Source organism: Dipodomys spectabilis, unplaced genomic scaffold (genome assembly GCF_019054845.1).
Source record: "Dipodomys spectabilis isolate Male_0828 unplaced genomic scaffold, ASM1905484v1 ptg000145l, whole genome shotgun sequence".
Taxonomy (NCBI): Eukaryota; Metazoa; Chordata; class Mammalia; order Rodentia; family Heteromyidae; genus Dipodomys; species Dipodomys spectabilis.
In genome coordinates this window covers 19,241,269-19,385,447 of record NW_024870822.1, presented here as the reverse complement: position 1 = coordinate 19,385,447, position 144,179 = coordinate 19,241,269, and the positions used below count along the sequence as shown (strand labels likewise).

Here is a 144,179-nt window from a genome sequence, read left to right as displayed (position 1 = left end):
ACTTAGATTCCTTGTCACAAATAAAATATCTAGGTCTTCTTTTAAAATAAAAGACCCTCCATCTCTCATTTCCATAATGACTAGACATTTCCACCAATAATGTTTATGAGTTCCTGCCTGCCTCCACCCTATCATGTGCTATTATGTTTTCTTGGCATTAATCATTCTGATTGGAGTGAGATAGATTCTTAAGGTAGTTTTGATTTCCATTTCCTCTTTTCTAACATGGGGAGGGGGGACGCTAAGGGACTTTGGAGAATGAAGTAGCATTGGTTACAGGATGTAACCGATGGAACAGATAGGAATAATAAGAGTCCAGGCTTAGAATAAAAACCATACATTTGAATGAAGCAAGGGAGATCAGTATACAGAAGGCAGTCCATAGTGACTTCAGATCTGACTCTGGCAACAAGGGCTGATCCAAAAAAGTATAGGGCCTGCAGATAAGTGATCAGGATGGGTACTTGGGTATCATCAAGGTATCAAGAGCCTGTCAAGGGAAGAATTTTCATACCTGGGAAGTGAAACAACTCTGGAACTGCTTATAAATTTGAATAAAACAGGTCATTTAGTGCCATGACCTTGGTCTTGTTTATCCAAACAAAGACCTGAGTCATCTTTTCTTTCTCTTTATCTCACCATCCCTCTCCATCCATGTACAACAACCACTTGGCCATCTGTTTAACTTCAGATTTGTCTCTATAATTTCTCCCATTTCCTGTCTTCACTGCTACCATCCTGGTCCTGTCTGTTATACCTGTCTGTTATACCTGGACCTCTATGTGGAATATCTGAACTAGCTACTCTGTCTCTATTTCTGCCCTCTGACTTCCATTAACTGCATGATGCCCTGAGTTAATCCTTTAGCAATGAGAATGAAATCTGGTCTTCCCTCAACCTAAAACTTTTCAACAGCTTATGATTGCACTTAGAATAAAAATAGCAACCCCTTTACTCTTGTTCATGAAACTCCCCAATAGATTTTCAGGTCACAGTGTCTTCCCTAGAGAGATTTTTCCCTAACCTGGAGAGAATACTCATCTGTCATTTTTCTGTGAATATCACTTGCTTGAGTATGTCCATATATTCACACATACATACATATGTACATACATACATACATTCATATTCAACATGGGAAGTGATACTGGTATCTAGGAAGAAGTCAGTACATGTTAATGTTATTATGTTGTCTCTTTCCTTAAGACCTCTTTTCTTCTTTTGCCCTCAAATCCTACCTTTCTCCTTGAAGCTAGGGAGCATGGGAGATAGAGCAAGCACTGGACTCGGGATACTAAGGTGATTTCTAGAATCAGGCCGTTGGCAGGTCCCTTCCAGGACACTAGAAGCTACTTTAAGGCCCTGGGAAGGTTCACAGTCTCCCCCTTGCTTAAGCACCAAGGCAGTGTCAGAAATAGTATGGCCCTGCTGTCTTTGCTAAGATGCTCCTGCTCTTTTAGGAAAGGTGTTGTCCTTGGCTTTGAAGAAGACTCTGTTTTAGCTCAGGATACATGCCCACCTCCCTTATAATAAATCAAAACTTGTTAAGGTCAGGAAGGAAAGGTCATGATGGTATAGGGCCCACACAGGCTGTGTGTTGAGTCATACTCCTTCCTGTCTACCTCCATGCTCCTGAAGAATCCCACAGACCAAGCAGCAGCCATGCACTTCATTTAAATATAACTTACTTGAGTTTCAAACTTCACAGTTCTGAGGTGAGATCTGAGAATTTGCCTGTTCCCATAGGGTACTAGGTATTGCAGGAGCTGCTCCAAGACCACCCTGAAAACACTGCCCTGGAGCATTACGCATTTGCACAGTGAGCCCTCCTTTGGCGTCCTGTCTGGGAAGGGCATGATGAAGGGAAAAAGAGAAAGACCGAAAATCTTGGATTCTTATTTTCACTCACATGCACTGTGATTGCAATTCTCAAGATTTTGGTTGCATGGGAAAATAATCTTGTTACTTCAAGACTGGGAATTCATTGTCAGCATACTAGGGAATCTCTCAGAATTGAAGAAAGAAGTGAATAGCGGGGTGCCCGTGGCTCAAGCTTGTAATTCCAGATACTCAGGAGACTGAGATCCGAGGATCACATTTCAAAGCCAACCTGGGCAGGAAAGTCTGAGAGACTGCAATTAATCACAGAAAAAAACTGGTAGTGGTGCTGTGGCTCAAGTGGTAGAGTGCTAGCCTAGAGCAAATGAGCTCAGGGACAAGGCCCAGAGCCAGTGTTCAAGCCTCAGGACCAGCAAAAAAAAAAAAAAAAGAAAGATGAGAATAGTTTGGGGAAGGCAGGGCAGGTTCTCTGTCTTAAGTATATCAGTCAGATGACTTATATTCTAAAGACTGATGAGAGATCATTGTCCACAAGATTGTTCCCCACTAGCCAGCTCTAGTGTGATGGAGTGGATACAGGAAAGCCATGTAAGCAGACATGGATGTACCCACTCCCCTATAGCCTTGAATTGAGCATCCTTGATTGCTTAAAGGCCTACTGCAGTGACCTTAACCAATTCTTCCTCTTGCTAAGCCTTCGTTGCCTTATCAGAAGAGCTTGAGTTAAAACTTCACGACTAGATCATCCTCTCTTAAGGTAGGCCTCAGAATTGTTTGGGATGTTTGGCAATGGAGAACCATGGGTCCTATGCTGTGCTAGTAAATGGTTAGAGGCTTTCCAAAACAGAAAAGAACAGAATGAAACAAACCCGCTGATCCATAGTGTTTGTACAGTTTTTGTGATGTAAATAAATACTTTCACCCAAGTTGTTGGCCAAGTTCAGGCCAACGATGAGAAGCTATTGAACTTGGCCTTGGAAAAAGAGGTATACACGGAATCCAGTATACCACCCACATGCCGATTCTGAGGCTCCAAGGGGGTCCTTCGAACTCTGCATTTCCCCTTGGGTGATTCTAGTCAATACTAGCATTTCAGAATGTCAGTGCCCAGAGATCTCATAGGGATTTGCATTTATCTATTTTAATTTTATTATAGGTTCTCACACAGGATCTGGGAATTACAGAAAATTTCTGCAACTACAGAGCAAGGCTAAAGAGATGCAGGGATCATGGCCCAAGTGAGTCAATGATGTATCTGTACCAGCATGTGACTAGATTCACTTTCTTCTGTCCTTACCAGGGCCCTGTCCTTTCATAACTGCTAGACGCAGGGCAGCATCTCAGTGCACTCATCTCAGGGATACAGGGTAGGTGAGGACATAAGGTTGCAGCTCGGGGGACCTGGGATCCTTGCCCATTTTACATCTCTCTGGGTGGGGCTGGCATTATGGCTTCTGTTATCATGACCTTCTGATCTGTTATCTCCACCCTTGGAACTGAGCCTGTCCAGTCTCCAGCTATTATGTGCATGTTTCTTATCATGTTTACTTTCTCTATGCAGGTGGGGGGCAAAGAGAAAGATGCTACTCCTTCCTTGAGGTATGCTGAGACAGAAGTTACTACAGAGCTTACAGGAGACCCACTAGCACACAGCAGGGGCCAGTGGGTGGGAAGTACAGAGCTAAGAAGATGGCTGGGCAAAGGAAATAACAGACTGCCAACATGACTGGACACAGCAGGGGCCAGTGGGTGGGAAGTACAGAGCTAAGAAGATGGCTGGGCAAAGGAAATAACAGACTGCCAACATGACTGGACTTTCTTTGGGGAACTTTTAGGAGAAACCATTTCTATGTGAAAGTTAGTTTGGAAATTTTGTTTCAAACTGGATTGACTCTTGACTTTTTCTTAGTCTAGAAGGTCGTGAATCTCAAGTATGATCTCCAGACCAATAGTATCATGTGGAAACTTCTTAGAAATGTAATTTCTCAGGCTGAGCAGTCTGTCTCCTACTTCGAGCCATTGTTGGAACCATCACGATTCTAAGTTCAACTGTGTGTATGGGAGGGGAGAAGGTGGGTTAAGCACTCTTCCCTCAAAAACTTCTTTTCCATCTTGTTGCCTTCTTGGCTGCCATGCTGACCTGTCCTTGGGCTTTCCAGTGCAGCATTCTTTTGGAAGGTGAATGCTGCTTGGAGATGCTTAGCATAGTGTAGACATTTTAAGCAAGGCCTAAGTTTCTAAACTGCTAAGCTCTTCTGATCTTGCCTTATGTGTGTCTCTTCTCTCAAATACCTACGTATTTGCATATTTTTATTTACTTATTTATTGTAATGTCAGGGTTTGAATTCAGGACTTTATACGCTCTAGGTCAATATACTACCCAGGTATCTAAGCCCTTTTCACTCTTCTGATTTACTTTTTAGATAAGATCCCATTTTTTCCCTAGGGATTGCCTTGGATTGTAATACTCCTACCTATACCTCTTGAAAATTTGGGTTTATAGACATGGCCTGCCACATCGTGGCTTATTCTCTGAGATAGACTTTTGCTAACTTCTATGCTCAGCCTAGCCTCCAGCTGAGCTCCTCCCATCGTTGCCCCTTTATTACTGGCATGTTCAGTCATGCCTTGTTTCTCTCAACATTTCAAGGTCAGCTTATACTATGGCCCATATTACAGCCAGGGCCCTGCTCCTCATATTCTACCAATGTCCTACCATCTGTCTGGTGTTATTCTTCCCAGTGCTGGTCCTTTTGTGGCATTCCTTGTCCCATGGTTTCTGTCTAATCTCACCTGGGCCCAGAGGTCAGGACCTAAGCTATGGAGGTCAGGATCTCCCTTTGGCTAGTTCTTGGGGGGTGGTCTCTCAGAGTCTCTGAAGTGTACTCTATGTATTCTATACCCTATGTATGGTTTGTAAGTCATTGAGAAAGAGGTGGCTGAGTCTTTTTCTCAGGGAAAGCTGAATATGGTTGGGCAGGTAGAGGGGAGCAGCTCACAGATGGGCGCTGCAAGATCTAGAGTTGCTGTGACTGACACTGGAACCATGAGACAGCCCCTAGGAAATGGAGAAGCTGGATTTGAGCTGAAGCAGGGGAGAGGAGAAGGAACTGATTCTAGCTTTGGCTCAATGGGCTATAAACCAGCAGGCTTCCCTCTATTAGACCTGAACTTGTCCTTGCTGAAGTGACATGAAGTTGGTGGATCAGAGATAAGCCTGAACTGCATTGAATTTGGGGCTCATACTTACTGGGTAAGAATGGCTATTTGGGAAGATAGGTCATGAACTGAGTCTGGAGACTGCTACAGATCTGGGCCATTTCCACACTCTTACGTTAGGTAGCTATTCACAGTTGCAACAGAGTGGGCACATGTGTCTCCTCACCTGTGTGTTTCCTTGTGCATCCATGAAGGGTCCCAGGCAAATCTGGGTAGTCTCCCTTCATCTCATAAGCTGTGTGGCTACGTAGATGACCAAGAGCACATAGTAACAAGTTACAATGGTGGCAAAACGAAACAATGCTCACTCCTATAGCCCATGAATGAGGATATTAATACCACATTTCATGGGAGTTAGTAAAGCTCCTCTCACCTCACTTTTCTCCTGTGCAAAAAGAATCCAGAAGCCACTGGCCCCCAAAGTGCTCAATACCATATGACTAGAATGCTGATTATCTTTCATTTTCTGGGTAAAAATCTGTGGTGTGTGTGTGTGTGTGTGTGTGTGTGTGTGTGTGTGTGAGATTATATGATCAGGCAGGCATCTTCTCTCTGGGTGGAGTTTGCTGTTGGCTCATGCCTGGACTTCCTGAGCCAGCTAGAGCCTGCTCTGGGGATGGAATTTCCATTAAGAATTAAGCAAGACAGCACCGAGGAAGCCAGGCAGGCCGAGAGGAGGGGGTCCAGGTGATGATGCTTCATCTCTGAGCAACTTGGGCTGCCTCAGTCCCGAACTGTATTGAAAGCCTCTGCCAGCTTTCCCTTGAATCACAGGCTTTCCCAAGGCCATGGCCCAAAAGGGAGAGAGGTGTTGCTCACAACAGCCTCTGTAAGGAGAGCTGGAGTTGTTCTAGGCAAGACAGGAGCCATGAGGCGGCCCCCAGAAGAGGCTGCCAGGGAGGGTCCATGCGGCTGGGGCCTATGGCGGGTCCAGGAGTCCCGGAGGCTATGCTGTACTGTAGGTATCTATAGGGGTGTGTGTGTGTGTGTGTGTGTGTGTGTGTACGTGTGTATGTGTTGGGTTATTGGGTGTGTAGGTCTGGGAAGGTGTGTGGGCATGTGTTTATTGTGTGCGTGTGTATTGAGTGATAAGATCTTCAAGGGAACATGTAGCACACCAAGTTGTTCTCTTATTCTGAATTCCACACACAGAATTTTGACCTAGACAGAAAAGACCATTGACATTTTTTCTTTCCTGCTAATGTTGCTACTGTTTATGACCTAAGATTCATTCCATTTCTGGCATACAAATACCAGCTTTCCTGGTAATTTTATATCCTTGAATTTATTTTATCTTTTTAAAATTTTATTTGTTTTGCCTGTCCTGGGGTTTGAACTCTGGATCTGGGCACTGTCCCCGAGCTTTTTGTGCTCAAAGTTAGTGCTCTACCACTTAAGCTATAGCTCCACTTCCACTTTTGGTAGTTAATTGGAGATGAGTCATATGGACTTTTCTGCCCAGGTTGGCAGAATCCTCAAATCTCAACCTCCTGAGTAGCTAGGATTACAGATGTGAGCCACTAGTACCCATCTATTTCATACTTTTAAAACCTTAAGAGCAGACAAAGATTATTATGAGCTTGAATCTCAGAGAGGTTACATTCAGAGAGGTTGAGTGACTTGTCCAGGTCACACAGCTGTAAAGTTCTAAAGATAGGATGCAAAACTAGGTCCCTTGGAGGACAAAAATCCAGACTATTGTTAATCAGACCAGTGGACCTACCAGAAATAGATGAGAGAAAGTTCTATTCCTTTGAGTAGAATACCCACTAGATGTAGCCTCAAGGTTCCAGATCTGTTACTAATCCCTATGGAGACAGGATTTGAACCCTGTTTCAATTAGTTGGGGGGAGGGTATGTAAAATCTGGCTGTCTAGAGGGAGAGAGGCTGAGTCAAAGCTGGCAGGGGAATGATGTGGCTACTAGAACCTGGAAGAAGGAATCGGGAGCAGTAGCATCAAGGAAGAGAAAGCTGAGTGACACCTTGTAGTGGGCATGGTGCCACAGCAATGACACTGATCTCCATCCTGAACACAAAATGGGAGCAAATTGACATATTTTGCTGGTGAGGGCTTTAGGTTAGCTGCTGGAGAACTGCCTGCCATTGACAGGGTTCAGGCTTTGGAACAGAACCCGATGGAGGCCAGGGCTGACTTTTCTTGGTGATCTCCATGAACAGGTCCCATCCTGCAGAGGTTGCTAACAGTGGTGGAGGGTTTGGAGGGAATAGCCTCCAAGCTTCCTTTCAGTTTAAGAATGTAACATTTTGTATAGAAATCAGGCTCCTCTAGTCTTAGCTATTTGACACAGAGTCTGGAGTTGGGGATGGGTATGTCTGATGTACCTGTGATGGGAGTTGGTGCCACAGCCCCCTGTCTGTTTGGCAGGTCTGTGGTGCAGACAGTGACTTCAATGGGTAACTCAGACTCCAAAGGGAAGCACCTGCAGCCAGTGAGCCCAGTCACATTCCTGGCATTTGGGGGCAGCTCCTTCCTTCTGCAGAGCATGTGAACTGCACCCAAGTCCCTCCTTGTTTTGTTTCAGCTCCAAGTACATTCCCTGCCCCTCTCCAGATGTTGGCACGCAGGACCACATGTGGGGGCGCCCCGGCCCTGGCCGGCTGGCTCCATGGATCCTGGTGACTGCCAGCCCCCGACTCCTGCGCAGCCCAGGGGTGAGCCAGGTCTCTAATTCGGCCTGACCAAGTCTCCATTCCAGCGCTCCCACAGATGACAGCGCGCTGTTTCCAGGGCCAGACGCACACGAAAATAGTTCTCTGGGCCCAGCTGAGATTCAGGCAGCAGTGCGCGCGGGACAGCGGTTTGGCCGGGAACTGCTGTGGGACTCTGCAGCAGGCCGGAGGAGGGGGAGGACCGGCCGGGGCGGGGGGGAGGGGCAGGGCAGTGCCGGCCTCAGCGGCCACTTTGCGCCCAGCCTCTGGAGCTCCAGCTGCACCGCCCTGCCACAGCTGGCACATCAGCGCATTCCTTCACAGAATAGGTAAGCAGACACACTCGTTCCTCTGATAGGACTCATGGGCCGGTGCTGGATCTACTAGCCTAGTTGAGGCCACAACAGGTTTGTGCCTACTTGGATAGTGTCAGTGTGTCCGTGTGGGTGCTTGTGAGTGACAGTGTGCGCCTGTGGGAGGAAGGGTGTCTGACCCGGGACAAAGTGGTTATAGAATGTTCTAGCATGTACTCCAGGATGGATGTGTATAGGTGGATGAGTGTGTCAGTGTGAGCACACTCACAACTAGGTGTGTCTATGTGACACCTAACCACCCTAGGGTTGGCATCTCAGTCTCTGGAAGTGTCTTTGTGTTGGGGAGAACATGGGCTCAGCCTGATCATGTGTGAAGGATAAATAGAAGAGGGTGAGTCCCTGAGCGCAGAAGATAGGAGATACTGTGATATCTGAATTCATGCTTTCTCTGGGTGTGACCTGATTTGTCCCCAGCTGGAGTGTCTTGTCTGTGGGTCAGACAGCTTTGGTTTCTCAGGGTTTGGAGCAGAGCTCAGAGTCCTCAGCCAATGCTGGGGTGAATGGGGTTCTGACGGACTCCATCTGACTGGACAAGAGTGTTGGGGACAGCTTGAGAAAGCCCACTTTGATGCCAGGAAAAGGGGCAAGAGGGGAGGGCACTCATGGGCTCTCAAAAGACACTTTCACATTTGTGGGCTTGCAGCAGCTCAGGTGTATGTCCTCTTGCCCTGTGTGTCTGTCCTGCACACATGTCCTTACAGGCAAACCATCTCACATGCCACACTTGCCCAATAGCATAGGGATGGAAATGACAGGTCCACAGAGATGCAGCTAGAGTGCAAAACACATATACAAAACCACATAGCCTTGGCCCTCTAACCCCTTTAAACTCCCTATAGCCTTTATGTGGTTCCTCTAACAATAGGTCCAAGAAACTGACCTCAGTCATGGTTATCTTAAGTTAGGGGCTTTAGCTGGGGGGTGGAAGTAGTGGCCTGAAGGCTTTTGGATATCTCATTTTTCTACATGGAAGCTGTTCACAGAGCCCAGCAACATAGCACCTTTGGAGCCTTAAAGTCTAGTACTTAGAAGCAGTATATTTTCTTTCAGGGGTGAAAAGTTGTCTCATAAGGCTAATTAGTTTAGATAAGGATGTGCAGCAGATTCAGCACCTGTAATTTACTCCAGACTCTCTCTGCTTCAGAGAAGCAGTGAGCCTTTGGGGCTCACTGGATGAGGATGGGGAGCCTTAGTAAATATTGCTCTTCTTTGGTTTCCATGGACCCTGCTGAGTCTCCCATCTGCAGCTAATGGAAGGTCAGCCTGCAGTCTACGCCTCTCCTCTTTCCCAGTGGTTATAGGATCTTCTCCTCCATAACTTTCTTCTCTTGGAGATCACTGGAGACACTGTAAACAGTGCTTGGGAAAATAGGTATCAATCGTTGGTGATGATTATTGTGTTGTTCCTCTTTTATTATGATTTCTAGACTTCTCTCATCCTGGTCATCCTCTTCTGGATAGGTTTATGTGAGGTGACCTCCCTAAATGTGCTTCTTGAGCTCAGAGGTTAGAAAGACTTCTTTCTTAGTGTTGGTAGTTGGTCTAAAGATGTACCATCAACTCCCCTAATGGTCAGGGGAGCAAGTCAGATGTAATCACTTCCCAAGGGAAGTACTAGGGTCTATCTTTCTTGTTCTAATCCTAGACCTAATTCTTGTGGATGGTTAAAGGCAGGTGGTGGTCAGTCCAACAAGCTTCCTGAAGAGTGAAGATAAGGGGGAAGAAAGTATTTCCTTCTTGTGGTTTACTTCTCATTCTGGCTGCTAGGATGTTCTAGTGTATCAAATTTCTCCATTCTAGTAATTGTTGGAGCCATGACTTTGACCTTTAATTTCTACTTAACTTTATAGACTATATATCTTTAGCTGCAGGCTCTCTCGTCCGTTATAGAGGGAGATCAGAGCAAAGAAATGAGCAATCAGTAGCTAGGCATCCTGTTAGCATTTGAGCATTGGATGAATGCTTTTTAGGCATCCCCAATTTCAAACATTTCATCTAATTTTCAAACCATATGTCTCCATTGCAACTTTCATATGTTTAGTGACCCTGCTTGGTGACCATGTCTTGGAGCTTTTTTTCTTAGTGATCTGAAAGATAATGCCCATCTGTGCTAACTAGACAATGGTGATTGTTGAGAATGAATGGAGCCATTGACCCACACCCCCAGCTCTGAGTGCTTCAGCTGCTAGCTCCCCTCTGTCTCAAAAGCTTAAGTGTCTGGATACCCAAAGGAGCTTGACCCTTGCCCTAAAACTAGCCTTAGCCCCAGTGCCACCCCTTGCTCATGTGACCCCACCTAATCAAGGGCCCTGTTGGAAGGTCTGTATGTCTTGGGCCTGAGTCCTGCCTCCCCTAACATTGACAACATTGTCTTTGGTTAGGCCCTTGTGGTATCAAGTTTAGAATGAGGAGATTGGAGTTTGGGCACAGGAGGGGCAGTTCTGACTCCTTCCAATTATGTCCATTCAAAACCCCAATTACCACCTCTTAGGAACAGAGGGGCAGGACAGGACTCTAACCATATTGCAAAGTTGGCAAAACTTGTAAATAATTTATTCCAAAACATTATTTTATCCTACCAAAGTCATCCAGTGCTTGTAAAGGGTTTTGCAGGGAAACAATGCTTAGTTAGCCCTGAGTGATTAGAGTATACTCAAGACTGGCTCACAGGCACTGCATTGGGGATCTTCTTCTCTGTATGTACTAGGTCAATCCTAGCTGGTGGTGGTTGCCTGTCATCAAAGCTAATCCTTCCAGAATCATTTGACCACAAAACCAGGAAGTGGAAATGCCTGGGGCCTGTTACTGTGTGAGTGAGGAGTTAGTTTGCTCCTTCCTAGATAAAAGGGAACACTAAGTTTTGAATCGCTGCTGCTGAGGATTCATTCTGTTTATAGTCTGGTTGTTTCCTGAACTTCTGGTCTCATCACAAAGAAAACAGGCTTAATATCTAGCAAGAGCATCTACTGGACATTGGAACTCCATAGGAAAAAGCAGCTAATTTCCCTTACATTTATTTTGTATCTATTAAAGTATCCCTCCTCACTGTTCATTGCTCTTTGCATCATGTTCTCATGAAACATCTATAACAACCTCTTGTAATAGATAATTATTTTAAAATCAAGGAAACTGAAGCATGTTGAGGACAAATATTAAGTGCAAGGTCAGCCCTAGTGACCATTCTGACTCCAGCATCCATGGTAGATGGCCATTGGCCACTGAAGGGGACTGGGAATGTCTCCAGTTTGAAAGCCTAGAAAGCAGGTTAAACCTACTCCTTTAGCCAAACTAGGGACAAGGCTAAGAGCTCAACTTCTCTATCTGATTCCAGAACTTGACCTCATGGGCATCATTGGCTGGAAAGGCCTCATTGTCTTTGCCAGTGTCTGATGTGGATCATTGCTCCACAGAAAACAGGGATGGGATGGAGGGCAAGGCAGGGAAGGCCTTGTGGGCTGGGCAGGGATTCTTCACCCAGCACTATAGGATGGGCAGTGTTGGACTTCTGCGGCTTCACTCTTCCCTGAAACAATCTCTGTCCTAAATACCCAGTCTTCATCACCCAGGCTCTGTGATCCAGCCAGCACAGGCTCCCCTCCTCCGGCTTCAGAGTCCCTTCAGTGCCAAGCTCTGGGGGAGTTCTGGATCCTCTAAGGACATCTCTGGGCAGACCAGTCTCTGTTCAGCATGATGCAGTGTCTGTGGGCGTCAGCAGTTTGGCTGGATAATTGTGTATAGTGTTCAGCCTGTGCTGGAGAAGTGGAGGTTTTTCCTTACAAACCAAATATACTAGTTTGGAAACCATGTGAAATGTGGCCTGTGGTCTGAGAGAGCCAGTTGCATTGTGGGCCGATGTACTGTGCCAGTTTAATGGACACTGTTGTGGGATGGAACATTCCATAAGGCCTCTAATGGAGGGTCAGAGGTGGCATTGCATTCTGGCACTGTGCAGAGGAGAGACATGGGCTTTGCAGACAGATGGATGTATCTAGGAAACTCCAGCTTTCTTGTCTGTAAATGAGGTTCCTCATAATACAATGGTGATGCTAGAAGCTGGAAATTTATTAGAAGTGTAGTTTCTGGCATAGAATAGACAAATCATGAAAGGAAACATCCTTCATTCCTTTCCCACTCATCTTTATTTCCAAGTTCTTTTTTTCCCTAGCTTTCTCCCTTATCTCCTCTTTCTTCTTTTTTCTTACTAAAGCCTTATGCCTATAATTAATTAAATGAGTTATATCAATTGCTCTCCTTATTTTATTTTGATGTTTACATTGTACCTGATTCAGTCAGTGGGAGGCTGTACTGGTTGGCTTCTGTGGCTTTCTGACTTGTCCTCATGATGCTCTGAGTTTGTCCTTATTAGCTGCTAGAGCAAGAAGTTGCAGGCTCACTTTGTTCTTTCCTTGACTTAGTCCAGGAATTAGATAGTTATCCAAATAGCCCTGGATTCTGTGAGGAAAATGGCATTTTGCAACCAAGATCTGGAGGCTTCTTATTATTGATCTGCCTTATAGTTATGCCCTCTTAACAGAGATAGGACATACATATCTATCTACTTGTATAATGAATAGATAGGACACATTGTCATTTCTTTTTATAAGAAACAGCCCAAATATCTGAAGAGAGAGAGTAATAGGGCAGGATATGTCATATAGGTGTGAGGTGCTAGTGAGGATCTATTTCAGGAGATGATATTTACAAAGAGTTAAAGTGGGAAATGGAGATTGTTTTAGTTCCACAGGCAATAATTACAAGGACCCATACTGAGTCAGGATGGGGAAGAAGTGGGGTCAATGGGACTGATCATTGCAGAAAGTTGGAGAAGTAGAGTGACGGCAACTCTCAGGTTGACATCTCAAAGGCCTTCAAACTCAATGTATTCACAAGAGAATTCCTGGCTGTCTTTCTTAGCACTCTCTTACTTATATATAGCTGGGTCTCATCAGAGGTATCTCAGACCTCACTGGATGGCTTTTCATCTGGGCACAAGTCAGAGAGATCTGGTAATCATCCTCAGCATCTCTGTCCTCCATGCCCAGGTCCAGCCATCTCCATGTCTTGTGGATGGAAGTTAGTGTGTCTCTTAGGCCCTTAGGATGTCTGCATCCTCCTAGTTCCAGGTACCATTTTCATCCTTCCAGAATGTGTGGGCCTTTTAAGTGGGCCACATATATCCATGATGGATGCTCTCTAGTTTGTTTTCCATTTAGCTGCCAGAGTACATTCTAAAACCTTACTCTGTTCATGTCACTTTCTTCTATGAAAATATTTCAGTGGCTACAAACTGATTTTCTAAAATAATTCAATAATTTCAAATTAGAATTATTATTATTAAATAGCTGTACAAAGGAGTTTCCATTTAAAACGGCTTGTGAATGCAAAATATTTTGATTAATGTCGCCCCTTTCAACAGCCTCACTCATCCCTTCCCTACCCATCCCTTCCCTTACTCATCTTAATTTTGTAAGCCTATACATTGGGTTCTTGTCTGCATCTCTCCCCTGTTTTCCTCATCATCTATTTACCCTTTTCCCTTTGACCTTCACCCTATCCTTTTTGAGTACCTGCTTCCTGGTGTTTTATTTTGACTAAACTTTGTTTTTGACTTTCTAACAAATTACACTATTTGAGATCTCCCTTGGGTACTGAATTTTAGCTAAATACATTTCTATACACCACCCAATGGATTTACTTAAGAGTTTGTAAGCTAAATCTAGCTTCCACATAGAAGGAGAAACATAAACATGAATCCTTCATCTCTTTGTGCCTGACTTACTTCATTTGATATATTTTTCCCAAGGAAATACAAATCAAAGCAACATTGAGATGCTGCCTCATCCCAGTTAGAATGGCCATTATCAAGAAAACAAACAACAGTTGCTGGCAAGGATGTGGTCAAAAGGGAACCCTAATATACCTGTTGGTAGAAAGCAGTTTGGAGGTTCCCAAAAACATTAAACATAGAACTAACCCATGATCCAGAAACTTCACTCCTGGGCATTTATCCAAAAGATTACAAACCAGGATACAGTAAAGCTACCAGTACAACTATGTTTATGGCAGCCAAGGTATAGAATCAGCCCAGATGTCCCTCAATGAGCATGAATGAATGGGTAAAGAAAATGTGGTATGCATACACAATGGAATTTTACTCACATTAAAAAGAATGATATTGTGCCATTTGTAGAGAAAGGGAAAGACTTCCAACTGATTTTAAGATAAAGATCATACTCAAGTAAGTCCTGTGAAGTCTTGCTTGTCTGCCATGTTCATCCCATCTTACATCTTCCCACATGCCCTCCCTCATCCATCCCTCAGGCTTATTGGACTGCTTCCTACCACAGGCCCTTGTGTCCCTCTTTCCTACAGTCCTTATAGTCCAGAAGCCTGAGTAAGGAACCATTAGCTCTGGGGGAGGTGCTCCTGAGGTGATTAAGGCCTGGGCCACATGGGAATGTGGGGTATTAGGAGGAAAATTGTTCAGCCAGAAGCAGCCACATTGATCACCCAATTGTCCTTCTCGCTGCTTTCCCAGTTGCTTTTTCATGAGAACTTGGGAGTTTGACTCCCCAAGGTGGTAGCTGGAGGGTAGAGTCTCAGGCCCCAAGAAGAGAAATTTTTCTCCCTTTGGACCTTACTGTGAAAATAAGATGCTTGTGTCTTCATTTTTGGCCACCATTACCCTTTAACCTCGTGGAATTTGTCAAGAGGCAGGAGGGAGGGTGGGAGTGCAGGGTTTTTAAATGTGGCATTTAGAAAGCATGCAGTGGGCTAATCTATCTCCACCCTGCAGAAGCTGCCCTTTAGTTTTCTGAGAGCTGTCATTTACAAAGAGCTGCAGAAGGCATGCTGTCCATCTGCTGTGGCAGCAGACAGGGCTGGAACTGAGCAGACACAGGATAATGGGAACTGCATCAGATAAGTGCATCTTGGAAACATGCCTGAAGGTGCCAAGGACCTCTGTTACAGACTCATTTATGCATTTGACAAATGTCTTCTCAGTACCTACTACGTGCTGTGTATTGCATACTATGCATACATCAGAAAGCGAAGATGAACTCTGTATTCTTGTGACATTTGGTTTTTGACTTGAGAAGGCAGAACAGAAGCAGTATCACGCACAGTATGCAAAACCGTGCTGAGTGTTATGGAGGAATATAAAGAATCCTATGGGGGCTTCAAGAGTGGGAAGGGTTTGCATGCGTATAAAACTTTCAGCTATGTAGATATTTAGGCAGAGGCCAGGAGTGAGTGGAAGAGTGAGTTATGTGGGCATTTGGAGAAAGAGAAGTCAAATAGAAGAGAGTAAAGACCAAGGCCCTGATGTGTGTTTGAATCATATGAATGAAATGAAGGGAGAGGTGAGAAGAACAGAATGAGCTGAAGTCAGTACAATGGCAGGACAAAAATCATGAGGGCTCTGGTATGTTATTTGAAGACCTTTGACCTTAAGTCTGAGGGATATGGGTGGATATTAGAAGGTTCTTTTTGAAGGTAGTATTGTGATTTGAACTCAGGGCCTCATACTTGCTAGGTAGGCACTCAACCATTTGAAAAATGAACTAAAATCTGGTTCTAAAGCCAGACTTGTATATGCTACAAGAAGAGACTCAAAGAAATGGCCTCCAGCTCCAGGGAAACACAGGAGCAGATAAGTGGTTCTAGGGAAGTCCCAAGAGGCCCAGCCTCTCCTACTGTCCCGTCAGCTGGGCAGTGGCTACTGTCTCTTTTAGTGGCATGGGGAGTAGGCACGCCAGCCCTCCAAGACCCCCACCCTCTTTCCCAGAAAGTATCTTCCTGGCAGCAGGCCGCCTCTTCTTTTTGAGCCACCTAAGTTCATGATCACTTCTAAGATCTTGCCAAGGGTTGTGAGTGTAACTGAGTGGAACTGGTAGTCACATCTGACCATGAATACAAAGGGACCCAGATCCATGCTTAGTCTCCACCCACAGGTCTCTTTTCTCATCCCACATCCTGCCTCTGTCAAGATCAAGAGGAAAGAGAGCATAGCCCTGTGGATTAGCCAGAGCAACTGCTCTGCTTTAAGCTATAGCTAGAAGATAAAGATGGAGATGGTTTAAACAATTCTCTTCATAGCACTTCCTTTCCATTGACAGAGATGTGTAAATGCGTAATTAAAAAACATCGTGATTGCCCAGCATGAGTGCAATAAGATTCTTGACCTTTCTCTGCTACGAGTAATTGCTCTATATGGCCTTAGGGAATTTATGCCTTGCTTAGGCCTCCAATTTCCCATCTGGCTGGATTAGCTGCGCTCCTGCTCTAGATGCCATGTTCCTATAATCCCATGAGCTCCTCCTCCACAAGCTTCTGAAAGAGTCACTCATGACCAGCAGCCAGACTAAACCTTTCTCCAGCCTGTTCTGCCAGAACCCAGGCTGTTCTGTATCCTTCACTCAATGGCAGCTTTGAGTTGCAGGAGACATCTGTATTCTGTCCCACTGACAATCACTCACATCTGCTGACAGTGGCAGCTGCCATCTACATCACTGCATGCTTCGCTACCACACATCTAAAGGTCACCCCAACAAAACTCTTGCTTCAAGTCTGGGAGGGCTCACACAGGCCATTCCATTCCTGCCCTTCTTCAGGCTGATGTCAGTTGCATCCTCTTAAAGCACAATTCTCATTGAAACATCCTCTTAGAAACCTGTCCTGTGTCCCTACTGGTCCAAGCAACTCAGTTTCAGAGTGACCCTGTACACCCTGTTCCCAGCACATGGGTCTCTTCTGTTCATGCATGCTCTACTATCCTTACAACTGACCTGTCTTCCTCTCATCCTCACCCTTCTCCTCACAATCTGTTATTGTCATAGTAGACAGAACGTCTTGTGTTTCTGCTAAAAATGTTCTAATAAAGCCTGGCACACACAGTGGCTCATGCCTGTAATCCAAGTTACTTGAGTGGTAGAGATTGGGAAAATGTCAGTTCGAGGCCAGCCCAAGCAAAATAAGCTGGACCTCCTGGTTCACAGCTGTAATCCCAGCTACATGGAAGGTAAACCTAGGAAGATTGTGTCTGAAGTTAGTTTCAGGCAAAACATAAGAATCTACATTAAAAATAACAATAACGGCAGAAAAGGTGCTGGCAATATTGCTCAAGTGGTAGAGTGCCTACCTAGCAATTATAAGACCCTGAGTTCAAATTTTAATTCCATCTAAAAGCATTTAAAAACCTTCCAATATCCATGTACATCATTCAGATTAAAGGTCAAAGGTCTTCAGATAACATACCAGTGCCCTCATGATTTGATATCCATTATTGAACTGAACCGAGGTCCTAAATTTTACTCCAGGTGTTGATATCTAGGTCTGCACTTGACTTGAATTTGTTCATTTCTCGTCAACTTTCTAAGCTTTATTATTAAAAAATAATTTATTTGTAGATACTTCTGGGTTTTCTACATAGATAGAAAGGGTGAATTGCTTGTTTGTACTTAATTCTTTTCGGAATTAGGGATACTTGGTGTTATCAGTAGAGCACAGGTCTTTGCCTGGCAGACCCAGCCCTGTACAGGTATTAGGCTGGGTGAATTTAGCAGACTACTTTCAGCCTCCACTCACTCCCTTGGCTATGCTGGCTTGCATTGCTAGGAACATAATGACAATTTGGATTATTACCATTCTTACATATTTTCTTTCTATCTTCTCTATCCAGGATGTCTAATTGAATAATGTATAGAAAGAAGGTAAAAACAAGGCATCACGGTCTGATCTCCCAGGAAATGCTTTAAATATGTCATTCAGCATGTTGTTTGTAGTAATTTTCCCTTTTTATATAGTAGATGTTGTTTAATTCATTTAAAGAGTTCATAAATTAGTCTGTTCTAGTCCTAGTTTTCTTAAAGGTTTTATTGTGAATGACTGTTGAATTTTATTGAATTTTTCTTTATTGAGATAGTAATAAACCTTTTTCTACTCATAACTTTTTTTTTGTCAGTCATGGGGTTTGAATTCTGGGCCTGGACACTATCCCTCAGCTCTTCAGCTCAACACAAACGCTCTACCACTTGAGCCACACACCACTTTCAGTTTTCTGATTTTCTGGTGTTTAATTGGAGATAAGAGTCTCATGGACTTTGAACCGTGATCCTCAGATCTCAGCCTCCTGAGTAGCTAAGATTACAGGTGTGAGCCACTGGTGCCCGGTTGCTTATAACTTCTCAGTGTTGTGGGTTTAATTAATTTACTTACTAATGTTAAAATAATGATGTGTTTTTAGTCTAAACCAAATATGATCAAGCTGTATTATTTATTTATTTGTTTACTTAGCTGTTTTATTTATTTATTTATTTATTTAGGCTGGTTCTGGGGCTTGAACTCACAGCCTGGGCGCCATCTCCATGCTTCTTTGTGCTCAGGCTAGTGCTCTACCACTTGAGCCACAGCTCTACTTCCCACTTTTTTGGAGTAGTTTATTGGAGATAAGAGTCCTTTGGATTTTCCTGCTCGGGCTGACTTTGGACCTTGATCCTCAGATCTCAGCCTCCTGAGTACCTTGGATTACAGATGTGAGCCACTAGTGCCCAACTGTGTAACTGTATTATTCCCTTCCATATGTAGTTGGATTTTGTTTGCTAATATTTTGCATAATGTATTTTCTTCTATGTTCACATATATGATAATTCTGTGTATTTCCTTTCTTGTGTTTTTCTTGTCTAGTTTGAATATCAAAGTTATGATTGCCTCATAAGATCAGTTTTTTCCTTATTCTCTAGAAGAATTTGGGGAACTCTATAATTCTTTGAATGACATAAATTCCTCTATGAACTTCTTTTGGCCTGGCATTTTCCTTATAGGAAGATTTTTCATTACTGATTAGTTGAACTATTTCTCCTTGAGCCATCTTTGTTAAGTTGTAATTTTCTGGGAACTATAAAGTTCATTTAAGGTTTATGTTTTCAACGACATTCTTCTATTTATGTTTTCAATAATATTTTTATCTGCCTCATCTATAAAAATAAACCTCTTTCTTTGAGAATATTTTTGTTTTCTCTTTTCTTCTTTATCTTACCAAATGCTTGTCTAGCTTATTTGCATTTTCAAAAGCCAACTTTAACTCTATTGGTAATTTGTTTGCGTGTTTACATTTTGTTTTATTTCTCTCATAATTATCTTTCTTCTGTTATTTTGAAATTATTTTATTCTTTTTAAAATTTCTTTTATTAGATGTTAAGATACGTCTGATTTTTAGAAGCTAAAGAAGTGTAGTTTTTGCTCCAAATTCTACCTTATTGAGGTATTTTTAAATGTGTATATTTTAAATATTTTATAGTCAGTTTTGCTCTCGTTTCTGATATGATTTTTTTTCTTTAGCCTATGACTTCTATGTGTAAAAAAATGTATGAGAATGTTTATGTGGGGGTAGAGATTGCAGTCTGTAGAATGACATTTTTTCCTTTTTTTTTTAGTTGTTTTTGGGTTTGCACTCAGGACTTCGTCATTTTTAGGCAGACACTCACTTAAGTCACTCTAACAGCCCCTTTTTGGGTCTGTTGTTTTCAGGATAGGATCTTACTTTAGGCCAGGCCTAAACTGGACTTCTGTCTTCCTATTTGTACTTCCCTGTGTTACTGGGACAACAGTCATGCCCAGTCATTGGTCTAGATGGAGTCTCTTAAACTAGTTTCTGCCCACACTGGCCTTGAATTATAATTCCCTGATCTCTGCCTTCTAAGGAAGGATCATAGGCTTGAGCCCCTGAGCCTGGCTGAGACTCTTTCAATCTTTTGATATTTATGAGACTTGCTTTAAGCTATTTCCACCCCCCCTCTATTCTCTTCATCCTCCTCTTACCTCTGTAATGCAGCACTAGTAATCCTTGTTCATAACTTGCTAGTTTGATTATGGTTACTATTATACATGGATGTATCTTTTTCTATACTTTCCTATTTCGGATTGATTTTTTTTCTTCTTAAATCATTTATTTTTCCCCTTGGAAGAAGTATTTCTTTCTCTATACTTAAGCTTTTACTTAGTTGTCTTAGATATTATAAAATTAATTTAAAAAAACCTAATAAGCTTAAAATTAATTCACATCTCTATTTTTCTCCCCATGCAATACAGGAAACGTAGCACACTTACATTTATTTTAATTATACCATTCTGAATTTATATACAATATTTAGATTTACCTTTTTCTTACCAATGAAATACTATAATGGTTTCTCATAGTCAAAGTTTACTTGGATTTATAGTTTGGGTTCATATAAATGATTTGTTTATTGGTGTGTGTGTGTGTGTGTGTGTGTGTGTGTGTGTGTGTGTGAGTTCCAGTCCTGGGGCTTGAACTCAGGACTCAGGAGCACAGTCCAGAGCTGTGCTCCTTTGCTCAGGGCCAGTGCTATACTGTATTAAGCCACAGCTTAATTTCCAGCTTTCTGGTGGTTAATTGGAGCTAAGATTCTCACAGATTCTCCTGCCCTGTCTAGCTTTGTACTTTAACCCTCAGATCTCAGCCTGAGTAGCTAGGATTATAGGCATGAGCCCTGAGCACCTAGCCAATATGTATTTTCCTATATCAAATCTTCTGTTTAAGATTGCATTCCTTTCTACTTAAAGAAAATCTTCCAGAATTTTTTAAAATAAATTTTTTATTGTGAAAATACGGCACAGAGGGGTTACAACCACATGAGCAACAGAATTCCTTCTAGTGTGAGATTTTTTTTTTTTGGTCAATCGTGGTGCTTGGGCGCTGTCCCTCAGCTCTTCAGCTCAAGGCTAGCACTCTACCACTTGAGCCTCAGCTCTACTTCCTCTCGTGTGAGATTTTAATTTTTCTAAAAATGCCTTATTTCATCTGTGTGCTCACAAAAGAAGTTCTCTGGAAACAGAACTTCAGAACAATTATTTACAGCCCTCAGTTATTTTCCTGATATTTGCTGAATTTCATGATTGCTATTGAGTAGTTATCACTCAGTTTAGTTTGCTTTATCCTTCAGATGGTTTCCATTTTTTTCCTGTCTTCAATGTTCGTCAGTCTCAGGAATTGTCTAGTATGTATATGTGTTTTCTTTTTATCTTGATAGTACTCATTGATTTCTGGATTTGAAAGGTGTTCTGATTGAATATCACCTTCTTCCTATATTTTCTTTTATCTTCTTTGGAAATATGATACAATATTTGTTAGATTAATACTACGCTGTATTCCTTGGTATTAGTTTTTTCATGTTTTGTCTCTCTTTATCAGAGAGAGGGCTAAATGTTGGGTGATTTCTTTTGTTCTGTCTTATACCAATCCATCTTTTTACTGTGGTTAATGTGCCCAAGGGTTTTTCATTTTAATTATTTTATTTTGATTTATAGAATTCTATTTGATCCTTTCTCAAATTTTCATGGCTATATTTTACAATCTTTGTTCAGTGAAAATCTTTTCAAGACTCTCTTGCATTTCTTGACACTAAATTCTGTAACTGAAATATAAATTCAAGCCATGGCTTCTACAAGAGTCAGACAGTAGTTATCAATTCTCAGCTTTCCTTGGTGATACTCCAGGTGAAATGGTTCATTCGCCATTCACTTTTACCTTGAGCTGGTCTTCTGGAGTCCTAGTTGATTCCTTACTTTTAGAAGTCCCTAGGTTTTTTTTTTTGGAAGTCCCTAGGTTTTATCTCCTGTTCCCTCCCTACCCTCCTCTTTGTACATACATAAGACAAAAGCTTAGAAAATAGAGGATTCTACAGATATTCTCAGAGGAAAAACTGCCTTAACTCCCTGTGGTTGCTTCTGTTTAACTTTTGACCTCTTACATTTTTTGTTAGTTCAGTGATATATTTTAAAAGCCAATAAATGCTTCTTTATGTTTTAAAGTTGTTCTGATGGAGAAATATTTTGAAGCATCCAATCTACTATTAGATGGAAATAAGAATTCCATGTGACTTTTTTTCTGTAAGGAGAGGACTTGGTTGTTGACATAAAATTAATGGCTGAATAATAGTAAAGTGTGATAGAGGATCTTAAGGAGGAGCTAGAATCTTCATGCTTAATTTATTCATATACTCTCATTCTGGCTAACCATTTCCACATCTTTAAAATGAAGATACTAGTAGTACTAATTGTTTTAAACCTTTAGAAAGATAAATACATTCATGTATGTGAAATGTGGCACATAGTTAAATGACTAATATCTTACTTCACTAACTTTAAGGCGCAATATATTGTAAGATGCCCCCTGATACTTCATAAAAAGAAAATGTTATTCCATTTAAACTAATACACAGTGCCAATATGCCATTGGTCAAAGCACAATCTGTTAAAATATGCAACATACATCTTAGAATGACATGACTATAGTAAATTGTAGCTATTTTTATGAATGAGTACCTAAGAGTGAAGAAGGTAGTGGCTTAGAAACAGAATCTTACTCTTCAAAGTGATAAGGCTTTAATGCTCTTGGATATTTATTCTAGTCCATCATCATACTTATTAAATGTCAACATTGATCTTCGGATCTTTAGAACTCCTATTTTATTCCTTCCCTTGGGAAGTCTCTGTTTTCCCTGTTCATAATACAGAACTCACAAATTACAGCATTCCGTGATATTCTCAGGGAGAAAATCTAGTCTGTTAGGGACTGTCCAAATGTTACTATAACACATTAGCATACTAGATAAAAGATGAGGTTTAGTAGTGCAATGTTCTGTGAAGGGGCTGTTATTCATGTTTGATACACTTCCAAATAGTTCACTGAATAGCAAGATGTGGACCATGTGGTCCTTGTGCCTGACACCTTCTCTCCCTCAACTTAAAGAATTCTTGAGCTGAGTGTGTTATGACAATTGCAATAAGATTTGTGGAGAATGATTGTATTGTGTTGGGTTAGTCTGTTTATAACCCCAGAATGGGTGGATTTTGTGCTAGCTTTGATTTCTTTCATTAGTAAGCTGAGAACTCACCAATATTATGACTGAGACAAGATTCTGGTTCAGTTTGGATATGCCTTTGTGTGTCCCAAATTCTTTGCCACACAAAATGTGTGCTGGAATGTCAGCTATTTCTTTAGATTGTTACTAATCATATAAAATGTGTTAGCTTTTTTGTCTGGGCTTATTCAAAACATGCTTTCATTCTTCATCTGTTTTGTGCTACTGTAACAAAATTCTACAGTGTCTATAACGAACAGAAATTTATAGTCTATAACAAACATAAATTTATAGGTTCTCACTACTGTTGGTTAGGAACTCCAGTGTCAGAGTACCAGCAAGTTCTGTGTTTGGGAAGGCCCTTCTTCCAAATTGATGTCTGTATGTTGAATCCTCTGATGAGCAGGGAACCTGGATCCTTTCATGGTAGAAGGGAAAAGTGAATAAAGTTTAGGTCAGCCCTTTATATGATGGAATTCATCATAATATCTAAGTACAGAGTTTTATTTTTCAAATGATATATCCTATGTGGAAGGCATTGCCTCTTTCCAATATATTCAATGCATTCTGCTTTCTTTCTTTCCAATATATTCTATTTTTTTCTCTGATGACAAACAGCTCTTTGAATCTGATATCTGGGTAAGATATGCACCCACATTAGGTGCAAAGAGGAATCTCCTGAAACTTCTTATATAGTATCATTAATTTACTTCCTGTGTTCTAGTAGCTTCTCATATTATTATTTGGCTTGTTTTGAAGATTCATAAGGCTACATAGCCTTAGATGGTTCTCACAATGAAAAATAGATTCTATCCCAATTTTACCAAGAAGCTCAAGGTTAGAAAGACCTAGTAAGAGGTGGAATTGTGACTGGAATGGCTTTTGGAGACTTCACTGCTATGCTACCTTCCCAGTGTTACTGAGAAGCTGCAGTTTTGGAGAATCTGGAGAGGAAATAAAATCAGAGAAGATTAGATTGTCATGGTTGTTGTAGCACTCTCATCTGCTCTTGGCTTTAGAAGTAAGAAAAAAATTACACTCATGAGATATAAGATATTTTTTATTCTTCCTCCTGTGTTCTTCAACCTGGGTTCTTGTCATGACTCAGAAGGAAATAGCTTGCCCAGTGTGACCTCTGAGTGTGATTTATGAAATAAGATGTATCCAAATTCTCACCACTTGGAGCTATTCAATTTTCTCTAATGGCCTTTATCTGAGAGTGATGTCTATTCATGGCAGTCAAAACCAGTAAGTCATTAGCTTAAAGGATAATGATTGTTAATTTTAGCCCTGTGGGACCTGGGCCCAGTGAGAAAAGTCTCTTGCTTTTGCAAATTGAAGCTATGGAACATTCCAGAAATTGGCTAACATTTCCATCAGGGAAAGTTAGAAAGCAAGAAGAGATTAAAATTTAAAGAGGAAAAATTAGTTGAAGAGTTGGAGTTGAGAAACAGGCAGACTGGCCTCTGTCTGGCTCCCTCTCCACGGTTAGATGCCAGCCATTACCCAAAGAGAAATGGAACCAATCTGTATACCAACTACCAGTGTGCAGCCCTCCACATACATGATCTCAGGGACATGCATGGAATTCAATTCCAGTTTATTATTATTGTTGTTATTTAGTCTATTTCACAAAGAAGCCTGTCTAAGGTCATACATATATATTCTAATAACAGATTTGAAACTCGGTAATTTGACTCCTGCATCCATACTCCTTTTTTATTTTTATGTTTGTCGATCATAGAGCTGGAACTCAGGCCTGGGTGCTGTCCCTGAACTCTAACTCAAATCTAGCGCTCTGCCACTTTGCGTCACAGCTCCCCTTTCGTGTAAGAGTCTCACAGATTTTCCTGCCTAGGCTGGCTTTGAACCGCAATCCTCAGATCTCAATTTTCTGAGTAGCTAGGATCATAGGCATGAGGCACCAGTGCCTGGCCTGAATCTATACTCTCAATCAACAGGGTTCTGGTTGAAAGTACTAAAGGGTCTAGCCAGGTTCCTTTTATGAGGTTAGTCAGTCTACTTGTGGTCTTAAAAGTCTGAGTAACAATTACTCCCCTTTGACCTTTAGAAACCCTCTAGCTCTGCAGCTTCCAGGATGCCAAGAACTACACTTCTTATTCAACTTCCCATGCCCAGGGGTTAGATCATCTATGGGCAGCTGGGCAGTGCAAGGTTCCTATGAGGTGCCTCCTAAAACATACCTATGAGGTGGTTGAGCTTCTTCTGTCACAGAAGCTTCCAGAGAAAGCTGCTTGGTGGTGTTAAACTGGACAAGTTGGAGGCTTTTGGAAGACACATGTTTCTATAAATCAGGTACTGGGGCACATGGGCCTCAGTGAGATAGCCCAATCCTAGCTTTTCCCTCACACTGACTGGAGATTCATAGGCACTAATTAGTCAACCTGCCCATCCCATTCCAGGGATGACTTATCTAACCAGTACTCTGAATTTCCCTATCCTCTCTTTACTTGCATATACTGTGTGAGAACAGCAAAGGAGAAAAAGCCCAGCAAGAAATTCCATCTTTATAGCTGGAGAAAGAGGCTCCATTGATTTATGGCAAACCACTGGGAGGCCCTGGTCTGTCTCTCTAGGCTTCTGCTAATCAAAGCTACCTTGGGCTTTCCTAGGGGATGAAGACTTATAGAAGTGACAAAGCTTGCATGTATGTCCCAAGTGTAACTCAGCTTGCTGTATGATCTTGGGCAGTCTGTTTGCTTTGAATGTTGCTCTTCATCAGTCCGTGTTAACCTGTGTTCCATTTCCTCATGCGAGAAATTGGGACAACAATAGTATCCTACCTCACAAAGTTATTTTGGTGACTAAATGTAAAGCATTCAGAACAATGCCTTCTACACAGTAAACACCCAATACATGTTTCTTCTCTTCTTCTTCCTCCTCTTTATTGCTACTGCTGTTGTCACAAGAAAGATAATCTCTGAGGCTCCTGAAAGTTGAATGCTCTAAATGTGTGATGTGTGCTCCTCCAAGAAAGCTGTCTGAATTACCCTGGGCACTAAAGTATAACCTGTGTTAACGTTGTGTATTTTTATACCTGAGATTCCTATATTTGTCTTCTAGAGCAGGTCCAGAAGGCAGCTGATGTATCCAGATACTCAGGCACAGGCTTGAGTCCTTATCTGTGCTTTGCTGAGAATAGTTTGGGCTATGTGGCAAGAGTTTTCAATGCCCGAAGGGGATGAGACCTAGCTTTGTGAGTCCTGAGGTCTGTTCGGCCTGTTCCCCGGACTCTGTCGCTTGACAGCTGTGAGGAGCTGTAGGGGCCTCCTCTGGGGAGCTAGAGCCCTCTATATTTCATGAGGCTCAGTCTATTGGGCAGGGCTTTGTGGCAGCTTGCTTGGTTTCTTGTACCTCCCCTGGGAATGAGAATTCTTAAAGGATCTGATTGCCACGGGATGCTAGCCTTCTCAGCTAGCAACATGGAATAGCTCTGATGTCTGTCACCACCTGCATTGCACAGGTCAAACAAAGGCCCAGGTTTGGGGATTGGGAAGGCAGCTTAGTGTCATTACCTCCAAGAGCTCTTCATGTACCTTCTTTCTCCCCCACTGTCCTTACCAACTTGACATAATTCTAGTTAGATAATATGACATCACTATTAAGTTCCATAGGGGGAAATATGGAGGGGTAGTATAATGAAGGCCTTGAAGAAATCCATAGATTAAGGAAAGCTGCCCCCCCCCCCAAAGAGTGGCTTTGTGGAAGCTTGGAAGGATCTTAGGGATACTTTGGTGAGAAGAGGTGGAGGTGAAGCTGTGGTGGGAGAAAAGACCACTGTGAAGGTGGTTGGCAGGGGGAGGTGAGGATGCTAAGTGAATGAACAGCAGCCAGAACATCTGGAGGGCTGAGGGTGACAAGGATAGAGGGTAGCAAGTAAGGCAGGGGCCAAATCAGTGTGAGACATGTAGACCATACAGGGTCTGGCCTTTGTCTAGCAGTAGGAAGCCTTTGATTGGTTTTGTACTTCTGATCACTCTGGTATTTTTATGGCGAATGGTTTGGAAGGGATCAAGTGTTGAAGGGAAGAGACCATGAGGAAGCTCTTGGAGAAAAGTGAGAGCACCAGCGACCTGGGAGGCGGCAATGGAGATGAAGGAATAAGGATGAGGGAAATGGGTGAGTTGGGATAATTCTTAGGCTGAACATCCAGAATGTAGCCTTCTAGGCATCATTTCCATGTGTAGGGCCATTCCAAAGTGAAGGCTGCATGCTGGGTACAGAAGGACCTGATTCCCCTACGGTCACATCAGGTCCCAGAAAGAAATCTCCAGTTTCAAGCCCTTTGTACCTCATTGGTGAAACCTAGGTCAAGAGTATTTCTCAAATGTAGGAAATAGGTTCATATCTTAAGAGGTCAGAAGCATATTTTACACATGAATTATCTTTTTTTTGGGGGGGGGTCTGGTCATGGGGCCCGAACTCTGGGCCTGCGTGCTGTCCCTCAGCTCTTCAGCTCAAGGCTAGCGCTCTACCACTTGAGCCACAGCGCCACTTCCGGCTTTTTTTTCTGCTTATGTGGTGCTGAGGAATGGAACCCAGGGCTTCAAGCATGCCAGGCGAGCGCTCTACCACTGAGCCACCTTCCCAGCCCCACATGAATTATCTTAATGCCCACAATAATAGAAGGTTGCTTATCCCCCCTTCCCCCATTTTGCAAACGAGGAAAATCCCCACTTTTTATCCAAAGAAGCAGGACACCCAAGAGCTCTTTTAGATCATTTATAATGATGGCTGGACCACTCTTTCGCTCCTGGCTTTTGTACTCTCTGAAGCCTTGGAGAACGGAATCAGAGCCATGGTGTTTGGTCCTGTCCACGTCTCTCCTACCAGCAACTCTTCCCTGGCCCTTCTCTAGCACTGCTGCTGCTGCTAAACTACTTTCTACAATATTTCCTGTCTCTCCTATGTCGATAGCCCTAATGGACTCTGAAAATTAAACAACCTAGCTGAGCCTTGAGCAGAGCCCATATTGGCCCATTAAATTATAGCAGAAAACACCATTGTTGTTAGTTCTAATTGAAAAATATGGCTGTAAATAGCCTGCATTTCCTGCACATGGCCTGTCTACTTTGCTAAATGGGAGTGAGCAAGGGCTGCCTTTAATGGGATACCGGAGTAGAACAGAGTTGTTCAGATGGAACTGTTGTTGCAACAGGTGTTGAATTAAATATGAAACAGTCAAGGCTTTAAGTCACTCAGAGACTAACTGCTCCTAGAGGAGACACAGCCTACTGTTCTAAAAAGCAAGCCTGAGCATCCATGGTGGAATTTTCACTACATTAAGACTTCTGGCAAGTGACAGAGAGTTTTCCTCTTCCTTGCTCATTTTCACCTCTCCTACTGAGCAAAGCCGCAGCCCTGCTCTGAAACCTATTTCTCAGCTCCTCCCAAGAGGAGGCAAGTGCCACTTTAGAAACTTCTTTGAGTACTGTTATCTGATTCTTGTGAAACTCCTGGTAAGTGTAATTGAGGAATACACTTTCACAAAGAAAGGGTGAGTTAGAGTTAAGACTTGAACCTTTCACACTCCCAAGTTCAAGTTTTTTTTCTTGCCTATCAGGGAGGACACAGGTATAGCCTTGAATGAATTCTTGGCTCCCTGACATGCTGCATAGCTCTGGAGGGGTTTTACTCTCTGAATCTCTGCTCAGCATGGTGAGTTAGACTCAGAGAAGTGGGATGGGGAGGAAAATGGATCTTCACTACAGAGCTCCTCTGAGGGCTGTATGCTGGCAAAGGCCTCTCTATAAAAGCTGCTGACACTGAGACTCTAGCTGGGGCTGAGAGTTGCCACTAGGGAATGAAGTCAGGCTGCTTCTTTGCAAGTGCTGGGAATATTTTGGTTGTTCGTTGCTGTCATTATGTTCATTTGGTGCTCTCTCATCCCAAAACTTGGATACTAGTACTCTATTATTTAGTAGTATATACTAGCATTTGTTACTATGAATTTCTTACTGAATTTTGGATGTGTCATCTGTAACCAAGGGGTGATGATCGTATTAAATAAGTTAAGAAGCATTTAGAACAGAGTCTGACAAATAGTATGTGATCCATAAATATTAGCCATTGGTCCAGTATATCCTATGCAGAATTTTCTGGCCTGTGTAGCCTAATAGTTGGTGCATACCAGAGTGAGTAAATATTTGGCAATGGAGTGAAAGGAAGAGGTTACCAGGGGTTACCGTGTTAGGGATTTACAACAAAGGTCAAATCTATTTTGCCTTATTTGTGCGAAGACCACAGAGTCTTGGTGCAAAAGAAGAGGAACATTGGTAGTTCATTCCTGCATACCTGCCTGGATTCCTTCTGGCCAAAATCTGAGAGAGAAAGCAATGTGCGCTCTCTCTCAAGGTCCTCATTGACCCATCCTGCCCTGTGTTTTCAGGGTCCTGACCGCTGTGGGCAGGCCTTGCTGCAGATTGGGATCAACATGATGGCATTGCCTGGAGGCCGCCACCTGGACCCCACTCCCCTGCCAGGGCAGCGGTAAGTCCTACAGCTATTCTCAGGACTGGTGGAGAATAATAACTACCACTTGAGTGTTACTTATTTGAATTTGACAGAGTGGGCAGTGGGAAGGAAGGAAGTGCTTATAGTAAGTAGAAGTCCAAGCCCAGAGGAGGTGAAGAGAAAGGACTGGAAATGTTTTGTTTTAAAGAAGAGGGAGATTTGGAGCTACCAGAGATGCCTTCATACAGCCAAAGGTTCACATGGAGAGCCAAGTGCAGATCTGACCCAGTGAGTCCTAGAGGCCAGGCCAGAACAAGAGGTGGAAGTCCAGGGTGCCAGATCCGTGTTGGCCAACTCCTTGGGTTTGTCTGGAACTGTCGTGATTTGAAACGAAAGTTCTGTGCCCTTCTGGGAGCTCCACTGTCACGGGCAACCTAAACAGCTGGTCACTCTTAGCTGGTTTAGTCCTCAGAAGAGCTATGCAATATGAATGCTCAGTGCTTTTGCTCAGCTGTTTTCTCTGTTTTGGCTGAGTCATTTCGATGGGGCTGTTTTGAAATGTTGTCTTCTAAGTAACCTTCGTAAGATTGTTGTTTTGTTTTATCCATTACCTACATCATTGCTATTTTACCTTTATTTGGTTCCTAACAGTTGACCTATAAACTTTATTCATTTCCCTACGTGTTTGTGTGTGTGTGTGTGTGTGTGTGTGTGTGTGTGTGTGTGTGCGCGCGCACGTGCATGGTGTTAGGATATGAACTCAAGGCCTTGTATTTGCTAGGCAGGTTTTCTACCACTAGAGCCATACTTCTAGTCCCTTTAGATAATTATTTTTTAAACAGGGTCTTGTTTTTATGCCTAGGCTGGCCTGGACCCTAATCCTCCTATTTAAGATTCTCATGTATCTGAGATGACAAATGCATGCATTATACCCATCTTTTTATTGGTTGAGAACTTTCTTTTGCCAGGGTTGGCCTTGAATTGTGATCCTTCCAATCTCTTGCCTTCTGAGTAGCTAGGATTACAAATGTGAGTGATGAACTGAGCTTTGTCTTTATTTTATTTTTATTTTTTAGTGTGCGTTGGTTTGCATTTAGATTCAGAAAAAATATTTGCTAAACATTTACTGAAAGGGGGGCTCAAACTATATGATAGTACCGTATTTCCCACAAAGCTATTGATTAGAGAGAGATTTGAGACTGAGACATATGCTACTAAATGTCCTGAAGGACTTAGCTGTTAGAAACGTGAAAGATTTCCTGTGCAGTCAGAAGCTGAGAATAAGGGATGACATGGGACCCATCATCTTGGAACACATTGTATCTAAAGTAAACTCAGAGATGATGTGTGTACTCAGAAAGAGCTTGCCTTGGCCTAGCTGGTGGTGGCCTTTCCTGAGAGGAGCAAGAGTGGTTAGCTTTGGACCTATGACTGCCTGGCGTTCAAACATTCTACTTCTAGTTGTGTGGCTGGGGCAAGTTCCTGAGTTTCATGCCCTCATGTCTCATGTCTGTGGCTGGTTGCATGTTCTCATGTCTAGGATAGGGCTAAAGGTGATACCTGCTACAGAGAGCTTCTACATAGGCAAAGTGAACTTTGTCTAGTGCGTACTACATGACAGGATTGTTTCATGTAGGTGACCTCAGGGAACTTACTCTGCCCAGGTAGCTAGATGGGCAATTGCTCTGGCAATGGGTCTGGGGCTGTTCAGATCTCAGTGTGTTCTAGGCATGGAGAACCATTTTAGAACAGTGGTTAGGAGTCCAACCTGTGTCAGTTTGATTCTTGGCTCTGCTATTTATTCGGTGTAACTAGGGGTTTCAATTTCTTTTTGTGTGAAGTGGGAATGATTCAAGCTTACATTGTTGATGGTAATAAGAATATCAAATGGTATGTACAAAACACTTGCCAACACATGGGAACTGCTCATTGCGAACCCATTCTTCAGATGAGAGGTGGGAACTCTGAGTTAGAGCGTGTGGTTGAAGATCAGATTCTGATAGAATTATAGGCACTCCTGGGAACTCCGGATCATTTTTCTCTTCAACTTCCCAAACCCTCAGAGTTAGTTTTACAGGTAAAAACAAACTAAACTGCATGAAAATGATATTAAGTAATTAAAAGATAATTTGGGGGAGCAGTTCGGGGATTTTAACTCAGGATCTTCCATTTTCTAGGCAAGTATTCAAGCACTTGAGCCACAAATAGCTTCAAACTTTTTCCCTGGACACATTTGGTTTATTATCCTCCTGTTTATACATCTTAAATAGATGGGATGACAGGCGTGTGACACCTCACTCAGATTTTTATTGGTTGAGATGGATGAACTTTTTGACTAGGCTAGCCTGGAACTGTGATCTTCCCAATCTCAGCCTCCCTGAGTAACTAGAATTACAAGCATGAGCATGCACCTGGACTTCAAATGATAGTTCTTTAAAGGCAGGATAGGATGTTTAATTCATCTTGCCTTGCAAATATCTTGGAAAGGAGAACTTCCAAGGAGTTTCTGGCTGACCATGAAAGTTGCAGTCCATAATATATAAGACATAACATGTCTCATTCTTCCAGTTCTGGTGGATCAAATGGGCTTCTGGGAGAGGGAAAGGTATTCTTTCATAAGAAAGGAAACTACCAGGTCTAATCAGAATACTGGGGAAATACAAGATCTAGGCCTATTGACTTGTCCATTATCTGCGGTCTAGATCATATACACAGACAATGTTCTCATAAATACAGTGGGGTTAAGTTGTTCAATTGTATGCCGAATAATATCAGACTATAACAGCAGCTCTTTTTTCTTCGGTTCCAAGTATCAGAAACTTCTTTGGTAGAGAATAACACCACAGTTGTTGTCTACACATAAATGATTAATGAGGTGTAATTGACTTCTTTCTGTTATGTCCAACTGAAATGAAATTTTATTTGCAATGTCATTGTTCATGTCATTATATAAAATAAATACTACTGGCAAGTTACATGGGATCTTATCAAGCAGCCTGGATAGACCATATAGATTAGACCAGTGGTATTTGATTCCCTTAATTAAAAACAATTAAATAAAGGACCATTCTAGGTGCAGCCTTCTGGAAGAGAGGAGGGCAGGGAATAAAAGTCGCATAGGCCAGGGATTGTGCTAAACTGGCATGGTTCATGAAAGATGGTATGATTCTGGTTCTCAAGTCTGACTACATATAAATCTGCTGAGATGATTTTATCAGTAAAAACAATAAAATAAGCAAGAAAAAACAACAAAGAATCTTTTCCTAGAATCTTTAAGTGAGCCTAAATGGCTGAAAATACCTAGGACTTAGAATCTGACTTGAGTTCAAATTCCAGGTCTGTTTCTTACCAGCTCTTTGAAGCTATTTACTCTATTTGAGCACCAGGATTGTCTTATGTACTACAGTGGCTGTGGTAACTATTTATAAGGTTGTGTAAGTGATTACCTTCTGGAAGGAAAGGCCTCAGTGTGCTTTGCAGTGTCCAACTCTTGCTTTCTCAAGCTATACCTAACAGTAAAAACAGAAGCACAGAAATAGTGGGACAAAGGGTGAACCAATTCAGCAGTGAAACCTACTAGACAGTATGTTGGAAATGAACTATACAACTTCGTGGGAAGAGAGGTCAGGATGGGAAAAGCAGGGAGAGAATGAGAGAGGGGTAACACTGCTCAAAAGGAAATATACTCACTACCTGAGTTATGTAACTGCAACCCCTCTATACATCACCTTTAAAATAATTTTTAAGGGCTGGGAAGGTGGCTCAGTGGTAGAGCGCTTGCCTTGCATGCCTGAGGTCCTGGGTTCGATTCCTCAGCACCACATAAGCAAAAAGAAAAAAGCCGGAAGTGGCACTGTGGCTGAAGTGGTAGAGTGCTAGCCTAGAGCTGAAGAGCTGAGTGATAGCGCCCAGGCCCAGAGTTCAGGCCCCACAACAGGACCTAAAGTAATAATAATTTTTTAAGCTCAGATCTAAGTACTACACTAGAGGATCAAGGATTAACTGACTGGAGAGAGCAAACAGGGCTGCAGGGGACTGTGGCTGTCATGCTTCTGGCTGATCTTCACCTGCTGCTTTGTCTCTGGGCACCCATCATTGTGCTGACTCTCCTGTGGGATCTGAGTGTGGTGGTGGTACTGCTGGGGCCTAGCCACAGTGGTCATCCATGGTGCTCATTGTATAGGCACCAATCTAATGCTTGTGGAGTTATGCGCACCTGCCAGCCTGGCCCTAATTTTTTCTCTCAGGATCCTGATGTTCCAGTCCTTTGATTTAGCTGTCTCTGTTTGTGGTGCGGTAAGTTGGAAGCCAGGGTCTACATAGGGCCATCTACAAGTCTCCGTCCTTCCTATTCCTTCTTTTTTTGCCCACAGATTGAGCCAGGACATCTTCACATTTACTTGTGTGTTTCTGCTCTTGTGAAGAAACAATCTCTCCACTATTACCAGAGGGCTGGCCTTTATTAGCCCCCAAGATAGGATTGGCTGATACTCACAAGTACTTCCTATGGCATGGGTACTTGGAGACATAGTACTTACTAAGTCTTCTCTATGGCCCACATATATCATTATCTCTGCTTTGCAAATGAAAGCGTCACAGGTCAGGTTCTCTGAGAAGCAACCTTTGAAGTGGAGTTCAGAGTTTAGGATAGTGATTGGGGAATCTCTTTGGGATCAATGTTGTGAAGGAAGAGACAGTAAGTAGAGCTAGGATGAAGGCGAATTTGAACTGCAATGCTAGCCAAACCACAACTCAGCTGACCTCACAGGGAAATTTGCACTCAGAGTTGTTCATTGGTAAAAACATCCATAGGCCTTAACTCTCACTTTCATTCGTTATTGCAAGGTATTAAAATCAGTTTATAGAAACCAGTGGGCTGGTACTGCAGCAAAATGTTAAGTTAAGCAAAGTGGAGCACAATGTCCATAAGTTGAAAAAGGAAACCCAAGTACCCTCTAGCTGGAGTCTTTCTACTCTAAGCAGTAAAGAATAATTTTGTCTTCTTCTTGAGCTCAACCTGAAATACAGCTCTATGGATCCCTTTTGCTTCTGAGTACGACTAGACTCCGGAGTAGTTCTTCATTCACATAAATGCTGTGAAATGCATTTCTCTATTAACAAGTGGGCAGCACCTAGAAGGTCATGGCTCTAGGCAAGGTAGCTTTGAGATCATATCTGGAGGTCTTGAGATCTGAAGACTATCATCCAATGGCATTTCAGAAGTTGAGTGACAAGTCCTTCTGTTATGAGGAATGATCAGAGCAGTTCTTTGCAATATACATCTCCTGGGGAAACTGAGTCTTAGGACAGTGAAGTGAATTGCCCAAGAATTGCCCAAGCCACTTTCTGTCTTTCCTGTGGTATTCTTGGGGGCACTACACAGACAAATCATTTATTCTTTTATTCATTAGGCCTCAACAAAAGTATTATACAAGTATTTACTGAATAAAGATCACACATCTTAAATGATATTGTATGCTTGAGGACATGTCAGTGACCTGGTTGGACATGGTCCCACCATCACAGAACTCATATTGTATCCCGGTCACTTCTTTCTTGGTCTGAAGAGATCTGGATTTGTAGCAAGTACACAGTTTGGGACTTTAATCTCTGACCTTGCACTGTGAGTTATTCCCTTTGTCACATGGTTTCTGTTTAACCAGGCTGAGATGAGCCAGAGCTGGGTGCTGTGGTAAGGTATGATGAGAGGCCTCCTGGGTTTCCTGGCGTGTCTGGGAGACATCCAGCTTCCCTGAGCCAGTGGGGGCCATTGCAGGCAAGCCTGTCTCCAAGTCAATAATGGCTTACATGTGTGCACCCCTGGTCTGTGGCTGGTTTTCTGCTGCTGGGTCATTTTCTATGTCTGTGGTGAAATGCTCAGACTATAATTGTCAATGGGATAATTGGCCATTTTTCTGTTGTTTAAGCCAAAAGGCAGGCCAATCAAAGCTAGAATTATACTCTTTCCCTTCTCCTATTTCCCAGGAGAAATCCACAGAAACTGAGTATGACCTTGAGAAGGCAGCTGATGATTCACTAGCTATTTTTAAGAAGAGAGGTTGTATTTAAGTTTCCCTACTGTGCTAGGACCTGGGATCATAGGGCAGGGAATGCTGTTGCTGGACGTTTCCTCAGAGCTCATCTGTGTCATCCCTTCATTTAAAGTGGGAAAACTGAGGCCCAGAGAAGGGGATGGAACTGTCATAGTATCCTTCAGGCCCTATTCCTGCTTTGTAGAGTTCTCTTACTTTGGGCTGTTTCCTAGGCTCATTCTCTCACTCATCCTCCAGGAATCTCCTGTAGCAGTGTTCTGTAATAGACAAAGAACTTCATTCATTCACTCATTCAATCAAGCGAGACTTAATTTGGACTAAGACTTTACTTTTGATCCAGGCCCCAGACAGTGTGTTATCTTCTCTATTCTATCATTAATGTCCTGAGGACTGAATTTGTATCGGATCCATAGTGGTGTTGCTGTGATTAGAATGCACATTTTAGGAGTTCAATAAGTGGCTGTTGAATGAATAAATGTTTAACAAATGTTTGATGAATGAAGAACAGAATCTAGGGAGTCTCAGGGAAGTAGGGAAGATTGAACAGCTTGGATTTTGTTTCTTTCATTGAGATAGTCTTTGAACTCCAGAAAGCTATCCCTTCCCTATGCCTTCTGACAGACAACTTCTGTTTAGAGAGAAAATGTACATTAGGGATTTATTTTGATTAAGATTTATCTTGAATGGGGGCCACAGTTAATCGTTTGAAGGAGTAACAGTTGAACCGTTTTATCCTTGTAAAGAAGAACAATTCAAAACTATGTTTGATCTTTGCTTTTAAGTTCACTGGGGGAAAAAGGAAGTCTGTAGTTTCGTCATGTCTCTTGTGGGAGACCATAATACAATGGGGAGCAAGGATTAGAAATCAAAGGCCCACCTTCCTCCAACCTGCTGTGCATCCTTGGTCAACTCTTCTCCCTCTCTGAATTTTAGTTCCTTCATCTAAGGAAGAGGAGGTGAACCAGAGTCCCCACTTACCTTTCTGACTTGAGCATTCTAGGAGCCTATGAGTGAGTTTTGGATGTTCTTATCTCTTTGCTGGATAAAACTATCCCATTCGAATGCTGTGGATCTGAGAAAGCAATCCCAATGACTAGAACAAGATCGTCACATTCTGTATTGTGAGATGCACAGAAGAGTCTAGTACTTGTCCTGTACCTGGTAGAACATTGTAGATACACGGATTTGGAAGTTCTGCTATCTGAGTATGAGTCCTGTTTTGGTTTTATGGATATCCTGTGGTACAGTCAGAAGTGCTCTGGGGAAGGTATTCTGCTTTGACGCAGTACAGTGTAGATAAATCCATGCAGCCCTGCATTTCAACCGGCTTCAGGATTTGACCTGGCCAGTTTCAACTTCACCTGTACCCACTCTGGCTACTATGTCTTTCCCTCATGGTTCCATGCCTCCACTCCTTTGCTTGTGGTGTTTCTTCTGTGTGAAACTGTCCTCTTCTATAGGATGCCTGAAGGCATCCTATAAAGATCAGGCTCAGAAGCCTACTGAGTCTCCTTAGTGTGGGTTAAAAATACCTTGTTTCTGTGTCCCCATCATACTCATTGGTAACTTAGGAGTGCCCTGAATAGCAGAGTGAGCCATAATTACTTCTTTTTTTTGTCGGTTGTGGGGCTTGAACTCTGGGCTTAGGCACTATCCCTCAGCTCTTCAGCTCAAGACAAGCGCTCTACCGCTTGAGCCACAGTGCCAATTCTGGTTTCCTAGTGGTTTTATTGGAGATAAGAGTCTCATGGACTTTCCTTGCCCGGGCTGGCTTTGAACCGGGATCCTCAGATCTCAGTCTCCCAAGTAGCTACAGGCGTGAGCCACCGGCACACAGCTCATAATTACTTCTTTAACAAATTATTACTCTGTAAATGTTTGTTGAATGAGCTACTATACGTAGAAGGAATTTGTCAGTTGTCAGTAAAAGGTATCTCCTATATGGAAATAATATCTCAGCACCTCCATTGTATAATCAGCAATCAGCCTAATGCCTGACCCATTAGAGTGTCATGTTAAAATTTGAAGGCCATCTTTCAGTGTTTTGGGTACACATATTGTTTTATACAAAGCGAACTTCACATAGCAGATGGCAAAGAGCAATAAATTAGCAGAGAAATCCATGTTCCAGAAATTGCGATGAAAATAAATTAAAAAAACAAAGTGAGTATAGATTTCTACAAACCCTTGACTGTAAAGTTGGTGTGGGGGAACGATGCTGGATGCCAGACTACCAGCAGAAGCTGTGAATGAGAAACTAGTACGACTAGCTGGAGGCCAAGCCGATTCTGCTAAGCTGAGAGAAGCATTCCCTTTGGCATTTTAAAGGTCAACCGTAGTCATCTTTCTCCAGTGGTGGGCTTTGAAGAATGAAGGGGACCATCCAACAGGCAAGGGCAGAGGCAGAGCAAGGCCAGCAAGGGGCTAGAAAGTCTTGTCTGAGTCCCCAGAGGGGTCACTTCCCTCATGTCATGGTCACATGTTGCATTCATTTCTCTGCTCTGGGAATACATTTGCTGCAAATTCATCAGTGATCTGTGATGATGAGACTAGGTTCTGCAACTCTGCCCTGATTTCAGCACATGTATTCTCTCTCAGACAGACAGAAAGGCAAGGCTTTGAGAAATTACTAGACACACCATGGAATTTAAACAATCACAAGCTTCACAACAGCAGTAGTATATATACCCCAGAGTAGAAATAGCTCCAGCTTTGATCTGAGGGTTTGACTATCTGCTGAACTGCTGAAGACCAAACAATGAGCATAATAACTAAGAACAAGACTCACGAGCTAGACATTTTGGTGGTTCATACCTGTAATCTCAGCACCCAAGAGGGTGAGATAGAGAACTGCAAATTTGCGGCTAGCCTGGACTATGTAGAGACCATGTTTCCAAAAAACAAAAAATAAAAACAGGACAGAGAAGTAAACTAAAAGGCTCTTAATTACACAGTACCTGGATTTTTGTTTTTATTATCCACTGTGTGATGTTGCTCAAGTCACTTAACCTATCCATTTGCAACTACCTTCATGGGACTGTTTTGAAGGGTCACTGAACAATTAAGATTGAACTGAGGACTAAACACTGTTCCCAGAATATCTTAAGCACTCAATAAGTTCAGTTTTAGCTTTCTTATTGTAGTTCCCTGTGAGATCTTGGACCAGTTGTGCAATGGTGCTAAGCCTCAGTTTCTACATCTGTAAAATGGCCAATCTCCTACCATAAACTGTTGGGAGAGCTGAAGCAGAGGGAGTTAAGAATATAGAAGAAGCTCTATAATTGGTAATCTTTCCTGTTATATGTGGGCAATTAATTCCTTCTGACTTCAGAGCATTTCTGGGGAAATATCTTAAGCAGTTCATTGTTGTATGCTGTGATTCCTTGTAATGAGATTGTATTACTCCTTTCCCCTATTCCACTTCCAGCCTGGATAGTTCTATTTAAAAAAATCAGCCAACCAGTGGTCTAGTATGTGGAGCTGTTTGGAGCTACCCCTGGATTCATGTTTATAGTCCAGAATTCATGTTTATAGTCCAGACTCCAGAATGAGGGGCTGACCATTTCACTCCAGAACACTAGGAAAGTCTCCATTGGAGGGCAAAAAGCAGGGGAATTTGGGGAGCAGGCATCTGCTGCATTCTGAAGGCTCCCATCACTGTGGGATCCTCTCCCTGCTCCCCAGGCCCAGGGACCATTTTTTTATTGTGAAAATACTATACAGAGGGGTTACAATTAGATGAGCAAGGTCCAGGGGCCATTTTTCTAACAGGTTTCTGTCGTAGGTCACCATGGAGATGGAGGTAGTCAAACCCCAGTGCTGGCCCTGGTGCCCCTAGCTCCTTAGCCAGAGATCCTATAGTATCTTTTTGGTGATTTTCCACCATGAAGGGACTGTGACTCATTACTAGTCCATCTGTCTTGACCTCAATTTTCAATTCTCCTCTTTTGTATGAGTAATAAGATCCACTGTCTGTACTTGCAAAGGACAGAACTCATGAGATGGCAGCTCAAAGTTCATGCCTGGGGACAGTTGAACTACTGGGAGTCAGGCTGGGCAGGGGTAGCAAGAGCCCCTGCCAGATAGTTTGAACTGCCCTGTTTAATTAGATTTTCTTTTATGTTGGGGTCAGTCAGCAAATCCAATAGGGTGGAGCCCAGAGAAGCAGAGAGCTAATGACAGAGAGTCAGGCAAGCTATGCAATTATGGAATGTTTAGGGCTAACACAGTCCAAACCTTAATGAGCCACAGTCCCTAGACTCCAAAACTGAGAAGAGCAGTTTATTATGTGGCGGCACAGTGACCAAGGGTTGGGCCCATGGTGGGGCAACATGAGGTTCACCAAGCCTGCTCTTCTCCCTGGGAAATCCTAGAACCTCTTTGCTGTACGACTCTGCAGGGCCTGGACCTCATCACTTCTATAGTGGCCAGAATACCTCACTTGTCAAACAAAATAAGACAAGCTCCTCTCTGGATGTCTTTCCTGTCTCAGCAAGAGCAAGTGCAATCTTCCAGACCTTGTACACAGAGGTCAATTTGGATCTTTTCTTCCTCATTACACCTTTTACCTCCCTCCAAGTGCCCTATTTCTTCCCTTCCCACGTCACCCCCTTCTCTCTCTATTTGATCATTATCATCTTTCAAGGAGTCCCCTCTGACTGGTATTTAACCCTGCTTAGCTGTTTTCTCTTCCTACTGACTCACAACACCAATATGTCACTGCTGGGCTTGAAAATGCTTTCAGTAGCTCCAAATTGGCTTCAGGACTAACTCCAGTTTACCATACATGGCATTCAAGATATATAATCAGCCAGCCTGTCTGTCTTTTCAGACCCCTTCCTGGCCATCATCTCCTGTGCTCCTGATGTTTCAGTCTATGTTGAAATATGAAACTTCCTGCCATATTACTGTCTCTCAGGAGTAGGGCACCTCTGGCCCACTGTCTACAAAGACCTGCAAAAATCATATGGAATACGATGACAGACATGTAATGCTTTTCATTGGTTATCTGATGCTTGTCTACCTGTATGGATAATTTTGGATAACCCTTCATGAAGAAAGATTTCTTATCCCTGTGAGAGTTTGTACACAGTGTCCATTCTGTGAAGTTTTCTTGTCCTTGTCATCCTGACAAGCTCCTTTCTTCTAAGAAGCAGGGCGAATGTCATTTCCTGAATGTAAATATTCCCAGGAAAAGTTGGGCTTCATCTTCTGTGATCCTGGGCTTCCCCACTCACAGTTTGTTGATGGAAGCATGGTGTTTCATTAAGCTCAGCCTCTGGAGCCTCGAGGCCTGGGTTTGCATGATGGTTCAACCATGTTCTCACCATGAGACTCCTCGTTTGTAAATAGACATGGTAAAACAGCAGTTCTTTCACAGGGCTGTGGGAGGATAAAAGGATCCAATGGATGTAGAGGGCTTGGAACCTTAGTTGGCTTTCTGCTGAAACTCAGTACAATAGCTACTTTTCTAATTCTTACAGGCTTTCTGGCCTGTTTGGGGTCTTGATGAACTTTGTAATGGGTGATACTATCTCCTGTTCAACTTTGTACCCCCAGATCCTAGAACATGGCTGGGTAGGGCAGACCCACAGAAAACACCAAGTTCTGTTTGTCCTGGCCTTGGTGAGACAGCAACTTGTCCTGGCTGTAGCTTGTAGCCCTTTTGGAGGAGGGAGATGCCAGGGAGTCTCCCTACACCTGAAGAGAGGGAATCTGTGTCAGGAGCCTGAAGCTTTCACCATGGAGGAAAAGAGTGCATGCAGTAGACAGTAAGCTGATGAGTTTTCTGGGGTCTGCAGATAATGCCGTGATGGGCTTGAGGACCACTCTACTGATGATTTCTATATTGTAAGTCCCCATAAATGTTCCAAGGTGACAAGTGGAAAGCCATTTTAAGGCAGGGGGAAGAACAGAGCAGGAAAGACTCAGCTAACTCCTTTTCGGTATGCACATCAAGTTCCATAGGACCACCATGAAGATTAAGCACACACTCAGGAACAGCTGGCTTTGTGCATGTGGAAATGCATGTAATTTTACCTGGCAGTGCTAAACTTGATCTTGACGCAGAGTGCAGCCTTTCGTAATGCAGTTTAGGCAGCATTTAAGAATACCGTGTAAAGTCTGAAGCAATGGTCTCAGAGACAAACTTGGCCATTTATGCTGTACAGTAGGCCATTTGACCTGGCTTAGTTTCATTTTCTTCGTTCGTTTAAGTGAGAATGAGATACATTTGGAGCAGTCCATGTGATCATTGACACAGGGCCTCTCCTCAGGAAATGTTTCTATAATGAATATGGATGGTTCTTTCTGGCCTCTCACACCTCAATGAGACACACTGTACAACAGCACACAGGCTATTGTCATTTCCATCTGGAAGATTTTAAAACGTAATCTCATTCCATAGCTACCCATGGGGTATATTCAATATGTCACCTCAGTATTTGAGGTGCATGTAGGAGACACAAGCAGGTCCTGCGGATGGTCTAATAGATAAAACAGAGGTTGTAGGTAGTTAATCATTTAGTCCAGGGAATGACAGTGGACAAAGGGGGTGATGCAAACACATAGGACATATGAGACATAGCTAGAGCTAGAGGTAATTCTTATAGAAGGTCAAAACTTCAAGGATGTGTGAAAGTCAGCCAGATAAAGAGGAGGTGGGTGAGAGATGGATCAGCATCTCTCACTGAAAGGCTGGGTCTCACAGCAGAGGGACGGAAAGAACTCAGTATGATTGAGACAGTGGTTGGAAGAGAGGAGGAATGGACAGGTGAGGGAGCCAAGGCTCAGAGTGGACAAGTGTCAGATGGGAGGACAAATAGCTGTTGTGAGGAGGGAGGGGAAAGTGAGCACAGTTGATGGTGTCTAATCAGGTATTCTTGCTGCCGACATTATTTGCTGACACCCATACTTATTCTGACAGTGCCTATACCTATGTTCCCTTAGAACAGGTTAAGAAATAAGTTGCATTCATATGAGTCAGTGAAAAGCCATGGAGTGTTATATTTTGTCTTCTTTATATCAGAGGGCAACAAAAATGCCAGTGTTTGACAGAGTCAACAAGATGGGGGTCTTTGTGACCAGAAAGAAGGCAGCTGTCAGGTGTCCATATTATCTCACTGGACTTGAAATAGATACCTGCAGCCAGACTCAGCCTCGTTGGCTTTCTGGAACAGAAACTGCAAGGCCCCAGGTGGATGCTGGGCAAACTGGAGAGGAAGGTGGTGGTAGGAGAGGTCAGGCTTCAGCATCAGATAGACTTGGCCTTAAATCTTAGCACTGTCATTGATCAGTCACAGAAGCCTCTCTGAACCTGGTTGTTCTCTTTTCTGTGAAATGAAGACAAGAAGTAGCTGTTGTAGCTTGGAGCAGAGGATCAATTCATGGGACAACACAAAAGTGCAGAGGATACGAGGTCATTTGCCCCATAATAGGTAGATGGAGGAGGCCTTATGCCATATCCATGGAAGTAGAGAGAGCCTCTACATTTCTGGTCCTGCTCAGATGCATCCATGACAAATTGGAAGCAGTGCTGCTCTAGAAGTTCAGCATTGTTCACTGCCAAATGCTCTCTCTTAGCCAGTGAACTTAGAGTTGCTAGAGATGCAGAGATTGTGAGCTGTCTACCATTCACACAAAACTTCAGTGCAACTCAGCCGGGGATTCAGAAGCAGATCAGAAGTAGGGCCATGGAAACACTAGAAAACTTTAATAAGATTAAGTAGCACCATTGCTTTTAGTGTCACTTGGCTTGGACTTTCCCAATGCTTCAGAACAGAGGAATTCAGAGTTATAGCCCTGACCACACTATAAATTATTTATAGCTTATTACATAAATAGTTATTCTTACATACACTGCTTAATAAACACAGTATAGCTCCCTGAACAACACAGGTCATATCATTCCAAATTAATCTATGTGTTGTTTTTATAAAACCTTGAGAGAGAGTCTTCCGTATTGGATTGTAGAGAGGTTATCGACATCTGTGACAAGATTCCTTGGAGGATTAGGACTTTTCTCTGTTTACTCAGAGAAATACAAACTGTTTACAGTGTCTGCCAAAGCTACCTGTGATCTGACTCATTCTTTTTTTCTATATTGCTTTTTGTTGTTATTGTTGTTCATTGTGGGGCTTGAACTCAGGGGCTTAGATGCTGTCCCTGAGCTTTAGTGCTCAAAGTTAGTGCTCTACCACTTTGAGCCACCCTGCCACTTCTGGTTTTCTGGTGGTTAATTGAAGATAAGAATCTCACTGATTTTCTTGCCAGGGTTGGCTTCAAATTTTGATTCTCAGATCTCAGCCTCCTGAGTAGCTAGGATTATAGGCATGAGCCACCAGCCCTCTGCTTTATCTTGCTTTATAAAGCATTTTTATATCTTTTATTTGTATCTTTAAGCAGTTGTACATAGGTGTTGCCATTCAACAAAGCAGTACATGAATACAATGAATCATTCTCCCCTATCCTTCCCACCCTACCCTTCCCTCAGTTTTCTTAATTTTGTAGAATATGCATTGAATTTTTTTTTTTTTGGTCAGTCGTGGGGCCTGAACTCTGGGCCTGGGCACTGTCCCTCAGCTCTTCAGCTCAAGGCTAGCGCTCTACTACTTGAGCCACAGTGCCACTTCAGCTTTTTCTGCTTATGTGGTGTTGAGGAATAGAACCCAGGACCTCATGCATGCAAGGCAAGCACTCTACCACTGAGCCACCTTCCCAGCCCCTGCATTGAATTTTATAAAAGAATTTTCCCATTTACCTACTCTCCCCTTCATCCCACTTCCTTATTTTTGAACATCCAATTCCTGGTGTTTATTTTGTTGGACTGTGAGTTAGCCTTTCTAAGGAATTACATCATTTGAGTTCTTCTCTGAGTCTACCATATTTCTGGTAATATACTTGCATATACTTGGTTGCCACCCCAAAGTGTATATTTATATATTTATAAATTAATTCTAGCCTTTTCTGCATATGTTCCCTCAATATGTAGTTTTAATTATTCCCTCCTGGATAAGTTTTCCTAACTTATAATTTTAGTATTTATTTTCACTATGCTTTGGATTTCTTCTTTAAGAACTTTTACTTTATATATTTTATGTCCATTTTTCTTCTTTTTAGTACTTGTCATTTTCTCTTAAAGTTTTAATTTCATCTTTAAATCTTTTCTTCTGTTTACACTTGGTTTTCTTTGTGCATTAAATCTTATTTACTCTATTTCAAAATTTACTATTATTTCCAATTATTTCCTGAGTTAGGATATCTCCTTTGTGAGGACTTATGCCTTTGTTTTATGTTTTGCATAATTATCTTACAATCTTAAGCTTATATTGAAATAATAAGTTATAGTTTTTATCCATCTTGCAAAATACATTTTCCTGGCATTTTCTCATTGTAAGTACAATCTTATGTTCTCTGTTCTCTTTTGAACTATGTACAGGTTGTGACATATAATTTTGCATTGCCCATCTTTATGTGAAATCAGTTTCTGTGGACTTTTGGAGCCAGGCAGTTCAGTAAGGCTCTTTTGGCTTCACAGAGCTTCACTTTGCTTTGTTTTTGTATGAGGTCCCATTTGCCAATGTTCTTGAACAGATTGGTTATTTAGTTTATAAGATACACAGCAAATGGCAGAGCTGGAATTTGAAACCAAGTTAAAATTCATGCTCTTGGGAGAGCATGGATACCCAGCAGAAGCCCCAGTCTTGCTTAGTGGCAGTAGGATAGTAACTACAGAGGGTAGCAAAAAGAGAAGTGGCTGAGTTGCCATGTAAGGTTGGTGCACTCAGCATACCATAAACCAGAAGGAAGGGCAGTCATATGGGAAGCACATGGCTGGGAATAGCACTAGAGCACACCCAGTATAAGAGGCCTGAATGAAGACAGGATGACAGATTCATCAGAGTCCACCTGTGATTAACAGGGGGGGGGGGGGGATAAGAAGGGGTTGATATATGAGATGACCTCTGAGAATGATCTCTTGAGAATGCTTGAGGGCATTTTATGACCCCTCATGATGGCATAAAAGCAAAGCTGGGCTCTTTGTGTTTATATCCGTCTTTTACATTAGATTGTGTGAACTTCCTACAAACAGAAGTTCCCAGCACAAGGTTTGATACACAGTTAGGATTGGTAGTGTTTCACTGAACCATGGTGGCCAGGATTGCCTGAGAGATAACCACTTACTATTTTAAACCTTGTAGAACTGGTTGAGAATACATTATGCTTGTTACTGGTATCATGTAGAGACAAGCACTTCCCCTGAGAGATCAGATGTCCCTTCAGGCCCTGCTTCTTAAGGACTTGAGTATATGTATCAAATCCCATTGGAGCATCATTTGCCTGTGAGTTTAGGACAGATTCAGAGCATTGGGACAGTTGTTGCTAAGGGCACAAGTTCTATCTTACCAGATCTGGAACATTTATAAAAATGTCTTGTACCAAAGGTTCTTCTGATTCTATAAGACCTGCTTTAAGTCTTTCTATTAAAAAAAATTTAATTATTCTGTCTTTTGTGGGATCTACTTACTTGCCCAAGTCTTTTTAGCAAAGGACAGGAAACTTACTCATTCTTTGTTCCTGTAAATTTAGAATATATTCTCAGCTGGCCTGGCAAGGTTTATCATCTATGTCTTCCTGGCTTACTTCATTAAATTGTATATTTTTTTGATATTTACCATATGTCAATCCTTGTGCTGCTTGCTGATGACCCTAAGATGAATCAGGCATTACTTTCTCTTGAGGACACAGATTGGAAATTGTGCACTACAGCTGGGGGCGGGGGGTCTCTGATCAGGTTGCCTATGTGGAGTTCTGGCTCTCTTAAGTCATATAATGCTCTTATGCCTTGGAATTTGATCTTTAAGATAGAGACAATAAGACAATTCACCTAGTCTGGGTGCTATAAGAATAAAAGAATGCATGGTAAGGGCACAGTCTTTGGGGAACTGTAAGGGCTTACTAAATGCTAGTTATTAGTGGTGGCTTATTTTTCTGATTTTCCTTTCCCTATGACTTTAGAACTATTTTTCCACCTAGCCCCTTCAAATTATACACCACTACATTATGACTCCAACTTGGGCAACTTGAGTGAAAAGCATTCTGGGAGAAGTCAGGCTGGGTTAGTGAGTCTTGAGCAACCAATTCATTTTGTTTTTCATCTGCTGAGGGGCCAGAAATTTCGGTATTCTCACTTTCCTGGTCTCCTCAGTATAGTCTACTTGGGGAGAATGAGTGCTAGTTTCCAAAAAATTCTCTGAAAAATATTTGAGAGTGTTCCTGTTTACTGACTTTCTCTGATGATTTACATCTTAGGTTTGTCACAACTAAGGAACCAGTACTCATCCATTACCATTGACTGAACTCCAGATGTAATTCACATTTAATAGTTTCCCAAAACATGTCCCTTTTCTGTTTCAAGGTCCCACCTAGGATACCATATCATATGTAGTCATCACATCTCCTTAGTCTCTTCTTGTGTAAGACAGTTTCTCAGCCTTCCCCTGGTTTTGGTGATTTGTCAGTTTGAGAGGAGTATGGGCCAGGCCAGTCTGTAGGCTTATTTAGTTTGGGTTTACCTGATATTTTTTTTTTATCATGTGATTGACACTGCATTTTTGGAGCAGAAAATTCTTCTTATTGTATCAGTGGCACATGCTGTCAACATAACTTACCATTGTTAAGGTTAACCTTGATCACTTAAGGTAGTGCTAGCTTTCTCTTCTCTAAGGTTACTTTTTCTTCCCCTTTCTTTGTCTTTTCTTTGGAATTGAGTCACTGACTGCCCATACTCAAGACCCACTTCCTCCATTTTTAATCATCAAGTTTATGTGAAGTGATACCTGAAAACATGCACAGGCTGATCTGAGTATTTATGCAGGCAGAGAAGCAAACCCACAACCAACACACGGATGTAAGTGTCTAGAAAATATAGACACCAAGATGAGTTCATCTCCACAAACACAGACACTCATAGGCACAGAACTGCATCTCCTGAAGAAATCAATAGTTTTGTTATTCTACTTTTCCTCTTAGCACAGTGATGAATTGATGAGGATTTAATTAACTTTCTTAAATCTCACTTTCTAATTCATATAGTTCTTAAAGAGCAAGAACTGAGTGTGCTTCTTGTGGAGAATGAAGGTGAAGAACTAGATAAATATTTGATAGCATGTCAGATTTAAGCAGGTCTCCCAGGGTGGGGCTGAGTCCTTTGGTAGTTGAAAACTTTTTTTCTCCACTCTTGGCTTATTACCGAAGGCTGGGTTGGATGGTCTTTATCCTTGTTATGACTTGGAGGTTAAATATCCTCTGAAGGCTCAGATGTTGAAGGACTGATCCTGAAGTGCTGTTAGAATGTGGTAGAATCTTCAGGAAGTGGTACCTAGTAGAAAAAAGTAAGATCACTGGGGCTGTACTCTTCAAGGGGATATTTGGACAATGGCCCTCCTGTTCTTTCACTTTCTTTTGTTCCCTGGTTATCGTGAGGTGCACAGATTTCTCCAATCATAGATTCTGTGCTCTACATCTTCACCATAGGCCCTGAAGCAACAAGACCAAGCAACCATGGACTAAAACCTCCCAAACCAAGAATCAAAATAGATCTCTCCTCATAGGTTGATTATCTCAGGCATTTTGTCACACGCATAGAAAGCTCCTCTAGGCCAGAGGTAAGGAATATGAATGTGTTCACTTGCAAAATCCCATAGCTTGTCTTCAGGAAGATATGTTGAGGGTGGATTCCCCAGCACGTGGGTTTCCTTTGTGCATATGCTAGTTCTAGGTGCTATGATTTAGCTGTCTTACAAACTTCACCACTGTTACATTGCTCTGTTACCCTTAAGTAGCTTCTTGGAGATTTCACTGTAAATGTTTGACCCCAGTCTGGTGTTCTTGACTTTTCCAGAGCAGGGACCCAGGCCCTCACTCTGTTGTTCCTCTTTACTTCTCCTTTTCCTTCAGGATACAGATACTTATTCATTTATTCATTACCCCCCCTGACTGACACATGTTGCCATGACATGTCTAAACTGTAGCTGGCTCCTAAAAACACTTTCTCAACTTCCATTGGAAGGAATAGTTTCCTCCCTTGAATTTTCAGAAGATGTATACTAGAAAGGGGTGTCACCCAATAATGCTACAGACTTATTTGTGCACTTGTGGTTTAGAACAAGTTATTTGTGTCTACTATCAACAGACATTAACTGTTGGATTATTTTTCTCTCCTTCAAATGATCCTGGAGTTTCTTTCTTATGGAGCCATGACATTTGCCTTCATTAACATGGCCCACGGACAACTCCAGTTTCTATGACTCTTGCTCCTAAGTGTTGTAATTTGGAAATCAGATTTCTATAGCTTGATTCACAAGCTTTCCTCTGGATCAACCTCCACAGTGGCCATGAGTGTTTTCACTGAGCCAGACATGAATCCTGGCAGATTATCCCTTCAACCTGGCCAAGAGATCTTGCCCTAAAAAGAGGAGGAAGCAGAAATAGTCTGCAGCCACCACAAGAGGTCACTAAGAAGAAGGAAGAAAGAATGCTAGAAGAAAAAACAACAGATGTCCACTACAAAGTGTTTATGGAATGAATGAGTCATTGATTCATTCATTTTGTTGCCTCTTAAAAGCCCCTAGGTTAGTTTGTCTCTCAGTTCTATATGTCTAGATCAGAATGCTTGTGTTTTTCCATGGTCTGTGTCTCTTTCCTCATCATGTCAGTCTTGGGGCACTCAGGGTGTTTTATGTGGGGGAGACATAGGAAGTCCTTTGCCTAAGTAGCATGTATAGCAATAAGTGCTTCACCTTCTGCCACTGAGTTGTTACCATACATGAGCTGAGTTACTAGTATACTCTGGGCACTGATAATGAGCCAGATACAAGGGGTGGTCCCTCAGATGACGTGGAGAGTTCAGACAAACACCAATGACAGTATTGTCATTAGTGCTCCAGTGTAGCATTCAGCAGCCCTCAGGAGGGACTGATGAGCTCTGGCTGAGAGGTTTTTTTAAGGAAGTAACATTAGAGGTCTTTGGGATAACTAGGACTCTTCCAGGTAGAGAAGAAGGAAAGGGGAGATTTAAGATGGTGTGTGGGGTGTTGAAATAGAGAAAGTGTAGGGGAAATAAGGAGAATGAGCATGCTGAGGGTGTGTCTATGGGAGGAGTGCCAAGAATTGAGGAAAGATTGGAAAAGGAAGATGAATGGGGAGGGAAGTGGGAAGCCAAACCATGGAAGCCTCCTGTCCTGTCCATGCAAGGTTTGAATTACTGGAGGGCATGACTCTGGGGGACACATAGGATTTGAGTAGAGAGTTAACATTTTAATATTTATACAGAAAGTTCTAATACATTGTTGGGAGAACATGAAACACTGTTGCTTTGGACACCAATATGATCATATCTATTGAATATAATTCTGCTGGACTGTGTTCCATAAAAATTAGGATACTGATATGTAACGACATATAAATGTAGATGTTTATTAACACGTTGTTTGTGGCAGTTAAGAACTAGAAGCAAAGTGGATGCTCAGAGTGGCCAGTTAATTGCAATGAATGTGCAACACTGAATAATTTTCAGACTTTGTAAAGAATGGTTCCAGACTTAATTGGAACACTTGAAGGAATTTCAATGCTAAATAAGAAAATAAGAAAATGTAGCAAGATGTATTTATTTATAGTCATATTTCAGAAACAGTGTAATAAACTAGATAATATAGATAGATATAGATATTAGTATAGCTATAGTTCTGGGTAGGATGTATGAATCTCATGAATGTGAAGACAAATATGAAATGCTACCTCTGAGGTCACCTTGGATTGGCCAAGATGGTAATGAGACAGGGTGAGCAGGTATAATAAAGTGTAGAAGATTAGACACATCTATGATCACTATATGAGATCTGACTGCACTTACATAAATTAGAGGAGTTTAGGAAACAGAATGAGGATCGGAGCACTATGACTTCAAATGCCAGGACTCTCACATACACCCACATACATGTAATTAGGTGTACATTCAAATTCTTGACAAAATAAAATGTCTATTTTCATAAAGGGTAGGGGATAAAGAAAGGTCATTCATTGTGAGTTTTTTGTTTCTAGCAAATTGAAAGGCAATTTCCTATAGGAAACCACAAATATAGTTTCTATGGTTTCACACGATAAGCTTGTGGTTAAAAAATACATTTAAAAGCATTAAGTCAAATAGATGCATATCTCAGAAAGCCCTGCTTTTCTCATGAAAGAACTGTAAATGCAAAGATGATTTAACTTTGATACCTGGAAAGTATCCTTATTACTTCAATTCCACCTGATATCTTTGCTTGAACAGGCTGGCTCCACTGGTGTCTTTAATTGCCAATATGAACAAAAATCAAAACCAAGGAACCTACCTGTTCTATACAGCCCCGCCCGCATCACATTTAACCCCTTACCTCCTCATTACTGTCACTTCACCTTTCCATCCTTACTGACTCTTCACTACTCTGACATTCTTGCTGCTCCTCATACATCTCAAGGCATTTCTGACCCAGAACCTTTTTATTTACTGTTCTCTTGACCTTGAACCATTTATCCTCAGATATACTATGGCTTTCTCCCTTATGTCCTTCAAGTCCTTGGCCAAATGTCCTATTTGCAGTGAGTTGTCTCCAAACCACTTATTATTTTTTTTGGGGGGGGGGGGTCCGGTCATGGGGCCTGAACTCTTAGACTGGGTGCTGTCTCTCAGCTCTTCAGCTCAAGGCTAGTGCTCTACCACTTGAGCCACAGTGCCACTTCCGGCTTTTTTCTTTTTGCTTATGTAGTGCTGAGGAATCGAACCCAGGGCCTCATGCATGCAAGGCAAGCGCTCTACCGCTGAGCCACCTTCCCAGCTCACCAATCCACTTATTTTAATGCCAGTCCCCTCCTACCTTCTCAGCACTCTAGAATGTCTTTTCTCCTCTTTTTTCCTCCTAGCATCTACTACCTCTAACATAATTTATACCTTGTTCATTTATTTTGCAAATAGACTGTCCTGTCACTTGGACAAGGAAATTGATTGTCATTTGTAGTTAGAGCCCCATTCTTACCACATTGCTTAGCACACGGAGGCACCAAATACATATTTGTAAGTGGGTGAGTGGATTGTGGCAGGAGGCCTTCTCCTCAGAGACCAACAGGAGACTTTTAGAAGGCAGAAGGATTTGAGCTCATTGTAGGTGCCCAATTGTGCACATCTTCTTAGGCTATGCACTGATAGTGAAACTGGTCATTGTTTCATTCCACTTGCTTCTTAGGGCAGATCCAAAGCTCTTTGAGCATGAAGGCTTGCTATCTTTGTGTCTGCTCTCACCACCCAGGGCCTGGAATTAAATATAAGACACATGTTTAACGCTTCATTATTTATCTGATATTACTGACTTATGTGACCAAGTGAATTCTAGAGTAAATTTTATTTGATTAAGATCTTAGGATCTATCTAATCCATGTTCTTATGCTGTGGTACTAGAATGAGCTTTTTTTATCATAAAAAATTATATTCAGGCTCACCATATAAAATTTAGAAACCAGGCACTGTGGAACAAGCCTGTAATTCCACCTACATGGAAGACAGAGTTAGGGTGATCACTGCTCAAGGCTGGCCTAGGCCTCCTCCAAAAGAGTTCCCAGACTCCAGGTCCACTAATAGCTTGGTATGGAGGTGTGTTTCTGTCATCCTCTAGCGACAGGGGAAAACAAATAGGGTGGTCACAGTGTAGGCCTGCGTGGGGAAAAAGCAAGACCCTATCTTGAAAATAACCAATACAAAAATGGGCTGGTGGAATGGCTCAAATGGTAGAACATCTACTTAGCAAGTGTGAGTGCTGATATCAAACCCTGGAGCAACAATAACAACGACAACAAGGGAAATTAGAGAAAAGTGTAATGAAGGAGGAAAAAAGAAATCTTTTAGTTTCCCAATCCATAAAGCTCCTTCAGTTAAAATCTTTCCTTTAAATGCATTTTCTAGATACATTATCTTGCCATTGCATTTTCTAGATACACTCTTTTACCATTATTGTCATAATTTTGTGTGTATTTGTATTTTTGCATTGTTGTCTTCCCCATTTTATGAGCACACATTTTTCTTTGCTATAAACTCTCTGTAGAGCATGATACAAAGTTAAGAACATACTGTATCACTTTATGTATCAATACCCTGGCTCACTTAGCATCAAAGGATTTGATAGACTATACCAATTTCCTTTAAGGATCATCCACTGGCTACTGTCAATCATCAGTGCTTGTTGCTTGTTAGTCTGGTCATTTGCCTCAAACTTCATGTCTCAGTCCATTAGCTGGAGATAGGGAAGAAGAACTGAGGATGACCTTCAGGAATTAGAGAAACATTGCTGAGGATATAGTAGCTGCATAGTAAATGTCCAGTAGCCTGGGGTTAAACCCTTTGTTTCTGGGTTTCAGGCTGTGCCTAATGCAAGTAGACTCAGTCCAGCGCTGGATGGAGGACCTGAAGCTCATGACCGAGTGTGAATGCATGTGCATCCTGCAGGCTAAGCCCATCAGCCTGGAGGAGGATGCGCAGAGTGATCTCATTTTGGCAGGAGGTCCAGGGCCTGGGGATCCCCTGCAACTGCTGCTCAAGCGGGGCTGGGTCATCAGCACGGAGCTGCGCAGGATCGGGCAGAAGCTGGCACAGGACCGCTGGGCACGTGTGCACAGCATGAGTGTGCGTCTGACTTGCCACGCCCGCTCCATGGTCAGTGAGTACAGTGCAGCCAGCAGGAGCTCCTCGCAGGAAATGGGCCAGGTCAGTTGATCTGGGGTAGGACTGAGTGGGAGTTGGGAGTAGGTCTTCCTGAAGTATAGATCTGCATTGCATGGAATCTGAATCTTTGGGTCAGCAGTGTCCCTCCTCTTCTAGTAAATCAGGGAAGGATAATAAAGATCTTAATGTGTATGTACTGTATCATAGGTCAACCATATTGCACAAACATAACCTGCACAACTGTTGAGGGAACCACCAACATTGTCAACAGATGTACAGTAGTTGATGTAACAATTTTAATTCGACTGCCTGAGTTCAAATGTTAACTTTGCTGTGACTTAACTTCTCTGCATACCATTTCTTGCATCCAACTAGACGTAGGAACATGGATTTTACAGACTTCTTAGCGTTATTACATGTAAAACACTTAAAGTATTTAGTTAAAAATGTTAGAATCAGTATCTTCACTTTGTAGTTGAGGAAACAGAAGATCTCAAAGTTAAGCCACAGGTGGAGCAAGTGGGGCTCAACCTCATCTTTTGATTATATAGCCCATTTGAATTGTCTTCCCACAGCCCAAAAGGAACCATTGAAAATTCTCCCCAGATGACCTCTCTCCACTCACACTACTTACCTTAGTGCTTTACTCTATGTCTCAAACATTTCCTTCCTCCACTGTGTAGATAGCAGGCTTCTACTCATCCACTGAAACCCAGCAAACATGCCCCTTCCTTGATTGAGCTTCTAGAGCTCCCAGACTCACCTGCCACTTGATTGTACTTTTTTTGTGCTGTCAAAGCATTAGGTGTGATCACTTTTGCCACATATAATGCAGTGTAATAAAGTTTATGGGCTGGATTCCTTCATTCTTCACCTTTGTGCCTCTCAGTGCCTGATATGGCAGTTGGCTATCAATCAGTGTTGGTTGAATTCAATAGCAGAGTTCTCTTTTCTATAGGTGGAGAAGTTGCTAATGGAGAAGTGCTCAGAGCTCTCTGTGGTCACTGAGAGGTAAGTCTGTCCTGGGAAGGGAAAGAAAGGGGCTGGTATCTCTCCCAGTGGAAAAGTAGGAGTGCAGAGGCCTGGGGGTGATCTTGGGTTATTTTTTCTGGCTTATATCAGAAACATTAAGAGATTTCCTTGTATTTTCTACCCTTAGGATCAGATAGCAGGTAGAAAAGAGGCCTTGGCACTGGAATAAAATTGACTAAGTGCTGGGAACAAGGAAAAGGGTTCCTACAACTTTGGAAAGCCCCTCTTGGTGCTCTGCAAAGTTAAGGCAAGAGTCAAGACAAGGCAAAAGCCGACGTGCACACTATACACACACACATACACACACAATCACTTGTTATCCACAGAAATAAACACATTGTACAATACCAAAATCACACTTATACCCTCTTCCCTCCATTGCACATTCCTAACTATGCAGCCATTCTCAGAAGTACACATACACTCAGCCTCATGAGCACACACTGAGTGTAGGTTGGCAATCCTTGGCCCTCCCAGCCTTGAGTGTCCTGGCTCTTGGTACCCTGGGGCTTGGTGAGATTCTGTCTTTCTCTGAGTGAATAGGATTGCATCCCATTCTGGTTTTCCCGGCTTGGAAGAACATCCTCCAGGCTGCTCTCAGAACACTACGGGAAGCCATTTCTGCTAGGGCCATGGACATTGCCTCATGCCCTCAGAATGAGCATGCCAGTGAACCTCTTCCCAGCCTTCTACAGCCCGCCATGACCCTGGACATCACTGAGACCCTAGACTTCAGTTGTAGTGATAACTGGCTCTCTACAAGACAAACCCCAAGAGCTATGTTTACTCAGATATGATAGCCTTATTTCCCAGTATCAAAGCTTTTGATGTGTCCAGCACCTCTCTGCAAACTAAAGGACCAGGAAATAAGCCAGCTATAGAAACTTCATCTCTGACTTCCTTGGGACTGATGCCTTCCTCCTCATCTGTTCTTGCCACACACTCAGCCTCATGCAGGTCATATCTGACCCCAGTAATGGTTCTGGGGAACCAGGGGCCCCATTTCACAATGCTCCCCATGATTCTTCTTCCCAGGTGCCTGCAGGTGGAGAATGAGCATGTCTTGAAGTCGATGAAGGCCTGTGTGAGTGAGACCCTGAGCACGCTAGGGCAGCACTTTGGCCAGCTGCTGGAGCTGGCACTGACACGGGAGGTGCAGGTCAGTGCAGGCGGGTCTGGAGGGTGTCCATGAGAAGGGAAGGGCTAACGAAGCAGACTGGGGAAAGCTGCCACCCGTCCTTTCTTGGGAGACATACTCTTCCAATCACCAAAGTTAACCCTGTCATCTGTGAGACAGGAGTGTCTGAGCTTGAGAGAGGCTTCCTGAGCACTTAACCCAATTCTGCATTTTTCACTTATGCAGACTAGAATCCAGAGAGAGGAGACTTTATTCTGGGTTGCATAACAGGATGGTGGCAAAAGCTGGCATCTCCCAACTACGCTTTCAGCTTTGTTTGTACCACCCTGAATCTGTTGAGTTATTCTTCATGGGTCACATAAAGGATTTTTCCTATCATGACAGGCTTAAGGTACCTTCTGGGAATAAAGCAATTCTGGAAGTCTTGGTCATAGAGAAGGTTTGAGAAAGGTCAAATGCAGTCTAGTCCCCCCACTTTAAGATACACTCAGGCTGGGTTCTAGAAAGAGGGAGGGCTTTTGGAGTCTGACAGATCTCCTTTCAAAGTATGGTTCACCATGAGATGCTCTCCTAGCCTTGATTCCCTCATCTGCGAGTTGAGAAGCTTTCCCCAGAAGAAAAGTGAGAGGACCAGGCTCAACACAGGGAGGGGACCTAGCACAGGGGTTAAAGATATGTGACTTTCCCTTCCTTTGCTATTTTGAAAGCCTCCCAGCACAGCAGATTCCATGAGGTTTTCATTATGAAAGGTATTTACATGTTATTTATAGGTACAGAAATATTATGTTACATATTTGCCATTCTTTTCCCACCACCAAATAAAAGCTTCCCATAAATAACAAATCTCTTTCCAGGTCCCCTTTCTCTCTACACCCGACCTCTCTCCCGAGCACAGAGATCAGAGTTCCTCTCTATTTCTTTCCTATTTGTGGCTCATTTTGTGCAGGGCTTGGGCTCCTCTGGCCTGAATCACCTGCTGGTCTTGCCTAAGTCCATACTCCTTGGTCTCTCAGGGGCTGGTCCCCTGTCTTTGAATCCTTGAGGCAGCTCCATGTGCATAAATGTTACATTTATTCATTAAGTCATTTAGCTTAAAATATTACCTTTTCTTTAATAAAACTGATTGGGGAACTAAGCTCTGGCCCTGAGGATGACTTGTTAAAACTTTATATCCCAATTAAATGTCCCCTTCCTTGTCCCAGGGCAGAGGTGGAAAGGCTTCAGCGGAGGAACAAACAACTCTCTGATGACCAGGGTCATACCAGAGGAACTTTCTAACTGAAGGGAAGAGGGGCAGATGCTAAGCTGAACATACTCAGTTCTTTCTTCCACACTCATCCATCAGATGACTCATCCCTTCCTTCTCAGCAAAATAACTTGGAGAGGTAGGAAGCCAGGTAGAAGTGGTATTGCCTAGAGGAGAGGGGAGACAAGGAGAAGGGGAGAGAGGGGAGGAGAAAGGGAGAGAGGAGAGAGAAAGAGATAACTGCTGTCCAGATAACCTACATCAGTGATTTGTGCTTCAGTTTTGGAATTTCTGCAAGAGACTTGATTCCTTGTAGAAAGAAAGGGTGTCAAGACCTAGATGTTAGATGTTTTAAGCTAAGGCCAATCCATACCACAGGTTGTTCTTAATTTGATGTTTGGAGTTTTGTTACTGAATGCTATAATGAGAGTCTAGCAAACTTTCCTAGCCAGGCTGGTCTTGAACTGAGATCTTCCAGAGTAGACTACGGGTGACACAAGTATGGACAGACAGGGATGTGATACAGTACACTTGGAAATGATTGTGGATGGGCAGCACCGTGGTGGGAGAAGAGATCAGTTGTCTGTGGGATTGTCCATGTCCCCTGTCATGAAGCTATTACCTGCAACTAAAATAATATTTCTCCTTGTGGCTCCTTTTGGAATCATGGCAGCCATCTAGATTTTCCTCCAGAGGATCAGAAACAGTTCCTAATTAACTCTAAGGTTACTCTGAAACTCCAACTTAGTCAGTCACATTGTTCTGGGCCTAAGCTATATTCTTCAATCAATCTTGGTAAAGAGTGATATTTTAACAAAATAAACTAACATGGGCATCTGATACATTTTTATCTTTCTTGTAAAGTCAGAAATGTGCAACAATTTCACATGGACTTACTTGATCTGCATTCTTTCCCATTCTTTCATCATATTCAAATATCTTAATTTCTGGTTCCCTCTAAATGCTGTACTTATGCTACCCCTACATGGATTTGGATTTCGTGAAGTGACCTAGACCAGTGATCTTCAAACTGCTTCAAATACATTGCATTTCTCAGGTTCCCACAGATTTCTCAGGAGAAATTTAAAAAATAATATTTTAAGGAAATCTATTTCCAGATCTTCAATTTTCATTTTCTTCTTTCCCAAAATGATCTTCCCGATAATATCCTGAGTTTTTGTTAGGCATTCTATTACTGCTCTGAAGAAAGGCCTACTTGTCACTCACCCTATATCTTACAGTGCTCTACCCAACCATCTAGAAAACTAGGTTAGGAATGGAAAATCAGGTAAAGCAGAAGCCTTCATTCAGGAAGCAAAAAACCCATAGGTCACCACAAATTGCTCCTTTTTCTCTCTCTCTCTTTTAAGTAAATTTCTGCTGAGAGGGGAATTAGAAAGTCTGTATCTTCCTCAGTGAAGAGATTTTTCTGAAACCAAATATATGGTAGAATATGAGGGTCTTTTTGAGAAAGGTTATGAAAGTTTCCAGTTATTGTATTTCTTCCAGTCACTTATTCTCATAGTATGTGGCTCTTAAGGGACAGTCCTGTTGGATTAAAGCAAAAAAAAAAAGAGGGCTAGCAGGATACAAGTCCTAAAAATAGCTTGTTTTAGGCACACATTTAAATGAAAGCAATTCCTTTCAACTATATTTCATATTCATCCCTAGACTGTGACATTAGCTGGAAAGAAAAGTATCTTTCAAGAGCCAAAGACTCTAAAGGTTAATGATAGCGATTATTCTAAATGTAACTGGAAATGTTTTTGAGGACACACGTTTTCAAGATATATTGGATAAAATGCACATATATTATGTTTTTCAGAGTTGGGTCACATTATTTAAGAAAGCAATTCAAATCTCTTGTCAAAATATTCTTAAAATATTTATATTGATTTTTATTTCATATTTTAAGAAATTAGTTGTGAAAAGCTAGACTAAGGAGATTTATTGTATAGAATATAAATTTTCCTTCTTAAACAGGGAAATTTGAACTGATAACTACCCAAATTAACTGAATTATTTCTAATTTTGAAAATTTTTAGTTATTACTTGATTTTTCCAAAAGTTGAATACCAATATTTCAATATTTATAAATCCATTTACTGAAAAAATGCTATGTTTTTATGATATTCCTAGATTGTAATTAATTGTGTTAGCTATGTATTACTTTACATTAATACAAATTCAGTAAGATGTTTTAATATGACTTTATAATATATGCAAATAAGTCATTTTATTTTAGATATTCCTTATTTTAGTATTGCCAGAGATTTATCAACATTTTTCTTAGAGAATTATCTTCATAATTACTTGACAGTAATTTTTTAGCATTTGAACAAATCAAAGCATTTTTTAATTATTAAAAATGAATTCAGGGTGTTTAGGAATTATTAGGTTTTAGGTGTTATTAGGTGAGTGTTTTTAGTCAGATGAAACAGTTATAGTTTTAAGGTTTTGATAAAACATATTTGATAGCTGGGAGCCAGTGGCTTACACTTGTAATCCTAGCTACTCAGGAGGCTGAGATCTGAGGATTGCAGTTAAAAGCTAGCTGGGAAAGAAAGTCTGTGAGACTCGAATCTCCAATTAACCACCAGAAAACAGGAAGTGGCACTGTGGCTCAAGTGGTAGAATGCTGGCCTCAAGCTGAAGAGCTGAGGAACAGCACCCAGGCCCAGAGTTCAAGACCCATGACTGACAAAAAAAATAAAATAAATAAAAATAAAATACAACATATTTGAAGCACAGAAATATTCTTTTAAAATAGTTATATTGAGATGAACATTTTCCCAATTCTTTCTGAATAAGCTGGGTGACCCAAAGTGCTCTCAAAGAAGAAGTGATAGATATAATTAATAGTTATTTGATAAGAACCTATGGAATTTCCCCAAGACATTGAAGAAGTGAATACAAGACTCTTATAGTTGGGTAGCAAATGCTGTTGCAAGCCCAGTGATGTGATTCTTTTACTAATTGAGAGGTGGAGCAAGTAAGGGAAGTTTTCAGGTGCCAGATTATTAAAAATAGCGTTGATGATGGGCAGATCTTACATAACTTAGTAAGTGCTCAAAGGATTGACCAATTGTGGTTATACAAATTCCTCCTGCTCTCTTCTCTAGATGAGATTTTTCAGAATTTACACCCAAAAACATAGCAATAAATCAATGTTAATCATGGACACATGAATGAATTATAATATCTAAAAAAGATAAAAAGCTCCATTTACCATCTTTGATCTGTCAAATCTGCTTTCATCTTTATGTACCTCCTTGGTACAGATGGGTGCTTTTCTGTGTCTAACTGTGGACTTTCCATCTAAAGACTCAGGGAGAGGCTTAGCAATATTTTCCTGCCTCTTTCCAAGACATTCTGGAGGTGCTAGTGTCTCATGCCTATAATCCTCTTCTCCCTTTTTCTGGATCTTATAAAGCTTATCATTACATTTATTTTATATGTGCCTGGTCTGATTTTAAGAAAACATTTGTTGTTACACATGTTTTCCTTTTGGCTTCAATATTTCACTACTCCTCTCATAATATATAGAAAAGTAGATTTTTTGGGGGGGGAACTTCTATGGTTTCTCCTTGATTTCCTGAAAAGAAAAACCTTGATTGTTTTAGAAATATGTTAGTGAGGAGACACTAAGAGAGGATGGATACCCAATGCCTGAGGAGGAAGGGGAGGAAACATGTGAAGGCCTGGAAAGCCATGTCTTCAGTCTGACATGGAGGAAGGATTGAGAAGGGAAGAGAGGCTTAGACAGGGAATCAAGCTGGTAGTAGCTCAGGGAAAGGTGGCCTTGGCCACAAATTAGTAGAAGATCTAGAGGGCAGCAGCTGAGGCTCCTTGTTACCCTGCCTCCTGTTGCAGGGGCTCTGGTGGTCCCACAGTGTTCCACCGCTGATCAGAAGCCAGGATGCAGGACCACACTCTTGCTGGTGAGAGCTGCTGAGTCTGCTTAGCATCCTTGCCTTTGCCTTTCAGCTTCACTAGTCCAGGTGAGGAACTACCCATGTGAGAGACACTGTTAGATATGGAACCAACCCCAGATGCCCCTCAGTAGATGAATGGGTCAAGAAAATATGGTATATATACACAATGGAATTCTATGCCTCTGTCAGAAAGAATGACATTGCCCCATTTGTTAGGAAATGGAAAGACTTGGAAAAAATTATATTAAGTGAAGTAAGCCAGCCCCAAAGAAACATAGGTCCCATGGTTTCCCTTATTTGCAATAACTAGTATATGTCTGAGTCAAGCAGAAAAGGTCAGATCAGCTGAGGTTAGGGGAATGAACCCCAAGATAAGTATTCAAATGTTTTTTTTTCTTTCATGCAATTGTTTCTAACATATTTATAAGATTATTTCTTTGTTGCTTTGTATGTCCCTCCCCCACGGTATAACCCCTGCTTTCACTGTATTTGATGTTGGTATAATTTGTGGAGGGGAAGGGCAAAAACAAATCGTTTAACTAGAGATACAGGTGGACCCACTGCAACAATGAGATGTACAAGTCGTTATGTCGAAAAACGAACTTTACAACTTTGGTGAGTGGCGGGGGGGTGGGGGGGTGGGGGTGGGTGGGGGGGTGGGGGGGGGAGGACCGGGGAGAGGGGTGGGGAAAGTATGGGAAGGGATGGGAAGTGGAAACAAAGAGGAGGCAACAAAGTTTGATAAGAAATGTACTCATTATCTTGCCCATGTAATTGTAACTCCTCTGTATGGTATTCTCACAATTTTTTAAAAAAAGAGATATTGTTGCTGATCTGTGAAAATAGACAAACAGACTCACAGGGAACAAAGTCCAGCCTCCTCTGGACCACATGTGTGAATTTGCTTAGATGTGTGTGTGGTGTGTGCGTGTGTGTGTGTGTGTGTGTGTGTGTGTGTGTGTATGTGTGTGTGCGGGCCTCAGTTTTCTCAATTGTAAAATATGGGTTAGATAAAAGGCCTTTCCAACCATTGCCTATTGTAATATTTAGGGTCTTGAAGATTCAATGCAGAGGAACAGATTTTCTCCTATCTTTCCAAATTTATGCTGTGGAAAGCATGCTTACAACTTTTCTTTGTAAGATATCTGATTCACTGGGATATACCTGGGGTATAATTACTGTATATATGTATATAGATATTAGCATAAAATTATTCTCAGACATAAATGGTCTAATGTTAGTAGCTGATTGCCAAAGACATTGGGTTTGAATTGTTTAATGTAATGCTAATTTGTTTCAAGTGCAAACACTAATCAGGAACATTAGGTAATTATCATTTAGATATAAGACCCCAATATATGAGATCTGAATTTTCATTGGAGCCTTTGTATCACATTGTGGATACTGGATAACAATGGGGGAGGTTTCCAAGATGTATGCTCATTACAGAAATTTGTAGTGACAAAATTTTTTTTTTGGGTCCAGTCATGGGGCCTGAACTCTTGGCCTGGACACTGTCCCTCAACTCTTCTGCTCAAGGCTAGCACTCTACCACTTGAGCCACAGTGCCACTTCCATCTTTTTTTTTCTTCTGCTTATGTGGTGCTGAGGAATGGAACCCAGGGCCTTAAGCATGGAAAGCGAGTGCTCTACCACTGAGCCAACTTCCCAGCCCCTGTAGTGACAAATTTTGATTGTCAGTATTACCTTTTGTTGAATCTCTGACAAGAAGTCTCTATTAAGTCTTAGAGAATAATGTTTATATTTAATGTAGTTTGATTAAATTCACTAATCCAAAGCTTCTCTATATAGAAATTAGTATGCTATGAATTTGAATAAAGGAACAAAAATGAACCATTGAATTTGATCCTAAAACTACTTTAATTTTAATCATTTTGTAAGTGGGAAAACCAAGTCCCAAGAAGTTTATCTCTACCGACCCAAGTTAAAAAAATAATAATTGCAACAATTTTATTTCATTTTTATCTATTAAAATTTGTGTTAGTTTATGTTAATTATACAAAACTATGGATGCCATTAGGACATTTTCATACATGTATAGAATGTACTTTGATTATATTCACCTCCATTACTGTCTCTTGGTCCTCTTGCTACTCCGACGTCTTCCCTTCTTCCCAATAGTTCCCCTTCTACTTTTGTGTTTTTATGTTTTTAATATAAATTCTGCATATGAGAGAAAATGTCATATTTGTCTTTCTGAGCCTGACTTATTTTGCTTAATTGCATTTTTTGCAAATGAGATAATTTCATTTTTCTTTATGGCTGAATAAAACTTCATTACATAGATATAATATTTTCTAATCTTATAATTTGGCTATTGACAATTTTCTTTTGCTTCCATGTGCCAGGTACCTTTAGAAGTACTCAGTATATATTAGCAAACTTAAGAGATGGACAAAATCACCAGAAGAGACTGAATTTGTTGTTTCTAACATTTATACTCAAGGAAACTAAGACAAAGAGGATAAATTGAATTGCATGCTTTAGGGCCCATAAGCAGAAGCGGAACAGTCAGGGTTCAAATCCAGACAGCTTGGCTCCAGAGCCCATGCTTCCCCTCCTGCATTTTAACGTGCACTCTAGCATTGTGTATGAAAGGCAAGCCAGGACTAGAGCTCAGATGTTTTTTATTCCCTTCCAAGTGTCTTTTCTATAACACAATGTTTATAGAAACAAACCCATTGTAGTAAAAATAAACATGATCATTGAAACTGCACAAGGTGCTGCTCAGAGCACCCAGATCTGGAAGTCTTGGTCTCTTTATGAGGTCCTTAAAGGATCTGATTCCTGATCTCCATTTCCACTTCTCCCAGGGGAAACTTGAGCAACTGACATTAATTAGCAGGTAGAAATCATTTATAATCAATGAATCACATGCTACAAGGCTAATGGCTGGTTTTTAAGATTTATAAAGAGCTTTTTCCCAGAAATTAGCTGCATTCTTCTAGGAATAGTCTTATATAGTCTTCATATCTTATTTGCAAATGATTTTTCCATTTGCTTTCTAGCTTGGCCTTTTATTTGGTTATTTCCAGCCTCTTTCACCAGGACTCTAGAGGCTTCAGCCTGTATGATCAGTATGCATTACTCACTGAGTTATTCACTAGTTGACAGAATTCCCAATGTGGCTACTTGGACATGGCTATACACCAATTCAAGTGTCCACTAAGCAGTAAGCTACTGTAGAGTGAGTCTCTCAGTGTCACCCCTGAAGTCATTGCCTAGCTGGAGTTCACCAGTAGCCATCCAGACATTAGCAAACATTTTGGTTTTAGTTGCAGCAACTCTTTTTTTTCCCCGACTTGATGTTTATTTAATGGTTTCTAATCGAGAGTCAGGAATACAATACTATGCTATTTGCTGAGCCCATCAGTATTGAGAGCTGATTTTCTTATGGATTAGAACAGGAAAAATTTGTTGCCTATATCCTAGTGCTTTGAAATGGTCCCACATTTCTGAAATGTAGCTATGACCTCACTGAAGGATAGAACCTTGTTGCCCCAACAGTGGGCAAGTAGATAGATTAAGATTACAGATTCCGTGGGGGCTATTAGGAGCATTGGTCCACAGGTATTCCATAAATGACAAGTAAATGGGAGTCAATCAGCTGACTTTTCTCTCTCTCTCTTAGGCACTGGTGAGAAAAATTGATGCCTCGGACAACATCTACACCACAGAGACCACCACAGGGAACCTGTTCAGCCTGACCCAGGAGGGGGCTCCTTTGTGTCGCATCATAGCCAAGGTGAACATGATGGTTACAGACCAGAGTGACAGGCCTGAGGGAAGAAGGAGAGAGCACAGTTGTTCAGTGAGTGGAAACAGTTGGCCTGGGAGCTCTGGCCTCAGCATTTGCTTGCTGTGTGCCTGTGGAAGAATTACCTCTTCTAGCTGGCTCTTGGTGTTTCTATCTTTAATAGGTAGCTAGCCTCAGTTACTTTCTACTGGAGACACAAAGGCAGTGTCCCCAGAACCTCTACCATCTTTCTTTATGCTGTGTCTTTTATTTTTTATTTTTGTTGTTTTTTATTAATATGTTTTTTTATTGTGAAAATACCATACAGAGGGGTTACAATTACATGAGCAAGGTAATGAGTACATTTCTTATCACGCATTGTTGCCCATCCCCCCCCTGCTGTGTCTTTTATAAATATCAACTTCCCTTTTCTACTTTACCCAGCCTTCCCTAGTGTCCACAGGAAGATGTAATGAATACAAAGACTATCTGGCATGTAGCATATGGGAAGATCAATCAACTTTCTATGACCTCCTGGCATCATAAATGCAGGAAATATAGTGTGTCTAATCCAGTTCAAAGAAAAGTTTTTAATATTGTTTTGTCTATAGGTTAATCCCATCTATGTCTCCTAATCCTTTCATTATATAAATTTCTACCCCATAATAATTAGCAACAGGACAAATAGGAGACACAGGTTTCCAAATAAGACCTTTACTCAAATTCATGTGACTCATCCAAACATATTCCCTTACTCAGCCTCTTGGCTGGCTCCCAGAAATGCTTATAACAACCCCAATACTATGTGAGGCTTAGAGAAACTCAAAAAGGACATTGTTTTAATTAGTTCCATAGTGATTGCAATTCATTAGCTTCATGGCTGATTTGCCCTTGATTATAGCCAACAAAAACTTAGTAAATGTAGACAATCGATAGTCCTAGAACAGTTTCATTCTTCTTTATCATTTTATTAAAAATTTTCTTTAAAAGTCATTTATTTTTGAGACAGCGTCCATGGATAGCAGCATAGGGCCTAAAGGTGTTTTATGCTTTGGAAGAACAGGCCATAGAGTTTCTGGGGAAGGGGACTTTGCTGTGCCTAGGTTCTGAATGGGTGTTCTGTTCTAGAGCCTGGGCACTCAAAGCCCAGGCTATGCGCTGCTTGAATGTCAACAGCTTCTCCTATTCCTTTTCTAGAAAAGCAGAGAGAGGACATACATTTGGGTGTGAGCCAAAGATGGTGTCTGGCCTCCTGTAGATTTAATTTTCTCTGAGGACTGGGACTCACCTCTGGTTAAATATTGATCACAAACATTTCCAGTGGTAGAAAGTAGGGGAGAAAGGCCTGAGTGGGCATCAGTGGTAGCTCTTAGTACTGCCATTAGCACACCCCAGGAAGGTGGTCATGCCTCTGTGCATTAGCTCTCCCTTGGTAAATTATACAGTATTTTAGAGACTTTCCAAATCTACCATGCTGTCTGACTTTCTTTTTCGGGGTTTAAACTATAGCCTGATATTTTTATTTATTGTGTGTGTGTGTGTGTGTGTGTGTGTGTGTGTGTGTGTGTGTGTGTACATGCATGCGTGCACATGTCAGTCCTAGGTCTTGAACTCAAGATTTGGGTGCTATCTCTGAATTTTTTTTATAACTCAAGGCTAGCGATCTACCACTTGAGCCACAGCTCCATTTCTGGCTTTTTTTGTTGTTAATTGGAGATAAAAGTCTCTTAGACTTTTCTGCCTGGGCTGGCTTCAAATCTTGATCCTCAGATCTCAGCCTCCCAAGTAGCTAGGATTCCAGATGTGAGTGGACAGCACCTGGTAGGTGTCTTTATTTTTTAAGCAGAAGGCTAAGGTAAATTATTTCCTACATTTAGCCATCACTTCCGTCATTTCTCATCACAGGGTTCATATCTATTCTAGCCCTTCTCAGTGACTCAAATATGCCCAATGTGTGTAACTCTAGCCCTGAACAATCAAGAACCATTGTAAGTATTCAAAGATTTTTTTTTTTTAATGAAGACTAGCCATAGCAGTGCATGCCTGTAACTCCAACTCTGCAGGAGGCAGAGGTAGGAGGAATGAGGTCCAGGCCAACCTGGGCAAAACCCACAAGATCCTATCCAAAACCTAACTAAAGGGTAAAGGACTGTGGTGGGGCTCAAACAGCAGAGGGCCTGTTTAGCAAATGCAAGAAGCAAAGTTCAACACCCTATTAACCTTGAAAGCAAACAAACAACAACAAAAACAAAAACAGTTTGCACTGATCCTTTGAGTGTTGCATAGGCCATGGCCCACCAAAGCCTGATCAATGGAAGACATGAGTCCTTTTGAATATGAATAGCAACCCTGGTTGCTGGTTATTTCCCAAATGCCAGACCCTGTATTGGTACCATTCTTTCTTTCTTTTGCTTGTGCAGAGGATTGAACCCAGGGTCTTCCATGTGCTAGGCTGGTGTTCACTGAGCTGTATCCCAAACTTTTGTACTGCTGCCATTTGCTTAGTTGTTGTATCTTGTCCACCTCCTTGCTTGTGAGATGGATATTAATGACCCTGTGGTACAGATAAAGACTCTAGGACTCACAGTGGTTGAATATCTTAAACTGGGGACACTTGAAACCAGATTTGTCTTTGGAGCCAATACTCCTTGCATTTCACTAGTTCAACTGGCTGAAATCTAGAGTCCTTCCTTTTCTATGCTAACCCCTACATAGTACAACAACTCCGTTTCTGTTTTAATCAAGATTTCTTCTGTCTTTACTTCTGGTTCACTGCATAATGATTGATCTATACACTCCAGATGGGAGATTGAGAAAAGCTAGGACTGAGTGATGTTGGTAGGAGTGGAGAGAAATGGGGGAACTTGAGACTTCTAAAGGTGGAAATGGTTCACTTTGATGATGGTGGTAATGATAGATGAACTAACAGTAGTAGTGGAAAGAAACCTCAATATTCTCGGAGCACTTAACTATGTGCCAGACAATGTTCTAAGTGATTTATATATGTTAATTTGTTTAAACCTCCTCGTAGGTCTATTTAGTGGAGCTCCAGGGAGCTAAGATAGTGAGATCATACAGCTAGTAAATGACAGCTAGTAAATGTATCTAGCTACATACATGGAATCAAATGTGATGTTTTTGTTGCTGTTTTGAACTGCCCTTCTGTAGCCCTTCCCTTCCCTCCTACCTTCCTTCCCTCTTGTCCTCTTCTTCCCTTTTTCCTCTTTCCATACGGCTTTAAGTCTGTTACTTTTTCCATGCTCAAGCCCTTTTACCTTTCCATTCAGTAGCTCATCCCATGCTCCAACAGAGTTTAGATGTGATAAAATAATTCTCACCTTTAAGATTAGGTAACAGCTGAGTATGCATGTCTCCTGCCTGTAATCCTAGCTACTCAGGAAGCTGAGATATGAGGACCTTAGTTCAAAGCCAGTTTGGGCAGACAAATCTGAGAGATTCTTATCTCCAGTTACCACCAAAGAGTGGCAAATGATTGAAGTGGTAGGGTGTCAGCTCTGAGTGAAAATGCTAAGGGATGCCTCAGGGTCCCTGAGTTCAAGCCCTCCCCCACACAAGAGGGAACATACATGTTCAGAAAGAAGTTAAATATCTCGTTCACAATTATGCGCATTGAAACAGAGCTAGAATTTTAACCAAATGTACTTATTTCAATCTCCTTGGGCTACAGCAGACAGAAGGTTGAAGCAGAGAAAAGAGTCAGTGATGGCGCTCATCTTCCCAACATGGAAGAAAGCAAAATGAGTTCTTTCAGCAGACTCTGTGTGGAGATGTACAGTCCCAAAACATTGAAGATGCCGGGAGTCCCTGGCATTCCCTGCCCAACATCTTGACCTCAGAAGCCCAGTAAATGTGCCCAGCATTGTCCGTGGGAAGTCCCATAGACTTCCTCGTCCATGTCTTTGGGACCCACTGTGGTCTTTTGTTGGATTATCCATCTATCTGAGCTGTCTCCAGAAGAGAACTTGGCAGCCTGTCTGAGGTCTGTCTTCCCAGTCTCTTGGGATTCTCTGAAGACCAAGTGAAGAGCCCAGTTTTCCCTATAATGATGTGACAAACCCCATCCCATCCCAGAGCAGAGCACACACAACTCCCCTGTGCTTTGTTTAATTGCCCTCAGTTTCTCTGTTATTCCCCCCCCTCCCCCCACACACACACCAGCTTGCACACTCCACAGTGGCCTCTGCCAGCTTTATGACAGCTCATCCCAACCCTGTCTGAATAATTCATACTGTTATGTAGCTGGGCTCAGAGCCCAGAGCTTTCTATAAAATTAACCAAGCTCCAGCCAGCAGTGTGATCTGCTAACTCAGGCAATCCTGTTTTACTCTGGATGAGCACTGTTCTCCCAGCCTGATGGGGGCTTCAGCAAGGTCCATGAGATAATCCCTCAAAATTCCTCCAGGTCCTCCTGCCTCTTCTCCCTTTCACATCTCCCAGCCTGTGGTATATCTATCATGAGGATATTAAGTAAGTTTCCAACAAAAAGGCCTTTGCATTCTGAACCTCAAACGAATGCCCAGAAAGGGAACATCAGGTCCTCTGACCCACATTACCTCAGTTGCTTCCCCTACTGCTCAGACATGAAGCCGTCATGGCCAAAGCAGAGGTGGATTTTAAAGAAAATTCTCCTTAAAATGTGACTCCAGGCATTTCCTCCTTCCTTTCCCAGTAACTGAAAATGCTAAGAAGGACATTTTTCATAGGTTTGGGAAAAGATGTAATGAGAATGCAATGCAAATCCATGCAGAGGCTTAAATATAGTTGTGCTGGGCTCAATGCCTTCTGAGCCAAACTGAGGCTGCCACATTCATCTTGGTTTTGGCTTCATGTTCTTTGACACCATATTATCATCATCTGCTCCACATGTACCTACTATTAATCATCTATCTATTGAAATAATGTTTATACAACTGAGATGATTCAATGCAAATAAATACACATATAAATATGCATTTCTTTTTTTATTGTGCATTTCTATGTAATGCTTATAGATGTACATATATTTATATCTCTAGTGGTCTGTTAATGACCCAACAGGGGTGGTTGAAGAAAACGTGGTTCTACTATTTGTTTGTTTGCTTGTTAACTTTATAGAGTAACTTAATTTTGTTTCATTGACTCTATAAGTAGTCTTTATGTAGAACACATAGAGATGTCCCCTGAGAAAGCAGGAAGGCAAAGGTGTAAAGGATTATGGGACAAGGAATTACAAGAGTAGACACCTTATCTCATGCTTACCTTATTTTTTATTAGAATAATGCATTTAAAACCAGGGTGCTTCTGTCCTGACCCTTCTACAAATCTATTCTAAATTGAGAGGCTCTGGCACTCTATCCCCTCAGCCCTTCTTTAAGCACCAGTCTCAATTCATTGAACTTCTATCCAGCTTTGAACATAGTTTTAGAGTTTCCTGTCCTCCCTGCCAGGCTATGAATATAGTATGAGTAGGACAGTCTTGCTCAGTGTTCAGCAGAGTGTTTAGCATCTAATAAGCTGTTACTATTTTTTGAATGCATGAATAATTTTACCAGCCCTAAGGTATATATTCTTGTCCTAGCAAATCAACTACCCCAGAGGGAAGTAGAGATGAAAAAGTTTGTGATCAGCCAACTGATTACAAATGTCAGATTTTATCAACTCTCCATCATTGTATACCTTCATCTTGGTCTCTGTAGTGAGCATCTGCAAAATTCTCAGAGTAAAAAGAGCCCATAGGCCTAACTTTATCAAATGGAAGGGAAGGAAAATCCAGTAATGAGTTATTTCAATGCACCTTCCTACCTTCTTTCCTTCTCTCCCTCTTCTTCCCTTTGTCCTCAAGCCTGTACCTACTGTGCCAGGCCCTGTTGCATATGCTAAGGATAAAATCGTGGATAGTCAAAAGGAATGAACAGGTAGAGAAAGCAATGGCCATGATAGCCCATGGCAGGTGCACTGATGGCCAGACTTCTCCATAATCTGACAGTGTATTTTGCTAAATTTATCTGCTAATGACATTTTATTCATTTGGGAGAACAGGTGCAATGGCCTTAGTTAAACCCAGGAATGATGAGGTTCAAGGTGAGTGTCTTGAGGGCTCAGATCAGTTGATCATGCATTAATTGCTGTGACAACCTCTAGGTCTCTTCTAGTCCTCAAGGACAGAAAATGGGAGGTACAAAGACTGTTGGGGGGCCCCAATTCTTCTCTGTAAGTGCAAGGGCACTATACCAGAGATGAGCTCATTGAGGAGTGCCACTCCTTTGCTGGACACTGGTCTGACTGTCCTGTTTTCTGGGGGTGCTTTCACTCATAGAATCCTGGGGCTCCAGTGTGATCAGTTGGCAGGGTAGCTTGAGGATGAATGTCTCATGCCCAGATTTTTTTCCTGGAGGTACACATGCTATTGGGCAATCTCCAAGAGATATAAAAAAGTTTTCAGAAGGACAAGGAAAAAAGAAAAAAGACACATTCATATTCAAGAGGTAGATGATTGTGATGAAAGGAATGTGTTTCTTTTACGAATAGGAGAACAAGGATTGCAAATGAAGATGCTATGGACTTAGGGTGGATTGCTTTACCCATCCGGACTTCTGTGCTTTCCATCTGAGTGGAAATAAGTTATAACTGTAATATAAACAAAAACTTCTTTCTGTCTGCCTTCCACTGCAGTCAGAAGTAACATGGTGATTGATTGGTGGTAAAAGAAAAGCGGCAGTGGGCTTCTATCTTCCTTTCTCTCTATCTGCCTTCAGTAGACTTCAGTCTATTCCCCAGGAGCTTCTCAGGAGGTGTTGAAGGGTACTTGGAAAAGTATTGAACGGTGTTGATCTTTGGATCTAGAAAAACTTCACCCCCAGCTTCTTCCCCAAGTCCTAGAAGCATTTGAGGAATCCCATGACCAACTTGAACTATCAGGAGCCGGCACTTCACTGTGCATGTGTGTGAGTGTGTAAGTGTGAGTGGGTACGCATGCTGGGAAAAACACCAAAGAGCTTAACTGCTAAGCACCAGAGATGTCAGCCCAGGGAAGGTCACATGTAAGATCACTTAACATTTTCTTCTTCCTGGCAGGAAGGTGGGGTTGTAGCACTCTTCAAGGTCTGCAGACAGGACAGTTTCCGGCCCTTGTACCCCCAGGCGCTCCGTACACTGGCCTCCATCTGCTGTGTGGAAGAGGGTGTTCACCAGCTGGAGAAGGTAAGAATGGCTGGTTGGGGTGGGGCTGAGGTTCCTGATTCTCCTGAGCCACTCAGATAAAACTGTTAGGGGACACTATGAGGTTTAATGTAGAAGAAAAGAGAGAAGACACTCAATACTTCATAGGTGGATGATCAATTGAAAGTTGAGTGGGTGGGACCGCAGAGGGCAGGCAAGTTGGTGTTGAGGTTTGGAGTGGCTAGTCCTTCACTCAAAGCAGGAAGGGGATCCAGACCAAGAACAGAAGGCACTGGGTACTACCTTAGCCACCTTTCTCCTGCTGTATATAATGAAATACCTGAGAAATTCAGTGTGAAGATAGGAAGATGTATTTGGGCTCAGAGTTTCAAAGGTTTTAATTCAAGGTTGGCTGAATCCAAATTTGAGTATGAGGTGAAGTAGAACATCATGATGGTAGAAGCACGCACGTGGTAGAGGAGGCTGCCCACCTCATGGCAAACAGGAAGCCAAGAGAAAAGTAGAGGAGGTGGGGAAGAGAGGTAAGAGACAGAAACAGAGAAAGACAGAGGGAGACAGAGCAAGACCAGTCGGTGCACTCCTTCTGCTTTTGTTCCATCTCAACTCCAGCCTATTAGATGGTGCTGCTCACTTTCAGGGTGGGTCCTCCCTCCTAAGTTGCTATCAACAATGCTAATTGTCTCTGGTAAACCCCTCATGGCCACACCCAGAAATATGCTTCACTCATCTCTTAGATGTCTCTCAGTCCAATCAAGTTGTCACTCAGGATGTGCCCTTCTAGGCTCATAAGCAAGCGAAGGTCCTCTCCATAGAGGACTGTAAGGCTTGGATAGGGGTCAGTGTGGCACAGAGAAGCAGGTGGTCACAGAAGCAATGTGGTTCTCTGTAGGCCCAAGGGACTTCTGTTGACTGAGTGGATGTGAGTGTGCAGATAGGCCCTCAAGGGTGCTAGGAGGATTCTGGAGGTTGGTTGATGTTGGGGATTTTTTTTTGCCAATAGACTTTGAAGAAAAGATGCCAAATGCTCTTATGAAGGAGAAATGAAGGGCCCAAAATATCTCAGGACAATTGTGATGCCTACAAGATTCAGGGCAGATGTTCTGCATGTGTTCCTGTGGTTAGGTCTAAATGGATAGGGTGTGATTAATTTTTGCTATGTGTGTGAAATAATTCCCTCTCTTCTCCCATAAATCTTTTTTCTTGGATAATGGGCTAATGGCCAAACGAATTGTGTTTCTCATCTAATTTAATGTCTGGTTGGCAGAGAGGAAGAAAATGTAGAAGGGGTTAGCATCACCAGTCCTCCAAAAGCAGTGAGTTGCTTGGCTTCAATGAGTCTGCAGCACAGCAAAATTTTCAAAGCAGGGAAGAAAAGCAGCAAAGACTTCTTGTTTAAAACTGAAACCTATGTAGCTGGGAAGTCTGGAGGTAGTTCTTCCATCCACAGGATGCATGCTCAAATCCAGGATGCTTCAGTGCATAAGCTGGTCTAGCTAGTGTCACCAGCTTACTGAAGGACAGAAGAAGGTGTAGAGGTAAGGGACCTGGAAGGAGGCTTACTAGGGGCTAGGTGCTGGGATGATACTTCACACACTTTTCCATTAACACACCAGGGCCTTGTAAGATCATCACTATTAACATCTCTATCCTAAAGACAAGGCAATGATGTCTCATGTAGTTTGTATAAAACCACATAACTACTAAATAGGGGAGGCAGAATTTGAGCCTTGTCTGCCTAAGTCTACCACCCAGGGCTGTGTCCTCCTTGCCTTGCTGGCTCAGTGGACAATATTCTGAGAGCATTGAAAGGTCCCTGAGCCTTATCCCAAGTCATGTTACAGCTCTGGCCTGTTTCCTAATGCATTCTCAATGGCATAAGGGATGGCCTACCGTTCTTCCATGTTAGGTAGCTGTGACATAAACATATGTGAGACCGTGCCTCTGGGCCAAGCTCTGAGTGAGCTGATCCTGAGGAGACCCTTTAGGTCAGAGCCCTCCACAGCAGCCCTAGAGCTTGCAAAGTGGCTCCATATGGATTTGAATTTCATGTGATGCTTGCCTCACATTTAAAGCATCCACTGTGCACATGAAGACACAGAGGCCCAGACAGATGAGACAGCATCTTGCCCCAAATCACAGTGTACAATCTGTGTGCTCAGCAAATATTTGTTGAGGATCTGCACTGTTTTGGTGCCAGGAATACAGCAGTTGACACAGACAAAGCCCCTTGTGCTCACAGGAGTTATGTTCTAGTATAGGTAGCAAGAGATGGTTTGCGAGCCAAATCCAGCCTTTTGTCTGTGTGTGTGTATGTGTGTGTGTGTGTGTGTGTGTATGTGTGTGCGTGTGCGTGCACGCACGTGTGTACTGAGGGGTTGGTTGCTTCCCCGAGCTCTTTTGCTCAAGACTAGTGCTATCTCACTTGAGCCACACACAGGTCTTCTTCTCCAGGACTTTCCTGCTTGTGCTGTCTTTGAACCACAAATCCTCAGATCTCACTATCCTGAGTAGCTAGGATTACAGGTGTGAGCTATTGGTGCCTGTCGGTTGTCTGTCTTAATGGGACCCATAATCTAAGAATATGGCATTTCCACTCACTTTTAAATAGTTGAGAAAATCAGGAGAAACTTTTATGTCACATGAAAAATATGTAAACTTAAATTTGTAGTCTCTTAAATTTGTTTTTTTTTTGTATTTTTTATGTATGTATGCATGTGTGTAGCACAATGGTTTGAACTCAGAGCCTTGTGGTGACTAAATAGGTGCTTGACCACTTGCACTATGCATACACAGCCCTTTTTGCTTCAATAGATTTTCAGGTAGGGTCTTACATTTTTTTGCCTGGGCCTTGGACCTTGATCTTTCAAACCATGTAGTAGGCAAGAACTATTACCATGAGCCATTGTGTCTAACTTATTGGTCTAATTTTTTTTGCGCAGGCTGGCCTTCCAATCTCCACCTCCCCAGTATCTGGGATTGTAATTGTGAGCCCCCAATCCCTGGCTAGTCCACCAACTTCCATGGGCCACAGCCATGCTCTCTTGCTTATGGTTGACAGGCTATATGTCTATGTCTGTGTTTCCGTCCTAACTGTGTAATATCTGCTCGTACCTACAACAGCAGAGCTGAGTCACTGCAGCAGAGTTTCTGTGGTCTGCCAAACCAAGAACATTTACTTCCTTGCCATCCACACAAAACTTTCACCTACCCCAGTGCTGTCATGCCAATGGCGATGAGGATTATGACGGACGTGCACGCAGTCCTTGGAACAAGTGTTTTCCTCTGCCCCTTCTTGCATCCTTTCACTAAGTCCCTGTCATAGACACATCCCCTTGGGGTTGCCATTGTCCCCACTGCTCAGAGAAGAAGAAAAGAAAACTCAAATGAGGCATCTCGCTTGATGGCATATAGCTACTAAATGCCTGGGTAGTAGTTGAATTCCAGCTCTGCTGGGCCAGAGCCAGCTTGGGCTGTTAACTATTATGCAAAACCAGGAACCAAACCTGCTGTGATGGTGCCAACGTCTTCATTCTTTCCTAACATACCATGTTGTTTTCCAAAGTTGTAGAGATACCCATGAGGCCTTCTCCAGGTCCCCTCTCTGGGTCCTGCTCCCCCCTCCCCCCACCTCCTTGTGATCAAGGCCCTTCAGTCCTGGCCTGAGGCTCCCATAAGGTATGCAGTGCAGTGTTTGGGCTGGAAGGTAGAGAAGCCAGCAACAGGAAGCACTGTGGAAGCCAGCCTGGCAGGTATGCGGAGAAGGGTGTGCTGGGGCACAGTCAGAGCAGTGACCTAATTAGATACTGTCACAGTCACCGCCTTCCTCTCTGGATTTACTGGTCTGTTGAAGACCAGTAAGTTCACTTGCTTGTTTAATTAATTGGCAATACGAAACCCAATGGACATAGTGAAATCCATCTTTGTCATGGGGCTTTCCTGTCTATTTCCACCCCTGATGAGGTTTGTGAAGTCCTGTGCAGTCCCAGAGGAGGTGTGGGGCCAGCCTTAACACAAGACACCTGCAGCCCTCCTGAGCGGTGTGAGGCCTGTGCCTTGTCAGATGCCGGGACTGATGAGCTCATAGATTTAGTTATGTCTCCTTCATTCATTTGCCTGAAGTTGCTTCTGTGCTTCTTCATTTCTTCTGGGGTCAAATACTCTGACACCTACTCGCTGGTTTCTCATGAGGTCTATCCCTGATGAGGGCTACAGATTCATGCTTCCTTCTCCAGCATACTGAGGAGCTTGTGGCCTTTGAAAGTCAGGCACTCCTAGGTTTGAACCTAATTCTCTGTACCTATGACCTTGGAGAAACCACACGTTACCTGGGGGCAAGGGGGGGGGGGGACATTTTTGGAGCTTCTCAGAGGCATATTTTTCTTAATCAAATGGATATAATGAAATCTATCTCACAGAACTGTTGGTGGATTATGGGACTACAATGATGTGGCTTTTGGCACGCAGTAGGCACTGAGTAACTGCTAGCATCATTGTGGAAGGGACAGCACCAATGGTTGGGGCTCTGGATCAGCAGTTTGGTAAGATTACTCTCCAATGGACAGGGCGGCCTAGCCCACTCGGAAGAAGGCTAGCCTGGTAGAAGAGTCAGAGGAGCCAGAGGCGCAGTGCAGAGCAGCTGGGTGTGGCTGGAGCCCAAGTCCTCACAGCCTTTCCTCCTGTGTACAGACAAGGGAACTGAGGCTCTGGGATGGAGCCTCATAAATATGTAGAACCTGTGCTCAGGCAAAAACTGAGCTGCTTCCAAGCTCTCGCTCTTTACTCTTCTGCCACCTGGGAAGAGCTGGTCTTTTGAGGTGGGGACCATGAGGGATGGGTTCCTGGGAGCCAGGTTCTGGGTGTTAACTTGGTCAGGAGGTAGGTCTGGATACATGCAAGGCAGGGCTGGATAAGACATGATGTTAGCACCCATAGGCCTCTTAGAAATGTAGGAAGGCCCTTCTAGGCTCTATTCTTTCTTTTCATAGCAGCCCTTTGGAAGTTTGGCTCAATGGTGGATATAGTGGGGAGGCTATCCCATGGCCATCAGAGAACATGGGTAGGAGGCCCATCGTGGCTGGGGTTACTGGTGTAGGAGCTAGGCCCAGAAGGACCAAGGCGGCACTTAATGCTGCCCTGAAAAGAAGCAGGGAAATGTGGCATTGGAAGAGAAGAGGGATCCCTCAGTTGGCTAGTTAGCCTGTGGGGCTCTTAGTCTCTAAAAGAGCTCTGGGCTCAGTACACTTGTGAAGCTCTAAGTTGACTGAGCTCTGTATGCTACATTTGGGAGAAGACTGAATGAAGAAGTTGAAGGCCAAGGGTGGAGAGTGGGATCCAGACGTAGATTGGCAATGGGAGCAAACAGACCCAATTATTTGGAGGTAGACTGCTCAGGTGGGAACTGACATTACTAAGGGAGGGGACTGTAGGGTTGGGGAACAAGCTACTTCTCTCACCCATGGCTTCCCTATGAGGGACAGTGCCTTGTCTGTAGGGTTGCTATGGTGACACAGAGCAACAATATGGTCAGTTTTCCACATGGTGCCTGCATGGAGGACACACTCTGATTGTGTCTCCACCTTTTCAGGATGCTTTGGGTAGATTGCATTCCTCCTAAAGAGACTTAGTGTTAGGGAGTTTTCAGTGACCCTGGTAGACTTCCAGCATGGGTGAAAGGAAGGTTGGGCACTTCTGATTCAGTGAATGGGACTGAGGGGGATGGGACTAGAGGTGGCCTGGGGACTATGGTACAGATGAAGGACTGGGGTGTGGAGGGCACAAACTTATAGCTAGAACTGTAAGAGGACAGGGGCTGGGGCATTTAAAGTCAACTACTCAGACAATCTCAGCTATCTACCCAGACAGTTTTAGAAATTGCTTTTTCTAGCCTTAGACCACAGAAAAACTCAATTTCAAAAAGCGCCCTTTTATCCTATCCCCTCCCTTTTGTTTTATTTTATTTTATTTCAAATAAGGAGTTAATTTACCCTGTGCTGTAGCCAAGGGGAGAGTTTAATGAAAATCAATGGAGAAATTAAAGATGAGCGGAAGAGAGGAGGAGGACTCAATATCAAGTCCAAGAAGAAATTCCCCGGGGTGAGTGACAGGCGGGGCGGGAGGTATTGCCGCCTCTCCGTGTAGCTCCCTCACCTTGAGAGATGGAGACAGGAACGCCTGGGCCCAGCTTTCAAAACAGGAGGGAGTGGGCTGCAAGGGGACTATAGGAGGCTACACAGTTTGGCAGGGATTTGACAGGGTTCACCCTGCACATTCAGGAGAAGATCACAAATGGCTCATTTCTACTCCACCCCCCAAACCTTTGCCCACACTCCCTCATCCCCTTGCCTGCTTGAATACCTCGTGGTCCTTCTGCAAGGAAGGCAGGGATACTCATCACCTGCATCCCATTTTATAGATGAACAAATAGAGGATAGCATGGATGGACATCGGAAGGCCTCGAGCCTTCACTGAATCCCATTCATAGGTTTTCTTCTCTCTTCCATTGGCCAAAAGAGGTCATTGTCTGCTGACCCAAGGGCAAGGCAGTGCCTCGATCCTGTTAGGGTCAGTTCTAGTATTTAGGGAAGGTACGTGGGGGAGAGTCAGATAATAAATATCTGTTAAGGAAGCAGTTGATTTTGACTTGTAACCCTTCTTTTCCTTGGAGTAACTCCCAGAGAGAAAGAGAGAATGCTCTGGATGGAGGTCCCAAATGGTCATTTCACCTTTTGGGGACTCAACCTAAGCTGCTTCTTTACCCCACACCCCTCTCATTGGCCTTTAACTTCTCTGAGAATAGGCTGAGGATGTCTAGAGAGCCTCAGGACCCCAGGTGAGCTCTGACAGGCAGAGAGGAGAAGGGACTGACAACTCACCTTTGGCGAGTCTCTCACTGTGCATCCCACAGGGAATGTGGAAGTATGCCAAGTTTCCTGTCTGTCTGTCTCAAGGCTAGGGGCAGAGGTGCTTGGGAGAGCCAGGATGTGAAAAGGCAGGAGCAAATTCAGGCACACTGCTTTTCCCTCCTCTTTCCACACTTTGCAAGCGATTATAGGCAAGTACTGTCTGATACAAAGAGCAGAGCTGCATGCTCCCTGACAGTTCTACACTGAGTGTGGAGAAGGGAAGGGAGCTGCTAAACAGTTTGGGTGCCTAAATACAACAGTGTGTTTTCAAGAGCAGGCTCCAGCCTCCCCGACTCTGCAGGATCCCATGCACTGTGCAACAGCGGCCCCTGGTGGACAAGAATACTAGTGACAACCCTGTCAGCCTGAGGCTGCCTTCTCTGTACTTTTCTTCTTTTTTAAAATCTATGTATTTATTATAAAGATACTGTACAGAAGGGTTACAGTTACATGAATAAGGTAATGAATACATTTCCTATCGAGCATTGTTACCCCCTCCTTTGTTTATCCCCCGCCCCCCCCAGCCCCGGCGTCAAGTTGTAAAGTTCGTTTTCCACGTAGTGTCTTCTACATCTCATTGTTACAATGGGTCAACCTGTATACTTGTTTCAGCATTCTGTTATTTCTTTTCCCCTCCCCAAATTAGAAAAATGTATAAACAAGATGCAGGGCACTGGAATCAAATACACTGAAAACAGGGGTTATACCATGGGGGAAGAACATACAAAATCACACAGTACATTATATATACATTAAAAACAACAGCAACAAAGATAAAATCTTGCGTGTCCCTATCTGGGGTTCATTTTGCTTAGCACCATCTTATACGGTCATATGTACACTTCTGGGCATTTATTCAAAGGATCACAAACAAGGCCATACTAAAGCTACCAGCACAACTATGTTTATTGCAGCATTATTCACCATAGCTAAGATGTGGAACCAACCCAGATGCCCCTCAGTAGATGAATGGATCAAGAAAATGTGATATACACACAGACACAGACACACACACACACACACACACACAGAGACACACAGACACACACACACACACACACACACACACACACACACACACATACACAATGGAATTCTATGCCTCCATCAGAAAGAATGACACTGCCCCATTTGTTAGGAAATGGAAAGCTGGAAACAATTATATTAAATGAAGTAAGACAGACCCAAAGAAACATAGGTCCCATAGTTTCCCTTATTTTCAATAATTAGTATACATCTAGGATAATCTTACCAGACAAGCAGAAAAGCTCAAAAGCTGAGGCTGCCTTCTCTTAAAGCTGCTGAAGCTGGTGGGCTCTGGATCAGAAGTTGGGTCCAGAATGATATCTTTGAGAGAAGGAAGAGGGGAAAAAATTTTCATGTTATGGAAACAGGACATCTTCCCACAGTCAGCCTTATTCAGGAGCAGGATATAGACAGATATTGCACGCGATCTAATATGGGCCCCAATATCCTGGCTCCTTCAGAATTTGCTCCATGCCTTCTTGGAGAAACAACTTCCTGGGCCCTCAATTTCCACCTGATAAAATCGACCACCACCACCATACTCCCCCCACCCCTGCTGGCCCCGGACCCATGCCTCGCCAGCCTAGCACCTAAGTGCTATCTAAGCACAATGCTTCAGGTCTGAGTGTGCTGTCCAGCATCTCCAGTTATTATGTGACCTTGTGCTCTTCTGAGCCCATTTCACTGGGTAAATGTAGAATGATAATAGATTTCTGCTTTGCAGACTGGGCCCATGGAATGAATCAGCACTCCATAGAATTAAGTTACCTTCCCCTTATCTCTGCTCCACTATGGGCCTCCTGGCTTTCTTTGGAGACTGAGATATCTTGACCAGAGTGACAGTTGCTCTCACCTCCTCCCCTGGCTGCTACCCCTTTCCAACTTTAGTGCTCACTCTGTATGCAAGTGTCATTCCTACACATATCTCACAATGCCTGCTCCAGGACTCTGCCTCCTCCTCCCCACTGTGAGATGCTATCATGTTCCATTCTAGTTGCTCTTGTTGGTGCACTATTGAATAAATGTCCTTCACAGCTGAGAGAATAGAGGATTGGGGCTGCAGGTGGCATGCATACCCACAATGCTTCTGCTGCCAGCCACAGAGCTGAGACCACAGCACAAGATGGCTAACTCCACTCACAACAGTCTAAGAGGCCTTCACCAGCAGTTCCAGGCCCCTGTGTGAGGTGAGATTGGTGGTAGACGTGAGGGAGGGGATCATAAGCCTTGTGAGCTACCTTGCAAGGGTGGCAGGCTGCATGGCTAAAAATACTTTTGTTGAATTTTCGCTGCTCATCCTAGCCATGCATCACATTTTCCTCTCCCTCCATCCAACTCCTATCTCTGAGTGCAATCCTCAGATCTCAAAGCTGACCTCAAAGGCTAGTGGGCCAGGATGAGCTTGGTGGCTCAGCCTGAAATAGGTAAGGTGGATATAAGCAGTTGAGTCTGGCCTTGCCTCCTCAGTGGAGGCTAGGGGTTGGTGGAGAGGCTCTGGAACCTCTCTTTGCCACTGGTGTGCTGATGGGCCAGGAGGAAGTTTCCTAATCCTGAGAAGCCTTGCTTTTTCTCACATAGTAAAAGTTCTTCTGGTATCATATGACATGTGAAGTGACTTTTGTAAGATGTAATGTTAGAATGAAAGAAGGTAATGAGTTGGCCGATTGGGGAATTCTGGTGTCTGTTCCTGGGACTGATATGATGAAGGAGATGTTCTTCTAGAGTCCATAGAAGAGAACTCTCTCTCTCTCTCTCTGTAGATTTGTAGAGTAAAATGTTAGTGTGTGTTTTCTGGTTGAACCCCCAATAATCTTGTGAAAAATAAAAATCACATGTAAACATGTCAAGGAGAAGGGAACTTGTGACACTGAGGAAGCTGGGTCATGCAGGGGTCCAGAGAGGTGGCACTCTGCCTACCCCTTCCCTTTGGATTTCTGGAGGGAAGTAGAAAAAGGAAGTTCCTGGGGACAGTAAGAAGAAACAGGATGTTGAAAAGACTCATGAAGGTGCAGGTTAAGAGCAGAATATGCTAGGGAAGACTCCTGTTTGTGGGAGTAGTCTGGCACTGACAATGGCAGTGGGAATAACAATCAACCCTGAAATCATGGAGCAGGAATCAGCATTGCAGTCCTTTGGTGGGTCCTCTGAGCATCTAGGGAGATAAAGGCAGACAGGAGAGGGAAGGACTGTGAGAAAGAGGACAGATTTACAGAGAAAGAGGAGTAGGTGATAGAAGCATACCCACTCAGACAGAGACAGAGACAGAGAGATGAGGGACAAGAGAGAGGAGAAAGGGGAGGGAGGACAGAACACATACGATTTCTAAAAGAGCATTTTAATCTATTGTTGGAATGCATAATATTGTAAGTCAACTTGTTTGTAGATTTGTGACAGCTAGACATAAAGTCCCTTGCCTATGAATCCTTGGGTGTATTGTCACCACTCGTTATTTTTCAGATAGGATCTGACTTTGAGCACTGTTTCATATTCTCCTTGTCCACTTGCTTGTTTTCTTTCATGGAAGGTTGGAGATTTTTGTTTTTAGACGTTGGGTCTTTGTCTTTGCTTTATTGACTTATACATTTAAAATGTATTCTAAACACAAACCCCTCCGTCAAGATATGTAGGGTGACAATATATATTGTCAGCCTGTGGCTTGCTTTTTTATCTCTTAATGTGGTCTTTTGATAAGTGGTAATTCTTAACTTTATTAAAGTCAAATGAATTGTTCTTGTCTTTTAAAAGTTAGTGCTGCTTGTGTCCATTTAAGAAATCTTTTTATTCTCCCAAATCATAAAGGTCTTCTTTTGTATTTTATTTGAGGAGTTTTATTGTTTCACCTTTCACATCTGGCTTGTAATTTATTTTAAATTAATTTATAAATGGTTTCCAAGGTTTAGTGTTTTTCCACATGGATATTCAGTCGAGCTAAGGCCATTTATTGAAAAGACTATCCTTGTTGGTGCTGGTGGCTCATGCTTATAATCCTAGAAACTCAGGAGGCTGAAATCAGAGAAGCACGGCTCAGAGCCAGCCCAGAAAAGTCCATCACACTCTTACCTTCAATTATCCACCAAAAAGCCAGAAGTAGAGCTGCGCTTCAAGTGGTAGAGAGCTAGCTTTGAGCAAAAACAAAGCTCATGGACAACATCCAGGCGCTGAGTTAAAGCTCCAGGATTGGTACAAAAATAAAAAAATTAAAGTTAAAGCAATGACTTTACGTACTCATATATTGAAATAATGTCTTCATTATAAGTAAAGTGATAATACACAGATACACAGTCTAAGTCTGTTTTGAGACTTTAATGTCTCTGTTCTATTTTTTTTCTCCATCCATGCCAATATGACACTGAGTCCCTGTAGTTTAATAAATTTTGACATTTAATTGTGTAAATCTTTCAACTTCGTTCCTTAAGGTCAAAAGAGTCAAAATATCCTTGCATTTCTATATGCATTTTATAATCAGCATGTTAATGGCCACAAAAATGCCTGCTAATTTTCTTTTCTTTCTTTCTTTTTTTTTTTGGACATGGGGTTTGAACTCTGGGCCTGGGCACTGTGCTGCCCCTGAAGTCTTCAGCTCAAGGCCACTGGAGCCACAGCGCCACTTGCCCTGCTAATGTTTTGACAAGGATTTCTTTTATATTTGTTCTCTGTCTCTGTCCCTCTGTCTCTCTGTCTCTCTCCTCTTGTGGTGATGGAGATTGAATTCAGACACCTTTATGCGGAGCTAGGCCTTCAACCCTTTTAAGGCACTGGTTATATTTGAGATAGGGACTGGCTGCTTGTATAGGTGTGCATTTGGACTGTGATCTGACTATTTTAGTCTTCCTGACAGAGCTGGGATGACAGGTACATTCCACTGAGATAGAGCCATGTGAACTTTAGGGCTGCACTGAAACCACAGTCTTCTCAATATCAGCCTTCAGTAAAGGAGGGATAACAGGCCCATGACACAATGCACAACTATGGGTTGAAAAGGGGTCTTGTGAACTTTATTTCCTGTCTGGCTTCAAATCACAGTCCTCGCATTTTCAGTCTCTAGAATAGCTCGAATTACAGGCTTGGGACATAAATAAAAACCTGGAGTAGGATTCCTTTAAGTTGCTCAATAAATTTTTGGGCAATTGACATCTCAAGCAATATAGTATTTCAGAGAGTGAGCATAGTACATCTTTCCACTTTACATAGATTGTCTTTTATTTCAGCAAGGTTTTGAGTTTTCAGTGTTGATATCTTTAAAAGATGTTTTCTTCAACTAGTTGTACAAAGGATTTGCCATTTGACAGTGCAGATTATGAATATAGAACCTCTTGATCACAATGTCATTCTTTTGAACATTCTCAAACACCCCTCCCACCCAACTCCTTACCTCAATTTTCTTAATTTTAGATTATGTATTGAATTTTTTGCCATTTAACAAAGCAATTTATGTATACAAAGCATCTTGGTTGGTCATCCTTCCAACATTTCCCTGCCCTTCTATTCACTCCTTCCCTTATTTTTCTCCATTCTGTGGCATATAAAATGCATTCTTGCCTGCATTAATTTAATAAAGTGCTATTTTTCCAAATATACAGCTGGTTGGACCTGTTCGTGCATCTTCACTAGCGGCTGAGGCATCTCCACCTATATTATTTTTAGTATAAATTATTTGAGCTTTGTACTTTAAAAGTAATTTGATAAGTTCCCTACTAAGGAGCTCCTGAAGTGCTGGCCAGGAAGTCATGAATCTTCAGCCTCAGAAGCCACAGAAGTTGGGAGCTTCTTTACACAATTTGTTGTAGGTGGCTTTGTCAAACAGGACTGGGTGGTTGAGCTTGTCCTGAACTTTGCCTTTGGACCACTTCTTCTTAGCTTTGCCCCTAGACTTGCTTACTGGTTCTTGTCTTTGCCAGCTTCCAACATCTTTCTTCTTGTCATCCTTTAGTGGCATCATGAAGCCTGGAGAGCAGTAGCTACCAACCACTGTGGCCTCATCAAGGTGTCAGACAGAAAGAGAGTTACTGTCTTGCACTTCCTTTTAGCTTCATTTCTTGCTGTGTTTGATGGTCATGTGTCACTTGCAAATCTTTTTGTTGTTGCTAACACATAGAAGATACAGTTTAGATATTGTCTACAATGGTATTACCAATTTCACTTACACAATTTAATAGTATATCGGTTTTGTTTTTCAGGGTTTCTTTTTTTTATTGTGAAAATACTGTACAGAGGGGTTATAATTACATGGGCAAGATAATGAGTGCTTTTCTTATCAAGCATTGTAGCCTCCTCCTTTGTTTCCCCTTCCCATCCCTTCCCATCCTCCCCCCGCGCCCCCCCCCCAATTCTTCCCCTTCTCCCCCCTCCCCCCACACCCCCCACCCACCCCCCCTTCCCCGCACCAAAGTTGTAAAGTTCATTTCCAACGTAATGACTTGTACATCTCATTGTTGCAATGGGTCTACCTGTATCCATATTTAAACGATTTGTTTTTCCCCTTCCCCTCCACAAATTATACCGACATCAAATACAGTGAAGGAGGGGTTATACTGTGGGGGGAGGGACATACAAAGCAACAAAGAGATAATCTTATAAATGTGTTAGAAACAATCCCATGAAAGAACAAAAAACATTTGAATACATATCTTAGGGTTCATTTCCCTAACATCAACTTTCTGACCTTTTCTGCTTGACTCAGACATATACTAGCTATTGCAAATAAGGGAAACCATGGGACCTATGTTTCTTTGGGCCTGGCTTACTTCACTTGATATAATTTTTTCCAAGCCTTTACATTTCCTAATAAATGGGGCAATGTCATTCTTTCTGACAGAGGCATAGAATTCCATTGTGTATATATACCACATTTTCTTGATCCATTCATCTACTGAGGGGCATCTGGGTTGGTTCCATATCTTAGCTATGGTAAATAATGCTGCGATAAACATAGTCATGCTGGTAGCTTTAGTGTGGTCATGTTTGTGAACATTTGGGTAAATGCCCAAAAGTGGGATTGCTGGGTCAAAGGGAGCTCTATGTGGAGTCTTTTTTTTTTTTTTTTTTTTAGGGTTTCTATATACACAATCATGGGATCTATAAAGGCTGACAGTTTTGTTTCTTTTCTCATCCTTATATATTACTATTTCTTCTTTGTGTGTGATAGCATTGACCACACACATTAAACAGCAGTCTGATGATATATATGTCTTTGTCTTGTTCCTGCTCTCATACGGGATGCTGCCAATATTTCATTCACTCTCTCATTGTTGAGTATGATATCATTTTAATGCTTAGAAAACTGAGGCTTAAAGAACATAAATAACAAAGTTTGCAAATAGCCAAGCTCTTTACATTCCAGGGATTCTGTAACTCTCTTGTACCACAGGTATTTTTAGGATACCAGTGCTAAGCCCCAAATGTCCATTAGACTTACATGAATGATGGTTAAAAATAAAAAAATTCTAAGACTCCATTATAAACTACTTAAATCCAGGTTTCTGGTAGTAAAGTTCAGATATTAATATATTAAAACCTTTCACAGATGTTTGGAATCCTCTGAAAGCCAATGATCTGGAAGCACTTTGGGTATAATTCAGGTCCCAGCATTGCTTTGCTGAAAATTGGATGTTTTTATATCAACATGTTTAGTAATCCTGACCTAAAGGGAAACTATCCCAGTGCTTTCAGATCACCTGCCTGAAATGTACTCTAAGTAAAATGGTTTGCTAACAGAGGACTTATTTTCTATTTATACTCTTGAGTGATACAAGGAATGGTATCTCTCCACCAAAATAACTTATCTCTGCTTTCTCTGCCTCTGTACCTTCCTCTCCTTTGCTTTATTAACTTGGTTACATAATCATTTTCTCCTATTGTTCCATTCCCTATTACACATCAAAATTTGTACCTATCCACGTTATCACTTAGTTTTTAACCTAAAGTTCTTATTTGAAATAGCAATACAGGTTGAATGGAGTTGGAGTTATGTTGAGTTAATGAAGGATGTTATCTTATGAAGGCCTGTTTAATTTCTGTAACTTTCTATTGAAATGCCAGCTGTAGTACCATTCCATGAAACAAATACTTAATTTAATTTTTTTTTACCATTTTATTTATTTAATTATTTTGTACCTTGAACCCATATTTTGAGCTTGAACTCAGGGTCATGCACTCTTATTTGGCCTTTTCACTCAAAGTGGAAGCTTTATTGCTTGAGCTACTCTTCACTTCCTTCTTTTTGCTAGGTAACTGGAGATTAAAGTCTCATGAACTTTTCTGCCCAAGCTGGCTTTAAACTATGATTCTTGGCTCTCAGCCTCCTGAATAGCTAAGATTAAAAAATCTGCTCTTATAAAGGGAGCCTTGCCTCTACCTGTTCAAATTCTACATTCAGTTTCTGCATCTGACCTGAGGGCTCATTATCCCATTAAAGGCCATGCTCTGTCCCTTGATTCTTACTTGGTCTCAATTCCCTCTCTGACCACAAATGAATATTATTTTGGCTATACCCTGGACAACTTGACCTACTTTGCCTGGCCCCATAAACAGAATTCTAGTTGCTTTACTATTACCAAATGTGGTGTGTGTGTGTGTGTGTGTGTGTGTGTGTGTGTGTGTGTGTGTGTATTTCCCAATCCTTAAGTAAGTGGACAGAAAGGTGAAAGAAAAAATTAGGAGTCTACTGGTCATTTTCTGTCTCCCGTGGATGGATTTTTTTTTACTGCAATTACATAATTTTGTTTGTTATAAATTAGTAACCAACTTCTCTGTCTTTCCCTAAAAACTAAACACAGACCCCAAAACTAATAAATGGTAGATCAGTACTAGTGATGTACAATGACCCTGTGTAGACTAGCTTGTGTCCCTTTAATATTTGCATAAAAGCCACCACTGACACTTTTTCAAAAAGCAGGAGGAGAAGAACACTGCTTATAAATCTGACAAGGTTTATAAGTTGCATGGGTTTATCTGTTGCATGGCTTCCAGGCTTCTCTCACTCCCTAAGGAGAACCTCAGCATTTGCCAGCTTTTCCCTGTGTCCACATTCCAGCTGCACTGGCCCTGCTGCCCAGGTTATGACCAGGCCAGACCATCCTCCTTGCCACTTGTATACTCACCCATGAGGAAAGTTTGGCCTCACTCCCAGGCCCATCCCATTCCATATGAAAGCTAATTATCTATAAGTGCTTCTAGCAGCAATTCCTTTATAAGGATACACAAGTGGTTTGATTAGATTGCTCTCTTGGCATCAAGTTTATGACTAGGGATGGGAAATGGATGGTTTGGAGATGGGGAATTTCCTGAAATGGGACTACAGTTTCAGGGAGCAGGCTTCAGGCTGGGCTACTCCTGGGTCAATCACAGCTGAGCATTCCTAGCTAACCTGGCCTGCACCTAGTTACTCTCTTTCTTCCTTAACGGCCCCACTGAGGGAGGCACAGGATGAAGAGTTGAAAAGCAAGGTTTAGAGTCCCAGTCTGACCCTGGCATTAACCTGTCATGGAGCCTGAGCAATCTCCTTGCCTCTCTGGGTCTCTGTTTCTTCATTATTTAGTCTGCACTTTAGTCAACTGCTGTATGCTGAATGCTGAAGACCAAGATTCACATAACAGCTGCTTGGAGAGAGAGGTTGGAATCTAGTCAGGTGATGGGCATATAACCTGATCAAATCAATGGGTTGAGTATCTTTATAGATGAGGTATTAAACCAGGGTGGTATGGCAGCAGAAAGGACAAGGAAGTTTACTTAATTATTAATAAAAGGAACTTTGCTGGGTGCTGGTGGCTCACATCTGTAATCCTAGCTAATTAAGAAGCTGAGATCTGAGAATGGAGCTCAGGGACAGGAAAGTCAGTGAGACTCTTAAAAGCTAGAAATAGAGGTATGGTAGAACACTAGCCTTGAGGAAAAAACCTCAGGGATAGCTCCCAGGATGAGTTCAAGCCCCAGGACTGTCACTAAATAAACAAATAAGTGAAATTTCTATCAAAAATACTTAACAATCCTTGATGTTTATGTACCAAATTTCATTGTGCTCAGCTTGGTTAAATAAACACAGCTGGTCTTAAGAACATACAGACCTCAACACAATAATAGTAGAAGACTTCAACATCCATTCTGAAGATTATATAGATCATCCATGCCAAAAATAAGCAAACAAACCTTAGACTTAAATGACACTATAAACCATTTGGACCTAACAGACATCTATAGAATATTTCATTCAGCAGCTGTACAATATACATTCTACTTGTGGGCCATGGAACTTTCTCTAAAATAGGTCATTTTCTAGGACAGAAAGCAAGTCTCAGCAAGTATTAAAAAAACTGAAATAATTTCCATTGTGCTGTCAGACTGTAATGCAATAAAGCTAGAGTTTAACATAAAATAAACTAAGAAAATACTCAAAGCATGGAGACTGAACAATACATTGCCAAAAACCCAGTAGGTCATAGAAAAAATAAGAGAGGAAATAAGAGAGTTTCCAGAATATAATGAAAATGAAACCACAACCTTCCATAACATCTAGGATATAGCAAAGGCAATTCCAAGAGGCAAGTTCATAGCCATGAGCACACACTTCAAATTAATACCCTAATGATACATCTTAAGCTCCTGGACAAAAAGAACAAACTAAACCCCAAATCAAGAGAAGGAACAAAATAATCAAGATTAGGGCAGCGATCGATTAGAGACTTTAAAAATCTATACCAAAAACATCTTTATCTCTGAAAAGATAAAATTGATAAGTATCTAGCCAACATGATTGAAAGTGAAGGAAAATGACTCAAATAAATAAAATGAGAGAGAAGAATGAGAATATCATGACAAATACAAATGAAATACAGAAGATTAAATCAAAAGATTACATCAAAAATCTTTATTCAAATGAACTGAAAAATCATGTAGAAATAGATGCATTTCTAGATAACCTTAACTTAGCAAGAGGACATTAAAACATCTAAATAGATGTATAACAAGCAATGAAATTAAAATAGTAGTAAAAACCTTCCAACGAAGCAAAACCCAGGACCAAAGGATTCATAGCTAAATTCTATAATAACTTAAAGAAACAGCAATACTCTTCAAATGGTCCCACAAATTAGAAAGAGAAAGAACATTATGTATTTTATTCTATGGTAATATTAATCTTAAAACAATCCAGTAGCAGTTTGGAAATGTGGATATGGATCTCGAGAAAGAATGTCGAGGCTGGTACATCATAGTGAGTCATCAAGGCCAATTGGACTTGAGTCCATTTACTGAATATGGTGCAAACTAGGCTAGGAGAAACACCTTGTGTAGTGCTAGTTTAGGTGGAAAGCAAAAGAGGAGAGGATAAGAAAGCAGGTAGTGAGAAGCAGCTAGCCAGGAGGGGATGATCCCCCAGAGTATAGTATCCTGGTGTTCTAGGAGGAGAAATGGCCAAGATACAGTTCCTAGCAGATGTGAAGGCTATAGGAAGGTCAAGTAGAAGCGAACAAGAGGCTGGAGTTTGCTTTACATAATTTTTTAAATCTTTTTTCAACTATGGCTACCCTATCAATTCTACCTTGTCCAACCCCAATTCTCTCATTTTCCCTCCCTCTCTCTCTCTGGTTCCATCTGTCTGTCCTTCTCTGACTCTACAGCATTTATTTCTATTTCATCTCTACATCAGTACCTAGCTCAGCATATGATGTATTAAATATCTGTTTAACAATAGAAATGCAAGAATGGTACCAATTTTTTACTCTATTCTTTTTTTTTGTTGTTGTTGGTCGTGGGGCTTGGGTGCTGTCCTTGCGCTGCTCAGCTCAAGGCGAGCACCCTACCACTTGAGCCACAGAGCCACTTCTGGTTTTCTAGTGGTTTATTGGAGATAAGAGTCTCATGGACTTTCCTGCCCAGGTTAGCTTTGAACCATGATCCTCAGATCTCAGCCTCCTGAGTAGCTAGAATTACAGGCATGAGCCACCGGCACCCAGCTTACTCTATTATTTGTTAAAGAATTCTAATTACTTATCTTATTATTCTGCGCCAGTTAGCATTTTCTCTCATTAAAAAATTCCAGCTCTGGTTGGCATGATCAGAACATGTTCAAAGAAGTGAGTCAAATTTGTGAATCCCCTTGTGTTATGGTTTGGATCATAAATATTCCCAAAGCTGTGTATAAGTTAAAACCATACTTAGCTAAATATTCCCTCACAATAAATAAATCCAGAGTGTTTCTAAGACAACAACAATAACAACAACAAAATCTTCCCAAAGGCCCCAAAGAAAACGTTTCATCCTATACCTGTAGCATAATTAGGAGTTAAAAACCTTTAGGAGGTGGGATCTACTGGGAGGAACTTAGATCACTGGGGAATGTCCTCGAAGGGGATCTGGGGGACCCTGCTCCCTCATCACTGCCAATACTCCCTAGCTGTAGTGAGGTGAACAAGACTTCTCTGTGCTGCCACAGACCTAAAGCAAGAAGGCCAAGGGACCATGAACCATGAAACCTCTGAAGCAATGAGCTAAAGTATGATTTTCTCAGGTACTTTGCCACAGTGATAGAAAGCTGACTAATATATTATCCCAAAGCCTGAGACTCTCAATTGGAGCTCAGATCAAGAAAAATCTGCAAAGCAGATGGAAGAGAAGAGAGCTAAGGTTAGGGACACCAAGTCTAGGAGAGATGACCGCAAGCCACTTGTGGGTGGAATGATGGTGGCAGGTGCTGTACACACAGCCTCTCATTTAATGATTTGAATAGTCCTCTGGTGTTGCTAGTATAAAAAACAAAACAAAACAAAACAAAAAACCCACTTTATAAGAAAATAATCTTAGGCTGGAAAGGTGGCTCAGTGGTAGAGCGCTTGCCTTGCATGCATGAGGCCCTGGGTTTGATTCCTCAGCACCACATAAGCAGAAAAAAGCCAGAAGTGGTGCTGTGGCTCAAGTGGTAGGGCTCTAGCCTTGAGATGAAGAGCTGAGGGACAGTGCCCAGGCCCAGAGTTCAGCCCCGACAAAAAAAAGAAAAAGAAAAAGAAAAAAATCTCTATAAGATTGATATTGTTATACTCTTTTTTAAAGATAAAATTTCAATGTAGGTAAAAACATTGTTCAACTAATGAACAATACCAAAATAACAATACCGAAAATTAATATGGATATGAAGTGATCTATTTTTTCTTTAAGCCAATACCAGGATTTGAACTCATGGCCTTGAACTTGCTTGTTCTGCTGCTGATCTACCATTGAATCATACGTTCAATCAAGTTTTTGCTTTTGTTGCAGTTCAGGGGGGTTGAACAATGGGCCTGGGCACTGTCCCTGAGCTTTTTTTTGCTCAAGGCTAGTGCTCTACCACTTGACCCACAGTACCACTTCTGGCTTTTCTCTGTGATTAATTAGAGAGAAGAGTCTCACAGGCTTCCCTGACTGGGCTGGCCTTGAACTGCAAACCTCCTCAGATCTCAGTCTTCTGAGTGGCTAGGATTACAAACATGAGCTACTGGCACCTGGTAGACTGGTTATTTTGGAGTAGTTCTTAGGATTTTTCTGCCTGTGTTAACCTCAAACCACAATCCTCTGGATGGATTTCTGAGTAGCTAGGATTATAGTTGGGAGCCATTACTGCCCAGATAAGGAGTTAATCTTGCACATTGCTAAAGAGTTTATAAACTGCTACAACTATGCTACAAAACAATTTAGCTACACTGACAAAGCTAAAGATGTCCAAATTCTATTCCTGAATAATTGTCTTTCTATATTAAGGCCACTAGGGAAGCTTACACATAATCCTTGAAGACATTCAGAAGAACATTTATAGTGGTGCTGTTCAGTATAGCAAAAACTCAGAAACCACTCAAATGCTCATTGACAGGAGGATTCATACGTTAATTGCAAATGATTTATACGTTGAGTCACCATAACAGCAGTGAAAATAAAAGGACTATAGCCACATGCAACCACAGGAGGAGTTTCCATAAATATAATGCTGCCTGGAGAAGGAAGCATATTCCTAAGTACCCAATCCCATTTATATCAAATAGAAATTCTTGTAAAACCAAACAGCATACAGGTGAGATAACTTTAAAGGAAACAAAGTCTGAGCACAAAACATAAGGTAATGGCCCACCAGAGAAAATCATGGGCATTAAAGTAAAGAAAGTATGTAGGGAATTATTTTGGTTTAATTTTATTTCTAAGATTAAAATTTCTGAATATTTGGCATATAAATATATACAAGTAGGTGTTCCCATTTATTGTTATCCCTTGTGACTTTTCTCTGTATACATATGCTCTTTTGAAATGATAACATTTTTTTCACAAGCAGCTCACTACCAGAAGAAATCTGAAGCACAACTAGCAAAATAGAAGAAAATCAAGACAGTGAGAAGTTAGTAATTGCATAGTAAAAACTGTATAGATCCTTTAAGAAACCAGAAAAGAATCATGGTTCACAGTAGACAGGAGTGACTTTCTTGGGGTCAAGAATATGTGGAATTTAGCCGGGCGCTGGTGGCTCACACCCGTAATCCTAGCTACTCAGGAGGCTGAGATCTAAGGATCGCGGTTCAGAGCCAGCCCAGGCAGGAAAGTTCATGAGACTCTTATCTCCAGTAAACCTGCTAGAAAACCGGAAGTGGTGCTGTGGCTCAAGTAGTAGAGCACTTGCCTTGAGCTGAAGAGCACAAGGACAGCGCCCAAGCCCAGAGTTCAAGCCCCATGACCGACAAAAAAAAAAAAAAGAATATGTGGAATTTATGTTCTTGTGCTTGCTGTTTCACTTGGATTTTTTTGTTTATTATGAAGATGATGTGCAGAGGGGCTACCGTTACACAAATCTGGTAAAGAATACACTTCTTTTGGACAGTGTCACCCCTTTCCTGGCCCTATCCCGGCTTGTTTCTTTAGTGCTCTGCTTTCTCCTATCTGCCTTTGCTCACAACGCCTTCCATCTACCACACTATTCCTCTTCTTTCACGAGTCTTCAGGAACGCCTCAAATCTATGTTGGTTCCTGAGGCTTAGGTCAAATTTACTTTCTTGCATTTATTACCTATTTCCTGAAAGCCCAATGTATGCCAGTCCTGGAACAGCCAAAATGAACAAAGCTGTGGTCCCACGCTTACAAAGTGGCTGGTGAAGAGAAGAGCTAGACAGACAAAGGGACAGAGAATGATAATCTCCAAATTGTTGGAGAAAGAATGTCAGCTGTAGACCTGTTAAGAAAGCAGATTCTCAGGCCTCTCCTGAGATTCTGATAGAATGGGTTTGGTTGGGGCACTGAAATTTGTTTCAAATGATTTACAAGTGGATATGATACAGTCAGGCCAGATATCTGGCTTGGAGAAGCAGTCTTTTAGTGTTAAAATGAGATGAGGACAGAGGAGCCCAAAGGGGTCCCTCAGCTGGAATGTGTGCCATTAAGTCCAGAGTGGCTCCAGGTTCTCCAAGTAGAACATTTTTATTGGAGGACACTCTGCATGATGGTTATCTGTGGATATGAGTCACCTTTCCCACTGCAGAGGGTCACTTATCCCTGGGTTCCTATTACTACAGCACAATTTCTGGCACACAGTAAGTGCTCAGGTTTACAAAGCTGTATTCTGGACTAGGGAGCTAGTTTGAGGGTCCTGGACCATCAGTTCTTTGGCCTTTATGATGTGTTCAGATTGGCTTATGTAAGCTTGTGTTTGGGAGCAGTAAAGGACACTGGTTTGGGTTTGACTGTTGTTACCAGTCTCTGAATCAGGCCTTTGGGTATCACCTTCATCAGCAGTCAGGATGAGATTAAGGAGAGTGGATCAATTGAGATGTTTTCTCCTTAGAGACTGTGAAGTTTCTTAGCAACAGGCTTGATTCATGCTTGAAGGAGGAAAGGGGACAGGGCCAAATGATTAAGAGGTTCCTTGTGCTGGCAACAAGACTGCTTCCTGTTTCTAGGCTCAAAGAAGCCCCCCTTTCCTTCCTTGGGCCCATTGAGGCCCCTCTAAGGACCTGTTAGTTAAACATCTGGCATGAATCCAGTTCTGCCAGGGGCAGGCTGGCTGCTGTTTGTTCCCTTTTATTAAGCACATCTAGGTGAGTTTTATTGCGGACAGTTCCCTGGGCTCCTGTTTCCACATTTGTCTTCTTTGAGTTTGAGATTGCCAAAGGCTTTCACAGCTAATGGACCTTACAGCTCCCAAGAGCCATTTAGGGGAGGCACAGAGCTCAGGGGTGGTAATTAGTCAAAGGAAATGCAGACACCCACTGGAGCTGAGTGGCAAAATGAGAAGATGTAGGGATAGGAGGCTCAGACCTGTGGCAGGTGTAGAGAGCTTCAGCTCAGTCTTCTTCCTGTCCCCTGCCCCATCTCCACTTCCTATTCTTCACCAGGGAAGGCCTCTTTGGTGCTAGGTGGTAGTGTCCTAAGGGTTGTATTCTGGAGCATCTGAAAGGCTTCAGGAGCACTAACTGCCATGACAAGCTACTGCTTCCTTTTATCCAAGTCTCACTTTTTGATTACTTTTTATTTTTAAAAATATTATCTTTAGGTAGTTGTACAAAGGGATTTCACTTCAATATATTAGTTTATGAATACAGTATATCTTGATCAATATTATCCCTTTCATCTTCTCCCCCATCTCTCCCAACCGAGCCCATCCCCTCAAATTACCTAGTTGCATTAATATATATATGTGTGTATATATATATATATATGCATATATATGTATATATATATATATATATAATGACTGTATTTTCCTACTCTTTCATCTTCCATTCATCTGCCCCACTATCCTTTACCTCCCTCTTCCTGACCATGTTTCTGTTTCTTGGTATTTATTTTGTTAAACTTTTAGTTACTTGTTCAAAGAAGTTACATCATGGCAAACATATCTTGCATATACCATACTTTAAACAGTATGTTTTTATATGTACAAATAGGACCTTGCATATGTTTTCATATGTGTTTATAATTTAGATCTAACTTCCACATAAGAGTGAAATTATGTGCCCTTTGTCCCTGAGTCTGACTTAATACTATTTTTAAATCTATGCATTTTCTTGTGACATATTATTCTTCCTGATGGATGAGTAAAATTCATATATACATATATATATATATATTCATATACACACATCACTTTTGTTGAGCCATTCACCTGTTGTAGGACATCTGGGCTGTTTCCGTATCTTGGCTGCATTGAATAGAATAGTACAGTAATGAACCTGACTGTGTAAGTATAAGAATATTAGAACTTTCTGACAGAGGCAGAAACTTCTTGAGTAGAATTCTGAGGGGTCAGCAAATAGGAGAAAAAAATTGCCGAATAGGATTGTATAGAGCTAAAAAATCTGCACAATAAAGGACATAGTTATTAGAGTAAAAAGACAGCCTACAGAATGAGAGATCTTTGCCAGCTATATCTGACAAAGGCCTGCTACCCAGAATATACAAGGAGCTCAATTCTAAATTCCTAAAGAATCAATAACCCAACTAATATATAATATAAATCATAGAGATTTATATTAGATATTTCTCAGAAGAAATAAAAATGGCCATGAATGGTACATGAAGAAATGTCATCTCTGTCAATAAAGGACATGCAAATCAAAACAACAGTAGATTCTATCTCTCTCTAGTAAGGATGGCCATCATCCAGAATAAAAACAATAAATGTTGCTGGGGATATGGGAAAAAGGAACTCTATTGCACTATTGGTGAGAATGTAAGCTAGTATAAGCACTATGGTAGACAGTTTTGAGATTTCTCAAAAAATGAAAAATAAAAGAGTGAGGGAAGGGGTGAAATTGTCCAAAAGGAAACGTACCCTTTACCTGACTTATACAACGATTACTCCTCTGTATATCACTTTTGTCATAACAATAAAAATTCCTGAAATAAAAATAATTCAACATAGAACTAGCCAATGATCAATGATGCCAATCTTGGGCATTTATCCAAAAGTTACAAGTTAGGATACAATAAAGACATTGGCACAACCTGTTGATTCTTGATAAGTTTTGAGATCATGTTCCACTCTCAAGAGGAGGTGAGATGTTTTATTAAAACCTATGCCTTTGGGCTGGGAAGGTGGCTCAGTGGAGAGTGCTTGCCTCATATGCATGAGGCCCTGGGTTTGATTCCTCAGTACCACATAAGAAGAAAAAGCTGGAAGTGGCTCTGTGACTTAAGTGGTAGAATGCTAGCCTTGAGCTGAAGAGCTGAGGGACAGAGCCCAGGCCCTGAGTTCAAGCCCCATGACCGGCAAAAACAAACAAAAGTCTATGCCTTGAAGCAAGACAGACCCATTGGTGCAAATTCCAAATCTAAGACTTATAGAGTTAATCATCTAAGCTAAGTCAACAAACTTTTGTTGCCATTTTCCCTTTTGAAGAATGAGGATAATAATTCTGACCTCAGAGGGTTGTTGTAATGGACCAGTGGTGTAGTCTCATATGTACACTTCTTAGTTTGGAGCCTGGTACCCTACAAGCACTCACTAACCAGAATCTGTTAGCATCAAAAGGGATCTGACAGGGGCAGAGCTGGAAAATGGAAGTCTTTGTCTGGTATTTGTGTACACACCAAGCTTGAATGTCTCTGGGAGAGAGCAAGGTTTCTATAGTAGCAGCTCTTTTTCTGTGGGGGAGATGGTGGAGGATAAGATGGGGGAAAGAAAAATCATTGAGCTCAGATTACTGCTAAAACCAAATATGTGAAGAGGAAGTCAACATTTTGGGGACATGTTTTCTAGCTAAGGCAGTACCTTCTCTATCTCCTTTACTTCCCTCAACATCCTGCTGATGTGTGAGGGAATCATCTCAGAGATACTAAGTGACTAATGCTAAGTCATAGGGCATTGAAGAAGGAGCCAGAATTAGAGCTCAGGTTGTGATAACGCTAAGAGATTGTCCTTTGTATGACATTTGGCTGTGGCAGATGATTAAGGTTAGGCTCTGGACACCTGGTTTGACATCTGCTATGTAGAAAGGCCAAGAGAGGTTGCTGATCTCTGCTGAGTCAAAATCAAGGCCCTCTACTTCCCAGTGTAGGTAATTTGGGGGATAGGAACTCATCATCAAATTGTCTCTGGCTCCTCAAGGAATCTGAGGTATTTTGAGAAGCCACAACTGGCTGTGTGTCGTGGTGGGGTTCTAGAGTTTAATCTTATTACTGTCACAAACAGTGGTACCCTCTCAGGATGCACCAAGCTCTTTCTCTCTCTCTGCAGGTGGATGGTGTTTTGTGCTTAGCCGACATTTTGACCGATGACAGCCACTCAGAGGCCACTCGGGCTGAGGCTGCAGCTGTGGTAGCCCAAGTCACCTCCCCACACCTGGCCTTTACTCAGCACCTCAGTAGCTTCCTGGAGAGCATGGAGGAGATTGTGACAGCCCTTGTCAGTGAGTCACCCTGGGTGGGTGGGACCCTTGGTTGAGAGGACTGCCAAATAGTTGAAGGCCCAAAAGGTCTTCCTGTCTTGCTGTTCACCAAACCCATAATCTATGTAAGTTATCACACTAGCTAAAACACTACCATTATTGGATCAGAGTCAGGATTTAGAGCTTTATTGCCAAAAGAGTGCTATTAAAATGCATGTAGCCATCTGAAAAGCAACTTGAATTGGGTTTGGATTGAGATTAAATGAGCTTTTGGAAGGAGTTTAGGATAGGGAATTCGAGGATAGAATTAAATGACCTTTCTGAAGGAGTCTAAGATAGGGGAGTCTAGGGAGGAATGAAGCCCCAAAGATTCTAAGGTCTCAACTATCAAGAATCGGGGGGGGGGGGAAGGGAGGGGAAGGAGAAGGATTGGGATTGGGGGGGAGTGGGGAGGCTGGGAAGGGATGTGAAGGGTAAACCAAAGGAGGAGGCTGCAATGCTTGGTAAGAAATGTACGCATTATCCTGCCCATGTAATTGTAACCCCTCTGTTCACAAATAAAATAAAATTAAATTAAAAAAAATTAGGAAACTGAAAAAAAAAAAAAAGAATCAGAGTGTTAATGACTAGAGAGATGATTTCTACAGCTTATCACAATCTCCTGTGGAAAATCCCACCATTGACATTTCCACATTATGGAGTCATAAAATCATTGATTCTTCTGAAGCCCCTCTATTCAGACATATGTACTCTGGGCCAAAAAACAAACAAAAATCATAGTTTGATGTCTAGAATATACTCTTTTTTCTGGTTTCCTTGTGATAAATTGCAGAAACTAGAAAGATTAGACTGGATAATAACCCTTAGGAAACTTATTTTTAAAATTACCAGTAGTGCTCTGCTGAGCACTGGTGGCTCATGCTTGTAATCCTAGCTACTTAGGAGGCTGAGTTCTGAGGACTGAGGTTCAAAGCCAGTCTGGGCAGCAAAGTCCATGAGATTCTTCTCTCCAGTTAATTACCAAAAAAGACACAAGTGGAGCTGTGGCTCAGGTGATAGAGTACTAGACTAGAGCATAAAAGCTCAGAGACAGTGCCCAGCTCCTGAGTTTAAGGATGGGTACACATATACACAAAAAGTATTGGTAGTGACCTGCTTCTAGTTCTATTTCTATCTTTGCCCCCATCTCTATATCTACATCTTAACAAAACTGAATGAAAGAAAACTTAAGGTTAGCTCTTAGAGTCACCATGCCAGGAGATACTAGGAACAGTTTTCACTGAAGGGCAGCAGAGACCACTGGACTAAGAGCTAGAACATTTGCGTTTAGGTTCATCCATTCAGCAAATACCTATTGACTAGTGACCCCAGAGGGGCCTTGTTTGGGATTTTGTCATGTACCACATGACATTTTAAGACTGACCTGACAATTTTCCTGATATATACAATAAGAGATCACAGCCACTTTCCTCAAAGGACTTCTAGCTCTTGGATTTTCCATCTGCAAGTACTTTACACATGGGAGATGCTAGTTAAGTTGACTTTATGGATGATTCTGGCCACAGAGACAGTGGCACTCTCACTGGCTAAGCTAGGATAAATTGTCCTTCCAATCTCCACATTGATCCAAAACCAAGAAACCATGGAAGGCAATTGTAGAGATCCTCAGCTGGAGGGGGCTCAGGAGCCTTAGGCTGTAAGAGAAGCTTAGGGCAAGAGAGGTAGAGGAATGATCTTAAGACTCCACAGTAGTTTTAAGATTCACTGTGCCAGGAGTCCTGTACCACCAGAGGCTGGCAGGAACAAATGAGTTGGAGAAAGCCCAGAGGAAGACCACAGTAAGGGAATCTGTGTCCTATTTTCAATTGACAAGCAAATGTACTGATGAAAGGAACAGTCACTAATAAACACCAGTTGGTTGTTGCTATGTAAGAAACACCTAGAACCCAAATTCTAGATTATACTGGAAAATCTCTCAAATGAAAAATACTATCAAATAATAAAGCAAGTGAACCCAAATCTGAATAGTTCAAAATGACCTTTATCTATTGCCCTATGTCCACCCATGCTTCCTTGCCCAAGCTGGCTTTCTCACTGGAAAAGTGAACTATTCTGTTCTTATTTATTTCATACTGGTGAAGATTCATTGTAGAGTCCCCTATGAGATTCAGCAGATGGAATATATCTTCTGGGCAGGAAGCCAGAGCTCTTGTTCTTTGGTGGGAAATAGCCCTCCGATTTCTTGCCATTCCCTGGAAACATTTATAAATGAGTCACTGGAATCCTTAATTTAATCTTCCTAACACATCCCAGGTGACTCAGACCATAGTTCAAATAAATGTGCAGCAAAATTAAAAGGCACTTAGATGCTTGTACTAATAATTGCTGCGTCGGCAGCAATGGCAACTGCATGAAAATGAGGGGGAATGTTTGGACCTAGAAGAAGTCTTGCAGCAAAGTGGGCTGTTGAATTCTATAGTCCATACCAAGGCCTGACTATAAAGAAGTTAGACTGGGAGAGGTTGGATGAACCTGGTGGTTCCCTCCAAATCAGGAGATGGGGTGATCATTGGATATGAGGAATCATAGAATTCTTAATTCCTTGGCTATGCTATTGTCCCAGCCCTAGGTGGTTAGATCAAGGTTCTAAGTTGCTTAATGGAAGACATGTCTGGGCTGTGGAAAACATCGCTGAGCAGTGGTAAGCGTTACTTCCTTGATAGACCTGAAACTAAGTCTGTGGGAGGATAAAAAAAGATGTTGAAATAAGAGGCAGCCTGGAACAGAAAAAAGAACAGGAATTTAGGAATCAGGCAAATCTTGTTTTGATCCTAGCCTCCAAAAATTTCCTATTGCACAGAAGACCTCACCAAACAGCTTATCTTTAAACTCTCAGTTCTTTCACTTGTAAAATTTTCATAAACACTAGATTATTATAAGGATTTAAAACATATACAGCAGTGTCTGGAAAGAACAGATAACACTCAAAAAATGTTACCTGCTGCTGCTAGCTTCTCTGAGACTACAGTACCACATCTGTAAATAGTAATAGTCATTTTCTACTTTGAGGATGTTCAGAATTTAATGTCTCAGTGCAAGATGCACTACAAATGTTTAACCAATGTTGTTGGCTTATCATTTTTAGATAGTGACCAATAATTGCATTCACTAGAAAGTGCCAAGCAGTACCAGTGGCAGTATCAGAACCCTGAAGCACAGAATGTGGAGACCAGAACTTGGTACCAGGATGAATACAGTCCAACTCTGTCTCTTGAGCTTTCTTCCTCTCCTGATGGCTATTTTCTGACTCAGTCTTTTCCTCCTGTGATTTTGTAGCAGAATTGTCAGGAGGAGAGCCCTGAGACTGATGCACATGGATTGGTGATCAAGTTTGAGATGAGAGTCAGAAATCAGGTCCTTTGGGATGGGCCGAGTCCATTGGAACTTCTGAGGCTCATGGAGATGTGATAGATAATTGAGGGATAGAAATTGCCCCACTCAAAGACCCTAGTACAAATAAAATAGTAAATAGGGAAATATGGTTAGAACTGAGCTGGTGCCAACTACCATTCAGGGAGTGGGTGCAAGACTTTCTTGATCAAAAGGAAATACTCAGGCTCTACAGATAGAAGCTGGAAGGGTAGAGTCTCTGTTTTAACTTTAGCCTCTTTGTTGAGACAGATTTAGTAACAATATAGGGCACATTATTTGGAAGACAAATGAACTGAACATTCTTTCCTGCTTCACAGCTTTTATACACGCTGCTCTTTTGGCATAGAACAGTCCCTTCTCCAAATCTTTCATGACTGGTCCCTTTCCTCCCTTGAGGCCTCAGCTGTAGCATTGTATTAGTAGGGACACATTTCTTATATGTCCCAGTAGATCTCTCTCTCTCTCTCTCTCCCTCTCTCTCTCTCTCTCTCTATATATATATATATACACATATATATATACATATTATAATTTGCATATGTATCAGGTTTTTTTTCTGTCAGTCATGGGGCTTGAACTTAGGGCCTGAACACTGTCCCTGAGCTCTAGAGTGTTCAAGGCTAGCACTTGACCAATTTGAGCTATAGCACTACTTCCAGTTTTCTAATGGTTAATTGGAGAGAAGAGTGTCACAGACTTTCCTGCCTGGGCTGGCTTTGAACCATGATCCTCAGACATCAGCTCCCTGAACAGCTAGGATGGTATAATTATATATTATATAATAAATATACATGTGTGTGTGTGTTTCAAGCTCTTTTTCTCTTCCCCACTAATAAAGTATAAATCATCTGACATGGTCAGGACATGACCTAGTTTGTTCATCATCCCATCCCAAGAGAGCAGGGATATCTGCTGCATGGTGTTCAGTAGTCCCTGTTGGTGGAGCAGTGAATAGGAGTCACACAGTAGGTTCCCTCACAGCTTTGCCACCTGTATAGACAGGTACATTTCCCTCCCTAGTAATACTTTTTATCTATAAAATTGATATTACAACACCACCCAAATTATCTCCCAGAGCTATGGGAAGCAAAGGAGATCACTGATGGGAAAGCCCTTGACTTGGAAGCTTTCTTCTTCCTCTCTACCATCCAGAATTGTGCCAAGAGGCCTCATCTGGGGAAGTCTTCCTGCTGGCCTCTGCGGCCCTTGCCAACATCACCTTCTTTGACACAATGGCCTGTGAGGTGCTTCTGCAGCTGAATGCCATTCGCATCCTCTTGGAAGCCTGCAGTGACAAGCAGAGAGTGGACACGCCTTATACCCGGGATCAGGTAAGACGCTCAGGAGGGTCCAGACCACATACCTGTACACTGGGAGGAAGCTAGAACTCAGGTTTCTTGGGCGGAGGGTTGATTGCATGGCCTGACATCCCATGGTCAGTCCTATTAGTGACTTTTCTGACATACTGAGCCTTGCATTCTGTAGGAGAGTAAAAGAATAATCTCCTAACATCTCTTATTGACTTTGCTGTCTCTTTAAGACTTCCCAAACCACTTTGTTCAGTCAGCCATTACAGGGTCTTTCTCAGTCTCCATTCATATTACCCACTCAGAGGCAGAAAAACCTGCGGCCAGGTCCCGGAACACCTGTGTTTCCGGCATGTTGATACCTATCTGACATTGTACCATCACTCTGACATTCTAAGATTTTATCCCATCCTGTCCCTCTCTACCCTTGGCCTTCTCTCTCCCCATCAACGGTATCATGGTAGTGCAACAGGTTATATAAAAAGTCTGTAAATGTTGCCAGATACCCAGGTTATAAGTTAGATGATCTCTCTACTCAACCCAGCTCACCCCTGCCAGGATATAGTATTCCAGTCCCATCTGTTTCTTACAGACTCCTCTCTTAGCTGAAGTTGTCTCTATTAATAGTCTATCTGTTTCCCCAGCAGCTTAAGGAAAGCCTTCAGCTCTCTGTAATTGCCTCCTTCTCCGAGAGTCCATACCTCCTAATGGAATGCTGACTGATCTAGGATATACTTACTCCTCCTTATGTCTTATATGAAATTCTCCCTAAAGGCAGGGACCATGTTCTGTACTTCTCTGGGATTCCTTCAGCATTCTAGTCACACCCCTGGACTTGCCTCTGAGCTAGGCTCTGTTTCTCAGCCTCAGGTATTTTTGAGATCTCTCCTGGGAACTCAGAGATCCTTTCAAGCTTCTCTATCCACAGCTGATGCTTTCTTCTTCAGGCAGTGACTTTTATTGACATCATCTCAACCTCCATCTATTTGAGCTGATAGCCTTGGTGAAGTACCCTAAATTACACACATGTGGAACGTGAAGGGAAGAAGCAGGATGGTACTTTATCAGTTGTTTCTTACTCTTAGAATTCGTTGTGGGAAAGGCAGATCTACACAAAGTTCCAATTCAGAGAAAATCTTCTAGCAGGGCAGCATTTGTCAGTGAGTGTCTAGAAATACTGTGCTGATGATCTTTGTCCCATTTTATAGCTAGGAAAAGCTTAAGAGGATGGTCCTCAAATGCTATGGTTGGCAAATAGCATTTCAATTCTAGCCTAACTTAGACTTTGATATTGGACTTTAAATAGCAGCCATCTCTGGAAATAAAAGGAATGAGGCAGCACAGCTATGGAATCAGAGTATTTGCAGTTCCTGGATGTACTATTTATTCTTTGGGTGAGTTTGAGGAAGTCTACAGCCTCTTGGATGTGGACTTTTTCATCTATTTTTATGAATTTAATGACAATTACTTTTCTAGGCTTTTGTGAAACTGAGGTAATGTATGCAAGGACTTATTACAATGTCTAGCTCCAAGTAAGTTCTTAATAAATGGTAAATATCATTCTTTTTCAAACCCAATACTCTAAGAAAGATAAACAAGAATGAATTGTCCAACATCCTCAACCTGGACTTCCAAATCAATGCATAATATGCTTTCTTTCTTGTTTCATTTGTCACACGGATTTAATAGGGCCCCAGAAAGACAAGGTATGAAAGTGTGAACGGATAAATTGGAGCCACTAGCCTGGCTGATTCCCAAGGGATGGGGGCTGGTCTGGAGAGATCGGTCTGTGTTCTTCCTTAATCTCATTGCTTCTTCAACTAGATTCCTCCATTTGCTCGGTCTCACCTATCTAACATGCTTTCGAGGCCCTTCACGTTCACATGTCTCTCCTGTGGCTGAGTCTGGTCATATGAGATCCAGAGGTGAAGTTATAACAACAGAGATTTTGGAGCCAGATGACCTGTGTGCAAAGCATCTCTGCTACTATAAATCATGCCATTTAGGACAATTTATCCAAGTCTTTCTCCACTTATGAAATGGGAACGAACAATGCATATTTTACAAAGTTGATATAAAAATTGGAGGAAACAATGCTTGATAGGAAATGTACTCATTATCTTGCTCATGTAAGTATAACACCTCAGTATTCTTACAATAAAAAGTATAAAAAACTGGATAAACTAATGAATAGAGATTCTTGGTACATATCTTGCCATGTAGAGGCTATGCTGAAAATGGCAGTGATGTTGCTTATAACGTTACTGCACACAGCCCTGAGTGGGCACCTGCCCACATCTGGGCAAGTCCTGTGGCTCTACACACTCCTCACTTACTTCTGCTCATGAGGAATGACTGCGCCTGCTTGAAGCCTTACTGATCCCAAGCAAGAAGAGAGCCCAGGTAGGGAGAGAGAGCAGTCAGGCTATAAGCAGATAGCAATTCTTTCTGCATCTGGAAACAGAAGTTTTTTATATCTCTCTGTCTGAGCCAGGCACATCTTCACTGTCCTCAGGATGGCTTCACCTTCTGCCCTGGCTCTGTGCAACCACTTAGCTAGTGAGAGCAGCACCCATTAAAGAAACAAATGGCTCTTCCTATGGCAGAGGGAGGATTAAGGTGATCAGAGGGCTCTCTGTAATGAAGACAAAGAAGATGAATTAGGCTTTGAAGTGCTCTCCACCCCCTGAAATACTTAGGAGATTAAATGCCCCATGAGGCTTCCCGTAATGAATCTGCCAGTGACGCCAATGCTGCACTGAACCTCTTGGGCTTAGATCTGCACTTTGTCCACCTCTGTTTGGACAGCGAGAACCTTTCCATCATCCTAGTAAACAGTGTCTATTTAAATTGTCCAACAGAAGTCTCACAGGACATGCCTAGCCTGTACCCACCCTTTCAGTGTGGACAGTGGTTAAGCACAGCTTAGACTTGGGCTCTTCCTTCCCTTTCTGCTGATCTAGAGTAGATGGTGTGGACTGTAACTGATATGGTCACATATCATGTCAGCCTGTCTTATAAGTAATTTGTATGATCCTGTTTTCATGCCCAGGAGGTGTTTCCTAGGGGCTGTGCTTCCTGGGGATCTAGCTATCAGCAGGATGAGAATGAGACTGCCTGTAGACCCTGCCTGTCCATCAGTGGTCACTTGGGATCGAAAGACCTGATTATCATGTGTAACTCACAACAGTGACCTTCTGAGCATAACTTTCAGGACCTTGTGAAACTGTTTTCACTGCGGAGCCGTATATGCTTCCCAGGGAAATCCATTGCCTAATTCACATATTAGAATGATCAGATTTTGTGGCATTTCTGGGATTTCACTGTGGATACCATTTAGCAAGGGTCCATTTATCAGAAATGCTAGTTATTGGGGATTGTACTTTGGCTGGTATTTCACAAGGCCTCTATAGTTTATGAAGTAGGGAGATTGGGTCTGGCTGGCACCATCTTGAATTCATGGTGGGAGAGCGTGAAACCCCCACCTCCCAGGGTAGAGGCATGCCTGAATCCCTGGAGGCAGTGGTAGGGACTTGGATGATAGGTTACTAAACCTCTCAGTCCAGTGCCTGGGGCTCAGTTTCCTGTGACCCTGCCCCTTGACGACCCTATTTAGGGCCTGATCAGCTATGACACTATGCCATGTGAGTCTCCATGTTCGTGTCCTGTCTCCTGTCTGCTGGTTCTTCTCTGGTCACCATGACATCCCACCTCAGCTCTCCATTGGAGCTGAATTGGTCTGTTGGTATTGTTTTCGTTCTTTCTTTCCTCTCTGGCCTTCATGGCTCCGTTTCCTAACAGTATTAAGTGTATTTGCTAGCTTCTTGTCTTTGAGACAGGAGTCTACAATGCAGTGTTGGCCTTTTAAAATTAAGACTCCAGATTCAATTTTTCCAAGTGTGGCTTCTCCATTTTCCTGCCATACAACAATAGAGGCCTTATGGGTACATATAACATAGTACAAATAACATAACCTGAAATGTTTTCCCCTACTAGTTTTAATGTTTCAGATCTCCCATAAAAGTCTTTTACCCATTTCATTAATTATTGAACAGGACAAGAGATAGGGATTTATAAGTAGATGTCCAACATTCCCAGCATCATTTGTTGAAGACTCTGTCTTTTCTCCAACATATTTTTTAATATCTTTGTCAAAAACAATGAGATGATTATTGCAGTATGGATTTATTTCTGGCTCCTGTATTATATTCTACTGCTTTACATAACTGATTCTGTGCCTGCCACTATGCTATATTAGTTACTATGTCTCCATTGTATAATTTGAAGTTAGGAATTATGATACCTCCAGCTCATGATTTCTTTGGCTATTTAGGAACTTTTATGTTTCTTATTAAATTTGGGGATTTTTTTCTATTGCTGTGAAGAATATCACTTGAATTTTGATGCAAATCTGTAAATCAGTTTGGTAATATGGCTATTTTCTCATTACTAATCTTGCTGCTCCATGAACAAAGAAGTTTTTTAACCTTTTAGTATCTTCTTCAATGTCTTTCTTCAGTGTTTTAGCATTTATATTATAGAAGTCTTTTACCTCCTTACTCAGTTTTATTCCTAGGCATTTTTTAGGCTACTGTGAATAGGATTGTTTTATAAATACCTGTTTATTGTTGGTATGTAGAAAAACTTCTGATTTTTGTATCTTGTTACTTTGCTGAAACCATCTATCAGATCTAAGAAATTTCTATGGAGTACTTAGAGTTGAATATGAAATAGTGTCAACTGTTTTAAAAGGGATACTATGACTTCTTCCTGTGCACTCTGTATCCCTTTTATTCTTTCTCTTGCTTTATTGCTCTGGCTGAGAATTCAAGCACTATAGTGAATAGGAGTGGAGAGTTTATACTAAATGCTTTCAACATTTCCCCAGTTAGTATAATGTTGAATACATTTTTACCTGTAGCCTTTATTTTGTAGGGCTAAGAGCCTTCTGTACTTAGTTTCTTCAGGAATTTTATCATGGGTATGTTTTAAATTTTTTCTATGGGACTCTTCTTAGTGGGAAGCTTTCTCTTGGGGCCAAAATCCCTACTACTAATCAGAAGAGAAAAACGAGATAGCAATACAAAAAAATAAAAAATAAGTCAGATAAAAATATTGGAAACATCAATTACACCCCCAATAAGTTTAGAAAACAGAGGAGTTAAACTATAAGTTTGAATAAGTATTAAAGCTAAAAATACTAACAACTATATTAATAAAAAAGGAGAAATGGGGAAACGGAAAAAGAGAAGGAAGATAGCAAAAGTATATAAGATGTAAGTATGATAAATAATTGTAGTGGGGCACCAGTGGGGCACCATTGGCTGAGATCCAGAGGATCATGGTTCAAAAACAACCATGGCAAAAAAAATGTCTGTGAGATTCCATCTCTAAAAGTAACCAACAAAAAGTTGATCTGGCGATGGAGCTTAAGTGGTAGAGTGCCAGCTAAGTGAATAAGCCAAAAATGCATAAGCCCTTGAGTTCAAACTTTGCTACCAGAAAAACAAAACAATGATGGAGAACCTAATAACATAAATATGCATTTATACTATAAATATGCATAAATACTCTATCAAGTCAGGTAAACCAGTTGTCCCTAAAATCCCAGCTGTGGGCCTGGATGCAAAAAAAAAATGTTGACCCCTTTCCCCTCTACATCACAGTGCATACAAGCATGTTTCAAAAAGGAGACTCAAAGCAGGGTGTAATTGGCATTTATTCAAATTGTGCTTAATTGACTACTTCATCTGCACCTCAGAAAACCACATGGGGTACAGGCTCTGTAAAGAGGAAGTAATTTTCATTAACAGATCTAAATTAGTCTGACACAAAGACCTACCTGGTGCCTGTGACACAGCTAGTAATTGCCATGTAATGAAGCTGCAGACAAAGGTTTTCTTTTCTTCCTTTTTTACTTTCTTCCTTTCCTCTCACTCTTCCTTCCTCCCTTCCTTCCTCTTCTCCCTTCCTTCCTTCATGAATCTGCATATCAAGCAAATATCTGTTCAGAGAGGCCAAGCTGGTGGTGATTGGAGCGTAGCCACAAACAACATGGATCACTCAAAAAAAAAAAAAAACTATAATCTGACATGGATTTAGCCTTATGACTTTCCCTCTTAAGACCACACACTTTATGCATCTTAGGGAACCTTCAGTATATTTGAGGCATACTCCTTCTACCCAGCCCACAAACACAATCCAAAATTGAGGAGGGGAGCAGAAAAGAATCCTCCAAGAACTAAAACTCTGTTAGTTCAAGTAGCTTTCTAAAATGCAAATTATGAGCTTGCTACTCCATTCATAGAGCACTCACTGTTGCAGACTTGACTTCAGGATAATTTCCAGATCTTCCCCTCTTCTTCTCCTGGTAGTGAACTCTAGTTATGCCTACCCACTCTACTGGGCCTGAGTTGGAAGGGGCTAAGCTGGAAAGGGCTGACACACAGATATGCTACAGCACCTGGCAAAAGCGGATCTGTCTTCAACCTGTATCTAAGGGAAAACAGAGATAAATGTTCTATAAATGTTCTATTAATATGACAACCTTTTTCCTTTCCATTTAAAAGAAGAAATTTTGGATAATTTATTATCCAGAATGATATGCCAATCTAAAACCAGTTAAAACACAAGACACGTTCTTTCACGGGAAGCAGTTCAGTGCTCTCCAGCTTCAGAATTGTCCTCTTGGAGACAGTTACTTGCTGTCTCATCGGTGGAAGCGTGGCTCCCACTTATACCATTCCACAAGCTTGGAAGGAAGTTCTCAGGAATGCAGGTCTGCACCAAGGACAAGTGATTTTATTTTATAATTTTAATGGCAATTGTGCATGCTGTCTGCTTCTGGGAAGGTGAGTAGTTTTCATACTGAAGCTTGTTTCAGGGCAAGTGTCATGGGTAGTAGTGGTGCTTGGGCGCCCTTTAGAGTCTTGATCCTTTGCTGTTACATTCCATAGTCCCCTTCTATACTATGATTTTGCTGAGCTTCCTGGTATAGTTTATGAGACTATAACAAAGGCTGACTGTCCACCTTCTGTCTGTATCCCACTACTGAAGACCCAGTACTTCAATGATAACTGACAAATGATGTGCTGCTATACCACAAGCTTGTAAAGGGCAGCAGAGTAGGTTCTTTCTCATCAGATTCCATATGATACTTGATGCTTGGGGTATAAATCTGCCTCTTATGTATGTTTTTCTACTGTGATTTTAGCATGCATTAATTTTGAGTTGGAAGTAAGTATGTGTCAGTATGTATAGGGATGGGGTGGGAGATAAGTGTCATAGAGAAAATCTGGAATGAGGAAGCCTAATCCAGAGCTGGGGCAAACTTCCAGGTGGTTATGCCGGCACAGATGAGCTAGAAGCCTCAGAGTTCTGCCAATTCTCTCTGCATTCAAGGGCTGGGGACATGGCGAGGGGAGGGTGCTACATACACAAATACAGCTGGGCTCCCAAATTCACCAGAGTGATATTGTTCTCTCCAATAAGATCCTGGGGCTAGAAGAGGCCCACATCCTAGAGCCATGTGCTGACACAAGTCTCTGGGAACTGCTCCTGGGTAGCAGGAGCTTGTGAGGATGGAAGAAAATACCATAAAAGCATAGGCAGAGGGACAGTAAGACATGGTGTAGCTCCTAGCTGGCCTGTGTGTAGAGAATAACATATGGATTGTGATGCTCATTTTCTGTGTTTATCACTTCTTTTTTTTTTTCCAGATTGTGACTATCTTAGCAAACATGTCTGTTCTGGATCAGTGTGCTTCTGATATCATTCAGGAGAACGGTATGTCTTGAAGGCAGCTCACCATATGGAACATCAAAGTTTAGGGGACTCTGTGATCTAGCGTTTATGGAAACACCTGTGTGTATGTAAATAAGTACATGTGTCTTCATGTTTGCATGAGAATATCTGTGTGTGCACCTGCATGCGTGCACATGCTTCTGTGCACGCTGAGCCAAATATACATGTTTGGTCTCCTGGGCTTAAGTTCTAGTGGGAGACAGCCTATGAAGAAGATAGAGACAGCCTGGGAAGGTGGCTCAGTGGTAGAGCGCTTGCCTCGCATGCAGGAGGCCCTGGGTTTGATTCCTCAGCACCAGAAAAAGCTGGAAGTGGTCCTGTGGCTCAAGTGGTAGAGTGCTAGCCTTGAGCTGAATTGCCCAGGCCAGAGTTCAAGACCCATGACTGACAAAAAAAAAAAAGAAAGAAAGAAAAAGAAAACAAAAGAAGATAGAGAAGGTCAGATGGGGAAAATAGAGCAGAGAAAGAGGTAAACATGTCCAGGTGTGTGTGTGTGTGTGTGTGTGTGTGTGTGTGTGTGTGTGTGTGTGTGTGTGTGTGTGTGTGTGTGTGTATGTGTGTGTGCGTGTGTGTGATTTTTTGGGTTATAAAGAGAAGGCCAATATTTCATTTTGATCCAAAAAGTAAAAATCTATTCCTACTAAGGCATGCATTCCAGCTTTAAATCATTCCGTTCTTTTTCAATCAGGCCTCAATGGGAAGCTACAGTGTGTAGAAAAGGGTGAGATGAGAGCCGAACAAGGGAGCCCGAGCACCCCAGCCTCCCCCTGACAGCATCTCCACTGCTCCCTTGTGTTTGCCTTTGTGCTAGGAGTGTTACCAAGGTCCAGGGGAGGTTAGGAACAGGGTTGTTGGCCTGGAAGCTGATCTCACTGGTATCAGTCAGAGGACAAGGTGGCTGCCAGGCACCTGGGAATAGACCTGGTGTGGTGAGGGCTTCCTGTGATTGGGAAATAAGGGAGCAATTAGCAACCGGTTGGAGACCAGGGACACTAATGAAGCAGAGTGAGGTGGGAGGCTGCCTCTGCTCCTATGATCCCCCCTTCTCTCAGGCTGCCCTGCTATCTTAACAAACATGCACTTCCCCAGCCCCCATCACTCTAGGACTAATTGAAAGACATCATTTTGTGTTAATTTCATGTGATTGAACTAATAATGAGAAACTGCACTGAGCCAGCTGAGGCCACATGGAGAGGCTGTGTGGTGCCATTCGTGTGCTCCTTCTCGAGTGGCTGATGGGAGCAGGTCTCCACTAGCCTGTGTGTCTGATGTTGGAATGTCTGGCGTCTGTAGAGGGTTTTATGGTTACAAAGTGCTATTGACTAATTCATTCAGTCCACAGTTACTGACATGTATTGTGTGCCTGGCATTGTGCTGAACAGTAAGGACATAGAGTTAAATAGGTCCCTGCCTTTGCTCCACAGGGTTTCCTGGTCTAGACAGAGAGACTGCCTTGGTGAAAGTGGTACTGTAGTAGCAGGGTAACACTGACAATGGAGGAATGCCAATGAGGGAGAATGGCTTGGTGGCTAAGAGTGTGAAAAGCAGAACTTTGTTGTATGTCCTGGTTCTGATTTTTGCTAATAGCAGGGCTTGTTATCTTTTTCTATTTGCAAAATGAGAACTAGCTCAATGCCTGCCTGACAGGGATGATAGGAGGATGACCACAAAACCTGTTAGGTGTGTCTGTCAAGAATGAGCCCTTTGAGCACACATGTGAGTGTGCATGCATGCATATATGTGTGCGGGGGCTTGAATTCAGGGCCTGTGGTGCACTGTCTCAACACTTTCATTCAAGGCTGGCACTCTACTACTTGAGCCACAGCTCTACTTCTGGCTTTTTGGGGGGGGGGGGTTACTTAATTGGAAATGAATCTCCCAGACTTCCCTCTCTATGCTGGTTTTGGACCTCAATCCTCAAATTTCAGTCTCCTCAGTAGCTAGGATTACTGGTGTGAGCCATTGGCACCCGGCAGAAACAATATAGTCTTTTAAGCATTTAACTGAAGGGAATTTCATGAAGGAACTACTTATAACTATTTATAAAATTTAACTGAAGGGAATTTCATGAAGGAACTACTTATAACTATTTATAAAAGTGGGGCAGGATTTGAAGGATCAACAGTGGTGGTGACAGAGGCTACTAGAAGCCAGTAGTACTTCTTGGACTGGACAGGGCCAGCCCTGTTGTACAAGTGGGCTTTAAGAGCTCACGGTTTGTGTCCCAGATTGCAAACCTAGATGCTTACCAGATCCAGTCTGATGAAACAGAAAGGGATAAAGTGGACTCAAGCAGGGACGAGACTCATTTCATTAAGAATCAAAGCTTATGCTTCTTAAAGCACAGAAGTAGGAGTCACATGTTTATTAAATATGAGCCTACTTTAATTTAGAAAGTAGTTGTATAGAAATCAGAAAGCTAGATTTTTATGGAAATCTCCAAACTTGCATACAACAAAAATTTAATTTTTTTAAAGTAATGTGAGGTTTTAAAAAAGCAAACATATCTTTGGGTTATGATTTAAATTTGGCAGGTACCACTGAGTCCTTAGAATGGCTCACACAGAACTGGACTTTTGCTATAAACCCACATAAATGGAGCTACTTAGACCAATGAGAGAAAAGGACATCCCTTGCAGAAAGAAAGGGCAGGCAGAGGCTGCCCTTGGCTATGGTATGTGGACTAACTGGAGGACAGGTCTGGTTTGGAGAGACATGGTGGTAAGCTTCTCAGCAAACTGAATTCAAACCTCAATCTCACATTCTTGAGTCACTCTAAAGCATTTGATTTAGTAGTGGTCCAACTTGGGCATTAGGGTTACCTTTGTCCATGGGACTCATCCCCTCTGGAACTATAAAGTATCATCAGAGCATCAGAGGCAAAGAGGTGATGGGTGGTACCCAGTTCTCTGAGTTCCAGTACCAGCTCCCACCCATTGTGGCACAGGGAAAAATGTTTTCCCTCTCACTGGGTCTCAACATGGATTTATAACAGTAGTACCTACCTCTTGAGGTTATTAGGAGGTTTGAGAAATTGTGCATTTATTGGGCATTTAGCACAGCAACCACCACACATATAAAATAAATAACAGCACTAGAAAATGAGGATGTGTTCCAGATGTCCTCTCCAAGTATGGTGTATGAAATAAGACACACCAAAATGGAGTAGAAGAAAATGTCCAGCTTACATTCCCCCTTGTATGGGATCTCTTCTAAGGCTTTTCTTGACCCCTGTGGTCATCTGTCCAGCTAGCCCCAGGGGTAAGTCTCTTTGCTGAAGTGGACACCAATTGTTCATTGTTTTCTGCTCAGGGGTCCAGCTCATCATGGGCATGCTCTCTGAGAAGCCAAGGTCTGGAACACCTGCTGAAGTAGCGGCTTGTGAGAGAGTCCAGCAGAAAGCTGCGGTGACCCTGGCCCGTCTCAGCCGAGACCCAGCTGTGGCCCAGGAAGCCGTGCGTCTCAGCTGTAAGTGATGCTAGCTGTGGTTGAGTGGAGTGGGGAGCTTCTGAATGGCAGCAGCTCTGGACTGGCTCTGGACATAGGGCTAGCTGGGGTGAACTCTGTTCTCTGAGTGCTGAGAAATTCTGATTTAGAGGGTCTAGTTTGTAACCTGGGGCTGAGGCAAGAGAAGCCTAGAGGGGTAAAAGTTGGCCATAACAATGACTCACTTTCAGATTCCTTGTTAATTTGGACCCCATTCTTTCCTTCCTGCTTTTTATTTATTTATTCACTTATGCAGCGAATTTATCTCCTCAGTCATTTACTTACTCACTCATCTGTTCATTTACTCATTAAAGAATTCATTATGTTTACTCACTATTATTTTATTCACTAATTCAATCATTAACCATTAGTCACTTTTTACCCCCCAAATATTTTCAAGGCACTCACTTTATGCTAGTTTCTTTACAGTACCAGGTATATAACAGACTCATTGGGATGACGATATGGAAAAACAGTATCTGCACTTGAGTATCATATAAATGATACTCAAAGCACTTTTGGCAGACAAGAAAAGTAGATCATGTTACTCTAGGTGGGTCAGAGAATATTTTAACAATTCTTCACTCTGGTTTGTGGTAACCTTTTCTCAGTAAAGCCCTAGAAAACATTACTAGTCTGTCATTTTCTATAATTTTAGCTCCAATATATTTTCTGACTGAAATAGGCAATCAATATATTATACACAATATATTTTATTAATATATTAATAGGATATATAAATATATATCTGTCATGTGCTGGTAAAATTAAAATACTAACTAGAAGTTCCTTTTAGAGAGATAGCCTATACCTCTACTGTGACTTATCAAAGTTTTTGTCAGTGCCACTTGTGGCTTTGGTTTTGATGCTCTAGATCTTCCTGGCCTTGATTAGATTCTTTTCACAGCTGAGTAAGTAGAAAATCACTACCATATACTCCTCAGAAAGACTGGGGGACGATGCAGGTCCTGTGTGTAAGACAGGGCTTGTGCTTCCCCTACCCAGGCCTGAAACTCTTGCTGTGTCTCACACAGGCATGTCCCGTCTCATTGAGCTCTGCAGATCCCCATCAGAGAGAAACAGCAGTGATGCTGTGCTTGTGGCCTGCCTGGTGAGTTTCTAGGTCTGCCCCCAGCTTTCCAATGGCCTTTGACATTACAGACCAGAGGCTGGGAGAGCTGGCTATGCTCTAGTTGGCTTTGGTATACTTTAACCACTCTCTGAATGTTTTAACCTGCATCTTTAAGATGGTGAGTATTACAGTGCTTCTTTCTCCTAATTAATAAAATTGTGACAAAAACTATATGAGGTCATATATGTGAAAGATGAGGATTGAGAAACTGTCTCACGATCCCACCACTACAATTTTAGTAAACTTTTGTGTTCTGGGGAATCTTATCAACACAGCAAAGTCAGAGTTGTTAGCTTTGAGATGCTGCTAGATGGTGAACTGGCATTTTGAACCTTACAGGACATAGGAACCAGAGAACATGGGATCCAGTATATAACTATCTCCTGCCTAGCCTAAAGTGGACATTGTAAGAAAAACCTCCTTTTTCTCCTAGGAGAAACCTCTCTACTGGGTTCTCCCAGCATTGCATAGCTCTATCACCTTTTGTGGGCAAAGAGGGGAAGGAACTTGCCAGGATGGGGAGGATTATTCAACTATTCACTGGGATCTTTACCTTGAACCTAAGCAAATGCATCCTGAGAGGTTTCCACCCAACTTCCAGATGGTAGGAGTCCCCCAGGAACTAATCAACAGTATGTCTATATACTTCTCCTTATGGGACTGTAAGGAGTACCTGAGCAGAACATCTTAGTAGCCTCTATCAAGTAGCAGGGAATTCATCGGATAAACAGGGCTGTTGAACTTTCAGAAGAGAGTACCAGATCATCGGTCCTCATTGGACACAGGAAGAGGTAATGAATCTCAAGATCTTTCCAGCTGTGTCACAGTAAAGCCTTCTCCTCATCTTATTTTAATTGAACTCATCTCATTGATGGGAGTTTCTGATGGTGCTTGTAGAAACAACAGGGCATCACACACACACACACACACACACACACACACACACAGACCTGTCCTGGTTTTACATTAATGAGCTGTGTGACATAGAGCAAGGTAAAGTGTTATACATTTTATTCAGTAAGCATTTACTGGATGACTTTATTCGTCAGTTATGCTTCTAAGCTATGGGGATGTGGCTGTGGAAAAAATGTCAGACTAGTTGGTTAGTGGCTTTCATTCTGGGATATATAGGATGATCTTAACATGTTTTGTGCCTTTAGACCTCTGGTGAAGTTGATGGACTTCTCAGAATATTTTTTAAATGCATTAAGTAAAACAGGTAGAATTAAATAAAAAGGAATCTGGTTATATTAAAACAAAGTTTCAAATATTTAAACACATGACATTTTTAACATGTACTCTTTTTAATGGCTGTAAATGATATTTGTATGTTCAATGTGTGTGATGGGATATGAAACTATTTGTGACATCTGCTAACAAGGCCAGAGGCTGCTAAACGTTCATGGTATGCTGCTACATTCACGATGGAAGAAAATGCTAAGTTTCAATTTGAAGTTAGCGAAAGATGGAATTTCTTCTCATTCAAGATCAGTGAAATATAGGGAAATCTGTAGCTGACAAAATTGTGATTGTTTGCCCTGACTGCCATTATTTTCACCACTCTGGCAGACACAGCTGCTTACGGGGTAGACTGAGGAACGTCAGTGGTTTGGAAAGTACTTGGGAAACTTGAACTTCTTTTTAGATGCGAGATTCTTATGGTGATCATTTACAGTTAGTTTGACGACCAGCACACAGTAGGATTCAGTCCCTATATTGAATCACTGGAGGGACTTCCAAGGGAAAGGGGATGCCATTTATCCTAGTAGCTGAGTTGGCAGATGCTGAAGAGAGCCCCTTCCTTCCTAATGCATCCTCCATGTGGCCGCTAGAATCTTCCATGTTCCCCACTATCTTCAGGTTCCTATCTACCCACTCAGCCCTCCCCACAGAGTGGCTGTGGTCTTTTCCTGAAGTCTGAAGGCCTTACCAATATGCCTAGCTCCTGTCCCACTCAGTCAGGCTGCAGGTTTTCTACATAGCACCTTCTCCCTTCATACAAGAAATGTCTTCATACAACTCCGTTTTTTAAAACCCTGCTCATCCTTCATGGGTGAGACCCAAATCCATGGATGAGTTTTCCAGAATTCCTGTATGGTGCAGACAAGGAGTTCAGAGTACTTAACCTGGTTCCTTTGCTTCTAGATTTTGTCTTACCTATCTATATATATCTTCGAGGCTCTTAGAATTCAAACACAGGCCTATTCAACTCTGGAGACTTGAGTGTTTTGACCAGACCATCTTTGTTTCGTGCCATAGTCTTTTTTTCCTGTTTTCTTGTTGCTCCATCTCACTATTTTGACTCATGATGGAGGATTTATTTCCTTTCAAATTCTAGCTTGGAAACTTCTGAGGTTCCAAGAGATTCCTTCTTTCAAATTCTAGCTTGGAACCTTCCTAGCTCTTTGGAGTTTCATAGTAACTTAAATGTGATCACTGCCTGATCTTGGAATTCTCAGAGTTGGCCCCTGCTTCTGGACACCAGTGTTGACTGGGTAGGGGGCGGCAGTGTTTATGGCGTAGCCCAGAAGGAATCCAACACTGGCAGGTAGTTTCTAGGCTGACAAGGGTGCCGCTTGGGGCCTGGCAGATGGAGTTGGGAGCTGCCTTTTGTGCTTTTTTTCCAGGCCTTTTCACAGTCTCAAAGGCTGTCTTCAGGTGGGGGTAGGGCATTTCAATTATTGTCTCCTGTGTCTGGGAAAGTGGCAGTGCAGATTGCCTCTTGCAAACAGAATTGATTTTTCCTTAATGAAGCAGCTGTCAGTGTGGTAGTGGGCTGTTTAATACTTGGGTGTTTTGGACTGTCTTAGGAATGAGATTCTGAGATGACTGTCTGTTAACCCTCCCAGCAAAGTAGAGAGAACAAGGCTTTGGAATAATACAGAGTTGAGACACTGAATCTGGGGTGCTTTGAGTTGACTGGGGTTCATGTTAAGAAGACTTTCTGGGGATCCTGGGAAGATGTAAGCAACTATGCCCTTTCTGTTTCTGTGTTTCAGATTTTTCTTTCCTTTCTTTCTTCCCTCCTCATCTTCCCTCCTTCCCTTTTTTCCTCCTTCCCTCTCTCTTCCCTTCCTCCCTTCCTTCTTCTTTCTTCTTCCCATCCTTCTTTCTGGGATTATTTCCTCTTTTAGGTTGCTCTTGTTTTCTTCCTCTCCTTCTTCTTATGCTTCTCATATGTCTCTCCCCACCTCTACTTCTTCCTTTCCTCCCTTCTTCTTCTCCTCCCTCTCTTCTAGTACCCATCCTCCCTAAGACCATGTTCTCTCTCTCCTTGTCAGTACTTTTCTTTTTACTTCTCCATCTCCTTTTTATGCCTGATTTCTTTCACTATGTTCATCTCTGTCTCCATTTTAATATCTTCTTCCTGTTTGGTTCCTATATTTTTGCTCTTTTTCTATGTACTCTCTGTCTGCCTATTTTTATCTGTGTCTCTGTCTCTCTCTCTGTATCTGTCTGTCTGTCTGTCTCTCTCTCTCTCTTTCTCTCTCTGTATGTCTCTCTCTCAGTAGAACTACAGTATCTCAGAGCCTCACATTTTCTGGGCAGGTACTCTACTTTTGCCTCACACCTCCAGTCCCTTTTGCATTTTGTTTATTTTTTAGCTAGGATCCTTTTTTTCACTTGAGGGCATCAGACATTGATCTTCTACCTATGCCTCCCATGTACCTAGGATAAAAGCTGTATGCCATCACTCTTGGCCTCATTTGCTCTCTTGATAGACCTAGTTTCTATTTTTTAAAGCTCTTTCTGTACTTCTCCACTTTACTTTTACCCATGATTATGCAAAATGCATGGACATCCTTTGTAGTCTTATGTTCAGAATGCTACTGATTCCATTTTCACTTTGACTTCTCAGGGAAAATGGGATTATTGTCTTCAACTGGGGCCAAGAGAAATCAGAAAGTTCTATGAGTTCAGCCTCTGTTGGCCTTGGTATAAGTCAGGCCCCAGGAGAAGCGAGACATACTAGTCTAACAATCAGGGGAAGCTACTTCTTATCACGAATGTCTCATACCTGCTTATGTACACAGAGACACATGATCTTTGTCCTTGATCTAGGTTAGCTATGACACCTATGATTCCAAAACCACCTCAAACAATCCTCTCTTTCACTTCCTTAGCCTGATTTCTCTTGCTTTGTTCTCAATATAACATTAGCTCATGTTCTAGGATTGTAACATCCTTTCTAGGTAGGGATGGTTGCTCTGGAGGTAAATGCAGGACTGCTTTCTCTTTTCTGAGCCTGTTTTCTTATCTGTAAAGTGTGGAGATCATGATGCCCTTTAGCATCAAGTAGGGATTGAATTGAGATACGACGTGGCATTCTCTTCTTTGTTCTGCCATTCTAGATAGTTTACCAAGCATTCTTTTTTTCTATGGTGGGCAAGGAAGGGGCTACCCATCTCCTGCTGTGTGTTTCAGGAAGAGAGAAGGAATTCATGTCCATCCAGTACTTCTTTTGTTTTGACTCACTTAACTGCTGTATAGTACTAGGCAGCTGGCAGCTCCAATTTATAGTTTCAGATACTTTATCAGTTGACTTCAGATTTAAAGCACATCATTTTTTCATTTCTTTTTGGAAAGTGGGTTGATACCTGTGCTGCATGTTATAGATATAGAGACATATGAAATAAGATTTCTACCTTTGAGAAGCTCGAAGTCTAGTCTGAGAAATACCTTACAGCCAGTTATGAGAGAGTTGAGGTCAGTCCAGGAACTCTGGGTAGAGTTAGGGTGGAGGTCAGACTTTCTCTGTATCCAGAGAAGGCTTTTCAGGGGGAGTGACAATGAATGAATGCATCTGCTAGCTAGAAAAGGGTAGGGGGGTGTTTCTTTTTCCCTAGGAAGTGTCAGGGCACATGGGTATCAACCATTAGGGTGGACAGGAAAGATGTTCATTCTGCTCTTACCCCTCTGCTGTTCAGCCGCCTTTGTTGGATTTGAATTTCTCATTGACAGAATCCCTATATTTCTGTCTCTGTGTTCTCCATTTCTTCTTTCCTTTATATCCTATAGTTCACTGTACAAGGCCTTGCTGCATTTATAAATGGAATAATGAATACATACAATAATATAATTAATACAAATAATAAGTAGTTGAATCAATGAAAAACCCCTGGTGCTCCAAGTTTACTTCAGAGACTAGGAAGTAGTAATGTCATTTCATAGATGTTTCTAGAGGTTCCAGTCTCTAGGAAGAACATATTTTTGACTTCCATATGTCATTAAGTTGATGAGATCCTTAAAATGATAGATCTTTAAAATGACCAGTTTCCTAAAATGACTGAAAAACCAAGACAATAAGACAGTTAATAAGGAACTTTTTGGTGACATCTGTCATAGTGAGTGACCAAAATGCAAATGAAACAAAGTGACCATGTGATAGGTTAAACAGGTGACTGAAATGGTCACTTAGGTATCATGTGACCAAGATGGTCAATCAGCTCAAATTGTCTGGTTAATGCCCAACTTCCTAAAATGTCTCTTAGGGCACTGAAGGAAATACATGCCTCTCAGCCGATGGGACCTGTATCAACTCTTGTGTTCTCTCTCTAGGCTGCTCTGCGGCGATTGGCTGGGGTCTGCCCTGAAGGCCTCCAGGACTCTGACTTCCAGCAGTTGGTCCAGCCTCGCCTTGTGGACTCCTTCTTACTCTGCAGCAACATGGAGGAGAGTTTTGTGTAGTGAGTGTAGGATAGGAAAGGCACTCAGTCCTCTGTACTCGGGTACCCTCTGAGCATACACCTGTGCACACCTTTGATCTCACACCAGCTCCTTATTTATATGTAACTTATTTTTACACAAGAGAAATCTATCAACATCATGAAATAGTAAGTGGTCCTTGGGAATCTTTTCTGTTTTTCTTTTTCTTTTTGACTTCTGTGGCTTTTCAGTTGCAGATGTTGAAATGCATAATAGCTAAGATGACAGATTGTCATGGGTGATTTCACTTCAGCTTCTTTTCTCTGCCCTCACTATATAATCTTGCCTGATTTTTTAAAATTTTTCAACCAGAGTATTTTAACTGCCCAGCATTTTTTAAAAGTTAGACTTGTTTTTTTTCCTAAGTATTTAAAATGAATTTCACAGTTGGACAGAATATACTAAAAGGAAAGGTTTTTTTTTTTTTTCTTTAATAAAGGGAATAATGCAAAATGTGTCTTGGGTCTTTCTGATTAACTTGTATCTTTAAATTCTTGATTTCCAAGGTTTCATGCATCAAACATGTTTCCATTTATTAAAAGTGCATAGAGCATTGTCTTGTTTTTATGGTTGTGTAAATGGGGCACGTTCTGAGTGATTTAATGAGAAATCAGGATGCGTTCAAAAAGTGTTTTCAGAAATACCAGAAACTCAGCTTCTTTTGGCTCCTTTGCCCTGTGTAGAAGCCTAAGATGAGGCTTTGTTGAATGATTCCTCTGCAGCAGGTAAGTTTGGAAGCTGGCATGTGCTGGATGGAGCTGGCTCATTAAGGGCAAGTTTTTATTCCACCTCTGTCTAGTGATCTCATGTTGGTAGCTTGAAGTTGGTGTTAGTGGGAGTATTTATTATTAATAGGCAGGTACTACAGTCAGGGCTTTTTAAAATTTCTTCAGAAAGCTGGCTTTCCAGTATCACTGCTTGGAAGTATCACAGATCTATGAACTCTTCTAAGAGTTTTAATGCCATTGTACTGTGATATGGTCTTCTATAATCCAGGATATATTTCTTGAGTTCCTAAGTACCTATCTAAATGAATTAACCTAATGTATCTGGTCCTGAGGTAAGTATCTAACATATTATCTTACCTATTTCTTATTATAACATGATAACTAATATAGTCAAATATATTACTATCTGTGATCATAATACTAAATCACTGGATGAAGGTCATGAGCTAGTAGTACTAGGACCTGAACTTGGCAAGATCTATTACCAGGTCCCTTACTCTGTAGTCCTACATAGAAAAGTGGTATCTAAAATAGCGATGATAATAATGGTAGAAGACAGTTGTATGGCTGTATTTACCACATTGTGCACTTGTTTTTTAATCCTCTTATATATGGACCTATGAATATACAATAATACTTAATACCATATATTATTTATTCAGTTCTTTTACTTCTCTATGAGTTAGTTATCATCCATTTCACAAATTTACTTCTTCAAGTTGCTAAAATGGCAGGTGCATACCACCAGACCCAGATATTGTGTTTTCCTAACAGCAGGCATACACTACTGCATCCAGCCATTGGTTACAATAAGTTCTCCAACCTTTTTATTTTCCTCCTCAGGCTGGTCTTGGACCATGATCCCTTGATTTCCAGATCTCTACTAGAATGATAGGCCTGAGGCATTATGCCTGGCTTTTTTGCTTTTTCAATTATTTTTTTTCAATAATGTCTCATGGTTTTACCTAGAATATCTTCAGTTATGATCTTTCTGCTTATACCTTACCCCTCCATGTAGCTGGAATCACAGGTACATATTATCATACCCAGCTCTTCTTACTTTTTTTCCCACCAGTGCTTCTCATTAGCTAATCATCAACTCAATGATGGAATCCTTAGGAAACAACTCCTTTAGGGGACAGTAGAAGATAAGAGAAGAGAGCATATCTGAGTGTGTGTTAGCATCTGTCAGTCCTCATTTACCAACTACTTACCACTCTCATGTAAATGAGGCAAAGAGGCATCTAGAGCTCAACGTATACCCTCCTGACTTCACCTTTCATGTCTATAACTGTGCCAGCTCCCAGTTATGACAGAGCAGTGTCCTCAGTGATTGCAAGTGCTAGAATCCAAAGGTTGACGGGACAATTATCACTCAATTTTAACTTCAAGGAGGAAGCATTTAAAAAGGAAACTAAAGAAAATGCCCGTTACTCAGCAAAAGAGACCATAGTTCTTGCTTAAATTTCCATGCCCTTTGAGATTTCTGCATAGATTAAGGAGATCTTGGAACACTAGTTATTTTTAAAAAACCAATTTTTGGTTTAGTTTTTAGTAAAGAATAGACAAGGAATATCTGTCGGTGGGAGCCAAGAGTCTATTCAAAAGCACTGGGACATAAAAAGGTGTCACTTCAACTTCCATTGTCAGATCCTCAGGGAGATGGTCCTGTCCTCTGAGGACCTGTAGCCTCCTCTTGTCTTGTCTGCACCTATGTTAGGCCTCAGAATAATGACCATCCCCTCAACAATGTCTTTTTGTAATACCCATAAATGCACAGCACAAAGAGATGATGTTACACCTAAAGGAAAATCTATTAATAAAAGGAAGTGAACAAGAAAAGGGAATTGGACACACAATGGACTCGGGGAAAGGTTTAAAGGGCCTTTTCAAAAATGAAATATTTTTCTCAGTAAAGCAGAACTTGTGATTCAGTTTAAAGAAGGAACAAAAGGATGATGTCAGACTCTGGATAGCATTTACAGTTATAGTCCACAAAAGATGGGAACATATCCCCTTTTCTTTCTCAGGCTGGGATAAATAGAGCCTTGCAGGATGACACAAGTCAGCCTTCATTGGTGAAACTGTCAAAGTTCCACTAATTTTAAAGTGGCCTTGGAGCATAGAGTGCATGCATGCTACATAGATGAGCACCTTCTGGGCTTCTGGGATGATGAGACAGGAAGTTAAAACAGAGATTCTGGAATAAAGCATCTCCTCTGGGACTCAGAACAAGGGAGACTTGAGGCAGCTATTCCTGAATTCAGTGATTCTGAATGGAACCCATTCTGTTCGTCTTTACAGAATGAGAATGGCTCTTACACAACCATTTTCCCTGTAATACTTCTCATTCACACTCTTGTTCATTGGGTAACATTGCCACTGACACTCTCCATTACAGATGAGGGAATTGAGGTTTGGCCAAGTTAAGTAATATCCCCAAAAGTAAACAGTTAATTTGCATTAGGGATTATACTCACATCTTTGTCATTACAGGCTAATTAGGGAGAATGCAGGAACTTAGTACCAGACATTTACTAGAAGGTAGACAGAGCTCACGGTCTTTGTAGAGCCATCATCCTCCAGCAAACATAGCTATTTGCTGTTTGCTTGAGATAGAAAGGCAAAAAAAGGAGTGGGCACTGATTTTTTTATCTCTGATTTTAGACTGGAAGGTGATGAGTTAGTGTTGGCGCGCATAAAAGCTGTGTTTCATAGTAAGGAAAGCTGCAAATTGAATCCTAGCCTACCACTTACTGTGTGATCTTGAGCCTATCTAACTGTTCCTTGGTTGTCTTGTCTCTAACATGGCATGATGATAGTGGTTTTGTCAGAGTTGCTATGAGAATTAAATGTGTTAATACCCGGAAAAGGCTTAGAGTAGTGCTTAATGGCAAGTGCTTGATGAATATGGCTACAATTCAAGTCCAACAAATGATACCTGTGCATCTATTCAGGTTGCCTGGTTCCACTAAGCAATGCTTCAAAAGTAGACCCAGAGTTGGAAATTGAGAAGATCAGTTCTGTGAGGAATTTTCAGAGCATCTTGACTCATCTGTACATCCTATACCTAGGGGTAGAGAGACAGCTTAAAATTCATGAGCAGGGCAACTTTTGTCCAAGAATAAAAAGTTACTGTCAGTATAGCTGCCGTATTTGAGTCCTCACTGTGCCCTAAAACAAGTACCTACAACATTACTGCCCAGAGGTTATTACTTATCCCTTTGGGGCAAAGAAAGAAACTGATGTTCAGAGAGACTATATCTTTCCCAAGATCACACAGCTAGTAGTAGGGGACAGGATTGGGCCAGAGCCCATGCACTTGGTACATTGACATTTCACTGGATTTGTGTGCAGACAACCTCAAATATCATGTGTAATCTTATTTTACAAGATCTTTAAGTAGTTGTACAAAAGGGTTTCAATTCAACATTTCAATGTATCAGTATAATGTACCTTGATCAATACCACCCCTTTCATCGTGTGTAATCTTTTCATTAGGTCAATATTTCATTCCCAGAGAAATTCAGAGTAATTCCTAGTCAACACCAGTAAAGTATTTAAGTTAGGCATGTGTTATTCTAGTTTCAGGGTTAATCACTAAAAAAATCAAAGTGGATGTTGTAAACCATTGGTTCCATTTTAAAAGCACCAACGGCCTGGCAGAGCAATTGTGCTAAAATTTCTCTTTGTTAAAGATTTCCAGGGATTCCTTCGTAGAGGTTCTATTTATGTTCATCATTTTGTTGTTACCTTCACTGTAATTTTTATTAAGATTTCTTTAAAAAATTTTATTAATAAAGTTTTTTATTATGAAAATACCATACAAAATGGTTACAATTACATGAGCAAGGTAATAAGTACATTTCTTATCAAGCCTTGTTGCCTCCTCCTTTGTTTCTCCTTAACCCTGCCCTCCCATCTCCTCCCTCCAACTCCCCTTACCCGCCAAAGATGTAAAGTTTGTTTTTTGCCATAACGTTTTGTACATGTCATTGTTGCAATGGGTCAACCTGTATCCCTATTTAAACATTTTGTTTTCTTTTTTTTAATTTTTATTTTTTTATTGTGAAAATACTGTACAGAGGGGTTACAATTACATGGGCAAGATAATGAGTACATTTCTTATCAAGCACTGTAGCCTCCTCCTTTGTTTCCCCTTACCATCCCTTCCCATCCTCCCCCCCCCCCCACCAAATCCTCCCTGCCCCCCACCAAAGTTGTAAAGTTCGTTTTCAACATAACAATATGGAACCAACCCAGATGCCCCTCAGTAGATGAATGGATCAAGAAAATGTGGTATATATACACAATAGAATTCTATGCTTCCATCAGAAAGAATATCATTACCCCATTTGTTAGGAAATGGAAAGGCTTGGAAAAAATTATATTAAGTGAAGTAAGCCAAGCCCAAAGAAACATAGGTCCCATGGTTTCCCTTATTTGTAGTAACTAGTATATGTCTGAGTCAAGCAGAAAAGGTTAGATAAGGTGATGTTAGGGAAATGAACCCTAAGATATGTATTCAAATGTTTTTTTTTTCTTTTCATGTGATTGTTTCTAATGCATTTATAAGATTGTTTCTTTGTTGCTTTGTATGTTCCTCCCCCACAGTATAACTCCTGCTTTCACTATATTTGATGTCGGTATAATTTGTGGAGGGGAAGGGGAAAAACAAGTCGTTTAAGTAGGGATACAGGTGGACCCATTGCCACAATGAGAAACATTTTGTTTTCTTATATAGATTCAGCGATGCTGCATGATTGCTGAAAGCAGAAATTAGAGGATACTTTTTATTTGTATATGATTGTGTGTGTGTGTGTGTGTGTGTGTGTGTGTGTGTGTGTGTGTGTGTGTGTGTAGGAAGGGTGGGAGGGAGAGTGAGAGGAAAAGAGAGAAAGAGCAAGAGACAGATTGAGATTTGGGTCCCTCAGAGAAAAACAATGGAATCCAGTAGAAATCCACAGAAATGTCCATAAAAATCGATTTCCTTATTTCACAATTTTGATATCATACAGAAATAAGAATCTTGTCAGTTTTCCTACACAGTTATCATGGCATTTTCTTTAGGTTCCTTGTTCTCTCTCCTCTATTGTCATAGCTTACCATCAACAATTGAATAAACAGTTATCTTTTCGGTACAGGCCATGGTATCTGTGGCTAGCAGCTTGGCGTCACTTTGCTAGTAGATGCGATCTCTAGATTTCTGCCCTTAGCGAAGGCTATAAAAAGGGCCCCACTCTGCAGGTGTGTCTGGTCCCACTGCCATCATCTTGTTGGTGTTTTCATTGAAGCCACACATGCCTTGAAAAACAGGGCAGGGAACGGATGTGAATTTTAATGGATTTATTTTTTTTTCTTTTTAAGACCTCAACACGTTAAAACTTAGCAATGAATCTGTCTATACCCCTGAAGAACTTCTGAAGTTCCAAGACTATCTTGGGAGTTCCATTGAGGTGATTTGTCTGGAGAATACATCACAGTATCCAGCATTTTGGCACTTTCATGGGGTGGCTCTGGAGAAAATTCCTAAATCTGAGTAAGATGTTAACAGTTCTATAACACAGGCAAAGAAAGTGGAGGTCTCGCCTTAAAATTCACATCCAACTTCCTTTTCCTACTTCCAGAAAGCAAATCTCTGACTTTCCTACGTAGCGGTCAACCTCTTCCTCCAGGATTGCTCCTCAGGAAGGCCCCTTGCACCCTCCACGCTGAGAGTGCTGTCAGTCTTTACTTTCTCTTAGAACTTTCCCAGGGAGGCCATTTCCTTGGTTCTTTTATGGCACCTGAGTTTGATGCCTTGCAGGGTCTTTGGATGTGCTGCTGAGCCTTCCTCTCCTCTCCACATGAGTCCACTTCAGGCTCGGCATACCTTCTGCCTCAAAGATCAAGCCTTCTATCACTTTGCCAACTGTCAGGACGACCGTGGCTGAAATTCTGCACAGGGGAGACTAGATAAGCAGATGAAGCTGCTGGCTACTCACTGCAGGAGGTACTGAGAACCTTCCAGCAGCCTTCAGGTTATTCTTTAGCTATCATTTGTAGGTTGGCTGCTCACAGTGAATCTGGATCAAAGGACAGAGGGCTCAGTCTCCTCAAAGACCAGTCCAAGAGAGCCTGAGAGAGGGTCCCATACCTGCTTCCTAATGATTTTTCACTTTAGCTTAGCATATTCAGCTGTCGTGCCAAACTGGAATTTTAAAACTTATTCATTAATTAAAACATCTTCCTGTCTTTGTTGTTTAGCAATATCTTATCATCGTTAAGTGTAACTTTTCTTGCTTCCTGGAATGTCCAAAGCAATGAACCTGCTAAGGCCTGAAATCATGAAATCGCAAATCAGAAAATGTAATGATGACAAGAGCTAGAACCAGAGATTGTATATAGTTTAAGCCCAAGGTGTGTGCTATCTGTTACTATTTGCTAATTGGGTAGCATTTTTGAAGCTTGTGGGTATCTTAAATTTTACTATAGAAAAGACTCATATTAGTAACTTCATATAGTAAACTATTATGAATAAACTAAAAATTTGTCATTTGGATACACATTATTTGGTAAAAAGAAGAGATGTCATTTATTAAAATGTTGATTATATATAAAGTTATATAACCATTGTAAAAATCAATGTCATTTATACAAAAGTAGAATATACACAAAATCTACAATATGTTCATGGAAAAATCATATTTAGTGAGATAATTGATACATATGTGGCATTATGAATTGAGGGTTTTTTTTTTAAGATTAACATGTTCTAACTCTAGATTTCTGAGACTCTGACCTTATTTGGAATTACTGCAGATGTAATTAGTTAATTTGAAGTCATACTAGAATATTTTGCCTCTAACAGGACTAATGTCTTTATTAAAAAAAATAAAAGGGGGGGGTGGGAGTGGGGCAACATTTGTCCACAGACACACACACACACACACACACACACACACACACACACGCTTGCATGCATGCACACACACACACACACACACACACACACACATGCACACACATGTAGAAAATGCTAGGAAAAGCTGTGAGTTTGCTGTCCAAGTCAAGGAACTATCAGAAGCTTGGAAGGAGGCTGGAATAGATCCACCTTAGCGCCTTCTTGTAACAGTTCAATAGGCATGGCTCCTGTGAACTCATTCACACCAACTTCCAGCCTCCAAAACAGTGTGACAATACATGTCTGTTGTTTAAGATATTCAGTTGGTGGTACATCATTATAGAAGTCCCAGAAAATGAATACAGGTAGGATACCCACGAATTTCATAATAATGTCTACCCCTGGTGAAAGAACAAAAGAAATGGGGATGGGACTAATAATAAAACAGACTTGTAGCCTACAAGGTAAAATGCCAGCAGTTGTTAACTGTAGGTGACAGACATATAGGTATTTGTTATATTTTTTCTATACTTTTCTTAATATATAAAGTAAAGATTGCATTCCCAAAATGAATTAGAAAGACATTCAGAGGAGAGTATCTGCACATCTAAAAGTGGCATGTTGTCTGGGCACTGGTGGCTTATGCCTGTAATCCTAGCTTCTCAGGAGTCTGGGATCTGAGGATTGTAATTAGAAGCCAGCCTGGGCAGGAAAGTCCATGAGACTCCAATCTCCAATTAACCACCAGAAAACCAGAAGTGGTGCTGTAGTTCAAAGTGGTAGAACATTAACCTTGAACAAAAAGAGCTCAGGGGCAGTGCCCAGGCCCTGAGTTCAAGCCCCATAGCCCACATAAATAAGTATGTCAATAAATAAGTAAATAAAAATTAAAAAGCAGCATGACAATGCCACCTCTGTTTCTGTAATCAGTCTAAAGTCCTGCCTCTTTTTGGATAAGAAGACATAACTTCTTGGGTCAGTCTAAGGTTGTAAAAATCATTCCAGATGGGCTATGCAGAGGAAACCAGATAGTGGGCATAGACAGACTTTTTTTTTTTTTTGTCGGTCATGGGGCTTGAACTCTGGGCCTAGGCACTGTCCCTCAGCTCTTCAGCTCAAGGCGAGCACTCTACCACTTGAGCTACAGCGCCACTTCCCAGACTTATTTTTAGAGTCACCTTATTCATTTGTCACATTCATTGAAGTTTCATTGTAATTGCAACTGTACTACTCATCTGCTTTGAGGGTGAGCTGTAAGGTTGGGCTTTTAACCAATTAGAGTAGGTCCCTATGGAAAATAATGGTCTCAAGCTAATGTTTATGTAGTCTAAAGACAGATGTCCGGGACAGTGGGTGATGTAATTCGATCCATTAATACTCAGCCTGAAGAGACTCTAGATTTCATACTGACATCTGCTGGACCCTTTGGATACTTTTTAGTCTAAGATAGAAGGAAGGATTCTGGAGCAAGAACTCCCAGCAGCCCTTTAGGAGTTCTCTGACCTGGGGCGGATCTGGCAGCATGCTGAGATATGCAACTTGAAATCAAATTTAAGATCTTTTGCTCACTGCACACATTTAGCATAATACACCCATGGCAGAATGAGGCAGGACATCTAGGGTGTAATTAACAATCACTATTCTATGACAGTCTCGGCAACACAAATGCCAATTTGCTTGTCAAATTCCAAAGAGAGAGGAAGGGACCATGTGGTAACCATACAAAACAAAGCCCTTGTTTTCAGGGTCTGTCTCAGCAATTGTTCTGTCCTTTGTATAGCAGAAAAGAGAAATCTTTCAGGTCCTAGTCCACTGAGCCCTAGTTGCAAGTTTACTATCTGAATATCTTTTCAGAATCAAATTCCAATTCCACTGGGTTCTTTGTTATGATGTAAATACAGTGCTGTGTGCCAGGAGGAAGTAGTTTGGAGAGCTAAAGACATCAAATTCCTTTGCTTGGGGTATACTGCATACACACTTGCCAAAACTTCAAGAACTTTAGTAGCCATTAGACCCTACTGGTGCTTAATAAAAGATATAAAGTAAATTGTTTCTTAGTAACCATAGATGATGTGGCAGGACATGTTTTCCTGTGTGTGAGTATCTTAAAAACAGTTCAAAATATTTCTGTGATATAAAATGTTGGGATATTATAGAGATAACAAAATTGCATTTTCTTCTTGTCTATCTTATATTCCCCCAATATATGTTGGAATTGTATGATTTGGGTTGAAAGTGGATTTTTAAGCAACTTATATTGTACATTGTCTGTTGTCAGTGGGATTCTCAGATTCTTCCTGTTCTGGACACTGGATGTGGGAAGGGGATAAACACAGAACAGAAGTACTAGATAATCTACTTGTGTCATTACATTTCATTCTCATAGATACTATTACACTTACTTTATAGAAGAGAAATTTTACCTTAAAGCAGTTGAGTATTTCACCCCAACTTTCAGATGAGGGCCCAGTTTTGTCTGACTCCAATGTCAATGCCTACATCCATATAATCCTGGTGTTTAGACTTGAACCATTTCTCTGTACTCTGATGCAAAACTCAGAAGAGGAAAAATGACAGAATGATCAGCAGCCAAAAGAGAAGGCCAACTAGATGGTTCTTTGATTTTGGACAAGCTAGGCATAATCCAATAGCCATAAGGCAGTAGAGAGAAATCTTCCCAGCCCAGCCTGACTGAGGAAGGCCAACTCAAAGTCCAAAGGCCTGGGTTCTGCTCAGCTTCTATTAGATGCCTGAGGGCAGCTCCAAGTAGCTTTGCTTTCCCTAGACACAGGAGAGTGGCTGAAAATGTCATCTGTGCTCTTGACTAGGTTCTTTAAAAGACAACAGTAGAACTCAGTTGAGAGGCACTCTCATGATGATGTATATAACGTGATTTATTTATGACATAAATGTTTAGTGTCTTTTCTTGCAGGCATAAAACAGGGTACAGAACACATCTAGATTTGGATGGAAATTCCATTTAACTTAAAACTATTATTTAACACCTGGACACCTTAACTATAAAAATGAGGGGAAAAAATACAGCTCAAATGGCTGATTTAAGAATTAGAAATAGGGGGCTAGGAAGGTGGCTCAGTGGTAGAGCGCTTGCCTTGCATACCAGAGGCCCTGGGTTCGATTCCTCAGCACCACATAATTAAAAAGAAAAAAGCCGGAAGTGGTGCTGTGGCTCAAGTGGTAGAGCACTAGCCTTGAGCTGAAGAGCTGAGGGACAGTGCCCAGGCCCAGAGTTCAGGACCCACGACCGGACCCCTCCCCCCCAAAAAAAGAATTAGAAATAGTTCATGGTATATAGCTATTGCAGACATTGAAACTAGAAAACAAATTTTTAGTGTGTATTGTTTTGTATTTATTGCTTTTATTGTTTTGTCTACTCAAATGATCATTGTGTGATATTACTGAGGATAAATAAAAACTTTCCTTGCTTTGGAAAAAATTACATCTCATCTTGAAGCCAGACATATAGATGTGTAAGGATGAAAGAATGAGAAAAGGCCCATAACTAAGGTGAGGGAAAACAGCTTCTGGAACCTTATGTAGTTTATTACACATTGGACTTAAACATAATTACAGAAAGCAGCTACAATGAATATAGGATCTAAAGTCCCTGTGTGTTCATTGCCTCCACCAGTACTTCAGAGTAAGACCCTAAGCTAGGACTCTCTGGGCCAAAGATGGAAAATAGAAAAATAGATTCCATTTCATATGATAACACTTAGGATTGATGTGGCTTCCTATAAGAGTCTGGTTGTAGGTATTCTGATGGGAACTGGAGGCTAACTCTATGGAAACAGTATGGGAAAGTGACTAAGGGATTGGTTTCTGGAACCAGATTGTTTTGCCATTTGCTTAAACAAGTTTTTTTTAATTCCTTTATGTTCACCATCTGAAGAATCTTAATAACAGCAATATCTACATCATGATGTTATTCTTAGGATATATGTTAATTTATTAAAGAACTTAAAATAGCATCAAACTTAGCTTTTATTATTATTTTAGTGTGTGTGTGTGTGTGTGTGTGTGTGTGTCCTGGGGCTTAAACTCAGGGCCTGGGTGCTATCCATGTTCATGAGCTTTTATGTTTAAGGCTAGTTCTCTACCACTTGAATCACAACTCTACTCTGGCTTTTTTGGTGGTTAATTGGAGATAAGCGGTTCATGGACTTTCTTACCCGAGCTGGCTTTGAACCACAATCCTCAGATCTCAGGCTCCTGAGTAGATAGCATTATAGACAAGAACCAACCACCAGCACCAGGCTTCTTAATTTTCATTTTTTATTATAATAAATAGTCATTTCCATCAGCCAAAAGAAGGGAAACAAAGTATAAGAAGGGACAGTCACTACTTGTTTCCTATAGGAGTGTTTGCCTGGTTCTTACCCAAGCTCTTTTCTTTTGTACTTCAAGGTTCCACATCCTAACCTGTACTAGGGCAAATGCTGACAGCGATAGGTTCCAGAAGGTACCAAAGACTATTGGGGGCGATGGAGAATATAACAAGAAAATAGGGTCAAGCTCCCAGAAAGAAAATGGCCAATTAACAGATCAAGTGCAGTCAGTTCATACTTGCTCTTTGTAGTTATGGGATTAATGAACTGACATGGGGCATCAGAACAAGGGTGAAGAAAATTAAGTACTGCAGAATAGGCCTGGCAGGGTATTTGGCATGGTGGCAACAGTGTGGTTGGGCATTAGATAGGGGACAGGTAAGAGTGGCTGGCCAACAACAAAGGAGCTTATCTTATTATTAAATACACAACAGAGCTTTTGTGTTTGGGAGGAAAAGTGGCAAGTGGTAGCTAGGCCTTTCCTTAGAGAATTCATTCTGCAGAAGAACACAGTGACTAGAGTTTCCATTCTAGCAGTACGACAGCTTCCAGGTATCCTGATTGATTCCCACTGAAAACAGTTAATAAATTACAGACAACATCTTATTAAAGGCTTTAAGGAGCTGGCAAGAGAATAAGAAGCTATGAACCAAACAAAGTAGAAACTTAAGAAAAAAGGCTTTTACCACGAGGACATTTGCTAAATCAGATGAAAAATAGCTGTGTTTTTCAGATCCTTGTTAACTAAACATCTATTGCTGATGAAAACAAAGTACAAAGCCTGAAGGATGTGGAGGAGTCTAAAAAGATGCCCCCCTTAACAGTCCCACCAGGTGCTGGTGGCTCACACCTGTAATCCTAACTACTCAGGAGGCTGAGATTTGAGGATCTCAGTTCCAAGCCAGCCCAAACAGGAAAGTCTGTAAGACTCTTATTTCCAATACATTATAGAAAAAGTGGAAAGTGGTGTAGTGGCTCAAGTGGTAGAGTACTAGCTTTGAGCAAAACGGAGCCCAAGGATAGCGTCCAGACCCAAAGTCCAAGCCCCATGACTGGCAAAAAATAATCTAAAAAGAAGCCCCCACAAAAGAGTTGAAACTCAGAAGAATTTTATCCATCACAGTATAAGGATACGCTAGAACAAATCCAACATCTGACCAGAAGGTTTGAAGGAAAGCTTCCTAGCTTGATTCTTGGCACTAATAGAGAGGGGCCCTTATGCCACAAGATGTACCCTATGTGACTTTTCAGCTTGCATTTATGTTATCTGAGTGATAAAAAAATCTCCAGGCCAAGATTTTTGATTAAAGTAATACTTTAATCATATGAAAGCACAATTCTCTCTGGACAAAACAATTTCAAAGACCTCAAACATTTCCACAGATAAAGTTCCAGTATATATAAACTCAATCCAAAAAAAAAGCCCAGGAATAAAAGGATATAAAGTTTCTGAGAGTAAAACAATATCAACACTACACTTACATTGGCTGTAGATATCCAATTCATCAAATGCAAATACAAATAAAATCATTTCTTTTTTGAGAAGTAAAACTGGGACTTAAGACATTTGAGAATTGTAAGAATAATAAAAAAATAACCAAATGTATATAACGTAAGAGCAACAGAACTTTTAAAATTAATTTTAAAAACTGAAATGAAAATTTGGTAGATGTTTTAAAAGTGGATTCATAACAGCTGAACAGTGAGCTGATAAAGTGGGAGATGTATCTGAATAAAGCATTTATCTGTGGGCCTTGATGAATACTATACAAGAGAGTTAAAGAAAAACTGAGCCTAGAATAGGTTCTATGCAGAGAAAACTGGAATTTCAGAAGTGAGAAGAAAGAGTTGGGAAAAGATTACTTTCGAAGATGTTAAAGGCTCAACAATTTCCTGCACTGGTGAAAGTTTATCATTACTATATTCAAAAACAAATAACTTCTAAGCAGAAGAAATAAAAATACATCAACATGTAGATATATATAGAAATACACAAGAACTTCTTTCTCTATCTATATGTATATACATATACATTCTATACACAGTAGTACATTTCAACATGTAGATATATATAAATATGATATATCTACATGTATATCCATATATACATTCTATACATAGTATAGATATATAAAACTGAAACTACAGAACACTGAAGACAAAGACAAGAACTTTAAAAAACTTAATTGAAAAGAAATAACAGGTTGACTAACAATAATGTAAGTTAAATGATGCTGTCAGTGTACTATTTGCTGCCTTAATAAGTCATTACAGATTTAACAGCTTAAAGGACACAAATATATTCTATCAGGGCTCAGTGGCACCAAAGTCTTGGTGGGTTCAGTTGGTCTTTCTACTCTGGGTTTCACAAAGCTGAAATCAAGCTGTTACTTCATGAGCTTCTTATTGGAAGGCTCTGGGACACTGTTTCCATACGCATTAAGGCTTTCTTTTCTTTCCTTTTTTTTACAAATCACAATCCAGTTCCTTGCAGCTGTAGGACTGAAGTTCTTGCTTCTTTTCTGGCTCAAAGCTGGGCACAGTCCTGAGACATTGGCAGCTTCTCTTTGGTCCTTACACAAGAACTTCTTTCTCTCAGAGACAGCAACAGAAACCCAATTCTTCTCGTGTTTAGTATCTTTCATACTTTCCCCTTCCTGCAGCTCTTCTTCCTTCTATTGCATGTTTGTGAACGAAGGCAGGAACACTTTTCTGCTTTTAAAGGCTTATGTGATTTGACTGGAATCATCAGGATGCTCTAGGGCACTATCCCATTTGAAAAGTCAAACACCTTTATTGTATCTACATATTCCTTTTTGATATATAATATAAAACTTTGTCTCAGGTTCCCAGCACTGGTGTGAGCATCTTTGGGGTGTAAAGTTTTGTTTTGTTTTCTTTCCTCAACTGCAAAAAAGTAACTTTATTTGGGAACTTTTCTAGAGTGGAAATAGTACTTTTCAGGTGAACAATGACAAATAGTATTTGCTCTCTACTAATTCTCAGTAAAGAAAACTGAAGAGTATTTTAAGAAATGTGATCTGACAGGGAGAAGCAAGAGGAAATAAAAGGTAAACACAATGGGAAAACTTGAGTAAATCTTGTTATCATCGAGTAAAACAGCAGAAAGAATGGCTCATGCACTATCAAATAGTACATGTATGTACTTTACTATATGTAGTTTATATTTTGATAAAAGATGGCTTTTAAGAAATCCTTAGAAAAAAAAGAAAAGTAAGATTAAAATATCTGACAATAAATGGTAAGTTAGGTGAAAGGAATGCCTATAAAATCATTATACAGGGGCTGGGAAGGTGGCTCAGTGGTAGAGTGCTTCCCTTGCATGCCTGAGGCCCTGGGTTCGATTCCTCAGCACCACATAAGCAAAAAGGAAAAAGCTGGAAGTGGCACTGTGGCTCAAGTGGTAGAGTGCTAGCCTTGAGCTGAAGAGCTGAGGGACAGCGCTCAGGCCAAGAGTTCAGGCCCCATGACCAGACCCAAAAAAAATCATTATACATATTCTTTGAATGTAAGCAAACTTCATGTAAAGGATGCATTTTCAGACAAGACATCTACAAGGATCTTTCTCTGCTAGCTTATAGAATCTAAGTGTCCTCCTCCTCTTCCTCTTCTTCCTCTTCCTCTTCTTCCTCTTCCTCTTCTTCTTCCTCCTCCTCTTCCTCCTCCTCTTCTTCTCTTTCTTCTTCTTCCTCTTCTTCTTCTTCTTCTTCTTCTTCTTCTTCTTCTTCTTCTTCTTCTTCTTCTTCTTCTTCTTCTTCTTCTTCTTCTTCTTCCTTCTTCTTCTTCCTTCTTCCTCTTCCTCTTCCTCTTCCTCTTCCTCTTCCTCCTCTTCCTCTTCCTCTTCCTCTTCCTCTTCCTCTTCCTCTTCTTCTTCTTCTTCTTCTTCTTCTTCTTCTTCTTCTTCTTCTTCTTCTTCTTCTTCTTCTTCTTCTTCTTCTTCTTCTTCTTTCTTCCTCCTCCTCCTCCTCCTCCTCCTCCTCCTCCTCCTCCTCCTCCTCCTTTTTCTTTCTTCTTTCTTCTTCTTCTTTCTTCTTTCTTCTTCTTCTTTCTTCTTTCTTCTTCTTCTTCTTCACGCTGTCCCTGAGCTCTTCAGCTCAAGATAGCACTCTACCACTTAAGTAGCTAGGATTACTTACAGGCATGAGCTACCAATGCCCAGCTATCCTGTCTTCTTAATGAAAATTGTATAAGATTTTTTAATTAATTTTTGAAATATTTCATTATTAAAATTGATTCAGTGAGAATTACTAAAATTAACTGGTTAGTAACATTGATTTTATTAGTAAAATTAATTCATTAATTTTCATTGGTGTACATTATTGTGTAAAATCTTTACCTTGTAGTGTTCTCTATGGGCAGTTTTCAAATATCAATTCAAGTTACTTAGGAATTATTGCCCTATGTTTTTTCTAGAGTCAATTTTCATACACAGTAATTTTAGAGGATTTTGTAATTCATATTTCAATTATTTATTGGCATAAAAATGTCAGAATAATCATTTTAAACTCTACTGAATCTGAATTATGACCCATTTCTCATTTCTAGTATTTTGAGGCTTTTTATCTTTTGTATTGACCAAATTTACCAGAAGTTTGCTAACTTTGTTAGTCTTCTTCAAGAATTAATTCATGATTTTATGTATATGTTTATTTTGTTTTCTTATGCCTTATTAAAATTTTATTATATGTTTGGTATAGTAATATTTTTAGGCACAATATTTCCTTTTGTTTTTACTTGGTTGTTATTATTGTCAGTTGTGGGACTTGAACTCAAGGCCTGGACACTATCCCTGAGGGTTTTGTTGAAAGCTAGCTAGCACTCTACCACTTTGAGCCACAGACCCATTTCCAGTTTTCTGGTGGTTAATTAGAAATAAGAATCTCATGGAGGGGTTCCGGGAAGATGGCGGAGAAGAAGCTGGAATCTGAACAAGCTCTTGCATAGAAAACAGTTTCAGAGTTCCAGTGAACAGTCCCAAGCCAGAGAATCACACCAAGTGTGCCATCACAGGACAGAGAGTTAGTCAAGAGAGGGGAAGCCAAACAGACACATCTGAGCGCCTGCCAGCAGCTGCTGCTGCGGCGGCAGGGTCGCGGTGGCAGGGTCGCAGCAGCGACCACCGCCGCCGCGGGGGCACACCTGAGACACAGTCCGGGACGAAGGAGCCAGACGCAGCGGACGAGCGGATTCTACTCAACACCAGCAAGAACCGACAAGGAGCGGACAACTTCATCCTGCACTTTGCAGACCAGAGACGACCCAGGATCCAAGAATCGGCGTGAGTAGAAGCCCGACTTCCTCACTCCTTCTCTGGGAGCAGAGGAGGGAAGGCCACCCCTCCCCCCCCAGCACCGGTGATCTCCATCTTGGATACCTACAAAGCTCGGAGGAGCGGCTAGCTCCAGCTCAGGTCTTGGAATAAAACGAGTCATTTAGCAGGTCACAAGAACTTAACGGCGAAGTGACCTCACAGACTCAGTTCCATCCAGGGAAATGTCACCCAGCTCAGGCACCAGCCATTGGAGTGGCTCTCCTCACCGGGTAACCAGAGCCAGAGGCTGCCCCTCCCTCTAGCAGCCACCACAATCAATTGAAAAACAGAAACCCTGAGAATGGCTCCAGGCTGGGTGCTGTGAGTTTTTTTTCACAAAATAGCCCCAGGGAAAAGCTACTGTTTGTAGAAAGGCCTCAACTCTACCCAGAACCTAGCCTCATCACTGCATCCCCCTCTTGGGTGATTCTCAAAGCAGATCACCCTCACAGTAAACTAACCTGGGAGGGGGATCTCAAAATCTTGGGTAAAGCAGAGCATTTTTCTGCCTGCTCCAACAAACTGACTTAAGAAACCAATCAAGCCACAGGACCTCAAGCTGACCAGAGACTCCAACCAGACTCTGGTTACAGACAAAAGGGAGATACAGGACTCCTCCCACCCCTCCCAAAAAAAAAAAAAATCAAAGAACTTTTTTTTTTCTTCTTCTTCTTTTCTTTTTTCTTTTTTTGTTTTGTTTTTTTTTTGTCTTTTGTTACCTTATATATATAAAAAAATTTTTTTTTGCTTTTCTAAAACTTTTATTAATCTTTAATTTTTGCCTCTTCTGAAAAAATAATTGTTTTCCATTAACTTTTTTTTTTCTTTCTCCTCATAATTTTTATTTTAGGAATACGTGAATGTGTGTTTTCCTTTCTTTTCTTGTCTTCTTTCTCTTTTTCTTTTATTCTTAATTATCTTTTTATTTTTTGTCTAGCTCTACTGAATTTCTGATCTTTTCTTCTCACTCTCCTATCCTTTCCATCTTTTCCTCTTTGTTCTTCTTTATATGACTTAACTCTTGTCCTGCACATCCTCAGATAAACCCGTAGTTAACCAGTAGACCCTATCCCCCATTGTGTACACACTTAATCCACAAACTTATTACTCAATTCAAAACCTCTGAGACTTAAATTCATTAATAGCAGTACTACTTCTTTATACCTATATAATATTTTAAGCATTTTTTTAAAGTTTTTCACATCTCCTCTATGTCCCTCCCTTTCTCTCAACATATTCATATTCCTCTATAAATAGATGGTCCTTTAATCTCTAAAATAACATTAATTTTTACGTTTCTTTTTTTTCTGGTCTCTTTTCATTCCCCTTTCCATTTTTTCTTTTTCTCTCTCTCTCTACTTGCATCCTACCCAACCTATTTCCTGCATTGTGATTAGGACATAGTTAACTCTCCCTGTGCCTCCCCACACCAATCTATTCCTATTTTTTACCCACATCTCTCCCTAACCCTAATAATTTCTGGTTTTCCAAATTCTTCTCTGCGGTTCGAAGCCCTTTAACATATAGTTGTTTGATGTCGAATAGATGTATCTGTTGAACTAGATTGTATCTGTAGACTATTGACTGTACAAATGCAAACTTTGGTTGATGGTTGCCTTAAGATAGTGTTCTAGCACAAAACTGGTGCTATCTTCATCTCAAATGGGCAGAGTAAGCCGGAAAAACACAAGAAAAATGGCAAATTCGGGTATCTCAATTCCCAATCTTGATAATCAGGGGTTAGAAGAGATAATGAATAATCCAGAGGAGAGTTCCCAAACAGCTCTACAAACACTGGTGGCAAACATGATAAATGAGAAGTTTGACAACGTACAAAGGACTCTGTATGAGCGTGATAGGGAGAGAGAGGAGGCATCCCAGAAGTTTATACAGGAATATCATAAGCGTGAGGAAGCTACTCAAAAACTGATACAGGATTTGCGTGAACAACTTGAGAATACTCAAAGAGAAAGGGAGGAATGACGTGAGCAGGCTGAGAACACTCAAAGAGATCTGCAGGAATCCCACGAACAGGAGGAAGCTAATCAAAGAGTAATACAGGAATTGAGAGACCAGATAGAGAACACACAAAGATCACTAAAGGCATTCATGGAATCCATTAACAAAGAGCTGAAGGAAGTCAGGGAGACCACAAAGGGAATGCTGAATGGAACCCAACAGAAGGAATGGGAGCCCAAAGAAACCATAACCAATCAACTAAGTGATTTGAGGACAAACACTGAACACCAAATTAAGGAAGTAAAGAAATTCATACAAGACCTAAAACAGAGCTTCAACAAAGAACTTGAAGCCATCAAAGCTGACCTATTAGAAGGAAAAGAGATAAAAAACAAAGTAGAGAGTCTTGACAGCAGGTTAGACCATGCAGAAGATCGAATCTCAGGGACTGAAGACAGCCTAGATATTATAGAGAAAGAACATACAACCATCCAAGAAAAGTCCAAGAAATATGATAGATCTATCCAACACCTGGAAGACACCATCAGAAAGCCTAATCTAAGGATAATGGGTGTAGAGGAGCACCTAGAAACAGAAGTTAATGGTCTAGGAAATTTGTTTAACAGGATCCTAGCAGAGAACTTCCCAAACATGCAAAAAGATAGGCCTGTCCAGATACAAGAAGCCTTTAGAACCCCAAATAGACCAAACCAGAATAGGACATCCCACCGCCACATTATAATCCACACAGGATCAACTCAGAACAAGGAAAAGATCCTTAAAGCTGTCAGAGAGAAAAGGGTAATCACTTATAAAGGGAAACCAATTAGAATCACCTCAGATTTCTCAGCAGAGACAATCAAAGCAAGAAGAGCCTGGAATGATGTATGCCATGCCCTAAAAACAAACAACTATCAACCAAGAATACTGTACCCAGCTAAACTCTCCTTCATAACTGAAGGCCAAATAAAAACCTTCCATAGCAAAGAAAAATTGAAACAATACATCTCCACCAAACCAGCCCTACAAAAGATTCTTAAAGATGTCCTACACATAAAACCAACAAGACCGCAATAAAGGCCAAGAAACTGCACCCAAACTGAGAATCCAAGAACCATAGGAAGAACCCAGTTTTCGCAGCCCCCAAGAAGGTAGATAACATGGCAGGAACTCCCAAATACCTCTCAGTCCCATCTCTTAATGTTAACGGACTGAACTCTCCAATTAAGCGACATAGACTGTCTAGTTGGATTAAAAAACAAGACCCTTCTATCTGCTGCCTGCAGGAGTCACATCTTGCCCGTAAAAACAAACACATTTTCATTGTTAAAGGCTGGAACAAAATCTACCAAGCAAACGGACCGCATAAACAGGCGGGAGTTGCAATCCTAATATCAGATAAAATAGACTTCAAATTAAAATTCGTGAAAAGAGATAAAGAAGGTCGCTACATACTAATTAAAGGATCTCTCCTTCAGGAGGATATTACAATTCTAAATGTCTATTCGCCAAACAATGGAGCACCCAAATTTATCAAAGAAACACTACTTTCCCTCAAATCCCATATAGATCCAAAGACATTAATTGTTGGGGATTTTAACACACCACTCTCCCCACTAGGTAGATCAACTCGGCAAAAACTCAACAGAGAAACCGCAGATCTAAACAGCTGCATAGATCAACTAGACTTAACAGACATCTACTGAACATTTCACCCAGCAGCATCAGAATACACGTTTTTCTCAGCAGCACATGGAACGTTTTCTAAAATAGACCACATTTTAGGCCACAAAGCAAACTTGTCTAAATTCAGAAACATTGAAGTTATACCTTGCATTCTCTCTGACCACAAGGGAATAAAATTAGAACTCAACACCAAAAGCCACCAAAGAAAGTCCAGTATCACATGGAGGCTGAACAACACACTGCTGAATCAAGAGTGGGTCATGGAAGAGATTAGAAAGGAAATTCAAATGTTCATGCTATTCAACAAAAATGAACACACAAATTACCAGCTCCTCTGGGACACAGCAAAGGCAGTACTCAGAGGCAAGTTTATAGCTCTGAGCTCCTACATCAACAAATTGGAGAGATCTGAAACTAACAATTTAATGACACATCTAAACCTCCTTGAAAAAGAGCAGCAAGATAAACCCCAATCCAGTAGACGGAAAGAAATAATCAAAATTAAATCAGAATTAAATGAATTAGAATCCAAAAAAACTATAGAAAGAATCAACAAAACAAAGAGTTGGTTCTTCGGAAAACTTAACAAAATTGACAGACCCTTAGCAAATCTTATCAGAAAAAGAAGAGAACACACCCAAATTAATAAACTCAGAGATGAGAATGGAAACATCACCACGGAAACAACCAAGATTCAGAACATTATAAGGGAATACTTCTCAAAACTTTATGCTAATAAGTTTGAGAACTTGACAGAAATGGACCTCTTCCTAGCAAATATTGACATGCCAAAACTAAACCAAGATGAGTTAAACTATCTTAACAGGCCCATATCAAGCATTGAAATAGAAACAGCAATAAGAGACCTCCCAGCTAAGAAAAGTCCAGGACCAGATGGTTTTACAGCGGAATTTTACAAGGCCTTCAAAGCAGAGCTCACACCAATTCTCCTCCAACTCTTCAATGAAATTGGAAGAGAAAGCTCGCTACCGAACACATTCTATGAAGCCATCATAACCCTCATCCCAAAACCAGGCAGGGACTCATCAAAGAAAGAGAACTGTAGACCCATTTCTTTGATGAACATTGATGCAAAACTTCTCAACAAAATTTTGGCCAATCGACTTCAACAATTCATCCAAAAAATCATACACCACGATCAAACAGGATTCATTTCAGGGATGCAAAGCTGGTTCAATATACGCAAATCAATTAATATTATTCATCACATCAACAGGAGCAAGAATAAGAACCACATGGTTATCTCAATAGACGCAGAAAAAGCATTCGACAAGATCCAACACCCCTTTATGATGAAGGTTTTGGAAAAATTAGGAATCCATGGAACATTCCTCAATACAATAAAGGCTGTATATGACAAACCTACAGCCAGCATTATACTCAATGGTGAAAAACTAAAGCCATTTCCTCTTAACTCAGGAACAAGACAAGGATGCCCACTCTCTCCACTTCTTTTCAATCTAGTATTAGAATGCCTAGCTACAGCAATAAGACAAGATGCAGACATAAAGGGGATCCAAATAGGGAAAGAAGAAATAAAACTCTCCCTCTTTGCAGATGACATGATCTTGTATTTAAAGAATCCCATAGACTCCACTCCCAAATTACCCAAGCTGATTCAAAACTTTGGCAAAGTAGCAGGTTATAAAATTAACCCCCAAAAATCAATGGCTTTTCTGTATGCCAACAATGAGAAAAGTGTGGCTGAAATTAGGAAAGCAACTCCATTTGTAATAGCCCCACAAAAAATAAAATAACTTAACTAAAGAAGTGAAGGACTTCTATGAGGAAAACTTTAAAATCTTGAAAAAGGAAATCAACACAGAACTTAAAAAATGGCAAAACCTCCCATGCTCCTGGATTGGAAAGATTAACATCGTGAAAATGGCAATACTTCCCAAGGCTATCTACAAATTCAACGCAATACCTATCAAAATTCCACCCTCATTCTTCAAGGAAATAGAAGAGGCAATCCAAAAATTCATATGGAACAATAAAAGACCCCGAATAGCAAAAACGCTCCTCAACGGAAAGAACACTGCTGGAGGAATATCAATACCAAATTTCAAACTCTACTATAAAGCCATAGTAATCAAAACAGCTTGGTATTGGCATAAGAACAGACCTCAGGACCAATGGAATAGAATTGAAAACCCAGAAATGAACCAATAGACCTATAGCCATCTAATCTTCGATAAGGGAGCTAAAACAATAGAATGGAAGACAGACAGCCTCTTCAGTAAATGGTGCTGACAAACTGGTTAACTACATGTAGAAAACTTAAGCTAGATCCTTATATATCACCCTGCACCAGAATCAACTCCAAATGGATCAAAGACCTTGAACTCAAAGCAGACACTCTGAAAACATTACAGGATGGAATAGGAGAAACCCTGGGTCTCCTTGGCTCAGGCCGAAATTTTCTGAATAGAGACCCGGAAACACAACAAATCAAAGAAAGGTTGGACAAATGGGATTGTATAAGGTTGCAGAGCTTCTGCAGGGCAAATGACATAGCTAGCAAGATCAATAGAAAGCCCACGGACTGGG

At 41.5% G+C, this 144,179-nt stretch overlaps 2 protein-coding genes across 2 annotated transcripts; one reads left to right on the top strand and one right to left on the bottom strand.

The window, feature by feature from the left end:
* The first annotated feature begins 29,309 nt into the window (after nt 1-29,309).
* Nucleotides 29,310-121,119, top strand: Insc (INSC spindle orientation adaptor protein). The gene is made up of 12 exons (XM_042691447.1): nt 29,310-29,498; nt 52,958-53,303; nt 54,220-54,272; nt 55,329-55,452; nt 64,265-64,378; nt 71,444-71,569; nt 97,655-97,826; nt 102,390-102,568; nt 110,263-110,329; nt 113,660-113,815; nt 114,868-114,944; nt 120,525-121,119. The coding sequence occupies exons 1-12, from the start codon at nt 29,443-29,445 to the stop codon at nt 120,651-120,653; spliced, it is 1,599 nt and encodes a 532-aa protein (XP_042547381.1). The 5' UTR covers nt 29,310-29,442; the 3' UTR covers nt 120,654-121,119.
* On the bottom strand, nt 84,024-84,412 carry LOC122117683 (40S ribosomal protein S25-like). The gene is given in 1 exon segment (XM_042691448.1): nt 84,024-84,412. A coding segment is annotated over 1 exon segment (387 nt). The 3' UTR covers nt 84,024-84,025.
* Nucleotides 121,120-144,179: the final 23,060 nt, after the last annotated feature.

Excerpts from the sequence above, each read along its gene's own strand:
- Insc (XM_042691447.1), top strand. The coding sequence starts at position 29,443 with ATGATGGCATTGCCTGGAGGCCGCCACCTGGACCCCACTCCCCTGCCA. Across the intron at positions 102,569-110,262 it reads CGCCTTATACCCGGGATCAG|ATTGTGACTATCTTAGCAAA; the intron begins GTAAGACGCTCA and ends TTTTTTTTCCAG. Across the intron at positions 110,330-113,659 it reads TGATATCATTCAGGAGAACG|GGGTCCAGCTCATCATGGGC; the intron begins GTATGTCTTGAA and ends TTTTCTGCTCAG.